This window comes from Tamandua tetradactyla, chromosome 5, assembly GCF_023851605.1.
Source record: "Tamandua tetradactyla isolate mTamTet1 chromosome 5, mTamTet1.pri, whole genome shotgun sequence".
Lineage (NCBI taxonomy): Eukaryota > Metazoa > Chordata > Mammalia > Pilosa > Myrmecophagidae > Tamandua > Tamandua tetradactyla.
Window position 1 is genome coordinate 188,114,519 of NC_135331.1, and position 144,179 is coordinate 188,258,697.

Consider the following 144,179-nt stretch of genomic DNA (forward strand, 5'->3'; position numbering starts at 1 on the left):
TTGAGAATCAGTGGTAAGAGTGAAGACAGGTGAATTTACAAATACAGATGAACAAATGGGTTTAGGTTAGGGCAGAAATACACCCAAACCAAACCACTCATCTCTAAACTCTGCCTGACTGCTTTTCAATTTCCTGCTCTGCAGGTTCACAGCCCAAGTCATTTCTCACTAAGGATTATTAACTTTCCTTATGTGATGGGCTGTCCCTGGAACTGTGACCTAGTTCTACAGAAGGTCACCAGTGAGTCTTAGTGATGGGAGAAGGCCGCCAGCTGGATAACTGCGTGGGCAGGTACAACCTGGTTGATGGCTGGACTCAAGACAGTTTTCTAAGATGGGTGGTCTCCGAACAGTAGTTCAAGGAGTAGAGCAGAAAAACTGAATGTAATTTAATATAGCACAGCTTTGACAAGGACCAGGTCTGATCCTCAGGGATATCGAATTACCTTTCAGTCTACAGAGGCACCCCCCACCCCAGCTTCATTGGCAGTGTCTGTGGGAAAACTTACCAAGCAGCTGTGCTACCTTGTCTAGTCAAAGGAAAGAAAGAGGTCATCAGACTCCAGGGCTGCAAGTTGTTAAGCCTTTATAAGAACTACAAGGGGCGAGGTTGGGGGCAGGGTGGGGGGCACGGACTGTAACAGAAAACTAGAGAGGTTTAAGGAAAAGATGCACCAAAATATTTCTCCTTTCTTCAAGAACATAATCTAGGCTTTATTTTCTGAAATAAAACCTGAAAGGAAAAAATAAACACCCATTAAGCTATAAATCACCAAATATTGCTTAGGGATTTGACTATATTTCTATTCCTGTAATGATGTTATGGTGCCAAAGCCAGAATACTCAAAAAAACTACTTACAAATGAGATTGAGACCAATGCACATTTGATTAACTCCTGTCATATTTATTTAGTGTACTATATCAATTAAATGAACCAATCCAAACCCTCGGCATCACAAAACAATTCACCCAACAAAATCTTCAAAATCTAATTAGCAGCAAACCTGGCCTAGATAGTGATAAATTCCATCTATATAATGTTAACTGAAGCTGAACTCAGTCACAGTTGAACTAGGACCTTGTATTTTCAATTCTCTCTGTGAAACCATGAAACTAAACCTTAGAAACTAAGTCAGGTTCTAGACTATCCTTGGGCCCCAAAGCTACTAGAGTCTTCCAGAAGTCAGTTTACTTTGTTAAGCACTGGAGGTGAATAGTGTCACTCTGCCAGCCAACAACCTCCAGGGTGATTGCATTAAAGCCTTGAGATTGACTCTGTTTTATTGTTATCTTACATTTGTTTACCCCTATCTTAAAGCTTAAGCTCCTTAGGTCAAGGACCCTGTCACTGGTGGTTTATATTTTCTGAAGCAATATACTCTTCTGTGAATAATTGTGCTTGGCCATCACAATGACACTTCAACTGAATTTTCCTATCAAAGAGAAACTTATTTAAAAGGTGCTTGTGGTTAAAGCACAACATAGCACTTACTGAGCCTTTTCCTATGAGGTTCATTGATACATAAATAAGTTGAAAACTTGAGGCTCAGCAAATTGCAGTTACAATCAAGAGAGTCATAATCAGACACTGGATTATGGTCAAAGCATGACTGGCAGAATTCTCCAAAACAGGTGAATGGTGATCACTAGTGATTAATATGTTAATCATGGTAGTATCCAGAGAATTTGAGACCCAATAATCACTTTATTTGTTTCAAAGAATTGACTATTGTTTGGGGTTTTAAAGATACAAGAAGACCTATGTTGGCTAACAGAGGCATTATCATAGTTCATATTTTGTGAGTCTCACAATTTCTTGTTCTCTGGCAAGTATTCTTGTTGTGGTTCCAAATTTAGCAGGGCCTCTGAATCACTGGAAAAGGTTTGAAAACAATTAAAACAGCCACCACCACCATATTTCAGAGCCTTGTCTACTCACTGAGGGTCTGGGTATGTGTCTATGTACAGAATTCCAGAGTTGAGTCTGAATACTGATGTTCAGCTAAGATGGGTACCCTACTTAGGCCCAAAGAGCAAAATGGCTCCCCAAGATGTTGTACCTGGGGTCCTGTGGCATGTAACCCAAAAGGAGGGCCTGGAGCCTTGGTCTCAGAATTCAGGTGCACTATCAATTCATCACCATAAAATGCCCTATATGAGAAGTTTAAAACAGTCCACCAAGACCTGACTGCAAAAACACCTAAAGACGTCTAGTAACTTTGTAAACAAAAAGAAAATTGATTTAAATACATGTAGCATTGGCTCAACCTTGAGTGCTCATTAAAACCACCCAGGAAGCTTTATAAAACCATCAATGCCAGTTCCCCATCCCAAGAGATTCTGATTTAATTGCTCTTGGATGGGGCTCTGGCATGAGGATGGTTTAAAAGTTCCCCAGGAGATTTTAATAATATAGCCAAGTTTGAGAACCCCTGGAAGGGATAAAAAGATAATGAATAGAAAAGAGCATCAATAAACTAGGAACACTGCTTATTTTTTTTTTTTTTGACATTTAAGTTTTACAACATTAGTTTGAGGTAAGTTGCAAAATCCTCATTAGCCAAAAAGTATGATAGAGCCTCATTACTCAGTGTTGTCCACATAGCAGCAGCTTTACCATCACCTGGGAGCTTGTAAGAAATTCAGAATACCGGGTCCAACTCAGATTTTTCTGAATCATAATCTAATATTTTAACCAGATTCCCAATAACTAGTATACATAGTAAAATTTGAAAAGTGCATGCTAAAGAAAGGATTCATCCCCATCAGGCTTCTCCCTGCACACTGCCAGCTTGTACATGGACTGGCTCACTCCAATATGAAGACTTCCTCAAGGGAGCATAACTGAGTGAAGCAGTGCTGCGTTACCTGATCTGGTCACCTGGGCTTTTACAATCAAGTTACTGTATATTTCTTAGTAAATAGGATGTAGTTTAGACAACTTAGAACAAGAAAGGAATAACCTATAAGAGATGAAATTGGGTCAGATGCCCTGAACTAATACTGGTGTATTCCCTACTTTGACCGGGGTTACACATCTGATACCTCAACGGTAAACTTTTTCTCCTCACCGTGACTATGCTTCTTCCTAAATCCCAGCTGAACCAAGGGTAACAGATTCTTAAATCCTACACAGGGATGAAGCACTTGTGTTAGGTAGCATTAATTCACCCATTGTAACACTAACAGCATACTGAGTTTAAAGATGAATAGGTCTACATTCCTGACTGTGATTTATAAATCAGTGTTGACACAGACAATAATAGATCATTATATACCTCAAATGAGCATCCTCTATGATGGAGAGAACATAAGCTCTGTACCTCATACACTGCTTGGTGGAGTACAAATTGCTGCAAACTTCCTGAAAACAATTTGGTAATATACATTAAAAGTCTTAAAATGTTCGTGAGTGTGGATAAATTATGCATGGCACACTGAGGAATCATTATATAAGGTATAGAAGGGAGGACACGATGAGATTTATATTTTGGAAAGTTTACTTTGGCTCAATGTAGAGAATGGATTGGAAGGGTGCAATAATGGAAGCAGGGAGATTAATTAATAGGCTGTTTTAGAAATGTAACAGTTCTCTATCCAAGAAGAGTTGAGAACCTGGAAAGCGGCCATGATTATGTCTGGCTTGTCTAAGCCTAATAAATTTCTAGTCTTAGCTCAGGTGTGCTTCTTCTGAGAAACCATCAGATGAACTATATATAATAGACAAAATTTACAAAGATGTTTACTGTTGCAATGTTTTTAATAGTGGAAAATGAAAAATGGCCTAAATTTCCAACATCCAAGTTATCCTGAAACACATGATAGATTTTCCACTTGATGGTATGTATAGAGTAATTAAAATGACATCTATGGAGCATTTTAGTTAAGCGGGGTTAGACATATGATATAATTTAATATTAGGCAAAACTCTGTACTCGTGATATGGAACAATTAGAATAAGCAAATCAGTGGAGTCAGAAACTAGAACACAAGTTACCAGGGGCTGGAGAGGGCTTGAGGAGAGGGAGTTAAAGCTTAATTGGTACAGAATTTCTAATGGGAAGAATTTCTAATTGAAATTAACTACATTGTGAAAGTAGTTAATGCCACTGAATTATATAGCTGAATGTGGTTATAGGGGCAAATTTTAGGTTTTATCTATGTTACCAAAGTAAAAATAATTAAGAAAATCAGTGGTTACCAGGTGTTCCAAGGGAGGGAGGAACGAATAGGTAGAGTATAGCGAATTTTTAGGGCAGTGAAATTGTTCACTGTAATATTGTTAGGGTGAATATATGACATTATATTTTTCAAAACTCATAGAACTTTACAACATAAAGAGTGAATCCTAGTGTAAACTAATTTATCAATATTGGTTCACCAAAAGTAACAAAAGTGCCATGCTAATGCAAGATGTTAATAATAGAAGAAGCTCTGTGAGGGTAGAGGGGACAAATGGGAATTCTCTCTACTTTCTGAACAATTTTTCTGTAAACCAAGAATTGCCCTAAAAAATAAAGTCTATATTAAAAAAAAATCTGTGTTCAAAATTATCCAAACGTCTTAGTATGTATAATCTACAAGGTGATTCAAGCTCTAATCTCTGCCTGTCTCTCTTGCTTTATACCCATAAATGCTATTTATTTTCTGAACATACCAAGTGCTCTCACAAATTCAAGCGTTTCAATATGCTGTTATTAATTTTTTTACAAGGACACTTTTTGCTTCCTTTATAATATTAGAGACAAATCATAGGGGTACCTGCCCCCCCCCCCCCCATCATATAAGAACAACCCAGGTCCCTGGGGTGAGAGGTTGTATTAACGTTAACTGTCTATTCTGCAGTCTCCCACCTTTCTATGAGCATTAACTCTTCTTACTTTCCATCAGCTCTGTTCTGTGGGGGAATCTGTCATGGAACTTGGAACCATAGTCTCCCCATGTTTTTTCCCATTTTTCAGTCAGAATCTCTTCTTGATTGGGATTAATTGCCTTCCTGTACAAAAAGATTTCTTAAAAGAGCCAGAGCCATTTTCTTCTGAATATTTGAAAGCCATCAGTGTCAAATATGCCGTTAATTTGTTATTCTGGTTTCCTCAATATTGACTAAAAATGCTGTTAAATATGAGGATAAATCAGTATATTGATAAAATGGAAACACAACTTACTATACAAATAGTTTTATGGTAAATAAAGATTCAATTATTAAAGAAAGAATACAGTGAAAAATTTCCTGGGCTTCTTTGTGGTTGGGTCAGAAACTGAAGAAAAGCTAAACAAAACACTGAAATTAAGGATGAAGAGCATAGTAATAATTCACTTTGAAAGGGTGAAAAAATTATTAAAAAGTAGTGATTAAAACAATGCTTATTTATGCTTCAAATTAGTGCCACAGACATTTTGAGTAACATTTTAAAATCTTAAGAACATTAAACTGTGAGCCCTCTGCTCTTTGAGGCCCCTGGTCTGGTTGGAGAGGTAGACACGGGTCTAAGTGACCACAGACGAAGGCTGAACAATAGAATACAGACACCACGTGAAAGAAGAAATTCAAATGGGAAAATTCAGAAAGACTTTTTTGGGGAACAAAGACTGAAAAAGAGCCTTAATGGAGAGATGGGACTTCAAAAGTTGGATATTTGAGTGAAATACCATCTAACTAGAGAAACAGATTGAGCAAATGTCTGGAGGTTGGCAGTAAAATGAGTTCACAGACTGGTGCTGTGACTTCATGGAAATTTGGCAGTGGAAAAATTAGATGGAAAACTCTACAAAGGGTGAAATTTTATTATTAGAATGCTCATAGTTGAACTATTTAAACTTTATTATCCATATCATTGATTATTTGTATGCAAGCAAAGACATGATCATATCTGTGTTTTGGAAAGCTAATTGGAAATACCCAAGAAAGATGCTAGAGAAGGAAACCTGAAGGCTTATAGCTTCTGCACAGACTTTCACATGAACCTTAGACCCATACCTTGGACTGTCTACAGGGAAATCTCACCTGTTTATACCAAATTTAGCACATCTGAAACAGATTTTACCAAGGTTATTTATTTCATGAATTGAATTATGTATTAACAATTAAAAAGCACAAGTAATATAAACAATGTATTAAGGTGAGATAGTGGGAACTAAAATTTTGGAGGCCCAGAATGCTCTACCAGGGCTCTTATGTCCGGGGAGCTCAGAGCAGGATGGGGTGTGTCACGTGTTGGCAGATGCAGGTCTTGAAGTCAAGGAGAAAGACACGGAAAATGGTCTCTTCAGGTGAACCAGGAATTTCATCCAGACAGACTTTTCAACTAAGTGACCCTTCTGAAGGGGCTAGACGGACAGGGCCAATCTGGAAAAGATGGGAAAACCAATGAAGGCAAGAGGTCTGAAACATAAGATTGAAAGAACTTGAGGTAGAGAAAGAGGCTGTATAGGTGACTGCAGCAATTCTCCAAAGAGAATTCATCAATGCATCAGGCAAGGCAAATGAAGGACATGTCCCAAGTTTTGGCCTTGCTTGGTTATATTTTACCCTTCAGTAGAATACCAGCCCTCTGCCACATCTCCCTGTTCTGTTTCACTGCAAACATTTTAGAAATCATATAGTGCCCTATAATATAATTATAACAAAATTATATTATAACAAAACAACCTCCTAGAGCACTCCTGTATCTCTGGTGCTGATTATTTCCAAATGCCTCTTGGTATTTATTTTCCCTCCTCAGTTTCCTTGCACAGTTCTATTTGACTCAGTTTTCTCATCTTAAAAGATTGTCTTAATATTCCATCCCCACTTTTTCTTGCCTCATTCCATCACACTTCATTCTTTGATTCCTTTCCCTGTGTATTAGTAGTGCCACAATGTGTAGCCTTTGAGTCTGAGCTCTTCTTTCCATGACTTTGGTTTATGATTTGTGTCCATGTAACTAAGTGTTTTCTAGACCAAAAAATATTATGGATATGAGGAAATATAATAGCTCATCTTCTGGGATTAAAGTCATGCCATAAAACTTTGTGCCCTGTTGGACAGGACAAGACATCCAATTAAGTTTTCCCAGATTCTTTCCTGAACAGTGCTCCTTCACCATCAGGGGTTGCTTGGGACCCACCACAAGCCATTCATCACTCAAACTTTCAATGGTGACTTTGCAGAAGAGTTCAGCTATGATGCTCCATCCACTCATGTGCCAAGTACCACACCAAACACCAGGGAACCAAGGGAATTAAGAATTCTAAACTCTGCTCCAGAAGTTCATAGAGGAGAGACAAGACTACTATATATATAATTGCAATGTAGTATTATAAATACAATATATAAACCTACTGCATTAATTTCAGAAGGAAGCTGCCTCATGAATTGGCTTGTCAGCATTATAGATAAGCTGTCGTTTCCTCCCAAGGTAGCCACAATAGCCACACTTTGCTATTGTGTGGGCAAAGCAGCACTTCAATGTGTGCATACAAACACACACACACACACACACACACTTACACTCCAATGGGTAACCATAATTCATTTTCCACTTGAGCACAATAAACAAGTGCAGGAGGTATAGACACTGGCCTGTATATTATGCATCAGTTTCCACTTTTTTGTGTTTTATAGATTTTCATCTTTCATTGAGCTTCACACACTCATGAATAATAGAAAGGAAAAAAGTATTTACTATCATAGGAAAGAAAAAAAATACTGAAATCAAGAAAACTTTAGGCAATCTGTATAAAATGACTGGCTATAATGACAATCACTTTGAGATTGTCATGTGTCCATTGACAATAAAAAGATTGTAGGAGATTAGAGCCACGGTGCGTCCTTTGGCATTCGGAAGGGGAGAAAATGATTCCTCTTTCCTTCTTTTGTTATATGAGAATGGTTAAGGCCTCAGTACACCTGGAGAATAACTATGGGTCTTCCAAAGTCAGCTCTTCACATCTAGTTAAAAGTGAAGCATATTTTAATACAATATCATCACCCCTTACTCTTTTTCATATAGTGCAACATAAGTTACCAAGTACTTTTCTAATATCATGTTATTTGATCATCACAATAGGTCTATAAAGTGAGTAGAGCTGATGTTTTCATATCCATTTTCTTTGTGAGAAAGTTTAGCTTGCTCATGGATATCTGACTGGTAAAATCCAGATCCAGGATTTTAGTACAAATATATTAAGATCCATAGTTCAAATTGAAAGATTCTTTTATTGCTCAAGAGCAATCTTTCCATTAAGGTGCATGGGTCTTCTCCAAGCTCTCATGTCTTTTACTTCTTGGGTTTACAAGAAGGACAATAACCTACATGCTGAGGTTTTCTTAGAGAAGAAATATTATCTCAGTGCATTGTTCTAAAGAGCCCTGTTCAGATTCTTAGAGAAATAAAATTTTCCAGTCAATAAAATATTTGCAGTAAAAAAAGGAAAACAGATCAAGCCAAAACATAGCCAAAGTAAAGAAAACTAACATTTTTCTAACATATTATATCTTACCTGTGCAGGTTTGGGGATGGAATCTGGGTTTAAAAGTCATTTTTGCCTGGAGCCTTAAATCCCCTTACCTGGCTCCAAGTTTCCTTTTATCAATAGCACTTAATCATGTTCTTAAATATCACATAATTTACCTTGTAGTCATTTTAGCTTTCTGTTTCACTTTTCTCCAACTGGTATGTAAGTTACACATGGGCAGGAATCTTCTTTCTGTGCTTGAAGTATCCCAGCACTAGCACAGTGCCTGGCTCATGGTAGCCTCTCAGTAAAGTTGGCTGAATGAATGAAGAGGTAGCTGGGTTGAAATTCTCATTTTACCACTGTCTAATTCCCCAGGATGCTGTCAAAGTACCAGAGACTGATGGGCTTAAACAACAGGAATGGTTGTCTCACAGTTCTAGAGGCTGGAAGTCCACAGTTAAGGTTTAGGCAAGGTCTAGGCAAGGCCACGCCGCCTTCGAAGGCTCTCAGGAGGAATGTCTTCCATAACTCTCTCTTGGCTTTTGGTGACAGCTTGCCAGTAATCCCTTGTATTCTCTGCTTCAGACACCACATGGAATTCTCCCCTCATGTCTGACTGTCTCCATCCCAATTCCCTCTTATAAGGACACCAGTCATGTCGGATTAAGGGCCCACCCTCTTCCAGGGTGACCTCACTTTAACTTGGCCCATTCCATCTGTAAGGACTCCATTTACAAATAAGTTCACATTCTTAGGTACTGGGGATTAGAACATCGATATATCATTTAAGAGGATATAATTTAATCCATAACAACAATTACCAACAGCAGAATTTAGGAATGTTATTTAACCATTCTAAATTTTAATAGTGTTATGTATATGAGGATAAAAGATGGAGATTTAGTGATTAGCACAGTCTTAGCACATAATAGGTGTTAATTAAAAGGAGATTTTATTTTGCTTATTATTGTGAGAAACCATTGCCACTGGATTCAGTGGAAAGAGTCTAAATGGTTACAAATTGAGATATAATTTTAATGATGTATGTTTTCTTTTGGTGAGAAAAACTTTTAAGAAAAACTAAAGAAATTAGGATAATCTAATTCATGTATGAGAAGTTTTAACTTTTAACTAAAATGGGTAATTATTTCAGAGGATCAGATTGTCAATTCACACACTTTGAAAAAAAATCACTGAATTGGTTATTTGATTCAAGGGATCTATTATTTGATTGATTTCATAATTCTGTTCTTTGGGAACAGTTAAGACTTTTCTTTTTCCCTCTCTGGAAATTCATGCTTAATTTATTGTCATATAAACAAAATCTTTGGTGCTTAAGAAACTTTAATATTCAGATTTAACTAGTTTCAACTCAGCAAAAGTTTAGCAAACATACATCTTATGCAAAGCATGTAAGGAGTACAAATAAGAATAAGATGCAATCTACACCCTCAAGAGCTGGTGATTCAGATAAGAAGGAATGTGATCATCATTATTTTAACAATTACAAAATACTAGGAAAGAATTGGATCAATATGGCAGAATAAACTTATATATTGTAAGAAAGACAATAACCTACATGCTAAGGTTTTCTTATAGAAGAAATACTATTTCAGTGCATTGCTCCAAAGAGCCCACTTTCCCTTATGCTTAAAAGATCATGAAAAAAAGAAAAATGATACATATTTATCTATATCTATGTGTAACCATGTATCTATCATCTATATGTTTAGCTATCCATCTATCTTCTATGAGCAAGGTAAAAAAAAACAATATAATAATCTTCATTTTAACAATCTCAAAGTACTACAAAGTGTGGATTAAATCAATATGGAAGAAGGAAAACATATGTCCAGCAGCTCCCATGTCTAAAATACCATGAAATAAAAAAAATGCATTTATATTTAAACTATTAAATCTATAGGAGCTTTTGATAACAGGAAAGAGGTCCTAAAGTAGCCTAAATTTTTTGCAATAACGTTACCTTCCACCCTGAACCACTAATACAGTTTATGATAAACATAACTAGAACCTGTACTTAGGTGGGCAGGGATCTGAAAATACAAACTGCTTGGAAGAAAAAAGTATTATCAATGATTTGGGGAAAATCAAAACAAAGCAATCCCAAGCAGAAAGATAATTGTAAATTAACAACAAAAGAAACAGCAGAAAATAAGAAAACAAAGTTTTAAAATTATTCTCAGCTCTTTGAGAATCCTGTATCCACCAAAAAGAAAATGGAGATTGTGGAAATGAAAAATAGGGTAGTTGAAATGGGAAAAAAAATCCTCTATAGATGGACTGGATAGAGAGTGGTAACAGCTGGGCAAGTGAATCCATGAGCTGGAGTTTGGAGCCAAGAAAATCTCCCAGAACACAGCACAAAAGAACAAAGTGACGGGAAGAATGAGAGAAAATTGAAGAGAAAAGGAAAACAAGTTCCAACATGCAATTAATAGGCATTCTAGGAAGAGCAGAGAAAGTGGAGGTGGAGAAATGACAAAGAAATCATATAATTTACAGAAAAAAAAAACGTTGGGGGAATGGCATGGCTGAAGAGCTTATAGAATATCAAGAAAAAGAAATAAAATTCGGCATGTACCTAGGCAACTGTGCTGAACTTCCATAACTCAGAGGATGAAGAGAAAATCCCACCAATTTTAGACTGAAAAGAGGTAGTTTAACTACAGAAAAAATCCCACAAATAAAAAAGAATAAGAATCATCTCCCTGGTAGCATTAGGGACCAGAAGCTGTATCTTCAATGTTATCAATTAAACTGATTTTAAATTTAAAACACTACGCTTAACTGAATTCATATTCAATCTGGAGCACAAAATAGTGACATTTTAGATATTTAATGAGTCAGAAAATTTGTTTTCTGAAACAAATTTCAGAGCTGTTTTTTGAAAGAAGAAAAATGTCTCAAGCATACAATAGGAAAAAGGACTCTCCAGGAAGAGGAAAGAAATAATCTACAGAAAAAAGTAGCAAGAAAAGAACCCAACAAAGCCATAGTTAACTTAAAATATTTATCGAAGCTTGAGATATAGATAAAAAAAAAAGGAATAAAATTCTGGAACTAAAATCACAGATTTTAAGATGGAGGCATCATAGAAGGTCATGGCAAATGGGTTTGGGGAATTTAAGAAAGTTACAATGTCCTAGGATTCTTATCATTTTACAGGGGGCATATAAAGTCAAATCACTGAATATTTATTACTCATTTGTTTATTTATTTAGATAACTATATGATAAATTTATGTTAGCTTAAGCAAAAAGACAAAATAAGTTCAACATTACTTAAAATTTTGTGAGTAATACATACCATATACAAATTAGTTGTATAAGTTGACTGAAACAACAAAGTAAAAAAAAAAGTCCTGTGGCATGAACACTTCTTTTTTTTTTACATGGGCAGGCACTGGGAATCAAACCTGGGTCCTCTGGCATGGCAGGCGAGCATTCTTGCCTGCTGAGCCACTGTGGCCCGCCCATGAACACTTTTTTAATAAAAGGAGAAGAAAAAAGAAATCATGATAATTTGAAAATGTTAAGTCCAAACATATCATCCATCACAAAAAAATGTAAATGGGTTAAAGACATCTATTGAAAGTGATGATTTGGTTCAGCTTTAAAAACTTAAGCTATATGATGTTTGCAATGGGATACGAGAAAGCATATATAGCAGAAAGCACAAATAAAAAATAAAGTGGCAAAATTAATTCCAGACAAAACAGATTTTACATTGAAAAATATTCAAAACATTAGAGGGATACTTCATATTCTTAAAAGCTATAATCTCTTAAAGTATATAATGATAAATTTTTATTCACCTGGCAGTATAGCTTTGAACTATATATTAGAAAGTCCTGGCAGGGTTAGTGTGATGCCCCAATAAATCCTAGAGTGATTTGGGCAGTAAATAAAGATATATTTGCAAAGTTTCTCTGGGGGAATGGGGAGAAAGGAGGAAATATTCAACTTCCCCATTTGGATAATTACTGATATTTTCACAAGCAGTGGAGACAACAAAATCAATAGGCTGAGCCCTCGATCTTGGGGTCTGTTCTTATGAAACTTATTCCTGCAAAGAACAGGCTAATCCTAGTTAAAATTAAGTTTAAGAGTCACCCCCAGAGAACCTCTTTTGTTGCTCAGATGTGACCTCTCTTTATAAGCCAACTCTACACATGAACTCGCTGCCCTCCCCCGCTACGTGGGACATGACTCACAGGGGTGTAAATCTTCCTGACAACATGGGACAGGAGGCCTGGATAAGCTGGGCCCCAGCATCAAGAGATTGAGAAAACCTTCTTGACCAAAAGGGGGAGGAGAGAAATGAGACAAAATAAAGTAACAGTAGCTGAGAGATTTCAAACAGAGATTATCGAGAAGGTTATTCCTATGCATTATATAGATGACTTCTTTTTAGTTTATGGCATATTGGAGTGGCTGGAGGGAAGTATCTCAAACTGTTGAGCTGTGTTCCAGTAGCCTTGATTCTTGGACAATTGTATAATGACATAACGTTTACAATGTGACTGTGTGATTGTGAAAAACTTGCATATCCAGGGTATGAACAGACGAGTGAATATGGGTAAAAAACAAATAAATAAATATTAGGGGGAACAAAGGGTAAAATAAATTGGGTAGATGGAAACACTAGTGTTCAATGAAAGGGAGGGGTGAGGTGTATGGTATGTATGAGTTTTTTTTCTTTCTTCTTTTTATTTCTTTTTCTGGAATGATGCAAATGTTCTAAAAAATGATCATGGTAATGAATACACAACTATATGATGATACTGTGAGCCATCGATTATACACCATATATGGAATGTGTGTGTGTATGAAGATTTTTCAAAAAAACAGTCCTGACAGAAATAACAGAATACATCAATAAATCCTCCATAATAATTTAAGACTATAAACACCCATTAGAAAGCAGCAATAGAACAAAAAAAGAATACAGAGCCTTGAAATATCACAATTCACAACTCTTATTTAATAGGTATATAAAGAAATTTTATACTATAAAGAGAGGATATATATTTTTGAACAAAAAATAAATTCACTAATTAACCATTTATAGGGCTCCACAGATCTAGGAATATACAGAAGAGAGATAATTAATTCTGCCTAAATGGGAAGGAGATGCAAACTATTTCATATACACCAGAGTATTCCAGGCAAAGGAAACAGTATGTGCAAATTTATCCTTTAGTTTCTGCCTGAGCATCTATAGGGGCCATTTTCAGTCTCCAGTCTGACCGCTGAGTGGCCGATGGTGTCACCGAGCAACTCAACAGTATTGGAGTCTGCTATCAGGTTTTACCATGTCACAATTAGTAGTGTTGGCACAGCATAAGGCATCACTTAGAAACTGTTGTCAGATGTCAGTTTTAAAGTTGTTTTGTTGAAAGTGACATATATGCCATATTGGTGTAGATGCCAACCTTGTATATGTGTGTATTTTAGTTCTTATAGCCCGTCCACCCCAGAAATCCTGCATAACAAATGCGCCCTTTCCATATCCTCAGCCACGCATATATCTGTGTACTCAGACTGGGGTCACCAGGGACTTTATGCACCCATGGAAGGATCAGAACAGATACGAGGGGAACAGGAGAAGCTGAGAGTCAGTTTCTTCTCCGGTGACCAGTGGGACAAGGGTTCAGCTCTCCTCTAACTTCCCCTTTTACCTACCTAGGGCTTTAAGGTATGGCTGAAACAAATATTCCTTTTTCTTGTATATTCTAGTCTAGATTTTACAAAATCCTTCAATCCAACAGGAAGAAGCGGCTCAACTCAGAGAATTCTTTGCCCATGTTTTCCTGGGACTCACCCCAGTAACACCCCCTGGAAACTCCGTCTGCCAAGGCCATGTGAGAGCCCTGAATAGCTTAGCAGAGAAAGAAACTGATGTGAAAATTGGGCAGAATTTTGCCAAGAGAGGTCATTCTTGAATGCAAAAAAAAGCACAATTAAATAACTGTTTTCCTAATATATTGGGAAGCAACTCAATCTCTGGCTATCTGTCTATGTTAAACTGGGAGAAAAAAAATCAACGCATTAATGTCTAATGTAGAATGCTTATTAAATCTGCTGAATGGTGATGATCCACAAAATAAAATGTCTAGATGTCACCCGGATTTGCTTTTAAGGTATCAGAAACAAAAACTGAATATATTTTCTGTTGGCATCTTATAAAAACGTTCTTACAGAATCTCAGCCTACTAGTTCAGCACCAGCAGCACCAATCTTGAGTAGTTTCCTGAAAGCTTTCAGCAGTAAATCTCTAAAAACGTCTACTTAAGCAGTAGAGGCCATAAATACTTCAAGAGAGCAATAAAATTGAACAGAATTTTGGAAGTTATAATTTCAGGGGATATAACTGCTCTATAAAAGGAAGGCCTCTGGGACCCAGAATAAATGCAGAACTCTGTCTAAGTGAACCGCCGTGCTAACCCATCTGCAAGTGGTAAATTATCCCCAGTCCCAGGTGTGGTGCACTATCCTAAGGGTGTCTAGTGATTAAAGGTAAGAACGTGGCTAAAATCCAAGGGAACGCTGAACATTAATGACAGCTGGAAATTGTAAACAATGTCTCTGGAAGTTTGATTCGTTCCTATTTGCTCACATTAGCATGGCCCAAAGTTCAGTGGATTGCCTACGAGCAGTCCCGGGCATGCTCAGATATTCCAGTGGCAGAGGCCCAGAGGGTGGAGAGGAGACGTTTGCTCTCGTTTGCCCCAGAAGGAATCTCTACAGGATGAAAGCAGAGCAGTAATCCCTCACCTATAATCCCATCAGGCTACGACAAGAAGTGGGCACTCACTAAAACTGTAATCCTAACGTTCAACTAATGATTGCAAAACCACATAAAAATGTCCATGCGCTCTGCGCCAGCTGCTCTGGTTAGTACACATTTGCATAAATGTTCTTTTACTTTTAAATCTGTCTTAGAAACTCCCAAAGGGTCAAGGACTATGTTTAGTTGATTACCTAAGCTTTCCCCTCCGTACCAACCCCAAACACAAAGAAAGCTGTGCATTGTTGAGTGCAAATGACTATTATTTCATGATTACATCCATAATTTTTTTGTGAACTTGGGGGTAAAAAATGTCTCCATCCTTTATTCTTTTCCACCATACTCTTGACTTATCCCCTCAACTCTTATCTAGAAGTTATCAGTGGAGTTGTCTTGAATAAGAGTGGCAGGGATAAGAAGGTTACATCTGAAGAGCAGATGAAGAAAATTTTCAAGGAGGGCCAAGCTTCCAATTTTTAATCAACATTTGATTGTGGCCTATTAAAATGCCATATCACTTTGCAATACTCCAGCTATGTCTTCACAGCTTAAAATAGCCACTGTGAAATGACCATTCCTACCCGGTTTCCCCATCTGAAAATAATAATTCAGTGTACCTTTTACTCTTGTTTCTAACTTATGGGTTTTTTTATTATTGTGTAACTGAAATGTCAGCCTCCCGCATCTAAGGGTCATCTTCTAGTTCATTTGGAAAACAAAGGAATAAGAGGGTTGTCCCAAGTCAGCTCCTGAGTCATGGACTTGGCAGCTGCTGGTTGTGTCATGTGCTCCTCTCAGCCTCGCCTGCTGCAGGCCTTTTGGCCCTGCTCTGCTCGCTGCTCTTTACCACCTGGGACTTCCTCGGTCTTTGCCCACCACTGTCACTCTGGTTTTGATGTAGTGCCGAATTCCCCAAGGGTCCACTTTCCATCACTATCCTGCCTCTTTGCTCCCATTGGTACCTAACCACAGAGTATATGTGTTTTAAAGATTTTGCTGCAGGTTTGAGTATCTTTCAAAGCAAATTTCTTCAGTTCTCTCTTTCTCTCTCTCAAAAAAGCAACGTGCCTGAAACTCATAGGGGTTGGTCTTACTCCTGGCCTTTTCTCAATCTAGACACTCCTGGGATGTGGTAATCATCCCACGGGGTATTTCCCTGAGACTGAGATAGTGAGACCATGGCAGCAGGGTGTGGGGATTGGATTTGGGAGGAGAAGGACCATGCAGTTGAAAATCTGGCTAGCATCCAGGCCAGTCAGCCAGCGTGAAGGGGAGCTGGCCTGGGCTCCTGGGTGGACATGTGTTGTTTTTTGACCCAGTATCATTCTTCTTGTCATAGTGTCTTAACTTTCCTTGGGATGAGCCCCTCCTACTGCAGTCATTGTGGTTTAGGTGGGGCTGGCCCATGCCCTGGGATAAGAGGTGAGCTCATGACCCAAATCTGGATAGTCAGTATTATGGCCTGGCCTCCACAATTGATTAATCACTCTTTGCTCAAATTAAAATAATCCCCAGAATTTTTCTGGAGCAATTGGAAAAGACTTTAAAAGTCTGTAACTTTGTTATGATACAAGATCTCCTATGGATAACAGTAGGCACAAGCACACACACACACACACACCTCCCACAGCAAGCAATCTCAGATATTGCAGTCTAAATCTATATTAAGAGAGTCAGGCAGTTTTTGTGAATGTAGTATAATCTGCACAGATAGTGGTGTATTATGTAAAAGGTTTCAGTTACCATCTCTTGAATGTAGATAATAATCAAAGGTCTTATTGATGCAAAATAAATGGGCTCCATTAGAGCCCCATGCCAATTAACAAAACCATTTTTTCTTTAGTTACACAAACTATTAGCTGGAATTGAAATGAGTATATCTGAAATTCAAGTCAAATTATTAGGCAGGTATCCCCCTGCCTCTCTTTAGTCTCTATGAATAGGAGACCACAGTGTAAGGATTTCTTTTCCCGTTCAGATCCAGTGATAAAGGGACAGGAGAGAAGGGCAAAAGGCTACATATTCCAGTAACAGTTAGAATTTTAGCAACTTAAACCAAAGCATGTAAAGAATGCAAAATCTATTTACATTTTTTCCAAGTTCACTTGTGACCTTTCTCAATATACATGTATTCTTTCCATTTATCATAACAGAGGGGTTGATATTAGGCACAAAGAGAGTAATGGAGGGAGGAAAAGTTGATGGTGTGTTTTGGGACATCTTTATCGTTGAGCTGAAGACACGACAATTCATTATGCTCTACTCCAAGAGAAAGCAGGCCAATTTTTCTTCCTTTAGATGGAGAATGTTTCTGCAAGGGCTAAACATTTAAATACATCAGACTTTGGATATCCTCACTTCTATTAAGTTGTTGTGCGTGTGTGTGTGTGTGCGTGTGTGTGTGTGTCTGTGTCTGATGGGGATTAACAATGGCAGATGAGAAGAGACGAGAACTCTTTTGCAATCTTTCTTTCCCTCCCTTGAGAGAGATGGGGATGGTGAACAAGAAAAAGAATCCCAGTTGGATTATCAGAAATTATGGCCACGCCAAAAGTCTCTGGTATGTCTTTCACATTTTATGACACTGTCTTAGTTTGCTAGGGTCACTATTAAATAAACCACACAATGGGTTGGCTTAACAACAGAAATTTATGACTTCACATTTTTGGAGTCTAAAGAAAAGACCAAGGTCTGGACAGGCCACGGTTTCTCGTGGAGTCTGAAATCTTCTGGGGCAGGCTTGTGTCAGTCCTTGGGGTGGTCTGGCTTGCATCTCTGCCTCTGCCACATGCCTTCTCTTTCTGGCTTCTGCTCAGTAGTCTGTTTGTGTCGGGATTCCCTGTCCCTATATAAGGACTCCAGTCATGTAAGGATTCGATTTCATCACGCTAATTCAATTCAGTCTCATTTAAACAGGAACTTTGAAGATGCTATTCACATATGAGTGTACCCCTTAACTAATAATTTCTCCACAGTTCCTACTTAAAAATGGAATGCGGAACAAGACCTGAACATGTCCTTTTGGGGGACATGATTCATTTTACTTGAGAACAGCTTAGTTCTCGAATCATGGAAATTTAACGTCTGGCAGGGAGAAGTCATGAAGCAAATATAAACGAGGGAATATTATAAGGACTATAATAGACATTCAGGGGAGTTATCAAAAGAGTAGTCAATTATGGCTGGGGTGAAGAACGGGCAAAAGGCAGAAAATGCTATTTCTTTATGCACTGTTTTTTCACTAAACATCTCAAACTTAACATCTCCAATACAGATTTCTTGACCCCCTATTGATTCTTCTCTCCTGTTCCTTCTCCTATAATCTACTTCTTAGTAAAACGTATTGCATCTTCACAAAATTGCTTTGTCCATAACATTACTATTTTATCACTGATCCCTCCCCCTCATCTCTTACAATCTAATTCTTATCAGCTCCAGATTTAAAAGTATTTTCTAAGCTGAAATTGGATACCATCACACTATTTCCATCATTACTATCCCAGTCCACAACACAATCACCCTCACTTTGGCTATCAGAGCCTCTTAAATGAGTTTTCTGCTCCCACTCCTGGTCTGCTTCCTTCTCTTCTCGCACAACAGTCAGCATCTCTTCCTTACAGGACAAATCATATTAACTATCTTCCTGCTAAATATTGCTTGTGTCTTCCTATTATACTTGGAACAAAATCCAAACTCTTTATGTTGATCCACAAGGCCGATGTACACTGGCCCCTGCCCACCTTCCCTACCCCCTCCAACCACACCCGCTACCATGCTCCACTGGTCCCATGGACAAGGGTTTTCCTGACAGCAGCTCCTGCCCATGTGCCTTCAAGCATTCCAAGTTGGTTCCTACCTTGATCCTCAGGATTTGTTCTTTGTTCTTAGAATTCTTTCCCCCAAGATCTAAAGTGGTTGGTTCCTCCTTTACATTTCGGTCTCTACGCGGATGTGATCTCACAGAGTCTTTCCCTATCTAAAAGAGCCCCTTTCATAATTATTTTCCCCTTATTCTGTTCTTTTGCCTCATAAAACCATGTACTTTGATATGAAAGTACATTATTTGTTTATTATTTATTTGATTAGGTCCTATGTCCCTTAGAGACAAGGAAAGGGACTCCAATTTTTTTTGTTCAACAATGAAGCATCCAGTGCCCATAACTATGCACAGTGGAACTCTCAATCAATATTTAACCAACCAGTTATTTCAAAAATAACTCTCCAATAACTAGGTTTTCCTTTATAGCTACTTAATCTTTCTCTGCTCCAGGGGATGGGATTATACCTCTATTTTCATGGGAAAGCCACTAGTCCTTAGTTTTCTCTTGTCCTAGTTTAACCTCTTCCTAGACAGACTGATCTGGGTTTACTCAATACTTAAAAAATTTGAGTAAAAAGCAAACACAGATGACCAGGCTGTCAATTGCTGACTTGTTGTCATCACCCACTAAAGCAAAATCAGCCTTTAGGGAGAGAATTTATCCAAACAGAGTAGAAGAGAATTAGCAAAAAACAAAGTAAGAATCGTATCTGGAAGCAATGAGGCAGAACGTAGAAACAAAAGCAGAAGTGAGTTCCAGAAAATCTGCTCAGGCACTCAGAGAAGTTCTGGGACTGAGAATTAGTAGAAAACACCAAACCACAGTCTTGTGTGATCACAGTTCAATAGGACCCAGCACAGTGGTTCTTTTGGTAAATTTGTGTTTCTAACAGCAGCAGATGAACGTATAACCCTGAAGTGCCAAGCTGCAAGAGGGAGGGGCCATGTGAACAGTGTCCACCAACTACCCCTTCAAAAAAACATCTTATCTGAAGCCAACCATGAAAACAATCAGAATCCAGCTTACTGTTTGCACCAGGCTGCTTTTCAATCCATAAGGCTGGGTATCCAAAGTCCTTCTCTCCTTTCTCCTTCCTTCCTTTCTTTTCTATTCTCACTCTTCCTTCCAGGCTCCTTGCTTCACCCTGCTACCATCTCTGTGGTCACGACAAGGCTAACTACAAACAAATAAATTTATCTTGCATCCTCATTTCTTTTTAAATGGAGTATCTTCAAGGCCAACTGCTAGCCACCCCACCTCCCAATAAAATCTCCCTTTTTGTTAATACTGGCCCTCTCTCATAGCATAATTCTGATGCATTTACAGTGGGTTTGAATTATCAGGTACCCATAAATTAGAAGCAAAAGCTTCTAACGCTAGTTACTTTTCCTTTATCAATTTAATCTCTTTACAGAGTCCCTATCCCATTAGATGGCATAAATTTCACCTCCCAAAATTCTAGATAAACTCAATAATTTGGGGATCAAGTTCATGATTTTATTATAAAGACTAAATTAGATAATGTGTTTAAAGCCCTTTCTAAAACAAAGGCTACTGGAATTCTCTCTGTGTACAAGAAGTAAGAAATACCAAAGACAAACTACCCACCACTTTTTCTTGACTTATCCAGTGTAAGGATGTGTCTGTGCGTATTGTAAATGAGGAGGATACATGGCTAAGGGAAAGGGAGGGATATTTCTGGTATACTTCTCCATGCCTTATGCATTTACCCTTCACCACAAAACCCGTAGTGTATAGGTGTTGAGAATTGCTTTTGAGGAGTTTTTAGGTATGAGGAGCTTCAAACTCGGGAAAACTGAGGGACTAGTCAAAGGTACAGAACTAACAAATAGCAGCCGGAGGACTCTACTCCTGCACAATTGGTTCCCAGCATAGCACTTGTCAGCTGAGTGTGTGTGCATATGTGCGTGTGTGTGTAGCTTTTTCCAAATCTGGAGGCTAAGTTTTTAGTACAACTTTTAAAATGGGGGAAAGAGTTGTGGTAGAAAATGTAATTAATCATTGAAAATAAATAAAAGCACACTCTCAACCTCAGGTCCATGATTTTCCCTATTAACACTGAGCATTAGGATTGAAACTTTATTTCAATAAACAAAATCATCACAATTTTACGATTAACTATAGTCCATAGTTACCTTAGGGTTGACTTCTTGTGTTGTACAATCCTATGTTGCTGTTTTAAAATTTTTATTTATATTTATTTTACAATCTAAAAAACCCCTTTTAACCACATTCAATTATATAATTTGGTGGTGTTAAATACGTTGTGCCACCATCTATTACCAAAACTTTTTCATCACCCCGAACAGAAACTGTGTATCAATTAAACACTAACTCCCCATTCCCTGCCCCCACTCCTGCCTCTGTAACCTGCATTCTAGTTTCTGACTCCATAAATTTTCTTATTCTATTTCATATCAGTGAACTCACACAATATTCATCCTTTAGTGCTTGGCTTTTTCACTCAACATGATGTCATCAGGGTTCATCCATTGTGTTGCATATATTAGGACTCCATTCTTTTTTAGGGATAGTAATATTCCATTGTACGTACAGACCATATTTTGCTTAGTTTTTCCTCTGTTGATGGGCAGTTGGGATGCTTTTATATTTTGGCAACTGCAAATAATACTGCTATGAACATTAGTGTGTGAATATCTGTTCAAGTCTCTGTTTTCAAATCTTCTGGGTACATACCTAAAAGTAGGTTTGCTCAGTCATATAGTCCTTCTATACTTAACTTTCTGAAGAACCACCAAACTGACTTCCATAGTGGCTGTACAATTTTTCATTTCCACCAACATTGGAATGATTGTTCTTATTTCTCCAAGCTCTTGCCAACACTTGCTATTTTCTGTTTTTTTTTAATAGTAGCCATTCCCCTGGGTGTGAAATGGTATCTTGCTGTGGTTTTGATTTGCATTTCCCTAGTAGCTAATCTTGTTGAACATCTTTTCATGTACTTTTTGGGCATATGTATATCTTCTTTGGAAAAATGTCCATTTAAGATTTTTGCCCAGTTTAATTGTATTTTTGTGGTTGAGTTGCAGGGTTTCTTTATATATTCTGGATAATAAACCTTTATAATATATGTGGATTCCAAATATTGTTTTATGATGATGTCTTTTGACACAGAAAAATCTTTAACTTTGATGAAGTCCAATTTGCCAATTTTTGTTATTTTGATGCATGTGCTTTTTTAAAATATATTATTGCCGAATCTTCACACACATACATTCCACACATGGTGTACAATCAATGGCTCATAATATCGTCACATAGTTGTGTATTCATCACCACAATCATTTTTTTAGAACATCTGCATCACTCCAGGAAAAGAAATAAACAGAAAAAAGAAAAATCTCATACATACCATACCCCATATTCTTCCTTCTCGTATTTCCGTCTACCCAATTTATTTTACCACTTATGCCCCCTATTATTTATTTTTTTATCCATATTTTTTTTACTCATCTGCCCATACCCTGGAGAAAAGGAGCATCAGATACAAGGTTTTCACAATCATGAAGTCACATTGTTGATGTTATATCTTTGCACAATCATCTACAAGAATCAGGGCTACTGGAACACAGGTCAGCAGTTTCAAATACTTCCCTCCAGCCACTCCAATACACCATAAACTAAAAAGAAGATCTCTATATAATGTATAACAATAACCTCCAGAATAACCTCTCGACTCTGTTTTAAATCTCTCAACCAATGAAACTTTATTTTGTCTCATTTCTCTCTTTCCACTTTTGGTCAAGAAAGTGGACTCATCCTGGCTCATCCCGGGGCTTTGTCCCACATTGTCAGAGAGACTTATACCCCTAGAAGTCATGTCCTACATAACAGGGAGGGCAGTGAGTTCACCTGCTAAGTTGGCTTAGAAAGAGAGGCCATATCTGAGCAACAAAAGATGTTCTCTGGGGATGACTCTGAGGCCTAATTTTAAGTGGGTTTAGCCTATCCTTTGCAGGATTTCATAGGGTTAAACAGAAGATTAAGGGCACAGCCTATGGATTTGGTTGCCCCCACTGCTTGCAAGAATATCAGGAATTCTCCAAATGGGAAAGTTAGAATATTTCCTCCTTTCTCCACTTCTTTATTCACTGCCCAAATTACTCTAGGATATATCAGGGCATCACACTAACTTGGACAAACCAACAAAATCTCACACTTTATTCAAGATTCCATGTACTTACGGTGTTCCACTAAACTGACCATACAAGTTAAATTAGGTAATGTACTACCCAAAATATAAATTTTGCACCAAATAAACATCTCTCCCTTTGGTCTCACACAGAAGTTGAAGTTTTAAAATATGGATGATATCATCCTTTACCCAGTCTTCTGATATACTTTAGTCCTATCCAGATCAGCTTCCTTCAAATCTCTACTTGATGTTGGATCACTTTTTCAACTTTTTAAACAGTTCCTGTATGGGGTGGTGCTGACTTTCATAGCTTCAGAGCTCTAACTCTGAGTCCTAGGTGTCATAGAAATACCTGAAGTTTCTGGGAATGACCAGGTTATATACAAACAGCTCAGAATCTCAGAATTTAGAAATAACAGTTACAACTCCTGAATATATGTGACAGCTGTAAGAGCTTACAATCTAGGACCCTTTACAATAGGCTCTAACTTGGTAACCCATGTTCTCGACTTCAGTTCACTGAGCTTTTATATTATAATCAGGCCATACGATTGAGGCATGCTAATATTTGTCTTTTTGTTCCTGACATTTCATTCAACATACAGTCCTTAAGGTTCATTCATCTAGCTGCATGTCTCACAACTGCATACCTTCCGGCAGCAGCTCAGTACTTCATTGTATGTGTACATCATAGTTTGCATTTCCATTCCTCAGTCATTGTACCCTTAGGCCACCTCCTTTCATTGTGAATCCTGAATACTGCCACCAGAAATACCAGTGCAAATGTCCATTCGTGTCCCCACTCTTAGTTCCTTCAGGCATATACTGAGCAACGGGAGTTGCAGGATCACACGGCAACCCCACTCCTAGCCTCCCGTGGAACCATCACCAGCCTCCCATGGAACGACCACAGCCCCTCCAAGGGGCTGCACCTCTCCGTTTCCCTACCAACAGTTAATAGGTACATCTGTTTCTCTGCATTTTCTCTAGCACCTGATTCTCTCTGTTCTTTTTTAAATAGTTTTATTGACACATCATTTAATCCAGCCTAAGTGTATAGACAGGCATTCTCCACCATAACATATATGAAAACATTTCCTTTTCTTCCACAAAGAATCTATACCTCTCCCTCATGCCTCCCTGCCTGTTGACATTTACTTTTGGCATAATGCCTTTGTTACATTCAGGGGAAGCATATTACAATGTTACCGTTGACTATAGATCCTAGCTTGCATTGATTGTATATTTTCCTTGTATACATACCCATTTTCAACACCCTGCAGTATTGACATTCATTTGTTCTCCCTCATGCAAAAAAGTTTTTTTATTTGTACATTTACTCACCACCATTGTCCACTCTAAGCATTCTTAAATTATTCTGTCTCAGTCTTTATCCTCTCTTTCGTTCTAGTTTCACATGTGCCCCCAGCCCTTCTCCCTCTATCATACTCAGAGTATTTATATTATTGTGCTACAATCAAAGAGTATTGTGCTATCCATTTCTGAATTTTTACAACCAGTTCTGTTGCACAATCTGTATTCTTTCAGCACCAATTTCATATTCTCTACCCTTTTCTATCTCCTCATAACTGTGTTCTTAAATTCAATTCTCAAAGTTCACTCATCAATGTTAGTTCATATTAATGAGATTATATAATATTTATCCTTTTGTTTCTAACTAATTTCACTCAGCATAATGTCCTCAAGGTTCATCCATGTTATATACTTCATGATTTTATTTTCTCTTACAACGGTATAATATTCCATCATATGTATATACTACAGCTTGTTTAGCCACTTATCCATTGATGGACATTTGGGCTGTTTCCATCTCTTGGCAATCATAAATAGTGCTGCTGTCAACTTTGGTGTGAAAATGTCCACTTGTTTCCTTGCCCTCAGGTCCTCTGAATATATACCTAGTAATGGGATTGCTGGATCATGTGGCAATTCTATACTTAGCTTCCTGAGGAACTGCCAAACTGCCTTTCAGAGTGGTTGCACCATTTTACATTCCTACCAACAGTGGATGTGTGCCTCTTTCTCAACCTACTCTACAGCATTTGTTGTTTTCAATAACTGCCATTATAGAGAATATGAGGTGATATCTCATTGTGGTTTTGATTTGCATTTCCCTAACAGCCATCTTTTCATGTGCCTTTTAGTCATTCGTATTTCCTCTTCTGAGAAGTATCGGTTCATGTCTTTTGCCCATTTTTTTCATTGGGTTGCTTGTCTTTTTGTTGTTGAGTTGAAGCATCTGTTTGTTTATTTGGATACTAAACCCTTACCTAATATGTGCTTTCCACATATTGTTTCCCATTGAATAAGCTGCCTTTTTACTTTCTTGACAAAGTTCATTGATGCAAAGAAGTGCTTAATTTTAAGGAGTTCCCATTTATCTGTTTCTTTTATTCAATGTTCGTGCTTTGAGTGTAAGTCTAGGAAACTGCCTTCTATTGCAAGATTTATAAGATATTTCCTTGCATTTTCTTCTAAAAGTTTTATAGTCTTAGCTCTATTGTTTAGGTCTTTGATCCATTTTGAGTTAATTTGTGTATAAGGTATGAGATATGGATCCTCTTTCAGTCTTTTGCATATGGATATCCTGTTCTCCAAGTACCATTTATTGAAGAGGATGTTCTGACTCAGGTAGGTTGGCTTGACAGCCTTATCAAAGATCAACTGTCCATAAATGAGAGGGTCTATATCTGAACACTCAATTCAATTGCATTGGTCAGCATATCTATCTTTACGTGAGTACCATGGTGTTTTGACCACTGTAGCTTCATAATATGTTTTATAGTCAGGTAGTGTGAGACCTCTGACTTCCTATTTCTTTCTCAAGATACCTTTAGCTATTCAGATCACCCTGCCCTTACAAATAAATTTATTGGTTTTTCTATTTCTGCAAAATAATTTTGGGACTTTAATTGGAATTGCATTGAATCTATAAATCAATTTGGGTAGAACTGACGTCTTAACTATTTTTACTCTTCCAACCCATGAACACAGTATGTGTTTTTCATTTTATAGGTCTTCCAAGATTTTTTTTTTAGAAATTTCTTTTAGTTTTCCATGTATAGGGCTTTTGCATCCTTAGTTAAATTTATTCCTAAGCATTTGATTCTTTTAGTTGCTATTGTAATTGGGATTTTTTTTTCTTGATATCTTCCTCAGATTGTTCATTACTAATGTATAGAATCACTACTGAATTTTGGATGTTGATCTTGTGCCCTGTAATCTTGCTGTACTAATTTATTAACCCTAGTAGCTTTGTTGTAGATTTTTGGGGATTTTTGACATATAGTATCATATTTTCTGTGTTGCATGTGCTTTTGATATAAAGTCTAAGAAACCATTGTCTAATACATGTTCCTGAAAACGCTTCACAGTATTTTCTCCTAGGAGTCTTATACATCTAGTTGTTATATTTTGGTTGTTGATCCATTTTGAGTTAATTTTTGTATATGGTGCTAGGTAGGGGCCATCCTTCATTTTTGCTTCCAGTTTTATTAGCAACATTTTTTGAAGAGAGTATTGTTTCTTCATCTAAGTGAACTTGGCATACTTGTCAAAGATCAATTATCATATATCTGTGGGTTTATTTTTGAATCTCAATTTGGTTCTATTGATCTATATGTCTCTCTTGTGCCATTATCATACTGTTTTGATTACTGTAATTTTTTAATAAGTTCTAACATCAGGAAGTGTTAGTCCTCTAACTTCTCTTTTTTTCAGGATAGTTTTAGGTATTTAAGGTACCTTACTCTTCCACATAAATTTGATGATTGGCTTTTCCTTTTCTGCAAAGAAGGCTGTTGGAATTTTGATGGGGATTGTGTTTACCCTATAAATTACTTGAGGTAGGATTTACATCTTAACAATATTGAATTTCCCAATCCACGAACACAATTTCCTTCTATTTATTTAAGTCTTCTTTGATTTTTTTATAGTAATGTTGATATTTGATTCTTTTCATTACTATTGTAAATAGAATTGTTTTCTTGATGTCCTCTAGAGATTGTTCATTACTGGCTTTCAAGGATTGAACTGTACACTTCACCTTGACATGTTTTTGGTCTTGGTCAACCTTCTTATGTGTGTGGACCCATAGTAAATAACATCTCTTCAAGATATTATTTCATCTGTGGTGTGACCTAACAGAAACAGGTTGGGCTTTAATCCAGATTATTTGAGTCCTTTATAAACAGAGTGAAAGTCATAAAGAGAGAGAAACTATGGAGTACAACCAGAAGCGAGAAGTGAAGGGAAAAGAAAGAAGAAATTGTCATGTGTATTGCCATGTGACAGAAAATTCAAGAAACCCTAAAGACTTCTGGACGGGTCATCCAGAAGAAGTAGCATGCCTTTTAGCCTTTGAAACCATGAGCCAATAAATTTCTGTTGTTAAGCCAAACCATTGTACAGTAGTTTTTATAGCACCTAGGAAATTGAAACAATTTTTGGTACTGGAGAGTGGGACATTGTCATGACAAATATCTAATATTTGATAATGGCTAGAGCCTGGAAAAATTGTGAGGTGCTTGACTGAAAGAAAAAAGAACAGATAACTTTGACAAGACTTGTCAGAAATATGGACATTTTAAGGTACTTCCCATGAGTTCTTAGAAGGGGGTGATGACTGTTATGGAAATTTGGAAGAAATGAAATCCTTATTATAAAGGGACAGAGAACTTGACAAAATTCTGTTCTGATGACAGGCTTAAAGTGGAGCTTTTAAGTGATGAACTTAGAATTTTGCTAGGGAGATTTCCAAGCCAAGTGTGGAAGATGCAGCATGGTTTGTCCTTGCAGCTTAGAGTAAAATGTGAGTGGAAAAGGATAAAAAGAGTACAGAAATCTTAAGCACAAAGAAAGCAAGAATTAATGATTTGTGAAATTCTCAACCCCAAATAGTGTGCTCTGAGATCAGTGCTCTATCAAGGACCAACCTGAGGTTTTGGGAAGTGAGTCCCCAGAGGACACAGCTCCATGTGAAGGTTTAAGTGAACAACCTTCTGCTAAAGACAGTTTGGGGCAGGCCACGGTGGCTCAGCAGGCAAGAATGCTTGCCTGCCATGCCAGAGGACCTGGGTTCGATTCCCAGTGCCTGCCCATGTAAAAAAATAAAAAATGAAAAAAAATAAAGAGGGTTTGGCAGAACACAGATCCCATCAGCGATTTTAGTAGGTCAGGATTGTAAATACTGTTATCCAGGAAGGACCTGTGGAAAATTCTATTGTTTGATGGTTTGGACCTGCTTGAACTACATGCAAAGCCAACAAAAAATTGACAAAATTTTTATGAGCAGAAAGGGACATAGAAGGGACAAATGAAAGGGTATATAACTTGAAAGGCAGACCATGGAAGCAAATGTCTGGAATGGAAAAGGTCTTCTTGAGACAAGAGAGTAGGACCACCTACATGTTTTCCTTCTAATTTTTCTCTTCTTTATGGGAATATTTGTCCTATGCCTGCTCCTCCATTGTATATTGGAAGAAGATAATTTGCTTTCTTGGTTTCACAGAGGAAATAGGAGTGGAATTTTGCCCTAGGACAGACCACACCCATGAGTGATTTTGATGAGCATCCTTAATGAAATTACCTAAGGTTTTGGGGTGTTGTGATAGAATGCATATATTCTGCATGTGGGAAGAACATATCTTTCTGGGGTCTGAGGGCAAACTGCAGTGGACTGGAGTCTGTACCCCGGTTTTGACATATTCTCGGTCTTGGTCCACGTTCTAGTGGGTGTGAACCCACTGTAAATAAGATCTCCTAAGATATTATGTCAGTGCAGGTGTGGCCCAACTGAATCAGGTTGGCCTTTAATCCAGGTTACTGGAGTCCTTTATAAGCAAAGTGAAAGTCAGATGGAGAGACAAAGCACAGGAAGCAGAAGAGCTGAAGTCAAGGGAAACCAGAGGAGAAAGGAAAAGACGTTGCCAGTAAATTCCTGTTGTTAAGCCAATCCACTTCATGGTATTCATTTTAGCAGCTAGAAACTAAAACTAAAGTACAGTAATACTACTGATTTTTGCATAACCATCTTGCACTCTGCCACTTTGTGTTTATTAGCTCTTGTAGCTTTGTTGTGAATTTTTTAGAACTTTCTATGGATAGGTTCAGGTCATTTGCAAGTAGGAAATGTTTTACTTCTTCCTTTCCAATTCTGATTACTTTTATTTCTTTTTCATGCCTAATTGCTCTGCCTAAAACTTGCAATGTTAAGTAACAATGGTGACAGATGGCCATTCTTGTCTTTTTTGTGCTCTTTGAGGGAAAATTTTTAGTCTTTCACCATTGAGGAAGATGCTAGCTGTGCATTTTCATATATGCTTGTTATCATGATGAGGGAGTTTCTTTCTATTCCTATATTACTAAGTGTTTTCATCAAGAAAATGTGCTAGATTTTGTGAAATGCCTTTTCTACATCAACTGAGATGATAAAGTAATGTTTTCTTTGTTCTAATAACACTGTGTATTATAGTAATTGATTTTCTTATATGGGACCAACTAGCATACCTGGGATAAATCCCATTTGATCATGGTATATAAATCTTTTAATGTGCTATGAAGTCAGTTCTGCAGTAATTTGTTGAGAATTTTGCATCTATATTCATGAGGCATAGTGATCTGTAATTTTCTTTACTCATAGTAAAGACAATTTTTCAATTTCTTGTCTTTGAGTTCACTGTATCTTTCTTCTGACAGCTCCAATCTGCTATTGAAATCCTTTATTTCCTCTAGGAAATTTTTCATTTCAGTTATTACAGTCTCCAACACCAGGATTTTTGTTTGATTCCTTTAAAATGTTCCATCTTTTAATTAGATTCTCATATTGTTCATTGATTATTTACCTGATATCCTTTAGTTCATTCTTTTTTTTCTCTTTATATCCTTGAGCATATTGAAGATCATTTTTTAAGTATTTTCTGAAATATTCAAAGTATGGTTTTCTTTATTGTTGATTTCTTGTTTGTCAGCTTGTTCTTATGGAAGGCACATGATGTCCTGTTTGTCTTGTAATTTTTTGTTGCACATTGAACATTTCAATATTTTAGCATTAACTCTGAGACAGTCCCTGAGCTGTCTGCTTATTAAGTTTATATCCAGCTAGTGCTATGACAGAGATATCACTGAATGCCAGGAGCTAAAAGAACACAACCCAAGGCAAAAAAAAACCTTTAAGTGTCTTTGCAAATTGACTCTGTATTGGCTTGTGTTTTCCCTCAGCGTTCAGCCCTCCTGTCAAGAGGACCACCCTAAAGTGGATGTGAGGTGCGAGGTCCTCTTCATCTTTTCTAATCCCACATCTCATCCCGGGTTTGTCCTTGCTCAGGGTCTTAGGAATTCCCAATTTATAGCAATTCCTATAACCCCTTTACTCCTTATGGAACAGACTTCTCTCCCTTCAGGGCTCTCTGCTGCATGCGTTAAAGCACGTACTCTTTTGCCCAGGCCACTTGGACTTGGTTCTTTCTTACACTGCTTTAGCTGTCTGCAAGCCTCTTCTGCCTGCAGAACAAGTTTTGGTGGGGTGAACCAGAGAGGACATTCCTGGCTCTGTCTTTCATGCGGACATCCAATAGACGGACGCAGCATACAATCACAGGTTGTGCACATAGGGGCTGCTCCGCTCCCTTTGGAAGAATCCCAGGGGGATCCATAAGGAAGCCAGGACCGACCACACACCCTGCTAGGCAGTGTCAGCAGGAGGGCCAGCAAAGGCTCCCTGAGCTGCTTCTGTCGCTTTTGAAGTTGCATTTTCTTGATTTGCCATTGCCCAAATATTGTAATCCTTTAACTATTTTCTGGGTTTCTGAGGAAGATGGCTCTGCTAGTTTTTGAAAGTCATTTAAAGAGTCTGTCCTTGGAGTGTCTTACACTGACACCTTGGTTATCTGGAAGCCCCAATTGATATTTACATAATACTTATTAGTATTAAGTAATATTAGTATCAAGAAACTAACCGAACAAAATCACAGGCTATATGGTATTCCCATAAAATGGATGGGGAAACCTGGGCAGAGGAAAATTAAGTCAAACCTTCCAAGGTCACCTGTGATCAACATATGTAAACAATAAATATTCACTTCTGAAAATCTAAATAATAATATTTTTCTCACCCATAAAAATGGGCTTAGAAATACATTTTTTATTGCGTCCCCACAGAATTGATCTCCTACTGGTAGATGCAGGGATGAATGAGGGAACATGGAGGTAAAGTTTAGCAATCTAATATCTCATGTATGTTTTACATTTTAGATTCTTAAGCACAACCACTGCTGGAAACTCCGAATTCCAGATGTATCAACATATTCATTAAGAGGATGAAAAGAAAGGCATTGAATACATTGATAAGTTCCATAATTAAAGGTAAACTATCTTGATTATTCAATTAAAATACCTGTATTTGTGTCTATATCTATACTGTATATCTATGTCCATATTTTCATGCCTAAGATATGGCATGAAAGTAGTTCCTAACTGACAGCAAAGATCCAAGCCATTTTGAGAAAATTTTGATTCTCCTATTATGTCATGAAAGATAGATAAACCCAATAAGTAATATTTCTCTTCTACACTAAAAACAAAACAAAACAAAAAAAACACTTATATATACAAATGAACCGCCTTTTGTTCGTAAGTGCTGTTTTACTTAACCTACTTCTCCTCTCATGAAAATAGAGTTAGTTCCCAATACAGGGGTTGAAAAGAGCAGATGGGATCAATCCTTTGTCTGTTCCAAAATAATAAAATAGAATGTGGGGCAGGTCGGATTAGAGCAGGTCAGAAATGCTTGTTTTACCAAATACTTGACAATCTCCAGTAATTGACATTACACACATATTTCTGAAATTGATATGATATGAGAGTGTATTAATGGACCTACATGCTACAGCAGAAAGACAAATCTATCACTCCCAATCAATAGGTTAACATAAAAAATCTGACATTTAGAAGGACAGAAACACCTGTAAAATGCACACTGTTTTAAAGCACCCACCTCCCTCTATTGTAATTGCATTTGCTTCGGTCTCCCTCATGGATCTCTTCGTGGCTTGGCTCACAGTTTGTTTATCTTTGACAAATTTGCCACCAAATGTGTACTAAAAGTATGTTAAGTGAGTAAATGAATGCATTTACTGCATTTGTAAGTCTATGGACTATTTTCCTCCTTTCTCTGGTGAATACATGTGGGAATTTCTGAATAGTTCTCTACATTTTATATTCTTTTATCTAATATATAGAAAGGTTTACAACCACTATAGGTGTATGGAAATAGCATAAGTAATTGATGAAATAAAACATAACTGCTTAAAGCATTTTCAATAAATGGGATACAATGGAAAGAATAGAAAACCAAATTCACTGAGAACTGATATTGAAATTGCCATTTTCCCAAGCACAGTTACGTGAATCCATGAATCTACTATTGCAATCTATTGTCAAGGAAACAAATTAGCGAAGGATAATAAACCAACACTCAGCTTCATGTTTGTGGCTTGAATTGTGACATGGAATCAGTATATTTTCTATGGCATAATATTTTTATAGTAAAGCAGCCAAAATACCAAAAATACATAGCACAAGCTGCAGGCGTTCTGCCTTCCAGGCATTTCTGTGGCTTGGCATTGATAAATGCAGGTGAGATATGGGTTGCAGTTGTGATTAAATTACAACAAACATTGCCTTTCCAAAAATAGAAGAGTTACTAGAACAGTTTCCTTACTACCTTGGGACAGGATGCCTGCCCTCAACAAGCTGCGACTTTAGAGCAAGTTGTCACAATTGTATTTTTTGAGTGAGCACAAAACTTGAGCCCAGTCAAAATAAAAATCATCATAAAAACTCCTTCCTCTCATTTTCTCAACAGTTCTATGCAGTGAACACCGAAGCACATTGTGACTTCCTTCTCACTTTCCTTCAATTTTGCTGTTCCTCTTCTAAGTTGTATATGTTTGCCTGCCACGAATTTCAGAATAAGCTGATCCCTTAATTTGAGAAGTAGTCAAAGAGTGATACAACTACTTTGCATATGTAACTTATAGGTTCATTCCCGCTACTGTCTAGGTCCACAAAAACTTGCTTTTATCGCTTGTGTGATTTCCTAATGTAACAGTAATCATGTTTAGGTATACAATTTGTTTGTGGGTCTTTTTTACTTTGTATTTTTTCCCACTAATTCCTTTCCTGTTTGATTACATCAGATAACACAATGTAGGCTGTAAAACACAGTGCATAGTACATATGATATGTGATTATCAATTAGACCATTTAAACATATGATACCCCTTCTTAAGGTTAAAATAGTAGTAACATCCTTGATTTTTTTTTTATAATCATGTGATTTAATTTTTTTTCCCCAGTATTACAACAGTGAAATGCATTCTATAATTCTCCAGTGCTGTTGACAGGATTCACGCTATATTTTCAGCTTTTCTTTGTGATTGACTGTCTAAGATGAAATTTGTATTTTGAAATATTGCAGATTTTCTGGAGCTTATATGTCTTTACACTCACCGTTCCTCATGATTGTCTAAGATGAAATTCATATTTTGAAATACTGCAGATTTTCTGGCGCTTATATGTCTTTACACTCACCATTTCTCATATGGGTCAATTTCTCAGTATTTCGAGAATATATCTTGAGAATAAGTATTTATATGGTCCTCGACATAGTAACTAGTACAGTGTTTCTTTTCAAACAATAAATCAGAGTCATATTGTGGCGTGCAAACATTTTGATACATATAGCATTAAACAGTGACGGACCATAGTTCTCCTTCATAAGGAAAACATTTTGAAATAGCATCATAAAACAATACCAAAAGTTTTAGGTTATGCTCACAGAATGAAGCCTTCACACGCCATCAATCATTTCCCTTTCACTTTGCTGTGATGTCCCTTCACACTACTCTCAGTGAACTCCCTGTGGGTATTTGGACCTTAAGACAACTGCCACCATTCTTACAGCCACACAAAAAGACATTTATTGCAGTCAGATCAATGCAAAACTGATGTGGTTACAACCTTTTTCACCAATTAGTCTCTGATGAATGCTTTCCACTAACTCAAACGTTCCAACCAACTGATGTTTTGTTCTTTTGTTTTTATTTTGACAAGGACAAATTGAATTTTTCATTGCCCAGGATTACATTTGCAACCATCATAAATTATTTCTATTTCATTGGGAAAAACGTCAGTCCTTCAGAACATGTGGTAATAGAGGCCCTCTTGTGTTGGAAACACTAGAGAGATGGTTACCACATCATCTAAATTCAGCCTTTTACAGTCATTATTTCCATTAGCAATGGAGACCATGGTGATAAGTTGGATGGAATCAAGTTGAAAATGTGAATCAAATGGGACAGGGTAGATCCTGGGCCATGAAACAGCTTTCTAATTTCTACACCACTTCTGGCCCTATAACCTCTGATGGAACCCAAATGATTCATTGCACTTGGGTTCTGAAGTTAGGAAAGAGTCTCAGACATAGTTTCGACAATGCCAAAACAAGCTTGGAAAGGGAAACAGTCAGTCTAACCAATGACTTGGCAGCATAAAAACCCAACAAATATGTTAATTGATGTTTGTTTTAATAGTGAGTATAGTCAAATCCTTTTTATGTAAAACCAGCTCGTTAAAGGAGACACCCTCTGAAGGAGAACAATTGGGCAACAGGATCAAAGTGTCAACTGAGCCATTCTTTCAGAAAAGTATCAAAAAGAGGCTGAAACTCTTTGATGAGGTTTCAAAATGAGAGGCAGGAGAGGAGGGTATGAAAACTTTGCACCCCTTTAGGTTGTATATGCCAGCATTAGTTAACATTTGTACAGTAAGAAAAATTTTCTTCACCAAGCCTGGTATTTAAAGGCTGTGAAATATAAGTGTATTAACCAAATGTTTGCAAATGACTTTTGGAATATTAAAATATTAACCTTTTTATTTCAATAATGAGGGTCCCGGTAGTTGTGAAATATTATGCACTGAGATTCTAATCTTTTGGTTTTGGGAATTTGCCTGCATTAAAATACATTTTCATTGTGCCTTCTTTTTCTCTTAAAGCTTTCTTTAGGTTATAATTGCAAATATGTTGCAAGATGTGTAAATTCAGTTGATAAAATTGTGATAGGGATAGGTCAAAATAGGTGGGGTACTTGGGGCTGCTATGTGCCCTAGAGAAGGCCGTGTTCTTTTAGTCCGTTCCTGAGGGTGCAGACCTGTTGTGGGTGGGACCTTCTGGTTAGGTTGTTTCAACTTAGGAGTGACCCACATCACTGAAGGTGGGTATTAATTTTTTAGTGGAGTCCTTTACGAGAGGATAAAAGCAAGAAACATCAAGAGAGAGTTTAGAGAGAAACACCCAGAGAAGCAATAAGGACCCATGGGAGCTGAGAAAAAGAGCCACTGGAACCGGGGGCTGGAAGCAATGAGATCTGGGGGAGAAGGACCAGCAGACACCAGCCATGCTCTTTCCCAAGTGACAGAGGAACCCAGGTGCCAGCTGCCTTCCTTCAGAGAAGGCATCGTCCTCTAGATGCCTTAATTTGGACATTTTCGTGGCCTTAGAACTGTAAATTTGTAAACTAATAACTCCCCATTGTAAAAGCCAGCCCATTTCTGGTATATTGTATTCCTGCAGCTTTAGTAAACCCCCAAAATAGGCTACCTGCTAACTCCACTGTACTGAAAACAAGAGAACTGCATTACACTCAGTACATAACTCGTCATGTATCAATCTACTCTGAGTCCTACTAATCAATGCCTCCTGATGAAACAAATTGAAAGTCACATATCAGAAAACACAAGTACAGTTAATAGCATTTTTACTTAATGAGGAATGAAGTGGAGCATTACAATAATAAAATAACCATATATTGAGAATCCACTGAATACCTGGCTCAGCATGTGGCACTTTAGTGTCTCTTATTTAATCATTAAATAAATCTTAAGTCAGGGTTGTTATTCCCTTCTTACAGATAAGGAAACATATTAAAAAACTCACAATTTAATTGATGTGAAGCTGAAATTTAGAACCAGATATGACTATGCTGAAGTCCTATGAGCTCTGTTCAATGCAGCAAGCCTGCCTAAAAAAAAAAAAAGATAAGAAAAAAATGAAACAAGGCTAAAGAGATTGTGATATTGAGACAGTGCTGATTTCTTGCTTTGAGATTACTGCTCTCCCAACTGAAAACACAGTGGTTATAGAAAACTTTTTGGAAAACAAATGAAGTGATATAACCAAATTAAAGAAACTTAAGACAGAGATTCCTGTGGACCTGCGTGGAATAGAAATAACCATGGAGAAGTCTGTTGCTCACAAATCCACCCCTCCCTTTCTCTAGTCTCTCTTGCAGGTAACCACATTTATCAGGTTTTCTCGGTAGGGGTTTTCTTGGTACTTCATTTGGTGAATGAGAAGTAAAGAGCCAGAAGAAGCAAGAAGCTAGGGTAAGCAGCCCCATCTCTCGGCCCCTGTGGCATCTGGCAATGACTGTGACTCTGCATGTCTCGAGTTCCTCTAGACTTATTCCATCCAAGGCTCCAGGAGGGGCTGCTGGGGGTCCTGTTTCAGTCTGGGGCCCTGGTAGACAGGTTCTGAAACAAGAGGCTTGTCCCCAGAACGCTTCTGTTTTAGGGGTCATCATCTGCTCAGTGCGGATAATCTCTGAGATGCTTCTGTCCCCTGCTTGTCTTCTCAATTCATTGATCATGCCTGCAGCCAACTATCTGGATAAACCTTTCTATGATACAGCTGAAATGGTTCCTGCTTCCTGTAGCTTAAATGCTACACGTTATACAAACAGATATACCTCATGTTCACCGGGGGCTAGAGAGGCGTTTTCTACCAAAAAGTGACTCAGTGACAATATTAGTGAAATCCATAATTAATCACAGCATGGTAGTACAAAGCCAATGATATAAAACATGATGCTGGAGCACAGGTGGAGCCGGGGGCCCAAGGGAGGAGTTGGGGAAAGGTTATCCCTAGATGGAGGAGGAGACAAGAGGAAGAAAGTATAAGACAGTGAGGGATAGGTCCAGAGAAAAAGAGAATAAGAAGTAAACATACGTAGGATGACCATCAAAACTAACATTTCAAACTGTTAGAATTAAATAATCTTAAGAAAGGTTGCTTGCAAATCCAGTATGTTAATTCACTCCAGACAATATGGAAAAATACAGCAATCTCCAAAGGACAATTAATGGTACAGATCATTAAGAAAATAAATTTTTAAAAATCTATTAAAAAGAAAAAATTATGGAAAGAGTACAGAAGTAAAAAGAAAAATCCTAGAATTGATAGATATAGAAAATAATAATCAGGAGAAACAAGAGATATCATAGACCCCACCCTCCAAAAGTGTTTGAGATATCAAAATTGTCAACACATAATATAAAACAAATGTAGTTTTTATGTTTGTTTCTGTTCTATTTGGCTGGATCCAAACTTCAAAGATACTTAACTTACTATGATGTCCTCTCCTTCCAACTACCTGTTAACAGCAGGTCAATACCTGAGAACACTGATAGCAACAGTTCATATTGATGGACTCTCCATTCTACTCATTTCAGAAAATCAAATGATGTGAGTACATTTTTAAGATTTTAAGTGACCATTGACGGTATATCATGGCTCCTACTTTGAAAAGCGTGGAAGTGGAAATCAACTCAGCTATGTTCTGAGTTGTTGACTTTTGAGGATTTATTGTTTATTTATTCATATGCTGTAGGGGATGATGGGCTAACTGCTACTTTTATTTAAATATTTATCCTGGCACTGCCTATGGACACTACTGCGGCCAACCTCTGTGCAGAGAGAATTGGCTATTTATACAAGAGTCCTGGTTAAGAGCCTTGATTTCCACAAGAAATGTACGAACTCCATGATATCCTTCATTTAGTAAATAAGTAGGATTTCAATTCATCAGCCACACAGAATCCCTGGATTTCATGCTTATGACCGAGAATAAATCTTTACCTGTTTGTTGTCCTGTATTTTTCAAAAGCCCAACTGAGAGAAAATATCTTGCTTGAAGGAAAAATATTCTTAGTTCAACCTGCACCATTAGAAAGCCAGGGTACATTCTCATAGCCCCCTTCAGAGCAGTTGTCACTGAATTGTACTGACGGCTGCTATAAAAAAACAAAACAAAGCAAAAAAAAAAAAACTGGTTAGGACAGGCTAAACTGCTTTAACCATACATCTCTAAGTGATTCGAACACTCTGGAAGCTTATTTCTCCCTAACTTGGTGCTCCTGGTAGGCCCGTGATTCTCAAGAACGTCTTGTGTCTCTGCCCACGTCCCTCGTCATCAAGCGCAGCCACTTGGTAAAAGGTGAAGGAGAGTCTGGAGGGACACCCCTTGAAAGCCTTGTCCAGAAAGTAGCGATCAGAGCTTCTGCTCACTTCCCACTGGCAGGAATTAGATGAATGGCTCCATCTCCTTGCAAAGAGTGCCGGGATGTGTGTCCCCAGGTGGGCAGCAGCTCCCCTTGATGAGCAGAGCTTGGGAAAAGGTGCACAGTCTCTGCCACGTACTTACTTGCTTTAATTTTAGGGAGGATGTAGAGAACTCCCGTGATGACTTTGTGAAGATAAACGTGCAAAATTTGTTTCAAACCTAAGTGCCCAAATAGGCTACTTTTCCTTAAGAAAATGGTGTGCCTTTCCTTTTGGACAACGTAAATGATGTACGCTATCATGACTTTGTTGGTCGTTTGTTCAATTATTATTTTTCATAATTAATTCTTCTGACAGATTTTTACTACCGAGAAGCTTCGAGTCAAATTTTTATTGAAATTTAGTAACTGTGCAGGATTCTAAGACTTGGATAAAATAAAAATAAAATTTATTTAGTGAAATAGGTATTATATGATCATGGTAAAAAACTCAAAAGGACAGAATGGTGTTCCCCAGGCACCTAGTTTCTCTTTTCAAAGCCAGCAATTTCTAAAAGGTGATTTAATACCCTTATAGAACTATTCCATAGGTATATAAGCCTACACATTTTTTTCAAGTTTCTGAAGACACGTGGTTGTATACATTATTTTGTACCTTGTTTTTTCCACTTAAAAATGTAATTTAGAATAGTCACTTGATTTGTGACAAAGGGGCCAGAGAAATTCATACGAAAAGGAAAATCTTTTCAACAAATGTCCCCAGAATAATTAGATAACTATATAAAAAGAATAGCCTCATCTCCTATCTCCTACTATACAACAAAATTAGTTTGAAGTGGATCATCAATCTGCATAGGAGGAAACATAGGATATTTTCATGGAGTACACAGTCTTCTTAGGATACAAAAATGCTACCCATAAAAGAATAATTGATAAATTGGATTTATAAAATTAAGCATTTCTGTTCACTGTGCATAAATCTGACAAACTACTTGAATCCAGAATATTTTAAAAATGCCTTCAAATCTGTAATTAAATATAAAAAAACAAATAAAAATGGGAAGTCTTCTCAAAAGAAGGCATAAAAATGGTTATAAATCACATTAAAAACAAACTCATCATTAGTCATCAGAGAAGTCTGAACGAAAACTACAGCGAGTTCACACTTTACACCTGATTCATGTGGGTTTTATTTTGGTGTGAGGTACGATGTATGATTTTTTTTTTCCAGAAGACTCCCACTCTATTAAATAGTCTGTATTTCCCACTAGTGTGAAGTACCCTCTATCATAAACCAAATTCACGCACCTTTAGATTTTCTACTCCAGGACATTGGTCTGTCTGGCTCTTCACGGATCAAGTCTAAATTCTTTTATTTATTGGAGATAAATATCTCTTAATATTTGATAAGGTTACTCCCAGCTTATTCCTATTCTGATCAGAATGTTACTGGGTAATCATCCTTATCAATTCTCCACAGAAATGTAAAAATCAGCTCCTCTAAATCCGCCCCTCCCCCCATCGTGCTAGTGTTTGTATTGGGTTGCACTGATTATTTTAAGGAAAATTAATATCTTATCAACCGGGGTCTTTGTATCTAATGATACACTCGGCCTTTCTGTTTGTTTTGGTTGCTAATATAGCTTTTAGATAAATTTAGAAAACTGATATCTTTATGCTATTGATGATATTTATGATATTGAATCTTTCTACCCAAGAATATATTACTCCTCTCCATTTATATTACATCTTCTTTTGTGGTCTTCAGTGACATTAGATCAGTTAGATTAGTTCTTTTCTTTTCCTCACTGAAATTGTCAGATTCCTTCACATATAACAACACAGTTCTTGTAATGCTGTTTCTGATTATTTTATCTTTCTGTTTTTGTTTTTTTTTTTTGTAAATGGGTAATGGGGACTCTTCTGTTATAACTTCTACTTGTTATTATCAATGCTCATAGTTTTGGAGCTGAATCTCTTAGGTTTTATAGGCATGTTATACTATTATTACTCCTATAATAATGACAACTTACTCTCACCTTTATTTTTTAATACTCATTATTTTATTTAGTTAGCTAGTATTTCTAGAGCTATCTAAAATAATAGCCATGATAGCATATTTGTCTTGTTTTTGCATTATTGGGATTGTTTTCAGGACTTCTCTTTTAACATTTCTTGATTTAAATAGATTTTTTTTTCATATAGTAAGAACACATTCAACTCTGTCTAACTTGTTGAGAATTTTTAAATCAAAAAGGTGTATTGAAACTTAAGAAAGCTTTTGCTAAATATATTTATGAAGATGATTATGGCTTTTAGTTTTTGGTCTTTTAATATGGCACATTTAAAAAGAGTAGGAACCATCATTTTCTTCCAAAATTACATTCCATTTCCCTATATGTTATTCTTAATGTGCTGCAAGAATGTATTTTTTTGTATGCTGTATGGAGGGGTCACATTTCATTCTTTCTTTATGTATCATGTTACTGCAGCATCATTTGTTGAATTTTTTTGTTTGGTTGGTTGGGTTTTTGTTTGTTTGTTTGTTTTTGGGGGGAGGTGCATGGGCCAGGACTTGAACCTGGGTCTTCCGCATGGCAGGTGAGAATTCTACCACTGAACCAACCTCTCACTCCCCTGCAAGAGATATTTTGCTGAGAATTTACCTAAGATTTTTGCTGCATTGTCATAAGTAGAAATGATCTTTTAACTTAATTTTAGTGATATTTGTTGTCAGGTTATAAAAGTTACAAAAGTTGTGCAAGTTGATTAAAACAATTCAGAAATTAGTTTCCTTTTCCTATGCTCTGGGACAGTTTTCTGCTCTGTACACCAAGATAAAATCTTGGCCTAATGTTTTGGCATCAAGGAGGAGGAGGTTAACACAATTGAAATTCCTCCCTTTCTTTTATGTCCATTGAACTTAACAGACCAGTTCTTATTTGATCAGACAACCAAGCACCATTACCTGGCCAAGTCGACACATAAACCTAGCCATCATAGTCCACTGCTTGCCAACTTAGCATCTCTCTTAAAGCATACTTAATCTCTGAATAAAAAAACAATAACAGGCCTACTTTTTGCCTATGCTGTTCTGAAACTGTTATGTACCCCAGAAAAACCATGTTATTTTAATCCAATCTTGTGGGTGCCAACCTATTGTGGGTGGGACATTTTGATTAGGTTGTTTCCATGAAGATGTGGCCCACCCAATTCGAGATGAGTCTTAATCCTGTTACTGCAGTCCTCTATGAAGACAAAAAAAGGCTGAAAACACAGAAAGAGTTCAGAGCCAGCTCAGAGCACAGAAAGATGAAACCAAGTGAAGGATGCAGAGAGAAAGAAAATGGCCCAGGAAAAGCCTGAAGGACCTACAGAAGATGAGAGAGACATTTTGAAACCAACCCAGAAGAGAAGGTCTAATAGACTTTGCCATGTGTCTTCCCACATGTCAGAGAAACCCTGTACAGGATCGGCTTTTCTTGAGTGAAGGTTTCCTCTTGTTGATGGACTGGACATGTTCACAGCCTTAGAACTGTACATTTGTAACCTAATAAATCCCCTTTGTACAAGCCAATACATTTCTGGTACATTGCATTCTGGCAGCATTAGCAAACTGAAACACTGTCTTATAATACTCAACTGTCCCATGTACAACCAGAAACACACTAAATCTCTCCAGAATAGGTACACAAGCACTTTAATATTCATACTTAAACTTGATACCCTATGACTTTAATACTATGGCAAGAATAGTACAATCTATATCATATGATAAGGGGATGAAATAGAGAAGATATTTCTTTATGTACAAATACAGACATACTCATAACAAAACAAGGAAGAAATATTCATAACATCACAGGTCTTATTTCTGCAACTCGTGATGTGGTATTAGTTCATATTTATCTTCCACCACCTATTCCATGTTCCCCGTACCTTCAGCAAGCACCTCAGCTGGCCATGGTTCTTTGCCTGGTGGGGTGACTCAAACCTTCACACTTGAAGTTTCTGGGCCATTGGTAGTCCTGCCTGGATTGGGTTGCTGCAGTTTTTCATTGACTTTAATCACAGAGCATGGTAGTACTCAGAAACACCCTTGAGGATGCCCTGTATTCTAAGAAAACTCTTCTTTAGCGCCATTGTGTAGTTGCAGTCCTTTTTCCCCTTGATAGTCAGGATCAATCAATACAGCCAGTAAAATAATGCCCTTCATGGCCTGCTCATTTAGAGGGAGAAGAAGCCCAAAGTGGCCAGGTGGCAGTCTTACCTTCCAATTCAGTGGAATCATTGTCGTGTCTCCTGGTGGAAGCACTCCTTCTTTTGGAACTGACTTGTTGTGCTGGTTTGAAAGGAAGTATGCCCCCTAAGAAAAGCCATGTTTTAATATAGATCCCATTTCTTAAAGGTAGAATAGTCTCTATTCAATGCTGTGTATTTGGGACTGTGATGGGATCATCTCCCCGGTTGATGTGATTTAATTAAGAACAGTAGTTAAACTGGATTAGGGGATGACATGTCTCCATCCATTTGAGTGGGTCTTGATTAGTTTCTGAAGTCCTATAAAAGAGGAAACATTTTGGAGAATGAGAGATTCAGAGAGAGCAGAGAATGCTGCAGCACCACGAAGCAGAGAGTCCACGAGCCAGTGACCTTTGGAGATGAAGAAGGAAAACGCCTCCCGGGGAGCTTCACGAAATTGGAAGCCAGGAGAGAAAGCTAGCAGATGACGCTGTGTTCACCATGTGCCCTTCCAGCTGAGAGAGAAACCCTGAACTTCATCAGCCTTCTTGAACCAAGGTATCTTTCCCTAGATGCCTTTGATTGGACATTTCTTTAGACTTGTTTTAATTGGACATTTTCTTGGCCTTAGAACTGTAAACTAGCAACTCATTAAATTCCCCTTTTTAAAAGCCATTCCATTTCTGGTATATTGCATTCCAGCAGCTAGCAAACTAGAACACTTGTAGACAAAAGAGTTTAAGGTTGCAGGAACAGGAACCAAAAAATTTTCTAGTGGATTATTAATGGTAATAGTGAGTTTTGCTACCCCATTTCCACCCCTTGATTCCTGGACCATGAATCTTGACTACAGGAGAAACAGCACCATAGAGTAGATGCTGATTCACAGCATACACAGCCTCCTGGATAACACTGCCCCAGTCCTGCAAGCTATTACCACCTTGCTGATGCTGTAATCCCACCGTTCTGTCAATCCAGCTGTCTTAGGATGATGGGGAACATGGTAAAGCCAAAGTAACTCCATGAGCATGTGCACATTTCCACGCTTCATTTGCCATGAAGTGCATTCTTTGATCGGAAGCAATGTTGTATGGAATACCATGATGTTGGAAGCATTATATGCAGGGAAGGCAAATCTGTACCCAGAGTATGTGTCTATTCCAGTTAGAAATAATCACTGTTCCTTCCATTATGGAAGTGGTCCAGTGTAATCAACCTGTCACCAGGTAGCAGGCTGGATCACCTTGAGAAATGGTGCCATATAAGGGACTGAATGTGGTTCTCTGCTCCTGGCAGATTGGGCGCTGTTTTAGTTTGTTAATACTGCCAGAATGTAATATACCAGAAATGGTTTGGCTTTTATAAAGGGAGTTTATTAAGTTTACTACTAGCAGAACAAGTTTACAGTTCTAAGACCATAAAAATGTCTGAAACAAAGGCATCCAGTAAAAATGATACCTTGGCTCAAGAAAGGTCGATGGTGTCCAGAACACCTCTGTCAGTTGGGAGGGCACATGGCAGGCATCTGAGGTCCTTACTCCTAGTTTTGTGCTTTGTGCTTCTGATTCTAGTGTCTTCCTCTTTAAGCATCTGTGGGTCTGAGTTATGGTTCCCTTAGCATGTATGGTAATATCTGCTGGGCTCTGCATCTTCTACATCTCCAAATATCTGCATCTGTATTAGCTCTGAAGCAACTGTGCTTTTTCCAAAATGTCTCTCCTTTTAAAGGACTCCAGTAAACTAATCAAGATCCACCTTGACTGGGTAGAGTCACATTTCCATCTAATGGAAATCAAAAGTCCACACCTGCAATTGAATGGGCCACTCTCCGTTGAAATAATCTAATCAAGAGTCTCACCTAAAATATAGGTCTGGCCCCACCAGATTGGATCAGGGATTGAAAGAAAATTACTTTTCTGGGGTACATAACAGTTTCAAACTAGTGTAGACATTCAGCAGTGGCTGCAGCCAGGTTGGCATTGGTGAGTAGAAGTCCATCTTGCTGAGCCCATGCATAACCTCCATCCCTACCACCATGACCACTTTGTTCATGAGCTCATTGGACAATGGCAGGAGTGGCTGGGGAAAGAGCTGACTGGTATCTGCAAAGAACGGGTCATCTCATGCACTTGATTGTTAAAACCTTTCTCTGCTGAAGTCACCCTCTGGTGAGCATACACAAGGAAAAAATATCTTCATGTTTTTTGCCCACTCAGAAAGGTTTATCCACATACCTATTTCCCAGGCATCTTTGTTGACAATTTTCAATCATGCTCCATCCAAATCTCTAACCATCCAGCCAAACCTTTAGAAACAGCCTATGAGTCAGTACACAAACGCACCTCTGGCCAGTTCTCCTTCTGAGCAAAATGAACAAGCAAGTGCACTGCTTGATGTTCCACCCACTGGGAGGATTCCCCCTCACCAATGTCCTTCGGGGACATCCCAGAAAGGGGTTGTAGTGCTGCAGCTGTCCACTTTAGGTGGTACCTGTGTAGCATGCAGAACCATCTGTAAACCAGGCACAAGTTTTATCTTCCTCAGTCAACTGATTGTAAGGAACTCACCAAGATGTCATGGTTCTGATCTGGAAAAGAGAATGTAATGTGGCAGGATGGGGGCCTTGGGAATTTGGGCTACTTCCTCATGTAACTTACTTGTGCCTTTAGGACTCTGATAGGGTTTGAGCCCTAACTCATATACACTAATTCCCTTTTATGATGAAGTGCTGATGTGCATGCCCAACCTTATGGTTTGACAGGCCAGACAACACCCAGCTAATGACAGGCAACTCAGGTCTCATGATAACTTGGTGGCCCATGGATAAGCCTTCAGATGCTACTAACACCCAGTAGCAGATAAAAAGCTGTTTCTCAAAAGAAGAGTTATCTGCAGAGGATGGCAAGGCTTTACTCCAAAATCCCACGGGCCTGCATTGTAAGTCTCTTACTGGTGCATGCTAAAGGCTTTAGACAGCATCTCTATTTGCTGTTGAAACTTCCAACACCATTGGATTTGCTGGATCATATGGCCCAAATGACAGAGCAGCTTGTACAGAAGCCTGGACCTGTTGCAAAGTCTCCTCTTATTCTGGTCCCCTCTCAAAACTAGTAGCATTTCTAATCACTTGATGAATGGACTGGAGTAGTACACCCAAATGAGGGATAAGTTGTCTCCAAAATCCAAGGAGGCCAACTAGGCCTTGTGCCTCTCTTTTGGGTCATAGGATGGGCCAAATGCAACAGCTGTTGGAGTATAGCATACCTCCTCATGGGTTACACTTTGTACCTCACCTTTTGGGGCCTATTGGGACTTTAGTCTTGTTATATGTCAAAGAAAAGCTACCCTTCACCTCAGAAGAGATATGTTAACATGTCCTACACCACTGGACATTTAGAAATTTCACTTAGGTAGAAGACCCCTGTATTTTTGTTGCATTTATCTCCTATCCTCTGACACACAAATGCCTTACCAATAGGTCTAGGGTAATTGCTACTTCTTCCTGATTAGATCCAGTCAACATGATATCATCAAATTAATGGACCAGTGTGATGTCTTGTGGGAGGGAGAAAGTTCCCTGTGGACAAGATTGTGACATAAGGCTGGAGAATCAATGTACCCCTAAAACAGGGCAGTGAAGGTGTACTGCTGGTGTTGCCAGATGAAAGCAAATTGTTTCTGGTGGTCCTTACTAACAGCTATTGAGAAAACAGCATTTGCCAGATCCATAACTGCACACCAGGTACCAGGGAAGGGGTTGATTCGTTCAAGCAATGATACCACACCTGAAACAGCAGCTGCAATTGGAGTCACTAGCTGATTAAGTTTACAATAATTCACTGCATCCCCCAAGACCCATCTGTTTTCTGCACATACTCAATAGGAGAGTTGAATTGGGATTTGGTGAGAATCACCACCGCTGCATCCCTCAAGTCCTTGATGGTGGCACTAATCTCTGCAATACCTCCAGGAGTTCAGTATTGCTTCTGAATTACTATTTTGCTAAGTAGGGACAGTTTTAATGGCTTCCATTGGCCTTTCCTACCATAATAGCCCTCCTCTACATGTCAGGAAACCAATGTGGGAATTCTGCTAGTTGCTGAGTATGTCTATTCAAATTATGTATTCCAGAACTTGGGAAACAACCACAGAATTGGTCTGGGATCCCACGGTGAGAGAGCTTAAGCTAAAATTGCATCAATCACATGAACTCCATAAGCCCTCACTCTGACTGGTTGACCAGAGTGATATTTTGGGTTTCCTAGAATTAATATCACTTCTGAGCCAGTGTATAATAATCCTCCAATGTCTGAACATTTCCTTTTCCCCAGTGCACAGCTACCCTGATAAAAGCCCATAGGTCTCCTTGGTGAAGCCTGAGAGGGAAATGAACAATTTTTGGCAGTGTAATAGGGTCCTTCCCCGAGGGGACTGACTTTCCCTTCATTCAAGGGGATTTAGGTCTATAAACTGTCTCATCTCTAGATGATTCTTTGCTTTTGTAATTCATGTTAGACTTCTGTTTACATGACCTAGAATTCTTCTGCTTACACAGCTCAAACAAGAATTTAGTAGACTGCCCATCTACTTTACTTCTAGGTACTCCATGAACATATGCCACAGGTCCCTACAAGTCAGATTATTTTGACTGCTGTTTTGAGTCTGTTGTCTCTTATGGTGGCCACACCCACCTTGTCTATGGTGATTAACTGTCTATATGTGGCTTCTGCCAACTCAGGATCTGGTCATCCTCATTGGGTTTAAAGATTCCAGCTCAGTGACAGCAGTTTCCACAGCAATATCTGACCTACAGAGAAGGACAACTACAGAGCTCTTCAGGGACAATGGAGCTAGTCTCACAGATTTATTCCTCACAGTTCTCGTGAAAGGTGCATCCTCTGGACATTCCTGGGGTGTGTGAGCATGTCTTCCATGATAAATTCACTCTAAAATTCCACTCTCTCTAAGCCTCTGGATCCCCTCATCCACATTATACCAGGGCAGTTCTGGCATCTTAACTCTTCAGGTAATGTCTAACTTTAGATCTATGTTTCAGCCAACCATCCAAACAATTAATGCCCTTTCCAACCCATCAAGCTACAATGAATCCAGAATCTCTGCTTAGTGGGCCCATATCAATAAAAATTTTTAAAAAAAACAGTCTAATCAAACTTTAAATTCCTTCCACCATTATCCCACACTTTTAATAACCATTCCCACACATATTCCCCTGATTTCTTTCCACATAAATTGGAACATTCATCCAGTTCTTTTGGAGTATAGAACATCTTCTCATGGGTCACACTCTGTACCTCACCTTTTGGGGCTTGTGGGACTTTAGTCTAGTTATAGGTCTGGAAGAAAAGAGGGGTGGTAGAGGTGGGTCATGAAAAGAAATAGAAGTGTCTTTCAAACCAGTTACCTCAGGGCACTGCATTGCAGTTTCATCTGGTGAAGCAGGGTTAATCTCGTCAGACAGAGGAGTGAAGGCTATTTCCCCGGGGGAGGTGGTTACAGGGTTAACAGGCACTGAAGGGTTAATCTTGTTAGGAGGAGGTTGTATGGTAGACTCCTCAAGATTGACTGGGTGTCAGGAAGCTGTTTCCTCAAGGCAGGCCAGAGGTAGGGAGGCAGTTTCCTCAGGGCAGTCCATTACAGATCTATCTAGCAAAGACTCAGCAGAATCCAGGGTTTCAGTGTCCCCACTGCCATAATTACCAACCCATATTTCCACATCCTAATTTTCAGGACCCCATTCCTTTCCAGTACATACTCTCACTTTAACAGCAGACATTCTGCAAGGTTGAGAATTTAGTTTACACTGTAAATTTGTTATTTGTACCAACTCTGGTTCTGGCTTTTAGAGACCTTAAGTCTGCGACCACAGGAAATAAGGCTTTCTTTCAAGGCATACATGGAAACACTTATATCTTTCATACAGTTACAAATTTGGAGCTGAAGGGCTCATCCCCCCTTTCTTTCATTCCCCTATCTATAATATCTGGGAACAAACAGCCAACATCATTATACCTTTTAACTCCACAAAACTCTGTTAAGGTGTCAAAACACTCTCACCCGGAGCTTTGCCTCATAAGCATACAATCAGCGGAATCCAGTGGTGATATTTGTGTATCTCTATTGCCCAATTACCGCCGTGGACTGTCAGTGTTATTTTGGTTATTGGAAATATAGTTATTAGTGCGTTTGGATATAATTAGAGTAGAAAACCAATTGCAAAAACTCATTTTTAAGATTCTGTTTTCCAAGAACCACTCATGGTACCAAGCTGTATTAGTCAGAGTTCTCTAGGAAAACAGAACCAACAGGAGATATCTGTAAATATGATATTTTATAAAACTGTTTCATGCAATTGTGGGGATGCACAAGTTCAAATTCCATAGGGCAGGCCACAAGCTGGCAACTCCATTGAAGGTCTTCCGTCAATGGATTCCCCAGGAGCAGTTGGCTGGTTGAAGTGAAAAGAGATTCTCTCTTCTGACTTCTCCCTGTAAAGCCTCCAATTGATTGACTGAATATCTCTCATTGCTGTAGATGCTCTCTTTAGTTGATTGTAGATGTAATCAGCCATGGATGCAATCAACTTATTGATGGTACAAATCCATGAAGTGTCCTCACAGTAATGGCTAGGCCAATACTTGCTTGACCAGACAACTGGGCACCACCACCTGGCCAAGTTGGCATAGAAACCATCACACTCCCCATATGCATTTTTCATTCTATTCAATCTATATTTTCCCTAGTTTGGGGATTTTATTTGTACTTGATTTTATGTATTGTTTGTCATAATACATAAATTTTATGTATTCCAGTGTTTGGAAAATCTCATGGAATAAGATGTAGAAAAATATAAAGTTATGTAGAAAATGTGTGCATATAAAATACATACAAACTTATATACGTTTGTAAATTTCTCTGTCAAACAAACAATTTTACATTGCCCATATTATAAATGGCCAGAGAAGCAATTCTATAATGAAAAGAACACTGGAGTAAGGCTCAAAAAACCTGGATTCTTTCTCTAGTTCTAAATTATACTAGCCAGAATACTTTGGGAGACATTAAGATTTTCTCTAATATTAAAATCATATCCCTGCCCACTTTTTCTTCAAGTTAAAGGGAGAAATTAGAGGCATCATCATTGTGAGAGTTCTTTAAAAAGATAAAGTATTTTAAAATGTAAAGTATTTTTAGAAATACAAACTCAATTTATTTTTCTAAAGTGATCACATCACACCACAAAATTAGATGCCAAAACCTTAACCTTATGAGTGAATTGACTTGGAAATTTTCAGGAGCACAAATTCAGGAGGAAAAACAATTGCATAACTCCATTCAATTTTTTTTTTCATGGGTAGTCTCCAGGAAATGAATCCAGGTCTCCGGCATGACAGACAAGAATTCTGTCCCTGAGCCACCATGGCCCACTCAACTGCATTGGATTTTATCAGATCAGTAATCCTTTGCCCCCATCCAGAGGTCACCCTGATTCTGCATATCTTCTGCATAAATTCTTCTGATGGCTCTGAAGTACCGGTGACAGAAGGTACCTGATAGTCTCCACAATGCAAACGCCTCACCACTCCGGTTATGCAATGGCAGCAGGTGGCTTTGGACCTGGAAAGTAACATGGCTGGGAGGTCCTCAGCCATTTAGAATGACTCATGAGGTGGCCTGAGGAGGCTACATAGACCAGAACATGAAAATAAATGGCAAACGTTCTTCACACACAAAAGAAATCAAAAGATGGGCCGGAGAGCGAAATGTAATGTGAGCTCCGCTGGTGTCTGGGCTACTATGTCATCCTGGTGTCCTTTGTTGTGCCTCAAAATAGAGACCAAAGGCCACCGGCACCTTCTGTGCGACAATCTAAATATACATTAATTTACTGTCTCAGTTCTCCTGTCCCTGGGAACCTCATGTGCATAAATCATCGCGCTAATGTTACTGTAAATAACAGCTTACTGGGCTGCTGCTGATACATTAACTTCTCACGGTTTCCAAAAGCACTCCATTTCATACAGAAAAGGGAATCTCTGTGGGCTTAAAGATAAAGGCTGTAAGTAGTGTTATCAGCACAATCATTGTACAATACATGTAAGTTTAGGCTGTTCTTTTCGATAAGAATAATATCATATGGCTTTTAGAGATAAATTAACTTTATATGCAATAAACATCTAAGCAATGAGAATATTCAGGACAGATATTACAAAATTCTTAAAATTAATGATCTTAAAAGTTAGCAGATTAAGTTCATAAATAAATATAAGACAGATGAGGAGAGGTTTAAAATATTAGTAAGGGATTGAAATAAAGAGGTTATCAAATTTAATTTACAAAATCAGAAAAGAGCTCATGGAGAAAGGAGCATTTGAAATAAAGTGGATATCATATTTGATTTACTAAAATATGGGGAGAACTTTTTAAAGAGAAACTGCGTCATTAACTATCCCTTATAAATTATATTATATTAGAGGTGCTGTTATGTTCTCTTTTATAGATACATGGCAAAGTTTTTACATTTTGCTTGGTATATTTTTTTAAGGAAATCAAGTCTGTGGTATATGACACAGTTTTGAAGGTGAGTTTTATTAAATCTACACTAAAATGCCTTACTTCCATGTGGGAGACCCGGGTTCAATTCCAGGACCACACGCCCAAAAGAAACAAAACAAAACAAAACAAATCTACACTAAAAGGTGCCTGGAAGAACTTTGGAGGGCATTTTTCTAATAATCTCCATTATCGTATTTGTTTCTTAGCCAAATTTAAAGTAATGAATCTGTCCTAACTCATAAAAGAGCACACCAAAATCAGTTTCAACACACCAACCAAAAGAAGAATTTAGCATAAAGTAAATCAGAGTCATAAGGTATAGAATTCAATATGTGGATTTTTAACACCTAGATAATTTGTTGTCATGTGTCTTGGGGAAATTGCTCTACCCATTTAAAATTCAACTATTCCGAGGTTCCGGGGTTAAGATTGTGCTCAAAGGACCTCGACAAACTGGGTGAACTTTAGGTCATAGTACAAATTCTTACACACAACTGCTGTTGACATCGGAGAAAGGGATCAGGCTCGGCTGGGAGGGGACAGTGAGTAATCTGCACTTGTTCTCAAATCTACTAATAAATCCATTTCAAGCAAGTTCAGTCCATGTAAGAATGTAAAAATCATGTTTTGGCATCATGAATGGATATTTTCTGTGCCTGTAGGAATCCTCCACAACGACAAATGGAAGTACAGCCAACTGCTTATCACTTCTCCTGGCAGCGGCCACAAAACTTTCCAACCGAGTCCATTATATGGCCGGACACTCCTACTTGTTAGAGAACGATTTCTTCGACTTAAGCTTTTTAATTTTTTTGGCCATAATTTCTCATCTGCTCCAGATTTGGACTAAACTTTGACTTTCCACACAGGTTTATATGTGTTTTTTGTTTTTGTTTTGTCATTTATTCCTTTTGTATTTTTTTTTAACTTTTTTATTGTATAGTACACAATTATACAAAGCAAAGAAGTAAAAAAGCAATAGTTTTCAAAGCACTGTTCAACAAGTAGTTACAGGACAGATCCCAGAGTTTGTCATTGGCTAACATATAAACCGCTTACATTTTTCCTTCTAGCTGCTGCAGAATATAGGAGGCTAGAGGGCTTAAATATTTTTTATCACACAATCGACTTTTTTTCCCTTCTTTTTTTGTGAAAAATTACATATATACAAAAAAGCTATAAATTTCGAAGCACAGCACCACAATTAGTTGTAGAACATATTTCAGAGTTTGACATGGGTTACAATTTCTGTATTTGTTTTTGTATCTTTTTTCATTGCCGTAATGATAGTGTTGTCCCTTTACCAACCTCACGAGAAGCAGTCCGGTTCTTCTATGGGATAGGAAAAAACACTTACTTGGCTGGCTTTCTTTGAACTTCTTTTTTATTTCAATCACTTCCTCCCTTTCGCATATGCTAGAAGCTGAACACAGTGAAAAGTGTTTGGGAGCATATTGGGCAGTTAAAGTGCATATTTATAGGAATCAGAAGACTCCACAAGCAAGGTCAATGACCAGTAGGCGTGTGACGGAAGTTCCTGGTCGAGTTCCCATCTTAAAACATCCTGCTTCCTGCAGGAGAGTTCATGCTTTCTCTGCCACTCTTGGCACTCATGGCAGGCTGAACTGCCTCCACTTCTGGGTCAGCCATACCTACTCTCAACTTTAGCCCTTTATAGGTGCTGGCCTTTTTACTTAGACATCATTTATTTCAAATGTTTGATACTTAACAACAATTCAGACTTCAATCTAACCATCACTTGTCACATCTGCTTTTACTCACCCCCTCCCCTAAATGCACAATGTATGGCTTGGTTAGAAGCCCCTTGTATTGCTGTAGCTTATGTGCTATCCATAGAACACTTAACAGTGCAATTGCCTGTTTACTGAGCTGACGCTCACCTTATTATTAAAGGTATACTGCATTGGTCTTGTTTACAATTATACATCTTATTGTGCCTAATACTTGGTAGGCATGTGTTTCAGTTTGCTAATGCTGGCAAAATTCAATATGCCAGAAATGGATTGACATTTTTTATAAAGGGGATCTGTTAAATTACAAGTTACAATTCTAAAGCATGAAAATGTCCAAATTAAGGCACAACAAGAGGATACCGTCACTCAAGAAAGGTTGATCAAGTCCGGGGTTTCCCTGACACATGGAAAGGCACACAGCTACGTCTGCTGCCTGTCTCTCTGAGCTTCTGATTTCAAAGGGCTCTCTCAGCATCTCTAAGCATCTGTGCCTGAGCTTTCTCCACAATATTCTCCTGTGAAAGGACTCCAATAAGCTAATTAAGACCCACCTTGAATTGGCAGCATCACATCTCCATGGATATAATCTAACCTAAAGGTTCTACCCACATTGGGTGAGTCATATCTCCATGGAGCAAGCTAATCAAAAGATCCTACCCACCATAAATCTGTACCTACTAGATTGTATTAAAAGAGCATTTGTGGGGTACCTAACAGTTTTGAAGCTACACAGCATGCAATTAAGTGAATGAATGAGTGGATAAGTGGGTGAATGAATTCATGCAGTGAATGTATTAGGTATGTCAGAATAATATTTGCTGACTTTTTGATAATGTAATATTAATTACTGATATTATTCTTCAAATCTGTTACTACGGTGAGCAGACAGAAAGGATATATAATGCCATCATGACTTTTAAACAAACTAGATGGTAGATCTAAACAATTTGAGTTTAGGTAGAATTTCCTACAGAGCAAGGATTATTTTCAGAGCAGTTAACAGCAGATTAAGTCCACTGAGCATTCATGCTCACTCCTTACACTAGCCTTCAGAGCTGAGTGGTCAGCTTCAGGACCACACACCTGCAGTGGTATTCTTTTTCAACACCAGCATGCAACTACACCTAGCTGGAATGTGTGTGACTGCTTCCCATTGATAGGGCTATGTTAGGCATCCAGCCATACAGATCCCTTTAAAAGCCCCAGTGCACCCCTGGCCAAATACTGATGGATTGGATGAGACATCCTTAACCTGTACTGTGCTTTTTACTTTTTGACATCTGTGAATGACACATCCACAGATGTGATGCAATTTCAAGTCTAAGATAGATTGGAATGTAGAATATTTTGGAATTGTGGGGCTGGGGAAGGGGAAGAAACAAGATGTTGGAGTTAAAAAACGGAGTGTGATTGGAAAGGGACCAGGACAGCAGGGGAGTAAAGTTGTCATGTATAATGAAGATTTAGTGCATAAGCAATAAATCTAATTCAGCTAGAAGAGCACAATGCCAAAACACTGTGCAAGAAAGAACCCCAAGGTATCCAACGGGGTCTTTTTAAACACTGTTCACTTCACATTGCATATATGAACACAGACAGTTGGAGTTCAGAGAGCACACATCTGGGTCACTGTGCAAATCCCCACTCTCCTTTTAAAAAATAAAATACATGCACTCCACCTACTGCATCTGCCAAAGAAAACTGTTCCATTTTGGAATACAAAAGCCAAAACACAAAGTAGAACCAACCCACAAGGAGTCATGCTCTGCTACTTTATGTATCCAAAGGAAGAAAAATATTCAAAGCACAAATTCTCAGATTACTACTCCAACAGGCAATTGTACCCAAGGTTATCTTTTCCTATCATTGTCTTCTTCAATAAGAAATCTCCAGGAGATCATGAGCTTTAACAAAAGATAGTCACTTTGTTGAATAACCATTTCCCTTCCACGTCTCCTGCAGTTTATTAGAGTTAAGCTCCGTACTCAGAATTTAACATGCTATGCTACTTGTACATTAATTTTAGTTTTATCTTAATAATGTAAAGAGGCTTCACCAACTTTAAAGTGAAATCTATAAAATAAAAAAGCTTTATGATTCAAAGTTGCTTTTCTCAATTTTAATTTTACACCTTGACACTTTCATATAGGAAAAGAAAATATGTGCAATTGTCGCAAATCTTGTAGATAAAAGTTGCTATATGATGGTAGATCTTTCCTGTCTTTGATTAGAAGATAATCTATGTGCTTTTCAAAGGCATTCAGCTAAAGAAAAATGGTATATGCACAAGTGCTTGCTAAAAGGGTCCCACAACAATCACTATAGTAGCGTAAGGAACCAAGTTAGATCAACTCCACTGTTGCTCAGTTATCAAGCACATAACTTGGGTTATCAAGCCATCAGTTTGTCAAAAAGCACATAAACCCAGAATGACCTGCATCCTGTCTCGGATCCCTGTGTTCTCTTACAGGTGATAATGAGCATGTCTGATAATTTGTGAATTCATATCTCTTAGAAACAATATGGAAGCCTGTAGTAGTTAGATTCAGTTGTCAACTTGGCCAGGTGAACATACCTAGTTTTGTTGCTGCGGACATGAGCCAATGGCACGTGAATCTCATCTGTTGCTGATTACATCTGCAGTCGGCTAGGAGGTGTGCCTGCTGCAATGAATAACGTTTGACTTAACTGGCTGGTGCTTAAATGAGAGAGCACAACGTAGCACAGCCTAAGCAGCTCCACATTCCTCATCTCAGCACTCACAGCTCAGCCCAGGCCTTTGGAGATGCAGAAAGAAGTCACCCCAGGCAAAGTTGTTGGAACCCAGGGGCCTGGAGAGAAGACCAGCAGAGACCATCCTGTGCCTTCCCACATAAGAAAGAACCTCAGTGGTAAGTTAGCTGCCTTTCCTCTGAAGAACTAACAAAATAAATCCCCTTTTATTAAAAGCCAATCTGTCTCTGGTGTGTTGCATTCCGGCAGCTAGCAAACTAGAACAAAGCCCTAATTTCAAGTATTTTGTAAACTATCCCCTCCCCTTCAACCTTTATCTCAGACTGCTGATATAAATGAACATCAAACAATAGGCTAAGGAGAGCTTGGCTGCTCTGCGTTCTTTCTTATTTGTCTTTATTTTATTCTAGATCATGCTTTCTTTTGATGAGAGAGGGGAGATAATCAAATATTTTTATTTTAAATACATTGATGCTAACTCCTAATATTTTTTATTTGCCAAGTACTGAGCTGGAAAACTAGTTGGGAGCCACTAAGCATAAATTATTGGTGAGTTAAATAGCAATATATGATATATGTGCCTGCCAACAAAGAAATCAGAAATCACAGGAGTTTTAGACAATAATTGTTGCAAGGGCAGCTCGTTGTAAACCACAGTGAGACGGTTTACAACCTTCACTATGAAATATTGCTGACTGGGCTACTTGTGTGGAACTATTCAAGCTTGTTATTTTGTTATAAGTGCCCTAAATTATTTAATGACTCTGCAACTATCTGTATATAAAATAAGAACTTGAATCAACAGAAATGATGTTGATAAGTAATAATACCTTATCTTTAAATAATGAGAGCATTTATACAATTTTTACCCACTTTATTGCATCTCATCTCTATGAAGCACCAAGCATCTATAGTTTATCCTTATTTTATGGATGAAGGCTAAGGCTGGAAGAAGTTAAGTGACTACCTAGATTTCCATTTCTCCACAGCATTTTGACTCAACCTTTATCTTTTGATTTCTAGTAGAATGTCAATTCCACCATAGAATTATAAAAATTATCTTAAAACAAACACCATTTATCTAAGACTTGGTATTTTAAACTTGATGATGATTAAGAGATGATCATGTAATTTCTTAATTATAATAACTAATAGTTAAACTGAGCAGTAGGTGAGAGATAAAAATATTTACATATATTGCCTCATTAGATCCTTACAGTCAGTCTCTATATTGGGCACTTTGAATATCCCTATTTAACATATGGAGACACTGAGTTACAGCCACAATTTCAGTCCTGTTTTTTTACAGGGCGTAGAGGCTCTCCCTGTCACCATGCTCCTTTGGGGCATGTTAGCTTGTATTAATAGGCAGAGGCTTTTCACAGCAGAAAATTATTCCCTGACAGTTGCAAAATGGGTTTAGTCTGGAGACTATCTCTATCACTGTTAGGTTGTATATTTGATGGCTTACCACATAGAGATTCGAAGTTAACCTGATTATCTGTGTAAAATTTAACCTCAGAATAAAAGAAATCATGTTCAGATAAAGTTTCAGAAATGCTTTAGAAAGTAAGGATTTCAGTCATGCATAGAGTTCACAGGTTTGGTATTTTTGAACCTGTAAGTTCGGTTAAGCAGAGTGAGATCACTCTCTCGTAAGTAAAACAAAACAAGGCTCCAGATTTCATAATTTTATGCCAACTGGAGGAATACTTTCTAATCCTATGAATTATTAATTTCAAAAGTGAATTCAATTTTTTTTAAATGCAGGTATTATATTCAAAATCCTGTTTAGTTCAATTAAACTGAAATTCAGCATAGAAAACATGATTTTACTATACTTCTAACAAATATCGCTATGGTTAATTGACTTTCATATCTGTAGTAAAGAAAATAAGAGAACAATAAACATGGAATTGCTCACACCAAAAAAAGAATTCTAGTTTCAGATTCCACATAAGGTAAACAGAATGTTTCCTGACCTAGAGAGTTTTCAATTATAACTGAGGTAATTTAGTTATAACTGAGGTATATGAGCCAAAGGTCTACAGACAAAACATAGATTTTTTTTAGTTGTACCCCTAGAAATTTTTATTTAGTAGCTTTGGGGGGTGTCACTTTGGTTTCCAAATTTTAAAAAGCTCCCCAGAATTTTTCTTATTAGCAATCCAACATCAATAATGCTACCTGCAGGTGGAAAATTCAGAGGTAAAACATTTTATGAACTGACCATGCTGATACATTAGTTGTTATATTCACAGCGCAAGTAAATCTAGTGTGAAGAGTTTACCGGTAGAGGTTTATGGTAGAACGTGTTATGGAAAGGGTACTCTAAATCAAATCTTATTTAATATGACATAATATTGGGATTATTGCTGTATTTCTCATCTGCCACTCTGTATCTGACAGAAGACCACAACGCCATGTTGAAACAACTACAGAGTAATTCTCTCTATGCCATAAAAAAAAAGTTTTCTGTCTTACTTTTAGATATTTTACTAATATTCAATAAAAGTAAAAGGCATGGGTTAAAACCAACATGAATGGATCAAGGAAATACATAAATTAGAAAACCTGGAAGGCCCAACATAACCAAGCTGAGGAGTTCAGATTTAAAGCAGCTAATAAGCATTCATGGCAATATTTAGAACAGGAAACTGATGTGACTGAATTTGTGTTTTCGAGGGTCACTCAAGAGGCATATGGAGGACGGACTTGAGAGGGAGAAGAGAGTAGCAAAGATCTCAGTTTAGAAGTTATAGGTGATGTGAGTTTAAAGGATGGAGAGGCAGAGAATAGTAATAAGTAAAATTTAAATTATTCCTATTGTGTGCCAGGCAGTATTATAAGCACTTTACATATATGAACTTATTTCATCTTCACTATAACCTTATGAAGTTGACTTTTTAAAAAAATATTTTTATCACAAAAATTCACACACATACCTTCCATACATGGCATACAATCAATGGCACACAATATCATTCCATGGTTACGTATTCATCACCATGATCATTTTTTGTAACATATGCATCACTCCAGAAAATGAAATAAAAAGAAAAAAGAAAAAACTCACACATCCCATACCCTTCACCCCCTCTCTCATTGACCCTTAGTATTTCCAGCTATCCAATTTGTTTTACCCCTTATTCCCTTATTATTTATTTATTTCTAGCCATATTTTTTTTACTCATCTGTCCATACTCTGGATAAAAGGAGCATCAGACACAAGGTTTTCACAATCACATAGCCACATTGTAAAAGTTATATCTTTGTAAAATTGTCTTCAAGAATCAAGGTTACTGGAACGCAACATAACACTTTCAGGTACTTCCCTCTAGCTACTCCAATACACCATAAACTAAAAAAGGATATCTATATAATGCATAAGAATAACCTCCAGGATAACCTCTTGACTCTGTTTGAAATCTCTCAGCTACTGACACTTTATTTTGTCTCATTTCTCTCTTCCTTCTTTTGATCAACAACACTTTCTCAATCCCATGATGCCATGTCCAGGCACAACCCGGTATCTTTGTCCCAATTTGCAGGGAGATTTATACCCCTGGGAGTCATGTCTCATGTGGGGGTGGGGGGTGGGGGGCAGTGAGTTTTCCAGCCAAGTTGTCCTAGAGAGAGAGAAGGCACATCTGAGCAACAAAAGGGGTTCTCTGGGGGTGGCTCTTAGGACTAATTTTAAGTAGGCTTAGCCTAATAAGTTTCATAGGGGCAAACCCAAGATCAAGGCTTGGCCTATTGATTTTGTTGTCCCCACTGCTTGTGAGAATATCAGGAATTCTCCAAATAGTGAAGCTGAAATTTCCTCCTTTCTCCCCATTCCCCAAGGGGAGTTTGCAAATACTTTTTTTATTCTCTGCCCAAATTACTCTGGGATATATCAAGGTATCACTCTAACCTGTACAAAGCAACAAAATCTCATGTCTTTATTCAAGTGTTCAACTAAACTGACCACAGAAGTTCAATTAGGTAGTGCACTACCCAAAATATAAATTTTGCAGCAATTGAACATTCCCTCTTTTGGTCTCACACAGAAGTTGAAGTTTTAAAATATTGATGATATCATCCTTTAGCCTGTATTCTGCTCTACTTTAGTCCTATCCAGATCAGCTTCAGTCATACTTTTACTCAAAGACTTACCACTTTTTCAACTTTTTAAACAGTTCCTAAAAGGGGTAATGCTGATTTTCATAGCTTCAGAGCTCCAACTCTGAATACCCGAAGTTTCTGGGAATGACCAGCTTATATACAAACAATTCAGAATCTCAGAATTTAGAAATAACAGTTACAACTCCTGAATATATGTGACTGCTGAAAGAGCTTACAATCTAGGACCTTTTACAAGAGGCCCCAACCTGGTAATCCATGTTCTAGACTGCAGTTCAACAAGTTTATTATGTCATAGCTAGTCCATATGAGTGAGGCATGATAATATCTGTCTTTTTGTTCGTGAAATTTCATTCAACACACAGTCCTTAAGGTTCGTACACCTAGCTGCAGGTCTCATAAATTCATTCCTTCTTGCAGCCACCCAGTAGTCCATTGTATGTATACACCACAGTTCCCTCTTCCATTCCTCAGTAGTTGTACCCTTAGGCCACCTCCATCCATCCTGGATCAGGAACACTGCTTCCATAAACACCAGTGTGCAAATGTCCATTCATGTCCTCACACTCAGTTTCTCCAGGTATATACTGAGCAATGGGATTTCAGGATCATATGGCAACTCCACTCCTAGTCTCCTGTGGAACTACCACACTGCCCTCCAAGGGGCAGCACCTCTCAGTTTCCCTACCACCATCTCTGTCTCCAAATTTTCTCTAGCACTTTTTCCTCTCTGCTCATTTTTAAAGTTTTATTCACACATAAAACCCAACCCAAGTAAATAGCCATGACTTCACCACCGTGATCTATATGAAGATATTTCCTTTCTTCCACAAGGAATTCATACCCCTCCCCCATGCCCCCACCTGTTGACATTTAATTTTGGTATAATGCCTTTATTACATTCACTGGAAGCATATTACAATGTTACTGTTGACTAAAGACCCTAATTTGCATTGATTGTACTTTTTCCCATATACCAAACCATTTTCAACACCTTGCAACATTGACATTCACTTGTTCTTCCTTATGCAAAAATGTTTTTTATTTTTACATTTAATCACCCACATTGTAAGACTTTGGACAATCCTACATTATACCATCTCAGTCTTTATCCTCTATCTTTCCTTATGGTTTCATACATGAACTGGCTTTTTTTAGGTAACTACTAAAGACTTAGTGGCTTTGAAAGTACCACCATTTGTTTAGCTTATAATTCTATAGGTTGGAAGTTCTGGTCTTGGCTGGGGATGTGTATACACCTTTGGTCAGCTGCCAGTTTGGCTAGGTACTGGCTGGACTCTGATGACCTCAGTTCAGAAATCTCCACCCTAAATGGTTTCTCTTTCCCAAGAAAGTTAATCCAGGTTTGTTCACATAGTATTTGGGAAAGTTTTGAGAGAGCAGAAGTATGTAAAAACCTCTTATGACCTAGGTAAAGAACAAGCACACCATCATATCTTACTCTATATTACCAACTAAAGCATGCCCACCCAGATTCAATGGTGGGGAAATCAACTTCATATCTTGATGACAGGAGTTGAAAAGTCACATTGAAATGGGATGGCAGAAAGAAGAGAAAAGGATTGTGGTGATTTTTGAAGTCTATCATAGGTAGGTATTATTATTATCATGACCAATTGCAGATAAGGAAACAGAAACAGAGTTAAGTAATTTATCTTAGGTCACTGCACTAATAGTTCACCAAATATTCCTGTTTCAGTGTCTATTGTCAAAGGAATTTCCCTATATGTCTCTGAAGTCTTTGAAAAAGGAAAGGTGGGAGGATGGTGAAGAAGTACCAACAAGAATAATACATATGATTTAATGATTGATTAGATTGGGATCAGAGAGTCAGAGGAGGAATGAGAGGACTCCAGTCTAGACAACTAGTTACACAATTAAGAGGTGACAGCATTTATTGATGACACTATCTGCAAATTAAGAAATACAGGGGTGGAGAAGGCAGGGCAAAATAGCAGCATAGGGAGGTGTGGAAATTAATTAATCTCTACAGCAGCTAATAAATAGCAAGGAACTGTCTGGAATAACTGTTTGGGAAATTTGTGGCTGGACACACATCATACACCAGTCCAGAATAGGTGGAAGGATGGAGATCACAGCTCAGAACCGGACAGGATCTGTTGAGAATTAATTTTAGACTAGTGTGAAGCCATGAGCAAACAAATGCCATCTGCTGGGCAGGATAAGAAAAGCACAAAGTCCAGAGGCTTCAAAGAAAAGACTGGCAACTTGCTGGGTCTCACTCTCAGGGAAACTTGATACTGATTACACCTTTTTCCTGAGAACTAGGTCTGTCTGGTCTGGAACATCTGATTGGGGCCAATCATATCTGGGAAGACCCTCCTCAAAAAAAGGTTCCATATAGGCAAGGTAAGAATGAGAAAAACAAGAGCTGAAAAATTCTGTTCAGTTAAACAGAAGCTATGCTAGGGTAGAATAAGTTGAACTGAATGCCAAAAAACAGATAGAGAACAAAACTAACCAACAAGAAAACCCTGGGTAAAAGAGTGAAAATGACCTCCAGAATAAACTAATCTGGATAATCCAGATAAGGAAATCAGATACCTGGATACCAGCAAAAAATTACAAGTCAAACTTGGAAAAACAAAGATATTGCCCAGTCAAAGGAACAAACTGACACTTCAAATGAGATACAGGAGTTGAAATAATTAAAAGATGTCCAAACAAGAGAGTTTGTTAACATGAAATCTGCTCTACCAGAAATGCGAAAGGGAACAGCACAGCCAGACAGGAAAAGCTAGGGGAGAGAAGTTTGGAGAACAGCATAGAAACAAAGACCATCAGTAAAGGTACAAAATAAAGTCATGATACATGCAACAACATGGATGAAACTTGAGGACACTTTGCTGAGTGAAATTAGCAAGAAACAGAAGGATAAATACTGTAAGGTCATACTAATCAATGAGCGAAACCTGAAAGTTAAAATTGAGAACACAGGTTTTCAGGAGCTAGAAAGAGGGTTGAGATTGGCATTTGATGCTGAAGGAGTACAGAATATTCAGCAGGATTGATTATGAAGATCCAGGAATGGATAGCACAATACTATCTGACGGTAGCACAATATTGTAAGTGCATTGAACACTGAGTGAGTATGGTTGAAAGGGGAAAGCTAGGGGGCTGTATGATGTGAGAAGAAAAGATAGAAGACAAAGACTGGAGCTGTATAACTTAGAGAAACCTAGAGTGGACAATAACGGTCATTAAATGTACAAATATAAAACATTTTTACATGAGAGAGAACAAATGAATGTCAACACTGAAAGGTGTTGAAAAATGGGATGATATATGGAAAAATAAAATCAGTGCTTCCATTAAATATAACAAGGACTATATACCAAAGCTAAATGTCAGTAAGAGGAGGACATAAGGCAGGAGTATGGGATTCTTGTTGTTGTTCCTCCTTTTCATTTCATTCTATTTTATTTTTCTTCTTCAGTTTTTCCCTCTTCTTTCTTTGTGGAAGAATGTCTCCATACAGATTGTGGTGGTGAATGCATTGCTATGTGATTATACAGGGAACCATTGATTGTTTACTTAGGATTGTACGCTGTGTGAATAAAACCGTTTAAAAAATAAACAGAAAGATACAAATGGTGGAGAAAGTATAGTGATAAGGATGTACATATTCGCTGTTGGTAGGAAGCAGAGTGGTGCAGCTCCTCTGAAGGACAGTGTGGTGGTTCCACAGGAGGCTAAATATAGGGTTGCCATAGGATCCTGCAACCTTGTTATTAGGGATATACTTGGAAGAACTGAAAGCAGGGACACAAGTGGACATTTGCACCCTGGTGTATTTGGTGGTAGTATATATGATTTGCAATGGATGGAAATGGCCTAAAGGTATATCAACTGATGAAGGAAAGGAAAAACAATGGCCTATACATACAATGGAGTATTGAGTGGCTGCAAGAAGGAAGGAAGTTGTGAGGTATGTAACTAGGTGAATGGACTTTGACAAAAGTATGTGGAGTGAAATAAGCTAGAAACAAAAGGACAAATATTATAATGCCTCACTAATATGAACTAATTATAATGTGAAAACTCTGAAAATTGAATTTGAGAGCATAGGTTATCCAAGGAAGCCTTATTGTAAAGTTCATAGATCTAATTTAACCTGTATGGTCAGTTTATCTGAACCCCGTAATTACATGGAATTTTGAAAAGAGAGTAAGATTCTGTTGGCTTGTACAGGTTAGTGTGACACCCCAATAATTCCCAGAGTAATCTGAGCAGAAAATTTAAAAAACATACATTTGCAAAGTACCCTTGAGGGAATGAGGAAAAATGTGGAAATAGTAAACTTCCCCACCTGGGGAATTTCTTATATTTTTGCAAGCACTGGGGACTCTCCATTTAATAAGCCAAACCTTGATCTTGGCGTTCACCCTTATGAAACTTACTCTTGCAGAGGATAGGCTAAGCCTATTTATAATTATGCCAAGAGTCAACTCCAGAGAACCTCTTTTGTTGCTTAGATATGGCCTCTCTCTCTCTCTCTCTTTCTCTAAACCAATTTGGGAGGTAAACTCACTGCCCTCCCCATTGCATGGGACATGACTCCCAGGGGTGTAGATCTCCCTGGCAAGAAGGGACATGACTCCTGAGGATGCACCTGGCACTGGCATTGTGGGATTGAGAAAGCCTTCTTGCCCAAATTCAGAAGAGAAATGAAATAAAGTTTCGGTGGCTAAGAGATTTCAAATATAGGCGAGAGGTCATTCTGGAAGTTATTCTTATGTGTTATATAGATATCCTGTTTTAGTTTTTAGGGTATTAAAATAACTAGAAGGAAATACCTGAAACTGTTGAACTGTAATACAGTAGCCTTGGTTCTTGAAGATGACTGTGTAACTATAGAGCTTTTAGGAAGTAACTGTATGATTGTGAAAACCTTGTGACTGACATTCCCTTAATCCAGTGTATAGACAGATGAGTAAGAAAATTAAGACAAAAAATAAATAAATATTTGGGTGGACATAAGGGGTATAGGATGTTCTGGATTTCTTTTTTTTTTTTTGACTAATGAAAATGTCAAAAATTGATTGTGGTGATGAATGTACAACTATATGCTGATACTTGGAACCACTGATTGTACACTTTGGATGATTATATGATATGTGAATATATTTCAATAAAATTTCATTTAAGAAAAGAAATATAAAAGCAGGGTTTAGTGCTTGCCAGGAGAGCCTAATAAAATTGTGAATATTAACATTTAAAAATTAGCTTCGCTTATTCTAACAGATTTTTTCATTGGGATGCTAATGGTAGAGTGTTTGACTCATGAAAAAGAGATTTGGTTGGAGATATGGATTTAGATCCACGTAATAATTTTTCTGCTAATTGAAAGCTTGAGACTAGATGAAGAGACCCAGAGAGAATTTGAAGGAGACCCAGGACACAGTCCTGAGAAAAGTAGAGGTAGTGCAGAAGCAAAGGAGCCTTGCAAGGAACTTTCAAATGATGAAAACCAAGAAACAACAAAATCAAAAGAGCCTGTTCCCACTAATGGAAGTCGAGGTATTTTGTCTCCAACTGAAGACAACTAGAAAAGCTACAGTAAATATAAAAAAAAAAAAAAACAGGATATATCCTTCAATGGATCAGAGGACCGATATGATAATACAGAATTATTGCAGCAAGACCTTAGGAAAAAACAGGCACTCAGGAATTTAAGCCCAGCGTTTACGTTTACTCTATCCTGGGCTACTTTGACAATTAGAGAGAGGGCTTCTGAGACCCAGAGCTATGCATTTGTCAGCCTCATGAGTCCAGGGGTTCCTAAAGTCGAGTTCAAGATCTGCATACGAGGTGTCTCTAAGAGAATCCCCTCCACTTTAGGCTTGGAGTTTGAAAAGCTGCACTATAGGGGTAAGAAAAAAGAAAACAAACAAATAAAACCAGAAACAGACATTTACAGAATACTGCAGCTTCTTTTTGAATCACCTGTCTCTTAAATTAGATTAAGGAGATTTATTAAGGGTGCTAGTTTCACCAGGCATCCCACAATGCCCAAGCTCTCGAAAGAAATACGTAAATTTAAAGTGGAATGATAACATCGTTCTAGGCTTCAAATTATTTCTACAAAATATTTCAGAACTTGCACATAATAAAAAATAACTAGGCACACTGGAAGACAAGGCACCATAAGCAAAAATTAAAAGAGCAAAAAAGAAGCATCTGACAATAGAAAAATGTCACAGGGACTCAGACATTGGAGGTCCCAGATATACATTTTTTAAATAACTACAAAAGCTGTACAAGAAGATAAAAGACAAGAGTGAGAAATTTAGCTAAGGACTGTAAAATATTAAAAAACATTCCAATGGAAATTCTAGAACTCAAAAGTGCAAGAAGCAAAATAAGGATCCAGATGGGTAGGTTGTAACAACAAATGAAGACAATTGAAAGAAGGAATTAAAAACCTGAAAGAAAGATCAAGATACTTCAGAAACTTCAGAGTATAAGACATGGAAAATACAATAGAATTTTAAAATGGGAAAAGACAATTGAACAGGTACTTCAAAAAGATGCTATTTTACCAATAGCAGTAAAAAGTGTGAACTCCACTAGTATCAGTGAAATGCAAATTTAAAAAGCATTGAAAAAAAAACACATTGAGTTGCCACTACAGACTTACCAGAATAGCAAAAATTTTAAAAGACTGAAAATACCAACTTTTTTTTGTTAAGGATGTAGAAAGACAGGAACTCACATATACTCGTAGCTATGTAGGAAAAAGAGGAAATAATTGACATGTAAGACCTGAGAATGGGAACAATGCTGTATTCAAGTGACCCATTAGCTTTGGAGGGGTGACACCCACCTCCTTTGAAAGGAAGGAATGATGGATAGAGGTATAGATTGGTTTGGAGCTAGAACTTGGAGGAAGTTGCATCTGTGGAAGTTCAGAGTGGGCTTTGCTCTCTGTCATTAAGAATATGGCCAATGATGAAGAGGAGGAGAACAGAAGTAGGTAGAGAGTTGTAGATGTTGGGGGAAATGTTGAAATAGGTATCAGGAAGAATGGAAATGGGAGTTGACTAGGTACGCATAGGAAGTCTGCTGAGAATATTGAGGACCAGGCTGATAATGAAAGCAATGAATTTCGGGTGACTCCAGTCTCAATCTTTTCACGATGTCTCTGTCTCTGGTCTTGGGGAAGTGATGACCACCTTGGTTTATGAAGTATATCATGCATATGAATCCAGTTGCCTCTGGGGCCAAAGTCCTTCATTTAATGTGAAATGTGTCTACATTGTATTCACTGTAAAAGGGTATCATACATCTGCTGGGAAACAGTGAAACTTGGTTATATAGAAAAGCCTGGAAAGAAAGTAAAGAGAGCATATTACACTGAATCTGGAATAGAATGGTGAGCTTGACCTTGGAAAGCTGCTTAATCCACACACTTGCCTAGAGACAGTTCGGCATTTCAACTATTTTAGGCTCTCTGGCATCCGTATCCCTTAAGCCACCTCGGCACAATGGTGCAGAACCTCAAATGTCACAAAGCTTTTCCAGCGAGAAGGGTCCAGACAATTTTCTTTGTAGACCATCCTAGTTCCTCCCAATCCTCGTGGCCTGGGCAGACTTTCTTATACATTTCATGGTCCATTTCATGTTCCCCAAAGCCTGGGAAGCCTCAGAAAGCCTGTTGACAGCAAGGATTTTTAAAAGTCTTTCCTAAAACAGGCAAAACTAGAGCTCACAGCCTGCATAGAAACCTTGATTTTTACAAGCAGACCAGTGATAAAGGTTTCCCTCCTACACTCAATTACATTCCCTCATTTCACTTTGGCTTTGCATGTGAGTTTTACAAAGCTGCGTTTGACGAGATGAAATGTTGTTAGGAACTAAAAGGCAGGATTAGGGAAACACCTCACCAGAGATATATTTAATTAAAATGACTCAAACAGCAAAAGAATAGGTGATTTTGAAGTTGTGCCCCAAACTTGCTCCCCTTTTTACCACCAAATCTAATAATCGTTGTTAGCAATCACAACAAAATCATTTTGACCCAGAGGGCCTAAACCTGAGAAGAAACCTGTTTGGTTGGTACCTTTTTGCATTTTGTTATCCCTCCAAACACCAGGACCGATAGGATAAAGTTTGCCAGCCCAGGAGAGATGAATGCAACAGCAATCTTATCTTGTTTGAAAATTTGCTCCAAGGTCACATGGAGCGAGCAAGAGACCAGCTGACAGTGTGTCAGAAGACCGCGACCTCGGGAAAGAAAGCCCCATGAGTACAGAAAGGTCGGGCATCTTTGGAAATGGGGAAATTGGAACAATATGATATGCCTTGTCTAAAAACTTTCTAAAATGCAAAAGCAGCCTGTGTCTGGATTTGTAACAGCAAACACAATGAAAATGAAGACAAAAAAGTCCAGAAGTGCTGGACTTTTTTTATTGTTGATGGTGACACGGTGATATTAGAAATAAAAATAACCCAAGCATATACATAAATTTACAGACAGCAGTTCCTTCAAAATCCTGCAAACTTTGGGCAAGCCCAAATAACATGCACCAACTGTCCAGTCGGGGGAAACAGGACAGCATTGGATTTCATAGAGAGCACCACAGACAGCTATTAAGGTGTTATCCAGGGTCACATTTCTGCCCAGTGCTGGCAAACTACCAGCCCAATTTGCTGACTTCACTCACTCTGTGTTTCTTCATTGTTTCAAGCCAGGCAGAGACTTATCTTAATAATGGGTCAATCCTCAACCAAATGTGTTCAATTGAAGGCCACCATGGGAGAATGGCAGGATATTGTCTTTCCAACAGCAAGTGAATTGCAGGCAGCTTAAAGTAGTATCCATTTCACTATAATGCTGGCTTGTGTTACAGCCCTTTTCAAACTTCTAATTGCCCTGTATTGCTGACATTTATAGACATGCCCTATTTTAAATGAAAACACAACACTGAGGTCAGGAGGAGGTTCTGGGACAGCAGAGACCCCAGGTGAAGCCAAAGGGGGAAATTACTTTAAAACTTCTAAATGCCAAGCATGTTTGAGAAAAAGAGAGAAAAAAAATAAAGTCTTGGAGCAGAAAAAACATTAATCACAGCCCAATGGTATAAATTAATAATAGCTATATTTAATTCTCCTATATAAACATTCTATGGTTGGATTATATAATTTTTAAATGAAAGTAAATATTATTCATTTGGCTTGATAAATCTGGTAAGTCTCAGCTTATATGTAGTTACTTTGAATATGCTTTTTTCCTTCTCAATTTCACTTCTTTTTGTTAAAAGTAAATACACCAGTCTAACCACGTTTGTCAGCTGCTTTTGGCAATCACGAAATGTTATGAGTCTTAGATCTTTTTTAAAGTCACAATGAATAAAATAATATTTCACATTTACATAGGGCTTTTCACCTAGTATCCCACAGCATTTTACAAGCAATAAATCATTAATTCCAAAATTGTAAGTAAGAAGCCTGAAGTGTAGTTCTAATAAGTAATTTCTTCCAGAGAGTTTCAGAAAAAGCATGCTGCACAGTCTATAGTCATTTCATTTATTTACTCATGGATGCATTCACTGAGTTATTGTATTGTTGATCCATATCCTCAACAGAAACTAATTGCATGTCCACGTAGGTTTAAAACTGTGTAGATTTTTCAGGCTATACAAAGAAGTATTAAAAAACTTACTCTCTGGTTGGATTCCGGTTGAGAAACTATTGTTAAAATCCTCTTCCGAATCTTTCAGAAAAAAATTCATTTCAACGCTATGTGTTCTTTATCCCCTTATGAATGTCTTATTGAAGAATAAGGAATTATTAAGGAATATTCGACACCAGTGATTATATTTTTATAGAAGTAATTCTAGATATTGTTCATAGTGGCAACTTAGGGAATAAAGAAATATTTAACAAGTAATTTAAAAAATCATCAATATATTTGAAATAATACCATTTTGTTTGAAATTAATTCCATTAATATCAAATTAATTTGAAATGCCCGGAGATAAATATTGTTAATAATTTGATATTTTGATATTTCATATTTTTTAAAATTTTTCTGTACATAAAATATTTTTTACATAAATAGGGTCATTACGCAATACTGATTTATAAGTGACTTTTTCAAAATATACAATATATTTTGAGTGTTTACCCCTGTAAATAAATTTGAGCTTTTAGTGCTATAATGTCATGCATATGACCACATGATTTTTGTTTTTAATTCTTTTCTAAGTTGTGCATGCATTGAATGCCCATCAAGGTGCTTGCCAGGGCTCTGACATAATGCTAGTTAGACCTCAAGATATGTGATTTCTATTTTTATGAAGCTTATATAAAAGCATGTTCTACACAGTTTCCAGGAACTGAAAAGTAGACAAACAAATTGAATAATAAGCATACTATATAAAAATAAATATATTTGTATGATTCTATGAGCAAAAATATATACTATACCTCCTTTGAAATAATACCACACAAATAATGATATTTATATTTTTCAGTTCTCAACAAAAATAGTAAAATTTACAAAAATTCTCCAGTTCTGTTTAGCCATATTCTCAAACACGTCATCATTTTGGCCAAAGGTCAAATTTGATCCTGCATGTCCATGCAGGTTTAAAACTGTGTAGATTTTTTTAGGCTATACAAAGAAGTATTAAAGAACTTAACTCTTTGGTTGGATTCCAGTTGGGAAACCATTGCTAAAATCCTCTTCCGAATCGTTAAAAAAAAAATTCATTTCGACACTATGTTTTCTTTATCTTTCTTTCTTCATCAGCATTTCTAGATGCTGGAGTTGACTTAAGATTTTTGCTCATGGGCATGTGCATGCTTTATTCTGTGATCAGCAATTGTCTATTACAGCAGAAAGAGGGCAAATTTGTTATACCTGGCAGGAAGCTAACTATACAAACTAAATCTGAGAATTGGGTATGCTAGAAAATATCATGGTTGGTTTTTGTTTTAGCAATTCTATAGTACTCTTACTTCCATGGGGAGGGGGGCAGAATTGCTAGATTTTGTGGACTTCTTTCCAAGTGGATTTAATGTTTCTTCTTTTGGGGACCACTCATTATTTTTCTTATTTTATTCTTTGTTAAGGTATTTTTGAATTCAGATTTTTCTAGTTCTTTATTTTCAAAAGGGCATTTTCATCTAGTAGTTCATTTGTTCATAGGGTCTGATTACAAAATACAAAATCATACATATTTAAGGTATGATTGGTACCTTAAGGTATATATAGCAATAAGATGGGTTGTATTTGTTTCAATAATGAGGAAATAATAGGCACACAAGGAAAATAGAAATTTCCTTATGGATGCGATAATTTCTCTTTAGTTTTACTATGTTGTTTTATTAATGTTATTATCATTATTATGCAACTCACCTGTCAATGTAGATCTGGATTAAAAACGTTGCACATACATACATACATACATATGTATAAATATGTGTATATATTCTTAAATAATGTATTTGGTCTTAACTTCTTTTCTGATAAATACTAAAATTTTACCATCTGATAAATATTCCTTGATGTGTTATTTTAGATTTATAAAGCCCAAGATTTTTAAGATTTAAATCCTCAAAGAAATGCATTTAAACTTAAAAGTTTTTAAGTTTATTACTTAAAAGTAATAAATTAACACACATTTGATTTTGAAATATTATATATAGCCTCACATCATTTTTGTAACACCTTTCTTCTTTCTCCCTACAAATTTAAAAGGCAACTACATAACGTAATAATTATGAATTTAAGTTGATGGCACAACAGTGTATAAATATGTAAATTGAGACAATAATAGCCTAAAGAAGGAGGGGAAACAGAGCTGTACAGAGTAGTATACTATTAATATTACATTGTTATTAATCTGTTAGATTTTTACAAATTAAGTTGCTTGTGTAGTCCTTATGGCAACCACTAATGAAATAGTTCAAAAATATTTCTTGAAAGAAATGTCAAGGTAAAAAGTATTTATTTAACACAAAGGAGGCTGTAATGGAGGGGGGAAAAGATATAAAACATAGAAAAACAGGTAAGAAAATAGCTAGTGTAAATTTTACTTTATCAATAATAACATTAAATGTATATTAAATGTAAACACCAGTTAAAAAGTGGAGATTAGAAGAATGGATAAAAATAAACATGAACCAACTCTATGTTCTCTACAAGAGACTTTTTGGACTCAAAAAGACACAAACAGGTTGAAAATAAAAGGATAGAAAATACAGACCATGCAAACAATAACTAAAAGAGAGATAGAGTGGTTATACTAATAGTAGACAAAATAGACTTTAATACAAAACTGTTACCATACACAAAGGACATTTTATAATGATAAAAGGGCCAACCCATCAAAAAGATATAATTTTTTATTATATCTTTAGTGCACCTAACAACTAATCCCCAACATACATGAAACAAAAACTGAAGAGAAAAATAGACAATTCAACAATAATAGAAGAATACTTCAATACTCTATTTTCAATAATAGATAAAGCAACTAGTACACCATCTCAAACTAGCAGAATGCACATTCATTCCAAATACACCTGGAACATTCTCCAGGATAGACCATATGTTAGGCCATCAAACAAGTCGCAATTAATATAAAAGCATTAAAATAACACAAAGTGTGTTCTCTGGTAACAGTGGGGTGAAATTAGAAATTAATAAAAGAAGGAAATCTGGGAAATTTGCAAATATGTGAAAATTAAGCAAGAGACTCCTAAGGAATCAATGAGTCACAGAAGAAATTAGAAGAGAAAAGCAGAAAATTCTTCAAAATGAATGAAAATGAAAATACAAAATATCAAAACTTATGAGATACAGCTAAAGCAGAGCTCAGAAGAAAATTTATAGCTATAAATGCCTATATTAAAAAAGAGAAAGAACTGTCAATAACCTAACCTTCCAGTTAGGTTAACTAAATGCAATGCAAGGAGATGGAAGGAAATAATAAACCAAAGAGCAGAAATAAATGAAATAGAGAAGTAAAAAAAAAAAATAGAGAGACTCCATGAAACCAAAAATGTGGTTCTTTGAAAAAAATCAACACAATTGACATACATTTTTCTAGGCTGATCAATAGTAAAAGAGAAGAGCCAATTTAAAGAAGAAATAGAAATAGAAAATAGACATATCAAGTAGAGATTGAGTTAGTAAACAAAATGTAACTCACAAAATAGGGTGAGGACTAGAGGACTTCAACAATGAATTCTACCAAAACTTTAAAGAAGAATTAACATCAATCTTTCACAAACTCTTCCAAAACATAGAAGGGGAGGGGTTACTGAACAACTTGTTCTTTGAGGCCAATATTACCCTGACACCAAAACCAGTAAAAGATATCATAAGTAAAGAAAATCATGTGCAAATATCCCTAGCAGACTGAATCTAGCAACATATAAAAATGATTATACATCATGACCAATTAGGATTTGTCCAATTAATGCAGAGTTGGTCAAACATATGAAAAAAATCATTGTAATACACCATATTAATAGAATAAAGGAAAAAAACACATTTTTGGTAGATGCAGAATAAACAACTGATGAAATCCAACAACTCTTTTATGATAAAAAATACTCAAAAAGGTATGAATAGAGGGAAGCTAGCACAGCCTGATAAAGGGCATCCATGAAAAATTCACAGCTAAAATCATACTTAATAGTGGCAGACTGAAAACGTTCCCTCTTAAGATCAAGAATAAGTTAATCATGGCCTCCCACTTCTATTCAGTATAGACCAGGAGGTCCTAGCCAGGGCAGTTAGACAAAAACAAAACAAAAAAGCAAAGAATAAAATGCATGTAGATTGGAAAATAAGTAAAACCCTTTATTTACAGATGACTTGATCGTTGCATATAGGCAGAGTCCATGAACAAACTCTTAAACCTAATTTGAACTCAGCAAGACTGAAGAATACAAGATCAACATACAAAAATCAATTATATCACTATTAATATAGCATCAATGAGTACTCTAAAATGAAATTAAGACAACAATTTCATTTATAATATCCTGCCTCTGTCATGTGGCCGCGTGCCTCTACTATCTCCTTGTTCCTCCTCCTATGTCTCAAATCCCCCTGCTTGTAAGGACCCCAGCTATATTGGAAAGAGCCTTCTGCTAATTCAATGGGGCCTCATCTTAATAGGATCTTAGAAGTTCATATTTAAAAATGGGTTCACATCAAAGGCCCAGGGATTAGGAAGATAGCATGTCTTTGTGGGGCACATGATTCAATCCATAGCATCTACCAAACAAAGAATGAATGTCAAAACTACACACATTATTTCAGAGACTAAAACCCATGGGAAAACTATCTCTATCAACCAGGAGAAGCTACTTTCTAATAGGCTGTTGTCAATGCAACCTCAGAAATCTCAACAGAATATATAATATTTTATTATATATCACATATATAATGTTTTAATATATGTGCTATATATACTACAAACAGACAACATGTATATATACTATTTCACTTTAGTATGATAAAATACAAACAGCTTCAGAAATCTCAATTTAATATATACTATAATACTATGACTACTATATATACAAAATCTCATACTGAAGTATAATAAAATTTTCTATACTAAACATTCTTTTAGGCTTCATAGTCTTATATTCATGCAATAAATTTGAGTTGAAAATTACAAGATAATTTAGAAGTACAGGGATATTCATCAATATATTGCATGCAGGAACATATGAAATAATCTAAAATGGTAACAATTGGGTAGGACAAATATTTTATGATATATATGTACATTGAGTTACAGACCATCTCCACATTATTTCAGTATTTTGAAAATTGTAGGACTCGATGGCCCAATATATGCCATATTTGCAAATGTTTTGTATGTGTTTATCAGATCGGGAAGAATGGCCCCACTGGAGCATATGTGGTTGGTGTTCTCAACATCTTCTCAGAGGGGCTAGGAGATACAATTTGGAAATGTAAGGGAGACAATTCTCCATGTGGCAAACTTTAACTAATGAGGGGCAGGAGATGGGTTGGGGGATTGCTGAGCCAAATCACTCTTTCTTTCTCCTTGTGACAAAACATGGGTGCCCACGGAGACTTTGTGGAGATGCCTCACTTACCAAGCAATTAGATAACTCTTTATGTTCATGAAGCATTGGGCAGTTCAGATACATATTACCTTAGATTTACTTCCCATCCTTCCTTATTTCTCTCACTTTTCTGATCAGGGGTCGAATGTTCTAAGAAAATGGTCATTCTTCAGTCAAGCTTCAGGCTTTTATCCTATACAATTTCAGCATAGACAAAAGGACTAAATGAAATTTGAATTTAGACAAGTAAGAGACTATCTGTTTGATAAGATTTGGGAAATATTTGGGATGGAGATAGCATTTGAACTGGACCTGGAAGAGAATGGATATCATTCCTTTTGATTGAAAATGGAGAGTTTGAAAAAAGAAAATAAAAAGAATTGCAGATAGAGGAAAAGGTATGAACAGCAGTATGAGACAGGATATCAAAATTTTGGTAAAGGGTACAGTTCCAGATATTACAGAGATGAAATACAGAATTCATGTTTAAGAAGGCAATTCCAGGTCTTATCGATTGGGTCATTCAAAATATGAAGTTTTGTAGCCAAAAAGGATTCTGATAGGAGAAGATCCAGGTGGAATGGTCATTTTCTGATGGTTCAACTACAGGAGTTTAACCTTGCCACAATCCCTGTTCACCTGTTCTCCTCCTTTCCTGTCCACAGGGACTTGGGCAGTTCGCCTGTCTTCTCCGTGTCTTTTCCCTGCTGTATCAGTCAGGACACACTAAGCAACACTCTGATAGCAAATCATCTCAGAATCTCAGTGGCTTAAAACACCAGAAATTTATTCCTTGATCATGCTACACGAATCTTCCATTGTCATTCCTCTCACTCTAGAATCCAGGCTGAAGAAGTAACTCTAATCTCGTGCATTTCTGTTTACCATGACAGAGGAAAAAGAGAGAAGGAAGTGCAAAAAGGAAAAAGCTCTAAAGGCTTTATCCTGAAAGTAACAGAGAAAATTATCACTGCTTCTTTTTTTAATGACCTAGTCAAATCACTTGATAAAGCCTGACTTCAAGAGTGCAGGGAAATAGAGTTGGTCCTCAATGAGGTGAAGAAAACATTATGAAAATAACACAGTAGGTTCTCAACGAAATGTCTCTTCCTCCTTGACTCCAGACATCCTTTCACCTGAAACTCAGATGAGCATATGACCTGCCTAACCACAGTTCATTTCATGTTGTTTTCAGTATCTGTAGGGAAACATAGAAGAAATAATCAAAATAATACTAAGAGAGTCAAGTTAAGATTTCTTTGGGCCCATTGACTCTCTTAGTATTATTTTAACAAATATTCCTTATACTAGTCACTGACCATTGAAAACTAAACCCTCACTCTTAGTCATTTCTTTCAGTTCTAAGGGACATATTGACTAGTTTGTGGCAAACGCTAATCATCTCCCAGCATTCTTCCTTTCTTTCCTTCATCTGTTTTATAGTAAAATCCTTTCCATATGAGCTGGGAACATTTATGCCCTGCTACAGACTTCTTATCTCCTTTGCAGCTAGATTTGAACCTATAACCAAGTGTGTGCCATAGGTTCTAAGTGGAAATGATGTGTGTAACTTTTGAGTAATTTCCTTAAAGATAAAACTACTTATATTGCACTGGTGTCTCTGGTGGCATTACTCATGATTTGCAATGGATGGAGGTGGTAGGGGTACATCGGCTGATGAACAGAAGGGTGAATTGTGGCGCAGACATGTTATGCAAGACTGAATGGCACAAGAAGGAATGAAGGTATAAGGCATTCAACTATGTGAATGGACCATGAGGACAGTATATTGAGTGAAATAAGCCAGAAGCAAAAAAGACAAATGTAAACCTTCACTAATATGGACAGAGTATAATGTGCAAACTGAGATTTGAATTCGAGAGCATAGGTTACCAGGGAGGGGACAGAATGTGGGCAGAGATTGAGTAATCAATGATTGAGGAGTATGGAATGTTCAATCAGGTTTATTGTAAAAGCTACTAGATTATAGGCTCTTATGGCAGTCAAATCTATTCTTGCGTTTTAACTGTTATTTCTAAATTCTGAACTGAGTTCTTTGTATATAACCGGCCAGTCCCTGGAACTCTGAGCATCCATGTGACACCTGAGTCTCAGTTCTAGAGTTCTGCAGCTCTGAACGTCTGAACCACCCCATAGAGCAACTGTTCAAAAAGTTGAAAAAGAGATCAGACTTCAATGAGAGATATGAATAAAGCTGATCTGGTTAGGACTAAGGGAAATCAGAATACAAGGTAAAAGATGATATTGACTTTATTTTAAAATTTCAACTTCTGTTTGAGAACAAAGGAAGAGAAGTTTATTTGTTACAACATGTGTATTTTTGGTAGCACACTATTTGTATGGTCAGCTTATTGAAACAACATAATTATATGGAACCTTGAATAGAGAATGAGATTTGTTATTTTATACAGGTTAAGATAATACCCTGATACATCCCAGAATAATTTGGGTGGAAAATAAAAAAAAGTACTTGAAAGTCCCTTTGAAAGATTGGGGGGAAAAGTGGAAATATTAAACTTTCCCACCTGGGAAATTTCTGATATTCTGGCAAGCATTAAGACTCGCAATTTAATAAGCCGAGCCCTCGATCTTGGGGTTCACTCTTATGAAACTTATTCCTGCAAAGGAAAAGCTAAGTATACTTACAATTTATGCCTAAGAATCACCATCAGAGAACCTCTTTTTTTTTTTTCTTTTCATGGGCAGGCACCAGGAATCGAACTGGGGTCTCCAGCATGGCAAGTGAGAACTCTGCCTGCTGAGCCACCGTGGCCCACCCCAAGAGAATCTCTTTTGTTGCTCAGAGGTGGCCTCTCTCTCTCTAAGCCACCTTTCCAGATAAACCCTTACACCTATATGGGACATAACTCCCGGGGTGTAAAACTTCCTGGCAATGTGGGACGTGGCTCCCAGTATTGAGCCTGGCTCTGGTATTGTGGGACTGAGAAAGTCTTCTTGACCAAATTGGGAAAAATCAATGAAACAAAATAAAGCTTTAGCGGCCAGGAAATTTCGAATATAGTCAAAAGATCATTCTGGAGGTTATTCTACTTCATTTTATATCCTTTTTTAGTTTCTAGTGTGTTAGAATAACTAGAAGGAAGCACCTGAAACTGTTGAACTGTACTCCAGTAGCCTTGATTCTTGATGATGGTTGTACAGCTATATAGCTTTTATGGTGTCACTGTGTGATTGTGAAAACCTTGTGACTTATACTCCCTTTACCGAGTGTATGGGCAGATGAGTAAGAAAATAAAGACATAATAACAAATAAATAATAAAGGAAGGTAAGGGATATGGGATATTTGGGTGTTCATTTTTATTTTTACTTTTTTTGGAGTAATGAAAATGTTCAAGAATTCATTGTGGTGATGAATACACAACCATCTGATAATACTGTGAGCCACTGGTTGTATATTTGGATGATTATATGGAATGAGAATATATCTCAATAAAATTACATAAAAATCCACTTGTGTTGGATAATGGCAATTTGAGGAGCTGTCAATGGCACATGTTGGAAGCCACAAGTATACAAATTGAAGATAGCCGAGCTGCCCTACTAGCCCAATCACCTGTCTACTTTTGCTATTTAATATGTGAAAGAAATAAACTACTTATTTAAGCCACTGCCATTGGTGTGCCTTTGTTACAGCAGTTTGACCTGTGTCCTAATTAATACTCAGTTGCTGAATTTTGTTCCACACCTAATCAAAGCTCAGCATTTTCATTTACTGCTCTAAAGTCTTGTCTGAACTGAAGGTCACTGGTGGGTCTGTGGTTGTGCTGCTTTGAAAGGATTTATGTCCCCTAAAAAAGCGACATTTTAATCTAAATTCTATTTCATAAAGACAGAATAATCTCTATTCAATACTGTATGTTTGAAACTGTAATCAGATCATCTCCCTGGAGATGTGATTTAATCATGGGTGGTTGTTAAACTGGATTAGGTGATGACATGTCTCCACCCATTTGGGTGGTTCTTGATAAGTTTCTGGAGTCCTATAAAAGAGGAAACATTTTGGAGAAAGAAAGAGAGTCAGAGAAAGGAAAGCAGAACTAACATAGCCACGAGAGGTACAGTCCACAAGCCAGCAACCTTTGGAGATGAAGAAGGAAAATGTCTCTCGGGGAGCCTCATGAAACAGGAAGCCAGGAGAAGAAGCTAGCAGACGATGCTGTGTTCATCATGTGCCCTTCCAGATAAGAGAGAAACTGTGACTGGGTTTGCCATGTGCCTTCTCACTTGAAAGATAAACCCTGAACTTCATTGGCCTTGTTGAACCAAGGTATCTGTACCTGGATGCCTTTGATTAGACATTTCTATAGACTTGTAATTGGAACATTTTCTCAGCCTTAGAACTGTAAACTAGCAAGTTATTAAATTCCCCTTTTTGAAAGCCATTCTGTTTCTGGTCTATTGCATTCTGGCAGCTAGCAAACTAGAACAGTGGTGGTGACCTCGGTGGGAATTTTCATAATTTCATTACCCTTCCAGATCCTTCCAATCGCAAAACAAAACTATCCCCTTCTTGGACTTCTCATTAATTGCCTGTCCCCAGTCTGAAGAGCTGAGGATAGCCTCTAGTTCTGCAATTCATCTGCATAACATAGTAAAACATCAAGCCCAATTAAAGTTCAAAATTTCCCTTTTATCAATCTTCCCACTATCACTCTCTTCACTTAAATGCGACTATTAACCTTCTGCTAAACGAGGGCTCTTCTCCAGGGACGTTAGCTCAGAAAGCAAATCTAATTGCCTCACTTGAGCTCTAGAACTAGGAAAAGGGAAAAGGCTGTACCTTCCTAATGCTGCTCATGTAGCAGTGTAGACAGACCAAAGCTTTCTCCTAATGAAAGGCCCCTCAATGTCTTAAAGGCCATGCTCTTACCAACAACAACAAAAAATGGTAACTCATTGCCCTGGCCATTAGAAAAATAATACTAACATCTCTCAAGGGAATAACTAGGCCAACACAGCAGCCAAAGCCACAGTCCAATCAATCAAGCCCATTCTAAGCCTCATTTCTGCATCCCTTTACTTAGCACATGTGCCCTCTACACCAATTATGTAGGAATGAGCCACCCAGCTAAAATTCACTCTTTGACCTGAAAGATTGTCATTTCCTTCTGTCTTCCCAGTCTCACTTGGCTAATGTGTCTCTTAAGACTGGTCACTTCTATACCCTTCTTACAATTAATCAGTCCTTGCATTTTTAAGCTTCTCACCAAGTTTATTTCTTCCAGACTAGAAGCCTTTACACCAAACCAATGCTGATGTGAGGATTTTTAGCCATTCCAACTGCCCCTCTGGACTCCTCCCCTCTCAACTTCAAAGAGATAGCCCGAAAGTTCTACACCCCATCAGGTGGGGCCTACAACCCTGACAAGCCAGAAGCAGCCACAAAAGACAGACCCTTGTCCTGCAGCATTCTTAAGACTAAGGAGTGAGAACTTTTTGAGGGGGGATTTGATTTTAGCTGGGTGGCTCTGAGAGAAAAAAAAACAGGAAGGTGTCCTTAAGCAAGGATGGTTAATCAAGGTCAGAAGGGCCAAAGTCCTGGACAGACACCTGCCTGGGGGCTGCCCACTTACAGGGACCTCCCAGTGGCACCGACCCATCTGCAACCAAATGACCCCACCTGAGTAAGTCATCTATGGAGAAGGGTGGAGCCAACCAACCCACCCAAATGCACCATCTGCCACCAGTCACCACCCTGGAGAGGAAGGAGGGTGGAAGAAAGAGCTCTGAAAAGGAGGGGTGAGGGGGTGTAAGTAAAGCTGATCTATAAAACAAATGGCCTCATGTTGCCTATTGCCTCTTGCCTCCCTCACCTCTGTCTTTGTGAGAGTGCCCACATGTCCTCTTACATGTGTTCTCAATAAATTTTCTAACCCCTTACTCTTTAAAAAAAAAAAAAAGGAGGGCTCTTCCAGAATTCTATTGGCATAGTTTTATTTTATCAAAATGTCACAAACATATGGGGAAAAAAAAACAGATCTAATTTATTTGAGAAAGAAGAGGGAAGTGGAAGTTTCCACAAGGAGCTTTCACTTTATATTTGTTGCTCTAATGATTCTACCTGATGGTGCATAATGGAATTTGCGACAGGAAAGGAATGTTTCTGCTTATCTACTATTTTGAATCAGAGAATCTTAGTGGATAATAGCCTATTTTAATTGTCTCTGAATCGTCACAATCTCATTGATCCTTATATTTTTCAAAGTGATAATGAAACTCTGCCCTTGGCTGGTGTTACTCTTTTATGAAATGCCTGTTGCACCTATTACACAGAAAAGCTCTTCTAAGTCACCAACAGTTCATTCTGTGCCCTAAACTTGAAGTTTCAAAGTTATAGAAAACATCCTTAGATGCCTCATCCAAACACTTCTTCCTTTGATCCTTTCTGAACGCTGTGTGGACTACTTCATAGGACAAATACTATCTATCTCACTTAAGCCTCCACAATTGGATCATAAACTTCCTGAGGTCAAGGATTCTATCTCTTCTCTATATACTACCAGTGCCTGGAGCTAGGCAGGACTTTAATTCTCAGGTCTGATAGTGGTGCAGGAATGGATGACTGGATATATAGACAGATGGATGGAGAAAAAAAATATTCAAGATCTAAGACAGTCTGAACTCATAATTTTCCCTCTAAATATAGACAAATAAAATTGGAAAGCCAAAGGATAGGTTAAGTCTACTTAAAATTTAGGCCTAAGAGTCACCCCCAAGAGAGCCTCTTTTGTTGCCCAGATGGGGCCTCTCTCTCCAGCCAATATGATGAGCAGTCTCACCACCCTCCCCGTCTCTGCGTGGGACATGACTCCCAGGGGTGTGGACCTTCCTGGCAATGTGGGACAGAGATCCTGGAATGAGGTGAGACTCAGCATCAAGGGCTGAGAATTAACATCAAGGGATTGAGAGAACCTTCTTGACCAAAGGGGGAAGAGTGAAATGAGACTAAGTGTCAATGGCTGAGAGATTCCAAACAGAGTTGAGAGGTTATCCTGGAGGTTATTCTTACGCATTAAGTAGATATCACCTTGTTGTTCAAGATGTAGTGGAGAGGCTGGAGGGAATTGCCTGAAAATGTAGTGCTGTGTTCCAGTAGCCATGTTTCTTGATGATGATTGAACAATGATATAGCTTTCACAATGTGACTCTGTGAATGTGAAAACCTTGTGTCTGATGCTCCTTTTATCTACCATATCAACAGAAGAGTAGAACATATGGAATAAAAATAAATAATAGGGGGAACAAATGTTAAAATAAATTTAGTTTGAAATGCTAGTGATAAATGAAAGCGAGGGGTAAGGGGTGTGGTATGTATAATCGTTTTTTTTCTCTGTTATCATTTTATTTCTTTTTCTGTTGTCTTTTTATTTCTTTTTCTAAATCGATGCAAATGTACTAAGAAATGATGAATATGCAACTATGTGATGATATTAAGAATTACTGATTATATAGGTAGAATGGAATGATATCTTAATGTTTTGTTTGTTTGTTCTTAATTTTTTTAATTAATAAAGAAAAATAAAATAAAATTGGAAAGCAAACTGGAAGTAAAATTTCACTTCTGTCAATAAGTATACATTGCCTAAAATTATTTACCCTACTGCTGATATTAGAAGTTAATTAGGTCTTAATTTGGTAAGAACTAAATTTTGCTGCCAATCTCAAAATGCATGCCAAAACAGCCTTAAATTAAATATAAATGGGAAACAGAGACTGAACCACATTAACCCAACCTCTCACTGGAAGGGAGATCTGGGGTGAGAATAAAGGTTGTTGGATGGAGAAGTCCATGAAAAACATCTGCCAGACGTGTTTCAAAGAATGAAGAGGACACTTGCTGTGTGTGCTATAGCCAAAGCCCCCCAAAACACATCAATAGAGTGCTGTTTCTTCTTTTCTATAGTCAATAGATCAAAAGCCTGAGCAACAGTGCAATCTGCTCTTCGTAAGGAGAAAAAGGTCTATCCACAGTGATCGGGGACACATCTGGAAATATCTGTCTATGAAGCAGCTTGCAAAGACACCATGTTCCAGCTATAGGAGAAACATGTGTGCACAGTGCAGGCAGTAACCAGCCAGGGAAGGGAGCTCCTGGGAAGAGAACCACACAATGGAGACAAAGATTAGGGTGAAAACAGGCACCCCACTGAATAACAAAGCTTCCCGGATCCCATTTTTTAACCACATATAATCAATAAGGACAGCTTTTCCTCCCAAAGCATTTAGATTAGCAGCACCTGCTCCAGGCAGAGCACTATGTGCTGAGCTGATTTCTCAACGAGAACTCCAAATGTTACTAAAAAGCAGAATCTGCATTGTTTATGTGTTCACCTTGAAGTTCTAAATATTAATCATTTTAAAATAAAAGCTTTAGAGAAGTTCATAAACATGGCTTGTAACCCAAAATACCCTAAACACAGGCATTTTCTTGCATAAGTTGCATACATAAGTTTTTAATCGAGTTATTTGAAAAGATTATTTTCATCAAAACTAACTCAAATTCAACTATTTCTTAAAACAAGTTTTGGTTTAGTTATATTTTGTGTGTTATCAAACTAGTTTTTTAAAGAATTGATTCACAATTGATTGTACCATTGTAAACCCTTTATTACATTATTTCCTGAATTCCTAATGTGGTAGCTCTATCATGTTTGTGATAAATTAAGCTACCATTGCTATTCAACTAAAATATAAAGTTAGAGGGACTCTTTGTTTTCACCTACAAGTTTAAAATACAAGCTGCGAAACTGGATTAACAGTTCAGTTCATCTTTGTGTTGTCTATGAAATTTGGCCTGTAAACATAGTGTTCTCAATATCATGTTAATTAACAAGTTATCACTTTATAATAATATTAGGATGGAGTTGTCTAATGCTTTCATTGCATCCTGAGGCTGTTGTCTATACTATAAAGTGCAACACAGAGAAACTCATGTAGATATTTCTGGCCAAAAAGAAAATTGCTGTTGAGGCAAATATCAAGAAATTTTGTTAGAATCAACTGCTTTGCCTTTACTTATTGAATCATTTCACTGGACAATTATTCAGTTCTTTTCATTTTTTCAGTAAGTTCTTGTCAGAATTCAAACAATATATTGTGTTTCATTTTCAAGATACTCTTCAAGTAGGGTATCTTATGTGTAATTTACAAATTACTTTATACTGCAGCTTATTTAATCCTTTCTACACCCCTGTATTATTATTATTATCATTTTTTGCATGGGCAGGAACCATGAATCGAACCCGAGTCTCCAGTATGGCAGATGAGAACTCCGCCTGATGAGCCACTGTGGTCCGCCCCACCTCTGTATTGTGTATATGGGAAAATTAAAGTTCTGAAGAAATATATACTCATAAATAGCAGCACTAATTTTTGAACCCAGGTCTGCCTCCAACTAATCCACTATAGTTTTTTCTAAATGCTTTTTAAGAATCTAAAAGAGTTAACCAAGACTGAATGAGAAGGGGAGCTCACAATTATAGTCTCCATGCGTAAATGCAATGATAAGTGACATATAAATTAATCTCATATTTGCCAAAATATTCAATGTAGGGACTATTTCCTCTGTTTTAAAGGGCGTATTCCAGAGAGGATGAGTTACTTGCCTAAGAGCACACAACTAGCAAGTGACAACCTAACAGAGTATATCCTCGACCCTTGCCCATATGAATTCCATAGATGCATTGGCATCCCCTGGAAATGTGGTAGACATCAAACCTCAGAGCCCATCTAGTGGGCATTTTAACATGATCCCCGGGAGAGTTGCATGCACATAAATCTTTGAAAAGCACTCCTATATGCTGCATTAGCCTGATATAAAAAATTCATCTATTAAAGTGCATAGCAAAATGCAAAGAGCCTATATTGTTCATATGCGGCTATCCCTACTAGACTTAGGATTCTCAATAGTTAAGTTTAAACTGTTCCCATATACGGCACAGGACTTGATGCTTAGCAGCTATTAACACATGTAAACTTCTTTCTTTAATTCCATGTATAAAAGAAGTACTTGACCAATGCCTGTGCATAAATATGTTATTTGTATTTGTTACATATATGAAGGAATGTTGGATGTGAAGTAGGTTATTTTGATACTCTCTGTTTAAATGCAGCATAAAATGATTTAATAAAATGTGATTTTTTCAAAATATGGTTTGGATAGCTTAGGTATTTTTTGACAACATTTGCCTCTTGCGTTTTGGTAATAGAATCTATGGTGGGAATTAAAGCGCTGCTGAAATGTGTGGCTATGACAAAATTTTTAGCCTGCAATCTAACCCAAGTAAACTTGAGGAGAGACGGGAACACATTCAGACAGGCTCAGAACATCTGAGGAAAGATGCAGAGCCAGAGCTGGAGAAAGGAGGTGGGACTGACAAGACAAAGAGTTTGCAATGGTGCAGACCACATTTGTGATGGGGCCTCAGAGGTTTTAGCAGAAAGTCTTAAGAAAGCTTTGGAATGTATCCTCAGTAACAAAGTCACAAGAAAGGGAAAATATCCAGAATATTCATATTCTTGATTGTGTTTCAACATTTCAACCTAAGAAGCATTCATTCAATATTTATTTTTTGAGGGGTTAAAGGATGGAAAAAGAAATGAACATCTATTAAGCACCTACTGTGTGCTGAAAACCACCCAAAACCCTAGACACACAAATTTGCTAAATGTTGCCATGACGAAGAAAGGCTTCTGCTGGGGCAGTCAAGGACACACTCAGCAGCCATTTCCCAGCCCTTGCCTATTCCCCTCCTTTTTCCCTATTGCTTGTTTGTATTCACGTTTTTATTATTATTATTATTATTAAAATGTATTTTTAAACTTTTATACAACCATGGCATACTAAAGCATTCCCTGAACTGTGCCTGTGTTTTTTTTTTTTCAATATGCTGTCTGTGGGCACATTTCATTATTTTTCCATGTGAGTATCCTGTTATTGCAGCACCATTTTTTGAATTTTTTGTTTGTTTTTCTTGTTTTTTTTGGGAAGTGCATGGACCGAGAATAGAACCCAGGTGTCCTGCATGGCAGGTGAGAATTCTACCACTAAACTACCCTTGCACCTACCCTGAACTCTATTTTATACTTGGGTGTACCAGAGATGTTAATAGGAGTAAATAGAGGTATTTCCAGAGATGTTAGTAGCAATACAGTAAAAAGGGTTCCACCATAAAGAGTATATGTGATATCCTGCATATTTTATTCTCTCTTGGAAAGCCACAATTTATATTAGCATATTAAAAGCCTTGCATATTCCTGATGTCAACCTTTGCAAGTCAGATGGAATTGAGATGAATTCCATTTTCCTTTTTTTTTTTTTAATTGTATGGGACTGGCATATTTATGCCATCTTTCTAAACTTCAGGTTTTCTCAGCAATCAAATAGTGACAGCAATACCTTCATTTAAAGCCCTTGAAATAAGAGCACAAACTTAATCATATGGAGCTGGGTTCAGATCTTAGTTCTTGAACTTTCTGTATAATTAACTTTCCACACAAGGTTTTCCTCATGTATATAATAGAGATGATACTATTAAAGTAATTCCTAGAGTGTTGGGAGGATTGAATAAGTTAATTTTGTACAGATCTTAACACAGTGCCTGGAATTCAATAAGTGCATGTGCTGGCTTGAAAATATTATGTACCCTAGAAAAGCCATGTCCTCTTAATTCTTGTTCAATATTATTTAGAGTGGAACACTTTGATTAGATTGTTTCCAGGGAGATATAATCACTTTGAGATATAAAAACTTTGATTAGATTGTTTCCAGGGAGATTATATCTCCCTGTATTCACGTTTTTGCTATGTTTCCTCTCTTGTTCATTTGCATACAGGTGTTTGTTATGTTTCTATTTGTGCTTGTTTGAGTGCAGGTGTCCAGTATGTTTCTACTTTGCAAGAGACTGCAAGCAGTCAGGAAGGTGTTACCTCTTAAGCAGTCCTGCTGCTTGCCAGGGTGCAGAGGTTGCTCACTGAACAGCCCTCTATCCTTGGAGTACATAAAAGCTCAGCACTCAGTCAGTGCAGGTGCGCCTCATCTCCGACAAGGAGGGAGGCATGTGGAGCTGCTATCCACCAACCCTCACCCAAGTAGGTGGCCTCCCTAGGGGACTGAACAAAGCGAAATCTCTCCCCCTACTTTTTTGGATCCATTTTGCTGTGCAAGCAATGAGGTAGTCATTTCCTGGGAGTCTTTGTTGTGCCTGAGTCTGTTTGCAAATTATACAGCAATGCTCTACACAGCTTACATTTTACAGAACAGGCAATGAAGACACAAAGAAGTGGACCAATTAATCTAAACAGAAATGTAAACTCCTGCTGTTTTCACACTCCACTGCTTCTAAATTCTGACCAAGGATCAGAATTATCCACTAGACTTTTAAAATGTAAAACAAGATCTCTTTCTCTGTAAGTTTCATCAGACTCTATAATGTTAAAAATTCCACGTGTTTGTGATACACAATGTAGAGAAACATTACCTTGTATAATTCTTCCTTTGACATACTGGGTGCAAAGCATTGTATCAGGAGAAATGGGAAAGAAACTGATAAATCGAATTCCTGTCCTCAAAGAGGATCCAATCTATTCAGTCAGACAAGCCAGGTACACAAATAGCACATGGGGACACTGCTAGGGAAACTATTAAAAGTCTTACGGGAATTCATAGAAAAGAAAAGAAATTACTTCCAGTCAGGAAAACTAGGGAAAGAAAAACTACTTGAAAGAGATGGCATTCCAAACAGACTTTGATGGATGGGTTGGAATTGGGAAACATGATATGCTTATGCAAGGTAAAGATATTCAGGCATAAGAAAGAGGATAAGTTAAGCAGAGGTAACATTCTCAATATAACAGTTAAACAAATATTCAAGTGAGCTCAATTGTGTTTTAAGTCTGATCCCTCTGTACATAATAGACCAGTTAACATTCTTACTTAACCTATGTGAACCTCAGTTTCCTTATGGTAATGTAGGGCTAATAATCTGTCATGAATTTGTGGTTAGGATTAAATTATATATAGATAAGCCCACAATACATCTTATGGACATCTAATGGATCCCAGAAAAATAGTAGCATTATTTTTCCCTATTATTAGTAGGAATAAGGCTGGCTGCTGGCAATCCTCGGCACCTCTGTCTCATGGCAAGGCATATGGAAGCATCTCCTGGTCTCTCCCTTCTCTTCTGGGTTCCATCATGTCTAACCTCCTGCTCCCAGTTATCTTCTCTTTCTGTATCTGAATTTCATTCCACTTATACATGAGTCCAGTAACAGGATTAAGATCCATCCTTACTGAGGTAGGCCATACGTTATTAACTGAAGTAACCTCATCAAAAAGTCCTACTTACAATGGGTTCACATGCAGAGGAAAAGATTAAGTTTAAGGACATGGTTCTTTCTGGGGTATATACAACTTCGAACGCCACAGATATTAAAGCAAAAGCAAGAACAGATAGAGCATATAGAGTCAAAGCACATAAAGTAGATATACAGTGAAAAAAAAAAGTAAGGACATTTTGAAGAGAAGGAAAAATGTTTTTTTCTCTTATGAGGAAGGGAAAAGGAGAGTGTAATTGAAGGCACAAGGAAAGTTTAAAGCAGGAAAGATAGAACTTAAAGCAATTTATTCATTTAGCAAACATATTTATGCATCTAAGTATCAACCACGTGGCTAGGGAGCAGTAGAGCAAGAACTGAAGTATAAGAGGCATACAATGCTGGGACAGTCCAGTAGATGTGATACAAGTGTGAAGTGCCAGGAGAGGACAGGGAGAATCCATAGATAAGGTGATGGTTCAACTATGTCTTTTTGGTTAATGTGACCAGGTGGAGCAGTCAAGGAAAGACATTTTAGACAGGGGGGACACAAGTGTAAACATTACAATGTTCTGAGGCTCCCCATGACACAGTTCTTTATAGATTCTTTCTTGATGGCTGATTTCTGCTGCAGCTGATTTGTTTTCTACTGAAGCCAATTTGTACAAGCAATGGAGAATATGTCTTGCCGTTGAGCTTTATCTAATTCCAATGTTATTGCTTCAATCTCCCAATGAAGATTTCCATTTTACCCACTTCAGAAATATGTGTCTCTTCACTTGCATCTCTATTCACTGGAAATGCATGCTTTCGATTGCTTCTTCATGAAGTGCTTCCCTTTTTCTTATTTTCTATGCCCACTGCCTTGGCTTTAGTCTAAGTCACAATTAGATCATGCCTAAATTATTGCAACCACCTTCTACACTGTGTCTATAATTCCTTCCCTTCTGAAACCATCTTGTTTCCTACTCCCATCACAAAATTAATCTTACCAAATCCATAATCATCAGGCTAGGCTCAAGCTCAAATTCCTCAGTGACCACCAGAAAATTAGGATAGATCCAATTATAGTAAATTTTATATGTCAACTTGGCTAGGCTATAGCGCCCAGTTGTTTGGTCAAATGCTAGTCTAGATGTTGCTGTAAAAGCAATTTGTAGATGGGATTAACAGCATCACATCAGTAGATACTAAGTAAAGTTGACCACACTTCACAATGTGGGTGCGTCTTTTACAATCAGTTAGGGCTTTAAGAACAATAACTGAGGGTTCCTAGGAAGCAGAAATTCTGCCCCAATATTGCAACTTAGAAATTATACCTGAATTTTCAGACTGCAGACTTCAGCTTGTCCTACACATTTTGTATTTGCCAGCTTCCACAACCATGTGAGCCAATTCCTTAAAATAAATGTCTTTATATCTTTATACCTACATACATACATAAATATATACATGCAAACACACACACATTGTCATTATATTTACATATATAAATATATACACACAAACATACACATATATCCTATTGGTCCTATTCCCCTGGAGAGCCCCAATTCATACAGAGCCTTTAGCCACAAAATCTTGTTCCTTCACAATCTTGTCAGTATTTACCTGTTACCACTTAGCCTCTGACTAACACTAAATGCTGGTAAGAATAAAAAGTAACTGGAGCTCTCTTATATTGTTAATGGAAATTGGGAAAAGCTATGGAACTTTGCTATGAAACTAGACACACACCTATCCTACTATGCAATAATTCTACTACTAGGTATTTCTTTAAAGAAAGGAAAATGTATGAGAAATATTCCCAGCACATTTTAGTCATATAGACCAAAACTCAAAACAGCCCATGTGTTCAGGGTGCATATGTGCTCGCCTTCCATGAGGGAGACCAGGGGTCAATTCCAGGACCATGCACTCAAAAAAAGAAAAAACAGCTCAAGTGTTCATTAACAGATAATGTATAAACAAATTGTAATATATTCATACTATAGAACACTACACAAAAGTAAAAAGGAATGAACTATCAATACAGCAAAATGAATGAATTTCAAAATCAATATGCTAAGTGAAAGAAATTTTCATAAAAGAACCCATATTTTAGGATTCTTTTTATATGAAGTCCTTGAGAAACCAAAATTAAATTGTGTTGGAAAAATAGAACACTATTTCCCTCTAGGATGGTAGTTCCAAGAACCAACAAAGAACACAAGAAAACTTTTTGGAGTGATAACAATTTTCTGTGACTTCATAGGAGCTTGTTTCATACACATATATGTAATTTTCAAAACTCACTGAGTGGTAAGCTTGAGTTTTGTATGCTCATTATGGACACACTTTACTTCCAAAAGAAATAACTGTAAACAAACATTGAACTCAGTTACTGACATACTTGGTGAAGTATTTACGGGATAAGTATACAAGCAGGGGACCTGGCTTACATGACTTCCCCATATACAGCCTCAGCTCTAGCCAGCTTGGTCTACTTCTATTTGAACATCCTCACACTTTCTAAACTCTTTAACCTACTACCCTATCATCTCCTTTCACACTCAAACCTAACTTTATCTGATTTACAAGCTGACCTCCTCCACAAAATTTTGACGTCTAATTCCATCTAAAGAGATATCTCCTTCTTTCAAGGACATTTAATTAATTTGATGTCTTCCATTTGCAGTTAGTGACAGGGTGTGCTGGTTTAAAAGGATTATGTACAATAGAAAAGCCATGTTTTAATCTGGATCCATCTTGTGGAGGCAGCTGTTTCTTTTAATCCCTATTCAGCACTGTAGGCTGGATCTGCTCAGAGATATGACATGCCCAGTTGTGGGTATTAACCTCTGATTAGAGGGAAATGTGACTCCACCCATGCCAGGTGGGTCTTGATTAGTTTACTGGAATCCTTTAAAAGAGGAAACATTTTGTAAAAAGCTTGAGAGCCATGAGAGCCCATGCACCAGAGACCTTTGGTTGATGAAGATAGAAAACGTCCCCAGGGGAACTTCATGAAACAAGAAGCCTGGAGAGAATGTGCCCTCCCAGCTGAGAGATAAACCTTCAACATCATAGCCTTCTTGAATGAAGTTATCTTTCCCTGGATGCCTTAGATTGGACATTTCTATAGACTTGCTTTAATTTGGACATTTTCACAGCCTTAGAACTGTAAACTTGCAGCTCAATAAATTCCCCTTTTAAAAAGCCATTCCATTTCTGCCATATTGCATTCTGGCAGCTTTCAAACCAAAACACAGAGTATAGCCCACACTCTGGAGATGAAGCATGTGGATTTGAATCCCAGCTCCACAACTTACTAGAGCCTAAGGCTTCAGATTTCTTATCTATAAAACTAGAAAATTACTACTACCCTTTGGAGATTATTTGTGAGGAATAGATGACTGAGTTTCATTAATATATAGGAACAGTGCCCAACACAAGATAAGAATCCAACAAATTAGTATTTATGCTAACATCTTACATTGCAACTTAAATCCTATAAATTCCTTAAGAGCAGACACATTATTTAATTCATTGCAATCCTTTACAAAATTTCATACTACCACATATAAAATATCCATTAAGAAAATATTTATTTAATGAATGAATGAGGAAATAAAAAGCCTTAGTGTGTTTTAATAGCATGCTATGCTGTCTCTGTCTGGCATTCTTTTAAAGAAATATAGCTTTAACTAAACAATCTTTTCCAAGCGGCATATAACAAAATTACTTATGAATGGAAGACTATGTTTTTTAATCAAATGCATGCTCTCTCATTGTTATTTAGAAGTACATCTATGTTTTGACTGCTTTTAGCATCAGAAAAAGAAATATTTGAGATATACTGCTATTTTGCCAGGGTTTCCTTGCATATTGGGATCTAATTAGTTATTCATCGCCTAGAGTGGAGAATTCTGAAGTTCTGGGGATGCTGAACTTTGAAGGCCTTTAATACAGAACAGAATCAAACAAATATGAGTTTTATGAGTCTTTATTGTCTCTTTTGAAACATTTTAAAACATTGCTTGGAGCTGTAATTTTAAGAACTTCAAAAGTTAGAGGAAATCCAACATCCTAAGGATCATGGTGATACTAAGCCCTGTTCATCAGCACAGTGGTGATGACAACACAATCATTTTTCTGGTATATAGAAGTATAAAAAGCTTATGATCAACTGAATAAGAAAATTAGTAAATGACACAGCAATTTGGAGGGCCCTCTCCTACCACAAGCTCAGAAGAACCTCAGTAATTATAAACTAGTGTACAGCCATTTGGCAAGTCTATCAGAAAGGGAAGTTTCAGTTTCACAAAGACATACGTGATTTTCAGAATTCTAGAGCCATGGGGTAGTTAGAAACTGTAAGTGTCTATGTGTGAACAATCTCTTTTTTGCATGACAGGATGAGAGCTTAAGGCTTATGCACAGAGGACTTCAAAATGTCAAGATTATTCTGCATTTTCATTCCCCAGAATTCTCAGAGAAGCTTTTGCATCTATAATTTATCCAGAAGGCTTGGCTAGAATACAATTCTACAGGAAGTCGAATATATTTGTTCTGCATTGGAGTCAAGGATGGGTGCTTTGCTCCAGCCCAACCTCTTGAAGAGAAGGTTCCCAGTCATGGAAAGACTCGTGAGAAAGTGGATGGATGCGTGCACACACTCCTGGAACAGCTCAAGAGGGAGGCTACAAATGGCTGTGGGTAAATACAAGGGAACCATTGGTGAGGAAGGATCACCTTCTCCTGCCCACAAACTGGGCCCATTTAGAGGCAAAAGGAATTGCTCATTCACCCGTCAGAGGAGAATGCCTGACTTGAGTCCAGCTGAAGTCTTTGAGAGCTAATGCCTCAAAGTTCCCCAACAAAGACCATGCGACCAGGAGTGTTGACTGCCCTCTGTATATAATACAAAGTGCCTCCAGCACTTCTCACAGGTATGTGCCTGGTCCTTCACCTGTATGTGGGCAACCAGTTTCCTTGATCAGGACCCACTGCACATGAGGATGAGAGACCTTCTATGGCAAGGTAATGCAGACCCTAGCATTAATTTGACAAATGTCACATTTTAACATTTAAACTTCCCAACCTGCTTTTCCTGTCACCCCAGCAACTCCTAATTGCCTAACTCACTGAGAAGTGTGCTTCAAATTTTCCATTATTTATCCCAGTATCTAATAATATTCTTTGCCTCAGAGTGATATCCTTGGATTCCCCATCTTCCAAGGTTTAGAAAACCCTTATGTATTTCAGCCACAAGATGAGAGTACTGATGCTCTACCTGTGTATATTTCTAATGTCACTGAACCCAGGCACAATCATCAATAAGCAGCTTCAGAAACATTTAATGCTAAATCTTAAAAAGCTTCATTTCCCTCTGTATTCGTTTCCTGTGTTACTGAAGATGGTGACTTAAAACAAAGACATTTATTCTCAAACAGTTCTGGAGGCCAGAAATCCAAAATCATTATCAGCAGGCTGAAATCAAGGTGTCCACTAGGCCATGCTCCTTCAGAGGCTCTAGGGAAGAATCTGTTCCTTGTCTCCTCCATCTTCCTCCTGCTGCTGGCATTCCTTGGCTTGTGGCCACATCACTATAATCTCTGCCTTCACTCTCTAATCTCTTTACATTGCTTTGTACTCTGTGTCTGTCTTCTCCTCTTTCTTTAGTATCAAGTCTCCCTCTGCCTCTCTTTTATAAGGACACATGTTAGTACATGTAGGCACCCTGATAATCCAGGATAACCTCCCATCTCAAGATCCTTAACTTTACCACATTTGCAAAGACCTTTTTTCCTTACAAGATAACATTTACAGGCTCCAGGGATTAGGGCCTGATATCTTTAGGGTACCATTATTCAGCCTAATTCACCCTCCTACCACCCTCCCACCATTTTCAATGCTCTCAGTGACTGTCAGGGGCCACACTGCAACTAATTCTTCTCCAGAACCATTTTTGCTATATGAACTGCATTTATATTTGATCATGTATTAAGGACTACAAGAGTAATGCAACTACAGGAGAAATCCACTGTGTATAAGAGAGGCACTAAACTGATGGATGCCATTTCTGGAAATTCTTAGACAAAACAAACAAAGAAAAATACCTAGAATACAAAGGAGAGCCCTTGACAAGCTGAGGGAAAGGATCAAACTTCCTTTGCTTTAATCATGGGTTTGTCAAGCTGCATCATAGGGAGTTCCGGGGGTGGGAGGTGGGGACTAATTTTCAGATGGCGTGAGGTAGGAAAGAGCAAGAGCTAAGTTGTAAGAATGCAGGTAAAACTCTGGGAGTCCCCTGGGGCCGTAGCGCAGCTGATTCAACGTGGAGAATGAGAAGATCAAGCCCACGATTCCAGGGGCAAAACCACTGTCCCAGCTTTTGAAAACAGTACACTATAAAATGAAATACGATTTTATTGCACTTTCAAAATATTTCTTGAACTGTCTGTGCTTTTTCCCCTTGTTTGTTCATTCATCCCCTCATTTACTGTCTACAAACATTTGACTGCCTAGTTTGTGTCTTTCACAAAGGATCCATGAGCCAAGAAGATATAGCACCTATCCTCCAGGAGCTTGCAGTTTGGAGGTATGAGTCCTTGGATTTTACTAGTAGGATTTTACTAGTAGGAAATCACAATCGTATCATCGCTATAATAAAGAACCCAGGCCACTGACTTATTCGGGGCCCACTAGTGATGAGAGGAGTGAGTTTAAAGTGTGCAAGACCTAAGATGAAGGTGAAACTAAAGGAAGTGGAGGCAGAGCAAATTGAGCAGCCAGACATTCTCCTTTCTGGGCAAACTTTGTTGTTCCTGAATTTTGTTTTCATAAAGAAGTTAGATTGCTTCCGAGCCTTGGGAGAAACTAAAATGGCGCTATGAGCCCCTCATTTTTCTGCTTCAAACAGAGCAGTACACATTTTTCAAACAAACGGTTCTGCATCAAGAACAACAAAAATGGGAAACTTCTGCTTCAGAGGAGCACACCCACAATGACCAAGAAACTTCTGGAATGAGGCAAAGAAAGCTGAACAGAGCTTGAACACGTGCACCATGGAGGTTTAAATTTTTCTATGTAATATCTTATCTTTGGAAATTAATATTGTCAGGTTTTTCACTCTTACTCACTCTCACAATTCCCTTTTCACCTTTAATGTCATATGTGGTAGCCATGCCACCATGATCACAAAGTCACTTAGAGGTAACTGGTTAAGGGATTCAGCAACTTAAACAGCCATGTTCAAATCCTGATTCTGCCAGGATAAAGGGGTCCTGCAGACAGAAATGGGAACAGACACAAGAGATATCTGGAAGCACTGAGACCAGGTGGGACAACAGGCTCATGCTTACCTGAACAGGTAACAGTAAGAGCCAGATTGCTGTCTCCTCAGCTCAGAATGCAAAACACCCCTGGTGGCAGGAGACAGGGAGAAATTGTCCTAAAGCATGATGTTTTTGCCTCTAGGGAAATCATGCTTCTGTAGGTAATAGTTTTATTCTCTAATCATCTGAATTAATTGACTGATTACATTTTCCATTTGCACAAAATTATTATTAAAATTAATAGTTATACATAATTCTACATTGAATATAAATATAATTTTGCTATAATACCTATTACTATAAAACATTTTATATTAAAGTGTTGGGACATATAGTTAATTTTTATAAATAGTAGTGATTTATATTCTTAGTATAAAATTAAAGTTTGTGTTTTTCTACACTATTTCATCTTTTTTTGGACAATTCCATCAATCAATTAACATTCCTCAAAGTCATTTCCCAATTTTTTAGCTTTTCATTACTTTGAAAATGGCTCACTAAATCCACTTATGCACTGCAGATGAGAATGTACAGACACTAAGGAAGACAATTATGTGGTTCCTTAGGAAAATAAATATCGAGTTGCCCTATGACCCAACAATACCACTGCTTGGTATATACCCAGGAGAGCTGAAAGCAGTGACATAGACATTTTCACATTGGTGTTTATAAAAGCATTATTCACAACTGCCAAAAGATGGAAAAGATCCAAGTGCTCTCAGCAGATGAGTGGATTAACAAAATGTGGTATATATATTCAATAGAATATTATGCAGCAGTGAGATGAAATGACATCCTGAAACACATGACAAAATGGATAAGACTTGAGGACATAATGTTGAGTGAAATAAGGCAGACACAAAAGGATAGATACCATGTGACTCCACTTGTATGACCATGGTAAAGGTAAAATCAGAGGTTTATAATATAGAATGTAGGGGACCTGGAGATACACAGAAGGTAGAGACGAGTAAATGGTTAGCTAATGAAACTGAACTCAAATGTAAGGGGATAAGGAAGTGAAGGGGATTCACAAGTGGGTCTATAAGTACTATTACCATATTGAAGGTGAACATGATTGAAAGGGGTTGTATAGACCCATGTGCCCCATCAATAAACACTATAAATATAAATAAATTCTTGCATGAATTACTTCAAAGGTATGAATCTTCTACAAAGAGTATTTAAGTTCAGGGTAGAGGGGAAAACTGCTATTGCATGCTATGGGCTATGTTTAACAGGAAAAACTCAACAGTATCATAGCAACACCAGCGGTAAAAAATGGGGAGGAGGGACAAGAGTTAAGGGGAGGTTTAGATTTCCTAGTTGGTGAGAGTGTGTTCATTAGTTGTCTTTCTCTTGGAAACAATGAAATTATCTAAAATTGAGAGTGCTGGTGGACTGTGGACTTGGGACATTATACATGATGCCAGTGAATGGAATTGGATGAGGAAGGCACTGATTGAGAAATAGGTTGGAAAACAATGGCATATACATGTGATCGAATATTGCTCTGCTCCAAGAAGGAATGAAGTTGTGAGGCATGCACCATGGTGAATGAACCTGTGGGACATCTGGTGAGGCAAAATGAGCCAGAAACCAAAGAGCAATTATTCTATGGTCTCCTTTAGAAAATATTTATAAGAAAACAGGGGTCTAGATTGTAAGCTCTTATAGCAGTCACATTTAGTCTGGAGTGGTAATCAGTATTTCTGGATTTTGAGAGCTGTTTTATATGTGTATAACCTGGTATTTAGCACTAAGAATGAAGCTGATCAGGTCAGGATTAAGGCAATTCAGAATACAGGGGTAAGGAAGACATTGTCTGTGTTTTAGAACCTCATCTACTCTTTGAGACCAAAGAAAGAAAGTTTATTTTGTCCAGAACTAAATTTCCTGTAGCACATAATCTAACTCAAAACTGTCTGGATACATCATTTAAACAACCTAAACACAGGGAGCCCAGGATAAGAATGAGGGCCTTTAATGCTGTGTAGCTTAATGCAATGCCTGGATGCATCCCACAGTACATTAAGCAGACAATCAAAAAGTAATGGCACAGTCCCTTAAAGGATGGGAGAAAAAATATGGAACAATTAAACTTGACCATTGGGGAAACCCCTGATACTGTGTCAAACATTAAGGACACTCAAATCAATAGGCCAACCCCTAGATCTTGAGGCTTGCTCTTGTGAAGCATATGTATATAGCAGAGAAACTCAGCCCATCTATTGGTATGCTTAAGAGTTATTTCAGAGGACCTCTGTTGTTGCTCAGATATGGCCTCTCTCTCTGTAAGCCCAACTCTGCAAGTGAAATCATTGCCCTCCCCCACTACATGGACATGACAGCCAGGGGTGAAAATCTCCCTGGCAGTGTGAGAGATGATTCCCAGAAATGAGTCTGGTTCTGGCATTGTTGGATCAACAATGCCATCCTGATGAAAAGGGGAAAAAGAAGTGTAACAATAAGGTATCAGCAGCTGAGAGAGTTCAAATAGAGTCAAGAGGCTTCTCTGGAGGCCACTCTTACACAAGCTTCAGTTAGACATTGCTACTATCATAACTTGCCAAACCCCAACCAAAACCATTTCTGCCAATCCTAAAGAATACCTAGGGCATTATATAAGATTCTGAAAAGGTTCCATGCATTAGGGTAACTTTCCAGAAACCTACAAACACCAGATGGGTCCCTGGACCAGTTAAGTCCTGAAATACAGAGGGGCCAGCCTCTCCAGAACATCAACTAGTTCCATCCCCCTATCCCATACTATTGACAGTCCCTTACAACATAAAAAAGTTAGAATGGGCATAGCCCAAATACCCCTAAAGAGTGGGAGAAAGATCAAAGGTGATGGTGGAGTTATACAGAGAAGGTAGGATTTGACAAATGAGTATGATTGCTGAATCATTATATTGATATTTCTTTTAGTCTCCAGGACTTTAGAGCAGCTGGAAGTAAAAATCTAAAATTGTGGAATTGTAACCCATACTAAACTCTGAAATCTGTTCTACAACTAATTATTACAACATACTTTGAAGTGTATTGCTTTTTTATATATTTGTTATATTCCACAAAAAAAAAAAAGGAGTATAACAGAGAAGGTAAGAGCTAACAAATGAGTATGACTGCTGAATCATTATATTGATATTTCTTTTGGTCTCCAGTGTCTTGGAGCAGTGAGAAGAAAAAATGAAAAGTCATGGAACTGTAACCCATACCGACCTTTAAAATCTGTTCTATAACTATTTGTTAAAATGTACGTGGAAATTTATAGCTTTTTTGTATATATATTTATTTCACAATTTAAAAAACATTAAAAATAAAAATAAAAGCCTGCAGGCCAAATCTTAAAAATATTTATATATTAAAAAATGGGTCAGTAACCCATTTGGGACACTATGTTATTTTATCCTTTCATAGTCATAAAGTCACCTATATTTTATGGGCCCAATTAAAGAATCCTTTAAGGTCTCATTCCTTTCTGTTTACTAAGACCAACAGAGTAGAAAAAAATGGCCCCTAAACTTCATATTTATGGAGAAAAGACACATGCTCCATTCCTATGACTCAAGAATACAGGCTATAAATTAGGCCATGCGTTAAAGGGGCCAAACTTTCCAGTGAAGGACACCATTGAGAAAAGATTTCTGTACATGTAGATAAAAGGTTGTGCTTCCTCAAGTATCCTTTTTCTACATTTAAAGATCGTTCTCTAAAGGTGTCCCTAGCTAATTATTTTATGTACAACTCAGAACTAAATTTGCATCTGCCAAGCATCAATTAGGGAAATTAAAAATATCTTGCCCTTGGAGCTTCCAGGTAGGATGGCATAGTACTGAGCTTCAAGACTCATTTTCTCTTCCAGGGCTGCTAGTAAATAGCCAGGAACTATCTGAAATAACTGTTCAAGGGTTCTGGAGACCAGAAGAACACGGTACAACATCAGGGAAGAGCAGAAGGAAGAGTCTGATAACCTGCAGTGAAGAACTGTGGTAAAACTCTCCATGCTGTGGAGGCTGGAACCCATATCTGATTTTCATGGCAAGGACCCAATCTCTGACTGGAAATAAAAGTCTTCTTCCCCAGAAATGAGGAAGGATGGGGCACAGCCAACAACCAAATGCTGATTTTGATTAGCAAACTCAGAATTCTGGGTCCCAGCTCTGAGGGCAGCTACAGTTTCAATTTACCCTGGAACAAAAGCAGCTAGCAGCTCCTGTGTCAACCAGAAGTAGAGTTGGTTGAGACTTAAAAGGCACAGTATCACCTTAGAACTGCAGGAAATAGCTTGCTAAAGAGTACCATCTGCTGGGCAGGTCAGGAAAGCACAGATACAGGGCACTGTATCCAATTTGGAACTAACCTATGCTGTCTTCATGAGTCTCTGACCCTGTTTTGGTTGGGAATTACTGACTTGGGACTGTCCTCTCCAGAATGACCTTCATCTCAGAATTTGCCCTGTAGGTAACAACAGTTAGAGACAAAAAAAAAAAAAGAAAATTAATGTTGAAGAACAATAGAGGCAAATAAAAACCAAATAGAATGGATCAACATTCCCAGAGAAGGAACATAGGAAAGGAAGTTTTCTCCTGGGGGTGAAATAATTGCCCAAATAGTGCAGTCACAGAAATTGTACTGTATAACCAGGGCAAGAATAAAATGAATAAGAGCTAAAAAAAGATCTGAGCAGTTAAACACAAGCTATCCCAATGGTCTATAATAAGTTGAACCAAGAGTCAAAGAAATAACTTAGCACAAAGCCAAACAATAAAAAAAACCCTAAAAAAAAAAACCCTAGGCAAGAGAGAGAAACTGATATCCAAAATAAATGTATCAAGATAATCAGATACTTAGACAACAACCCAAAATTTCATGCCATACTACCAAACAGGAAGACATGGTCCAGCCAAAGGAGCAAATGAAAACTTCAGAGGAGACACAGAATTTGGAACAACTAATCAAAGATATTCTAATAAATCTTCTAAATCAATTCAAGAGTATGAAGGAAAATATGGCTAAACTGATAAGGGATAATAAGAAGACACTGTTTGTGCACAAAGAGGAATCTGAAAACATAAAAAGATATAACAGAAATGATGGGAATGGAAGACACATTAGAAAGGATTAAAAATAAACTAAAGACATACAACAGCAGATTTGTAAAGGGAGAAGAGAGAACTAGTGAGCTAGAAAACTGGACAATTGAAATCTTACAGACAGAAGAAGAGAAAAAAATGGGAAAAATTAAGCAAGCCTCAGGGATGTTAGTGAAGGCACAAAGTGTGCAAGAATACACACCTTCAGTCTTCCAGAAGAAAAAGAGGAGGGAAAAGGGGCAGAAATATTATTTGAGGAAATAATGGCCAAATATTTCCCAACTCTTCTGAAAGACATAAACATACATGTTCAAGAAGCAAAATATACTCCAAACAGAATAAATCCTAAAAGACCTACTCCAAGTCACATGCTAATCAGAATGTCAGACACCAAACTCGTGAAAGCAGCAAGAGGAAAATGATTTGCCACATAGATGAGAGACACAACATGGCTAAGTGTCAGTTACTCATCATAAATCATGTTGATGAGAGGCATGGTATGACATATTGAAAATATTGAAAGAGAACATCTACCAAGCCAAAATTCTTTATCCAGCAAAACTGTCTTTCAAAAATGAGGATGAGTTTAAAAACATTCACAGATAAACAGAAACTTAGAGAGTTGTTAATAAGAGATCTATGCTATAAGAAATACTAAAGGAAGTTCTGAAGGCTGAAAGGAAAAGATGGGTGAAAGAGAGTTGGAGTAGAGGGTAGAAATAAATATTATCAATAATAATATCTAAAAGGATAAAAAGAGAGACAAAACAGAGATATAACATATAAAATCCAAAGAATAAAATGGTTGAAATAAATACTGCCTATAGAGTAATATCATTGAGTGTAAACGGATAAAACTCCCCAGTCAAAAGACACAGATCTACAGAATGGATAAAAAGTATGTGACATCTATATGCTGGTTACAAGAGGCTTATCTTAAGCCCAAGGAAACAAATAGGTTGAAAGTGAAAGGTTGGAAAAAATATATCCCATGCAATTAGTAAACAAAAAAGAGTGGAAGTAGCTGAACTAACATCTGACAAAATAGTCTTTAAATGCAAAACTGGTTATCAGAAACAAAGGACATGACATATTAACAAAAGGGACAATTCACTGAGAAGGCATAACATCATAAATATTTATGCACCTAACCAGGGTGCCACAAAACACTTGAGGCAATCACTGGTAGAACTGAAGGCGAAATAGACATAGCTATACTAATAGGTGGAGACTTCAATACACCACTGTCTCCAATGAGTAGAACATCAAGATAGAGAATCAATAAGAAAACAGTGAACATGAATAATATGATAAATGAATTAGATATGAGACATATACATCAGGATATACATTCTTCTCAAGTGCACGTGGATCATTCCCCAGGATAGATCCATGGAGGGCCACAAAACAAGTCTCAGTAAATTAAAAATGATGAAATCATACAAGGCACTCTCTCTGGACATTATGGAATAACAGGTGGAGAACCAGAAAATTCACAATGATACAGAGGTTAAACAACTCACTCTTAAACAATCAGTGGGTTAAAGAAGAAATTGAAAGAGAAATCAGTAAATATCTCAAGATGATGAAAACAGGAGCACAGCATATCAAAACTTATGGGATACAACATATAAGGCTGTGCTGAGAGGGAATTTATAGCACTAAATGCTAACATTAAAAAAAAAAGAAAGAGCTACAGTCAGAGACCTAACTGCACAACTGGAGGAACTAGAGAAAGAACAGAAGACTAATCCAAAAGCAAGCAGAAGGAAAGAGATAATGAAGATTAGATCAGAAATAAATGAAAGTGAGAATAAAAAGAGAATTGATAAAACCAAAAATTGATTCTTTGAGAATATCAATAAAATTCACAAACCCTTAGACTGACAAATAAAAAGAGAGAAGGTACAACCAAATGCAATAAGAAATGAGAGATAGAGACTTTACTACAGACCCCACAGAAATAAAAATGATCTTCAGAGATACTGTGCACAACTGTATGCCAACAAATTAGACTACTTAGTTGAAATGCACAAATTTGTAGAAACACATGAACAATGTACACTGGTTCTAGGAGAAAGAGAAGATCTCAACAGACCACTTACAAGTAAGGACTGAATCAGTTATCAAAAACTGCCCAACAAAAACAAAAACAAAAACAGGACCAGAGCCTTCATAGTTGAATTCACCAATCATTCCAAGAAGAATTAATAAAAATACTGCTTCAAAGTCTTCCAAAAAACTGAAGTGGAGAGAACACTACCTAATGCATTCTATGAAGCCAACATCACCCAAATAACAAAGCCAGATCAAGATACTACAAGAACAGAAAATTACAGACCTATTTCTTTCACAAAAGTCCTCACAATATACTTGCGAATCAAACCCAACAGCACATTCAAAGAATAATGCACCATGACCAAGTGGGTTTTATCTCAGGTATACAAGTGTGGTTTGACACAAGAAAATCAATTAATGTGATACACCATATTAACAAATCAAATGGGGAAAGCACATGATCACCTTGAGTGACACAGAAAAGGTATTTGACAAAATCCAGCATCCTTTCCTGATAAAAACACTTTGAAAGACAGGTATAGAAGGAAACTTCCTTAACATAATAAAAGGCATAAATGAAAAACCCACAGCTAACATTTCACTCAATGGAAAACCTGAAAGCTTTTTCCTCTAAGTTCTGGAACAAGTCAAAACTTCCCGTTGTTGTCACTGTTATTCAACTTTGTGCTAGAAGTTCTAGTTAGAGCAGTTAGGCAAGAAAAAGAAAAAGAAATAAAAGTCATCCAAATTGGAAAAGAAGAAATAAAACTTTCAGTTTTTGCAGATGATGTGAATGTACCAAAAAATCCACAACAAAGCTTCTAGTGCTAATAAATAAGTTCAGCAATGTGGCAGGTACAGATCAACATGCAAAAATCAGCAGTGTTGCTTTACACTAGTTTGGTAGTTTGGAGCTGTTATCTACCCCAGAAAAAGCCATGTTCTTTTAATTCATTGTTGTAGTGGCAAACCTGTTGTGGGTGGGAACTTTCAGTTAGGTTATTTTAATTGAGAAGTGACCCACCCCATTTAAGGTGGATCTTAATCCTTCACTGGAGTCCTTTGTGAGAGAAAAAAAGATAGAAAAGTCAGAAGAGGGCAGAGAGAGAGAAACAACCAGGAGATGCTAAGAGAGAACCTAAAGACACTTGGAAAGAAAGCCAACTGGACTCAGAAGCTGGAAGCAATGGAATCCAAGAACGAAGAGCAGATGCTGGCCATGTGCCTTCCATGTGACAGAGGAACCCTGTATGTCTTCAGCCTTTCCTCAAAGAAGCTATTTTCCTCTCAATGCCCTAACTTTGACATTTGCATGACCTTAGTACTGTAAATTTGTAAACTAATAAATCTCCATTGTAAAAGCCAGCCCATTTCTGGTATATTGCATTTCTGCAGCTTTAGCAAACTTGAACAACTCGTAATGAGCAATCAGACAAGGAAATCAAGAAGAAAAATTCAATTTAAAATATCAACTAAAAGGATCAAGTATGTAGGAATAAATTTGACAAGGATATAAAAGACTGGTATCCAAAAAACTACAAAACATTCCTAAAAGAAATTTTTAAAGACCTAAATAAATGGAAGGGCATTCTGTATTCATGGGTTGAAAGACTCAATATTATTAAGATGTCAATTTTACCCAAACTAATTCAATGCAATCCAATCAAAATTCAAACAGCCTATTTGCTAAATGGAAAAGCCAATCATCAAATTTATTTGCTAGGATTAGAGACCCCAAATAGCCAAAAAAAATCTTGAAAAAGAAATTAGAGGACTCATATTCTCTGACTTTAAAGGATATTACAATGCAACAGTGCTCAAAACAGCATGGTACTGGCATAAAGACAGTTATATTTACCAATAGAATAGAATTGGGAGTTCAGAAATAGACCCGAACATTTATGGTGAATTGATTTTCACAAGGCTGCCAGGATCATTCAACTGGGAGAAAGTCTCTTCAGCAAATGGTACTGGGAGAACTGGATATTCACATTCAAAAGAATGAAAGAGGACCCTTATCTCACACCTTATACAAAAATTAACTCAAAATGGATCAAAGACCTAAATATAAGTGCCAGAACTCCTAGAAGAAAATGTAGGGAAACGTCTTTGAGATCTTGTTGGAGGCAATCGTTTCTTAGACTTTATATGCAAAGCATAAGCTATGAATGAAAAAAATAGATAAATGGGACCTCCTCAAAATTAAAAACTTCTGTGCTTCAAAGACTCAGGAAGCTAAATATACAATTACCACTTGACCAGGCAATCCAGCTACTAGGTATATAATCAGAAGAACAGAAAACAGGGACTTGAATACACATTTGCACACCAATGTTCTTAGCAGCATTATTCCAACTGCCATAAGATGGAAGCAACTCAAATATCTATCAACTGATGAATGGAAAAACAAAATGTGGTGTATACATATATTGATGGAATATTATTCAAGTGAAGAAGAAATGAAGCCCTGAAGTATGCGACGACATGGACGAACCTAGAGGACATTGTGTTAAGTGAAATAAGCCAGACCCAAAAGGATAAATATTGAATGATCTCATTAATATGATTTAATCATAATAAGTCAACTCATAGAGTTGAAATCTAGAATATAATTTACCAGGAAATAGAATGATGGTACAGAGTGGGGAACTGTCATTTAATTTGTGCAGAATTTTAATTAGGTTGATTGTAAATGTTTGGAGTTGAATAGAGGTAATGGCAGCATATTATTAGGAGTGCAGTTAGCAGTACTGAACTGTGCATGTGATTGTGGTTGAAAAGGGAAGTTTAGGGTTGTACATGTCACTAGAAGGAAAGCCACAGAATAAATCATAGACGTGTATAACATAGTGAATTTTGTTGTGGATGATGACTGGGGATAATAGTAGAAATATAGGAATGTTCTTTCAGGAACTAGAACAAATGTACATCACTAATACAATGAGTTAACAATAGGGTGGTATATGGGAAAAGGATACCTAATGCAAACTGTGGACTAAAGTTAACAGTAATATTTTAATATTCTTTTGTTGGTTATAAACAAAGGTACCACACCAATGCTAAGTGTCCATAATAATAAAACTCCATAAAGAATATGGAGTTTTTGGGGGTTTTTTTTTTGGAGTAGTTAAAATGTTCTAAAATTGGCTGTGGTGATGATTCTGTGAATATACTGTGAGCCATGGATTGTACACTTTGGATGGATTGTATGGTATATGAATACATATCAATAAAACTGCTTTTAAATATATATATATTACTCTTTAAAGCAGTCTGAGAAAATCCTCCAACAATAACAACTACTGCACCTGAAAATTTCAGCTATGCATGGGGGGATTGGGCAACAGAGTATTGTTTTAAGAGAACAATAGATCTTCTCGTAGATTCACTGGAGACATGAGTAACAAAGCAACTACTGGAAAGTCTGGTAAACCTTTGCATGCATCTGGAATTGATAGGAAGAAATGACACAGAACTATTATTTGTCTTATATGAAATCAAAAAGTCATCTTGTTGAGTGCTTTATTATTTTTTTCCTTAGGGCATTTGTATTTCAACATAGTATAGCTCTTTCTTGTACGCAGATGTACATGATGGATGAATAGAGCTGGGATCCATGGTTTCAATGTTCTCACCCTCCAAAACTGAATTATAGCAAGATGTTGTTAATTACACAATAGTTCTTCTAAATGAAAGCTCACAGTAACAAAACTCCTACTAGGGGGGTTTAATGGGGACTATTTTAATATTGAATAATTAAATCTTTAGCCCTAGAAGAGGTCTTCAGTTTTAAAGTTGATGGCAACCAAACCTGGGAAGGAGACATATAAGTAACTAAGGTAATAAATATTACCAGAAACCAAAATAATTTCCTCTTTACTGCATTGCCTCCTCTGCACAATTTGTATTTTTATTACCAAAGGGTGTTATTTTACTTGCCATCCCATCAAGACTTAAGTATTATGCTATAATAGTTCAACAGATAGGGTCATGGAGGTTTAGGAATAAGTACATTGGCAAGATGATACAGCTAATAGGTGCTGAGCAGGTATTCAAAAAAAAAGACAGGGTTTTATGAGTCTACAATACAAGGGCTTTTTACAATATGGTTCTTTCCTTCGAAATACAATTTTTCCTCCTATTTGAGTGGAATTACAGAAATGCTCAAAGCCATAACAGTCTCTAGTTCTGGATCCCTTGTTAGGATCTCAAATTGTTAGATGAAGTCAATCAACTTTTAGAAGTGCCTGGTGGTTCAAACAAATAACATAGAACTAGCTTTCCTTCTGGATGGAATCTCCTTGAGAAGAGGGTCAAGGTGAGTTTAAATTGCTGCTTGGCTGTTCAGGTCAAAATTGGGATAATTCTACATCTTAAACTGGTTCTCAGCAAAGACATTACTGGGATTTGGAATGAAGCAAATCTTTGAAGTGTTGGACTGTCCCAATCACTGCAGGACATTCTCTGGCCACCACCTACTAAATATCAATGGTAGCAAAAGACTCCCCTATAAATATAGGCCCCTTCCTCAGAGGTGATGGTATTTGGTTAAGAACCACTGAGCTCATTCTTAAAACCCTCTTTTGTCAGCAGGCAGTGGCTATTCAGCTGTAAAAATCAGTAATGGGCTTTCTCTTCAGCATTGCATCATCTGGTCCTAGCCCAAGAATGTCAGGAGTAGCTAGGCAGTTTTGGGTTAAGCCACAGCTATGGGGCAAAAAAAAAAAAAAAAAATTCTATCTTAGGGGAGACTGAGAGTCAGGTTAGAATGCATGGGAATGGAAATGTGGTCAGTCTCCATACCAAGTCTTAATCATCAGTGGGAAGGAAGCAAAGAGAAAGCACATTAGGAGGTGCTTTTCTCCAATTCATTAGAAGAAAAGAGCAGTAGTAGAGCACAATGTGGGCCCCCATCTGACTGCCTGCCAACTTCGGCATGCTATCGGCTCATGATACAGCAGTTCTGTCTAGAACACAATGATCCCTCTGCCTTTACAATCACTAATCAATCACCTGGTCACTGCTCATAGATTCCATGGAATGACAGATGATTATCTACTTTCATGTCTGTTGTAACTTATCCTTAAAATATGTCACTGGAAGACAAAAAAGCTTGATGCCCCATTCAAGCACATTTAGAGTTATATTTTTGAAAGAGCATGTTTGGGCAATGACACAAATTACATCCACAAAGCAAATTAATTATTTGCAGATATGTAGTATAGTTATATGGGTTTATGTTATCCATCTGTGAACCTTAGTCTCCCCCGGTGCATGCATTGCTTACAATAAAACCAGCTTAATAGCTTTAAGAAAAATTTATTATACTTACATTAGCACGAAAATAAATTCTTCATTATTGGATGGCATCCATGGGCTCATGTGGGTGGAGGGGACCTTGAAGGGCCAACTGGCCCATTTCCTGACCTCTAAAAGGAATAACACTTAAACAAATCCTGAAGGAAGGTGTCAAGACAGGGCTATAGCTACCTGAAGAAATATTTCATTATCTGATATCTTTAACCTCAGGAAATTCTTCTATTATTGGACCTACATTCTGCTGGGACAATTAAATTATTCACAATCATTTGGTACTCAATGATGCTGAAAGATTGGTTATCTCCTCTGTGGTAAAATACATTCTTACTGAGAGTTCCTATTCAATATTTTCTACCCCCTCTCTAGGCTGAGTCATACCAGTACATTTAGCTTTTCCTCAAAGGTCTTGTTTCACGCAACTTAATAATTTTCAATAAGTCCCACAAAGATTCCCCATACTCATTTGTAATGATCAAGGCAGTCCCACACTAAGACTCTATCTAGCAAATGCAACATATTACATATGGGGCGATTATCTCTGAGGTACTTTCATGATTTTCTTTGTTATTTGTGTTGACACTATGACAGTTTTAAATGTTATTTGAATTGGCATCATGTGACTGTCTGTGCCCTCCATGTCCGAGAGCCTCATTATAATGACACAGTGAGGTAGGGACTGATTTGGAGAATGTACAAGATATGGAAAGAAGTTAAAAAAAAAAAAAAAACGAGGTAAGGAGGAAGGAGTGGTTAACTTCACCTTGGGGTGATTCACAGAAAAAATGACCCTTCAACTTCATTTTCAAGAAAGAAAAGAGATTTCCAAGGGGAAATGTGGAGTTACTTTTAGAGGGAATATTGTATGGAAAGGCATAGACAGAAGGAGCCTAAAAATAGATTCAAGGTATTTCATACAGTTCAGATGCTGATACATAGTGTAAAGGGGATAAAATTGGGGAAGGTGGAAAGAGATATGTATCGCACATCCTCTGTTGGATGCATCACATACATGGCTTCATTTAATTTTCATGATGGTTACATACACCGACCCACACTTTACCATTTTACTAAGGTAAATGCTTGGTAAAAGGGGTTTATGACCCATCCATGGTCACAAAAATAGAGTAGCAGAGTGTTCTAGTTTGCCACCTGCTGGAATGTGATATACCAGGAATGGAATGGCTTTCAAAAGTGGAATTTATTAAGTTGCAAGTTTACAGTTTTAAGGCTAGGAAAATGTCCAAATTAAAGCAAGTCTAAAGAAATGTCCAATCTAAGGCATCCAGGAAAAGAAACCTTGGTTCAAGAAGTCTGATGAAGTTCAACGTTTCTCTCTCAACTGGAAAAGCACATGGCAAACACAGTGACATCTGCTAGCTTTCTCTCCAGGCTTCTTGTTTCATGCAGCTCCCCGGGGTGCTTATTCCTTCTTCATCTCCAAAGGTCTTTGGCTGTGTAGGCTCTGTGGTTTTCCTGGCTCTGAAGTTTTTTCCAAAATGTTTCCTCTTTTAAAGGAATCCAGTAAACTAACCAAGACCTACCTGGAACGGGTGGAACATAAGCCTTTCAAACCGGCACACAGAACAAGGATGAGGACCCAGGGCTGACGGTGCAGCACATGCTCTATATTTATCATCACATCATTCTCTCATTGCAAAAATGATGCATGGAAAGGTGGTGGTCAAATCATGAAGGCCTTGCTTGCACTGCTAAGGGATTTTTACTTCCTTCTATAGACCAAGGAGCATCAGAAGAAGTTTCAGAATTTTATGTTTTAAAAAAAAGCATTAGAAAAATAGTCTTATGATAGTAGGAGGAAGAAATTTAGGAGAGGAAAAGTGGTTTTAGGAACATGCTATGAAAGTAGTAGCCTAGGTCAGACCCAATGAAGACCTAACCTAAGGCAGTAGTTGTGAGGATGATATGGAACAAATGGATTCATAAGCTCTTTTGAAGGTTTTCTCTCCAGGGCTTGGTAACTGCTTTGATGTGAGAATGAGGGTCCACAAGGAGTCTGGGATCACTCTCAGTTTTCTGACTTTGGCAGAGGTTGGAGTGGTGATGAATAGTGGTAATTCAAGTCAAGATAGTAATTGCCAGGAGAAGGAGCCCATTTGGAGGTAAAAGATAAAATGTTCAGTTTTTGGACATGTTGAATTTGAAATGAAGATATCATAGGTAAGGAATTCTTTGGCATTGGGGTGCAGAACAGGATAACACATACACTAGCACTGAAGAGAAAAATCAACCTTGAGAAACACATGCAGTTAAAAGAATAAGGAGTGAAGAGAAACACCCTGGTGTCATCAGCATCTTAAAGTAGGAAGTAGATATAGAAGAGGAAGGAAATTCAAAGGACTGACCCAAGAGGTGAAAAGTGAGCCAGGAGGATGTGGTATCTGTTTTAGTTTCCTGGCTGCAAAAACAATACTATACACTGGGTTGGCTTAAACAACCAAAATTTATTGGCTCATGGTTTTAAAGCCTAAAGAAGTCCAAAATCAAGGCGTCAATAAAGCAGTGCTTTCTACCTGAAGACTGTAGCATTATGGGTCTTGCTGCTGACAATCCTTGGCCTTTGGATTTTCTGTCGTGTGGCAATGCACATGGCAGCATCTTCTTTCTCTTTCAGGTTCCACTGACTTCGCTCTTGTGGCTGCACCCTGTGGCTTCTTTCTGAGTCCAGTTTCCTCTGCTTGTAAGGACTTCTGCCATGTTGGACTAAGCCCACCCTCATTCAGTTTGGGTACAGCTTAACTAGCAGCATTTTCAAAGGCCCTGTTTACAGATGGATTCACACCACAGGACCAGGGATTGGAACCTGCACGTGGTTTTGTGAGGGACATGATTCAATCTTCAGCAGTATCTTAGAATCTGAGACTAGAGACTTTAAAGAATAATGGCCAGCACACACAAATACTGCAGAGAAGACAAGTGATATTGGGATTAGGAAGAGTCTATCAGCTCGAACAACTGTAACATTAGTGGTAATATTGGCCAGAGTAGCTTAAGTGAAGTGGTTTGGGGTATAGAATTACAGTGGTGAGTTGAGGAATTCATGGAAGGTGAAGAAGAGATACTGGATTAAGGTGTGCAATTTAAGAGGTTGGTGTGCAATAAATTAATTGGATATACAGAAACATGAGCTACATTTATGAAGATCGCTTCACTCTCTCTTTCAACCTCCTCAACGGGCATCGTCCCTCCTTGGCCCTGGAAAAGATCTTGGAAAATTCCATAACTTTCTTTTTAGTGAATAAAAATTCTTTTGGCTATTTTAAGTCACAATTCTAGTCTCATTTCAATAATTAAAATTGCCCAGAACAATTTGCTGAACAAATTTTCAATATTCATTCAGAGATGAAAATTCGATCCTCTTCCCTCACTGAGGGGGAGAATTTCAAGCAGGCATCTTGGTCCAATTTCTTGGTGCCACCTCAGATTCCTCTTGCCCTCCTCCCAGCCTTCCCGACCTCGATCACTTGCTGGTTGTTTGCATTTGCATCAGGCTATCTTTCAATAACAGTGTCACATGAGCATCTGTGCATCTTCCCTGTCTGAGTATCTCATTATTATGACACAATGAATAAAGGGCTGACTTAGCAAGGGCTGACAAGAAACGAAAAAATGTAATAAAAAAAAAGAGGACGAAGTGATGACCTTTGCCTTAGGGTTAGGAGGCAGCTGTACACTGTTGCCTCATCTCCTAGCACTGCCTGCTCTTTCTGCCTCCCCATGCTCACCATGGTGGGCCCACAGAGGCTCTGCACCTAACTCACCCCACCTGGACCTGTGAGAGACTCTAGCTCTCCTGCCACTTCCAAAGGCAAAGGAACCTTTCATTGCAAGGCGCAGGATCTGGCTTTCCTAGAGGCCGCCTGGAGGAGCCTGGGAACACAATCTAGAAGGGTTAAGGCTGAGTAAATCAGTGCCTCATGAATTAAACTTGGACCAAAGAGAATCAACAGATGGAAAAATCCAATAGATGTCTGCCTCTCCATTACTTCCACTGAGGGGATATTCTAATTACATGATGGTTCCACAAAGCCTGTCCAGAAGACATGTCCTGGGAATAAGCAACTGGTTATGTTCCCTTTTGAAGCTGTGGCATGTTCAGTAATATATCACCTGCTAAAAGCTTTTTCTCTCTCTCTCCCTGCTTCACTTCCCTTTTTCCTTCATCTTGCTGTCTTGAGTTTTCACCTCCCAATAATGTATCAGTTTTCAATAGGAAAATTTATAGTAACAAAAGGATATTTGTTGATGGTCTCCAAACGTGAAAAATGGAGCTATTTATAGTACTCACCGAGCAAGTTTGTGAGAATTGAATAAAATAGCAAATGTGAAAGGCTTTAGCTGTGCCTGGTAAGAGAAAGAGCTGAAAGAACGTAGTATTTGAAGGTTAAACTGGACAAGTTAAGGGTTTTAAGAATCATAATGCAGAATTCTTGTATCAAATCAGCTATCAATCTTTTTTCAGTGACTTGGATTAAAGAGAATTTACTCTCCAGAGATTTAAAAGCTCTTTCTTCTCAAGATGTCAGCAAATTGACTTTAGGATTAATCCTTCACTTTCGTTTTCTATAATTTTCAATGTCATTCATATAGCTGTATGAATATATATGACATTTTAGCACATTCTTTTCCTCTTTTCAGGAACATTTCGATTCTTTTGATTTAATGTGGCCTCACAATAACCACTATCCCCAGACTGACCTGGGCCAGTTGTTTTGCTAAATTGCAGGTAAGTCATACAGACCTATAGACTTTACTTTTCTGTTGATGAAACCTTCACCTTTAACAGAATGATTATAAGAATAAAAACATCGAACAGGCCCTGAGTGCTTACTATGTGTTAGGTAGAGTGCTAAAGATGTTATTTGCATTATCATATTTAAAACACATAATGATCTTAGGAGACAAGTATTTTTTACTGTCTGCATTTCATAGATGAGGAAAATGAAGCTTAGATAGGTTAGGTTTTTTCTGAAACCGCATCTATAAGCTGTGCTAGTCCTTGATATAGATGAGATTTTTTTCTTCAAACAGTTTTAGAGAAGTTGTGAAAATAACCATATTTTCTAAGTACCACCTGCATATCAAGTTGTGAAAGCATAAAATACATTTTCTAGTGATTAAATAGATATTGGTGGTAATGATGCTATACTCACCAATTTCTTTTTAATGTCCACACAAACTCTCCTCCCTATTTGAGCATTTATTGAAGGTTGAAGCATGAAATCTTCATTTAAAAATGCTTAGTATTTCTAAGTGTGAAAAAGATATTTGAGCAATGAAAGAAACCAATTGACTTGCAAGTTTGGATTCATGTGGAATAATTAAGGTATTGTAGTTCTCTGTTATGTAGATATAATGACTATGCAATTATAAACAATCCAAAAGATAAAGGAAAAAATCAATCAGTAATGTTCCTAAAATTGAAGCTAAAATGTTGAGTCACTTTTCATTGATATTTCATAGCCGAATGTAAACCAAGCCAAGAATTGAATTTGCTATTATTTGAATTTGAATTTATTATTATTACTATTTCAAGGATATTAAAAATGTTAATTTACCAAATTGACATTTTGTAGTTATTTCTGACTCTCTTTGAAATTCTCTCAGTTATCTTTTTCAGTATCTCTTATAAGACTAATCATTTATATCAATTTTTTAAATGCTCTCTCAATTGCATCAAGAAATTTAAATTTTATTGGAAAATCCATACTCCTACATATCTAAACTACTGCTAATTCATATATCTTTCACTATAAGCAAAAATTATCACAAAAATTCAATATTCTTCAGTAAGTCAATATTCAATAGTGACAATGGGTGCAATAATCAGCGCCTTTCCTTCCTTCCTTCGTCCTAAATCTAGCATCTCCTTCAGATTCTGAATTTGTTTAGGGGTTCTATCTCAAAGAGCCAATACCTGCAATGATTCAGACATTAGAAACTGGGATTCACAGTAATCCATCACTGCATCCCAGCATGGCTCTCCGAAGCCTGTAGCATCCTCTGAACAGATAGCACATGGCCCAGGCAGCCCCAGGTCCAAGCTGGGAAATGGAATTTGCCAAGAGTAAGGCTTTATCTATTTGTTTGACCATACAAAATAACCAAATTAATCAATACAAGGGATTAAAATGCCCTCTTTCCAAATTAGTGTGTATTTTAGATATTTTTAAGAACTGCATTAAGAATTTTCCAATTTACTTTCTTCCTGAAAGGGATTACCATTTACTCAAGGTTCAGATCTTGAACCTCAAAGGACCCCCTATGCCACAGCAGGAGCTGGAAAGAACTGGGAGGTGAAGAGGAAGGATGAAAAGTGGAGTTCACCTGGTCTTCCAACCTTGCTTTATGCCACATCTCCTGGGTTGTAATGATCTCTTCCTTTATTATCCATGCAACCTTTCCTAATGAACTTTCTTCCATGGTGATTAATAGGAAATGCTGGGAAAGGGCTTACATAAGAAGGGATACTCCTGATGTAGACTATTTAAGGCAAAGCTCTGAGCTCAAAGAGTCAAGAGCACGTAGATTTTAAGGTAAGTTTTAACATGCAACAAGATTCCTCCTTGACATTGAGGTCTACTTTAAGATACCTTCATCTATAAAGCATAAATAAGAGAAACCTCCAACATGGGATACTTCCTGGCTGGTTATCTTACAAAATGCAAAACTTCAATAGGTTTCAGTTTACTGAGAACATAACAAGGAGTTTTCACAAACAACTTGCTAACATATTACTCCTAGATTTAAAATAACAATATAAATAAAAAGATAAAACTTTCTTCTGGAGGAAAAGAAATCTTCCATATTTCTCCATAAAGCATGACAATACTAACATTATTAATAGTAAATATTCTTTGGTAAACTGACAAAAAATTGAATTGTCTACAACAAAATCAACAATAATAATATAAATGTGGGATTCAATTAAATTGCAATGTTTCCTATTTTTATCCATACACACGACTAACTGGTGAATCATTGTAGCAGTATGTATATATTGAAATGTAGAAATGTGTGTGTGTGTGTGTGTGTGTGTGTGTGTGTGTGTGTGTGTGAATGAATACCTTTTTCTTTTGTAGTTCATTAAGGGGAAGAACCTATGCTTTATTCCCCATTGTACACACTGCATCTAGCATAGTCACTGGAATGGGATGAGAGCTCATAAACGTGAAATTAATTAGTTAATTAACCTCTGTTGATGCTTACTGTGTGCCCCAAATGACTCTGCACAGAGGGTCAACTAAACTTATGAGACTGTGTTCATTGTCATCAAAGAACTTACAGTTAAATATGGGAGACAAGGCATCCTGCATAAAGCAGTTGGGGACCCATCAGAGAATAAATATCTTGAGATAACAATGCAAGATGATAAATAGGTGGTTAGGTGTGAACAACTGCACTTAATAACAGAAGCAGACAATGGTGTTGCGTTTCACAGCACCGGCACCCGTCTCTTCCTCTTGTATCCAAAACAGAGGTGTCCCCATTACACAGCTATGTGCAGGGTTAGGGCAATTCCAACCTTGAAGTAGAGATAATGAAGCCTCTACTCAGGCCTCAACATGTTTCTGTGCTAATGCTACCCAAAGTCTTGACTGAGACTAACAGGTGTCATAGTACTTATTTAGTTGCTCCCTGCCTCATCTATGAGGCCAAAATGCCTTCTGATATCTTTAATACTGACATAATATCTAATAATATAAGTAAACTGAAAGACTATCTCATTGTCCTTGCATGGTATTGAGTAGAGTGTAATGAGCCATACAGCTGGCCATCAAGGTATCTTCCCAAATAAGGGCAAGACGTGCTAAAAAGCAGATAAAGGAAACACCTCATTTTTCATGACAAGTTTTATAAAGAAAAAAAAAGCACACCTGTATTTGAAATTTAGTGGAACCAAAAGTAATTAAGGCACAAAATAAACATGGACTAGAGCATGGGGAATTTAATTGTAATAGTCTAATGAAATTCTTCATATTCAAAATTGCTTTGCTGAAAGCAAAGTGCCTTGAAGAATTTCCTCTTTGGAGCCTAAATCAGTAGTTTTCCATCTGGGTTCTAGAGAAGCTTGAACAGCTACACAAATGTTTGATAGAAATGCAATTTATAAAAATATTTTGATGATTTTAAAAACTAGTAAAAATGCATGATACAATGTACAGTACATTTGAGCATGCTGGAGAATCTATGATGCCCATCTCAATTCTTAGGTTAATTTGGTTTTATGCAGCTCTTGAAACAAAGCAATTTTTCTGCCCTTCCTATGCATATATTTGAACTTTGTACAAATGTGAAATTCATTGGCAGTTTACAGCTTTACACTCGTCTTTATAATGTTCCCACCAGTACAGTAAATGTACTTCTGTTATACTGAACAAGTGCAGAGCGTACCACAGAGCAGGTATGCTGCTCTCGATTAAGTGGGGGGCAACATGAAGGCCTGCCTGCCAGTCCCTGGCCAGGCCATGAGACAGGATTTTCTCAATATTGTGCAACCCAAACAAATTATTCAAATATATGGGATGCTGAGACTTGATATAAGATAGTAACCATTACCACTGGTTCCTTCACAAACATCTGGGACATATTCCTCCTGCTCATTAAATCTGGCATCCCTCAGACTCCAATCCTTAGCCTTTTTATCCTTTGAATTTTGCCCTCAGGAATCCCATTTGTTTACCTGCCTTGTTAGCCTTTCTTTGGGTCTATATTTCCAGTATTTTAGAGTATTGCATCAATTAGCTTGGATATGTGTCAGGAATCTAACCATTTCATTACAAACCACCCAAAACGGCTTAGTGGCATAAAACTAACAATGTATTTGGCTTATTTTTTGCAGCTAAGGTGCTCAGAAAGGACTCAGCTTGATGGTTAAGGTTTGACCTTCTTGACATCAGTTGGCATGGCTGGAAAAGACACTTTCCAGAAGGCTCCTTTGCTCAGTTTGCACTGAGGAGCTCTTAGTCTGCTCTTTCTCTCTTTTTCCCCCTTCTCTGACATGCTGCCTTGTCCTCTGAGTCCTGCTTCTCATAGCATGGAGATTTCAGGAGAGTTGCACTTCTTACATGGCACTTGGCTTCCTAGAGGCAGAAAGCAGAGACTTCCAGAGTTTTCTAGGGTCTGGTACATCACTTCCTCCACATTCTATTGTGTTATCATTTAGTGGGTGACCATGTGCCCATTTTTCTTCCCTTGACTTCGAATACCTTATTCCTTCCACTCTTCCAATTCACTTCTTTCTCTTACTTTAGAAAGCATTCTTCTGTGACTTATTTTGAGATTAACTTTATATCACCAGCAAATCCTTCTCCCTTTAGACTTAGATACTATCTTCAGATATTACTATGTGCAGTGGACATGCTGTGCTTTTCAGCTATCCATCATTGACTCCCTTCCCTTTCTATTAGTAATCTGAACTTATCTGGACAATCATTATTATATAGAAATCTTTGGCAATATTAACCACCTCTTACAAAAGAAGCCAAACTGACTCTGTTTTCCCTTGCTCAGCCTCTGGACAGACACGTTGTGGACACCTGATATAAGTTCAAAGAATCAGAGATTGGTTGTTAAATCTTAAGCAAATAATGCAATGGCACCAGGAGAACATGAAAATTTATACATGAAAACAGCAGTAATGGCAGTGACATGGCATCTAGATTGTCCCTGTGGCATGACTGCTACTATAGGTTCTGCTGCTCAGTCTTCTAGAGCTTTCTTGGTTTCTTCTAGCTGACAAGTTTGGTCCTCTTGCCACCCCACTGACTCTGGAGACTTCATAACTAATTTGAGTAAATTCACTGATTTCTCTGGAGATAAACAGGGTTGGTTTCTGCTGCTCAGAACCAAGATATGCTTAATAACATGTTATGTTAATTGCGTACATGAATTGTTCTGAGGATGAATGAGTTAATAACGAGAAGCATATTGAACAATTCTTAACACAGGGTACAAAATAAATTTTATTAATATAGTTTTTCATATTTATCTCTCTCTTCTTGTTATTATTCATTTTATTAGAATTATCATCATTAAGTTTTCTACAGATGTATTGAACAGGAAACATGGCTCCTAGCATAATAATCAGGGCAATGCAGTACCAAGCTCAGTTCTGTTGCCAGGTTGGCTAATATGCAATAAGACTCAAGTTTTGAGAAGTTAAGAAACTTAAAAGGTTCATAAAATAAGCTATCCAGTTCAGTGCTGAACTCTCTAAGAACTCTCTAAAGAACATGCCACATTTCACTACATACTTGAAATATTTTCATTATCTACAGAAAAGAATCTTAATAGCATGGAAATTGGAGATGAAAAAACAAAAATATCAAAGTTGATTTTTAAGAACTAAAATGAACCTTTATTCTCATTGGTACTAGAAAGAAGGTACCAGTTCTCTGAAATTTCAATCAATATATTTCACAAAAGTCAGGGTACAGAGTTTCTTTGGTAGGGTGGGAGTGATGAAAATGTTCTGGAATTAGATAGTGGTGGATATTTGCATAACTTCGTGAATATGCTTAGAACCACTTGAATTATACACTTTAAAAGGTGAATTTCCTGGTAAGTGAACTATGTCTCAATCAAAAAAGATGTAAATATAAGCAATAAACCATGCTGTAAATATCTAATTATAGGTTCAGATTATAGGTGTCTTTTTAAGAAATGTAATATATATTGTACAGCCATGAACACTATATTAAGGGTAGAAATTTCTACATCAGAGTTCTTTATTTCTTGGACAGTTTCTCAACCTGTCAGCTTATGTATTCACTTTAAATGAAAACTTCATCATTCATATTTCAGGTGAAATTTACTTGTGGAATTCAGTCATTCCTAATGGACACATATTTTATCATATCTGGAGGTTTATCTGGCAGCTCTTAGTAAAGTAAGGAGATGGATTGATTCCAACAATATTTAAAGTTGCACAGTGGGCCAAAATATCCAAAGCACTTGAATAAATCAATGACACCCATTCATTTGTTCATCATAGCTGAAATACTCAACTCTGCCTAGGAGCAGTCACATCTAAATATGTTTAAGATACAAGATTCATTGTCCTTTTGTTTTACTTCCCAGCACATGACTGGGTACCAAAAAAGTGGTGATGTTGATGGCTACAAATAGTGCATAAAGAATATGCTACCTACGGATTACTTGCCTGTATATCATTACCTCTTTAAAAAACATAGATGGAAATATTTCAGAGTCCCCAGATTCAAACTTAAGAAGAAGAACTCACCTGCTTTCACTCAAGGAGCTTGACGTAGTTCATAAGACAGTTCTTTAGTAAGAATGTTTTGGCGGTGTCACTGAACATAAGGAGAAGGAAGTGGAGGGAAAAAAAGAGGAAGAAGAGAAGGGGAAGGAGAAGGAAGTGAAGGAGAAGACAAAGAAGAGAAAGGAGAAGGAGGAGGAGACAGAGAAGAAGTAAAAAGGGGAGGAGGAGGAATAGCTGTTAACACTGGCAGCATAACAAAATTCATGCTCTATTGCATAAAATGGGAATAGGCTATTTTATCCTGTGAGACTCTCTTTTTCTCTTTCTCTGCCTCTGTCTCTTATTCTCTCTCTCTCTCTCCAAGCAATCTACTTATCATTGTACCCAGGCTTGATTAGATTTATAGTTTGTTTATCTGAGAGCTCAATGCTTTATTGCAACCAGAAGCCAAAATACGTGCACCTCCACAACCCAGCTGAATAAAACAAACTCATTTTGATCTTTGTGTACAAAGCCATCAGCACTGGTTCAAAGTGTAGCGCAGCCAGCTCTGGACGGCAGATGCAGGGTTCGTTCTTCTCCCGGGCCCTTGGTTTCAATTAGGCTGTCTGCCAAGTGGTCCATGTGCCTCTGTGTGCTGAAATGTTTCTTTGAGGCAGCTTTTTTAAATTAGGAAATAAAGACTTCCCATGTGATTTGCTATATATACAATTTATGACAATTGATTTTTATAGTTAAAATACATACATTTTTAACATATTTCTCTTTCTACAAAATAGCAGCTTTCTAACAAGAGAAGAAAATTAGCAAAATGTAAATACTGCATTTCATTTGCCCTCCCCATTCAAAAATTTACTCAAACATAAATTAAAATGATACTTAAGACCACTGTACTTCTAAAATAACTTATTTTTCTTAAGAGAGGAGGGGTGAAGAGAGATGGTAGGAAACAAGCAAGCGTGTTCTAACTTCTAGGAACTCTAAATAGGGAAAAAAAAAATAAATACTAGCTAAAAGAAAAAAAAAGCTGTAATTACTGGAGATCAGCAAGTTCCTCAATGAGAGTGGGTGACACCTTCCGTGCTTTCTCTACCTTTTGGGTCCTTTACTGCCTAACTTTCAAATACCACCTTGTGACCTGACAGTAGATAAAACAAGTTCCAAAAGCCAACTTCAACATCTAACTGATTCCTGGTAGAAGGATGGGCACAGCAAAGTCTGTGCTTCACACCGCCAAATGCACAAATGTGTATGTAAATATAATTCTAACCATGGACAGCCTCACTTGGCAAAAGTCTAGAAACTATTGAAAGCAGTTTTCCAGTTGCCCCAAGCTATTATTAATAGCTCTCCTGTTGCTACTTAGACAAGGAGACAGCCAAGTCCTGTGAGGCCTGGAAGAATAGGATCATCTCGTAGAGAAGATCCAGGCTGGTTAAAAAAAAAAAAAAAAAAGCCAGGAAACCATTACTGTTTTTGGCCTTTTGCAAGCATTCAGGTCAACTTTGAAGAAGTTCCCACACAGGCTTAGAATGTCCCTGAGAGTGAATTCAGGAGCATTTCAATTCTAAAGACCTGGTCCGGCAAATTAAGCCATCACTTAGCAGATGTTAACCACTGCCAGTGCCAATCCAAACTGAAAAGAACTGGGCACCAGAACAAGCAACTGAATGGCAACCAGCTGTTAGGTGGTGGTTCTGGGCAGGCCCACACCACACTACACTGCTCACCCTGCAGGGAAATATAAGCATGGCATAGACCTTTTTTTTTTTTTTTAACAGAGAAGACATTGTAATCAAACAGCCTTCACTTAATACTCAAGACTAGCTTATGGTCTCTTACTCTTACTGTAAGGGAAAGGGTGGATAGGTCTATAGATGAATATATAAAATACCTGCCATAGATGATCATCCATAAATTTGGAACAATGTTGTGAGAATTTTTTTCTTGACATGTTTCTAATGAACTACATATCTTAAGAGTAAGCATCGAGTAAGCATTTTTAGAATCTGCAGTGCTTATGACAGAGCATATGAATTTACTACATGGGGCTCAAGTAAACTGAAAGGTTAATGCAATGGTCAAGTGTATCTTGTGCAACAAAATCATTCACAAATGCACACTAAAATTCATGAAGTTGGATGAACAGGTTTAGACATTTTAAAACCGTGGTGCTCCATTTTCCAAAGGCCCTATAAACAGGGAGGACTCTGTTGCCTGCACACCATGCTCCACAGGCATTAAAACCCAGCTGCTAACAATTTCTGTTTCAAACAAATGCCTCAGTCTTCTGGAATTCAACCTGCTGCTTTTATTTTTACAAAACTTATTTCCTAAATGACTGGCCTCATAAGTATTAGCTCTTTAATTTTGGTGACCCATTCAGAATCATCTCTGTGACAGATTGTATTTTGACCTTTTATTCAGCTCTTGTCTTTGCTCACTTCTATGCTTTCAGCATTTGTCATAGCATTATCTGAGAGTCCTTCCTCAAGCTATGACCAAAATCTAACCTGTGGAACCCTGTGACCTAGATAAGCACCTGTACTATGGAGTGGGATTTGGACACATGTAAACAAACAAACAAAGATAACAAAAAATGTATTTAAATATTGGCCCAGTTGCCATGATCCTATTATTGAACTTTATCCTCATAATCAACACCACTCATCTTTCAAAGAATATGTTCTTAGGGGATAAATGCTTTGGCACTGTACTGGATTGAACCCAGAAAAATATGTTCTTAAATCTAATCTGTTTCTGTGGGTGTGAACCCATTGTAAGCATAATTTTTTAATTTAAGTAATGAGGTTACTTCAGTTAAGGTGTGTATGGTTCACCTCAATCAGGATGGGTCTTAATTATATTATTGGAGTCTTTTATGAGTGGGATGATTTTAGACATGAGAAAGAGAAAGCTACAGGAGGCAAGAGCTAAACCCAAAAGAAAATGGAAAGACCAGGAGACGCTACCATGTGCCTTGCCTTGTGACAAGATAAAAACCCCAGATCATCAGCACTCAGCCCCAGAACACCACTATCTTTGGGGAGAAAACAATGCCTTGATGACGTCATAATTTAGACCTTCTTTGAACCTCAAAACTATAAGCGAACAAATATCATTGTTAATGTCGACTCATATCATGGTATTTGCTTGAGCAGCCTAGGAAACTAAAGCAGGTACTGTCATCTCAGTCACAACCACAGAAGTCAAGTTTTGGCCACTTATCTCTAGCTGGATAATTAATAGACATACTCTATCACCCAAAGTTAAATGCTGCTAGGAATTAGTTTTTCTGCTACATCAGTGGAAAAAAAATAACATTAGGTGCTATAAACCTGTAAAGCACTTCCCTTCAGCAGAGAGGTTTTAAGATTGAGACATGGACAAAGAAGTTCTCTAATAGTTTCCTGAAGCAGCCAAGTCCAAGCAAGATACAAACATAAGAACAATACCAGTTAATGGAATGACTCATTATCACCTGTTGTCTCTTTGCTCCAAATATCAACATGGAGCCCTGACTTACTGGTGAATTGGGATGAACTACATGTAGATACCTGTCAAGACATTGGTCTAAAACTTGTGGCTCAGCATTTCATGTGCCTTTCTGCCACTGTCCTATCATAAGAAATATAATGCAAGGAAAACTAAGCAAAAACATTTCTATTCTATCCATTTCAATCTTGCCCAATGTAGAGAAGTTTCCTAGCAGCTATAGTCATGAACCTGTTTTTCCACACCCCCTGAAAGACAAAGGAAGTGTCATAATAGGGAAGAACCAAAATATAGATGACTTCCTTCACCCCATGAAATTAAGTGTCCATATTCTGGACTCATCCATCCTGTGGTTCACTTCGTTTGACTGAAGTCAATTGAAAGCATTTTAAGCACCTGGAAGAGGACAACATTGTGTTGTTCCTGGTGTTGATGATGCTGGCAGTAACAGAAGTTAGTTATGGGGACTTGCATAGGTATAAAATAGAGACTATCATTAATCTGAGATCTCTGACAATGAAAGCTGAGGACCCTCCTGTCTCCACAGATTGCATTAGCCACAAAGGAATCCTGCACCAGACTGCCCAAAAAAACTTCTGTAAGAACTTCTGAATGCCCAAAAAATCTCCTCTGGGGTAGAGCTCTAAAAGAAGAGTGGAACTTTAGGAAATTACATAATAATGAATTGTAAAATGAGTCATCAAAAGAGCACATGGGGGCGGGCCGCGGTGGCTCAGCGGGCAAAGTGCTTGCCTGCTATGCCGGAGGACCTCGGTTCGATTCCCGGCCCCAGTCCATGTAACAAAAACGGAGAAACAGAATACAATAAAACAAGAAAATGTTTAAAGATGTTTCCCTTTCTTCCTTCCTTCCTTCCTTCTATCCTTCCTTCCTTCTCTGTGTCTTTCCTTTAAAAAAAAAAAAAAAAAAAAAAAGAGCACATGGGCACAGAAAAGTATAGGCAAGTTTTAAAAACGCAGAGTCCAATGAGACTTGGTCAGTTATGCATGATTCTTTGTGTAGAGGACACTATAATAAATAATACAGGTCAATAAAAAATAAATGTATAATTTTGTGGTGAAGGCAAAACACATATGACATAAATAATAAATTTAGAGAACAACATGATGGTACTTTGTAAATAGAAGCAAAATAACTAATGTTAGTCTTGATATCTGGATGTTTTAGAAAATTATCTATTACTTGAAATTTCCTTGTAGCTTAATCATAGTCCTTTCAGAGTCCAAAAGTATTTCATTTTTTTTTTAATTTTTTTATTAATCAAAAAAAAGAAAAGAAATTAACACAACATTTAGAAATCATTCCATTCTACACATGCACTCAGTAATTCTTAGTATCATCACATAGATGTATGATCATCATTTCTTAGTACATTTGCATCGATTTAGGAAAAGAACTAGCAAAACAGCAGAAAAAGATATAGAATGTTAATATAGAGAAGAGAATTAAAATAATAATACTAATAATATATATATATATAAAAAGGAAAGAGAAAAAAACAAAAACAAAAGATACAAACACACAAACAAACAAACAAAAAACCATATTTCAGGTGCAGCTTCATTCAGTGTTCCAACCTAGTTACATTACACTTAGGTATTATTGTGCTGTCCATTTTTGAGTTTTTGTATCTAGTCCTGTTGCACAGTCTGTATCCCTTCAGCTCCAATTACCCATTATTTTACCCTGTTTCTAACTCCTGCTGGTCTCTGTTACCAATGATATATTCCAAGCTGATTCTCGAATGTCGGTTCACATCAGTGGGACCATACAGTATTTGTCCTTTAGTTTTTGGCTAGGCTCACTCAGCATAATGTTCTCTAGGTCCATCTATGTTATTACATGCTTCATAAGTTTAGTCTGTCTTAAAGCTGCATAATATTCCATCGTAGGTATATGCCACAGTTTGTTTAGCCACTCGTCTGTTGATGGGCATTTTGGCTGTTTCCATCTCTTTGCAATTGTAGATAATGCTGCTATAAACACTGGTGTGCAAATGTCCGTCTGTGTCTTTGCCCTTAAGTCCTTTGAGTAGATACCTAGCAGTGGTATTGCTGGGTCGTAATCCATTCTGCCATTCTATGTCTTTTGATTGGGAAATTCAGTCCATTAAGTTTTAGTGTTATTACTGTTTGGATAATATTTTCCTCTACCATTTTGGCTTTTGTATTATATATATCATATCTGATTTTCCTTCTTTCTACACTTTACTCCATACCTCTCTCTTCTGTCTTTTCGTATCTGACTCTAGTGCTCCCTTTAGTATTTCTTGCAGAGCTGGTCTCTTGGTCACAAAGTCTCTCAGTGACTTTTTGTCTATAAATGTTTTAATTTCTCCTTCATTTTTGAAGGACAATTTTACTGGATATAGGAGTCTTGGTTGGCAGTTTTTCTCTTTTAGTGATTTAAATATATCATCCCACTGTCTTCTAGCTTCCATGGTTTCTGCTGAGAAATCTACACATAGTCTTATTGGGTTTCCCTTGTATGTGACAGATTGTTTTTCTCTTGCTGCTTTCAAGATCCTCTCTTTCTCTTTGACCTCTGACATTCTAACTAGTAAATGTCTTGGAGAACGCCTATTTGGGTCTATTCTCTTTGGGGTGCGCTGCACTTCTTGGATCTGTATATTTAGGTCTTTCATAAGAGTTGGGAAATTTTCAGTGATAATTTCTTCCATTAGTTTTTCTCCTCCTTTTCCCTTCTCTTCTCCTTCTGGGACACCCACAACACGTATATTTGTGCGCTTCATATTGTCATTCAGTTCCCTGATTCCCTGCTCGAGTTTTTCCATTCTTTTCCCTATAGTTTCTGTTTCTTTTTGGAATTCAGTTGTTCCATCCTCCAGTTCACTAATTGTAGCTTCTGTCTCTTTAGATCTACCATTGTAGGTATCCATTGTTTTTTCCATTTTTTCTTCTTTGTCCTTCACTCCCACAAGTTCTGTGATTTGTTTTTTCAGATTTTCTATTTCTTCTTTTTGTTCAGCCCATATCTTCTTCACGTCCTCCCTCAATTTATTGATTTGGTTTTTGAAGAGTTCTTCCATTTCTGTTCGTATATTCAGCATTAGTTGTCTCAGCTCCTGTATCTCATTTGAACTATTGGTTTGTTCCTTTGTTGGGCCATATCTTCAATTTTCCGAGCGTCATCCATTATTTTCTGCTGGTGTCTGGGCATTTGATCAGATCTCCCTGGGTGTGGGACCCAGCTGGTTGAAAGGTTTTTCTGTGGAATCTCTGGGCTCTGTTTTTCTTTTCCTGCCCAGTAGGTGGCGCTCGTGGCGGTCGTTTGTCTGCGGGGCAGTCGGCCCGGGAAACCGCGCATGGAGGCGGGGGTCGCTGGCCGTGGCTTGGGGGAGTGCCGGTCCAAATTGCCCAGCTGGCCCGAGACGCCAAGCGTGACGGGAGGGCCCCGCTATCCAATGTTCCCAGTCAGACCGGGGAGCCACATGCGTGGAGGGGACCCCAGACGCCAGCCACCCCAGCCGGGAAAACGTGCACCCCTCGGGTATCTCACCGCAGTGGATTCTCCCTACCCGTTCAGCCGTTCCAGAATGGGGTATGCTGTCTTTTTTGGTCTCTGTCGTGACTCCGGGAGCTGTTTCGTATTGTTTCTGTTTCTTTAGTTGCTGTTCTGGAGGAGGAACTAAGACCCGCGCGTCTTACTAAGCCGCCATCTTCTCCGGAAGTCTTACTGATTTTTGACAAGGATGTCAAGTATATTAATTAAGGAATGAATTGTCTCTTCAACAAAGCTTGTTGGGAAAACTGCCATACTGGAGACCTGGGTTCGATTCCTAGTACCTTTTCCTGCGTGTGCTTTACCAACTTCACTGGGGCCATTGCAGCTGTTCCCGGATTTGTGCCACGTTATCCTTCTGTTTGGAGACCCAACCAAAGAAACCTTCTGGAGATTCCAGGAGAGAATCTGTTCCTTGCCTCTTCCAGCTCCTGGTGGCTGCTGGTATTCCAAGTATTTCATTTTTAACCATTATTTTTGAAATCTTTCCAAATTATTTTATGCAATTCTTTGACTTTTAAAATTAGTTATTCATATAATGAAAACTATTATTTGAATTTACTTTATCATACAACAATGCAAAATTCTCCTGTCATCTTACCAACGTAACATGCATTTTTTTTTTTTGCAGGCACAGGCACCTAGAATCAAAACCAGGTCTCTGTATATCTACTTTTAAAAGTTAAAAACACATATATTAATAATAAGTGCTGGATGCAATTTAGTACATTCTCATTTCCTGAGAAATGAACTAGATTGTCTGGGTCAACTGTTTGGAGGACTCCTGTGACCAGATACACATTGTACAACAGTCCAGAACAGATGGAAGGAAGGGCCAACATCACAGTGCAGAATTGGCAAGAACCAGAAAAATAAGAGCTGAAAAATTCTGATCAGTTGAACAGAAGCTATGCTAGAGGTCTAGAATAAGTTGAACTGAATGTCAAAGAACAGACAGCAAACAAAGCCAACCAACAAGAAAACCCTAGGTAAAAGAGAGAAAGTGACCTCCAGAATAAACTAATCAAGAAAATCATGTCTTGACATCAGCAAAAATTCATGAGTCATATTAGGAAGCATGACAAAATCGCCCAAAGTAAAAAACTAACACTTGAAATGAGAGACAGGAATTGAAACAACTAGTTAAAGATGTTCAAACAAATCTGAATCAAATAAAAAATCAAATCAATGAGGTAAAGGAAAATGGGGCAAAAGGGATGAAGGATATAAAGAAGACACTGTATGAACATACAGAAGAACTCAAATGCTTGAAAAAACAAATGGCAGAGCTTATGGGAATGAAAGGCACAATAGAAAAAATGGAAAACACAATGGAGACATACAACAGCAGATTTGAGGATGCAGAAGAAAAGATTAGTGAACTAGAGGATAGAACACCTGAAATCCTACACACGATAGAACAGATATGGAAAAGAATGAAAAATATGAGCAAGGTCTCAGGGAATTCAATGACAAGGTGAAACACATGAATATATGTATTATTAGTGTTCCAGAAGGAGAAGAAAAGGAGCAGAAAGAAAATAGAGGAAATAATCAGTGGAAATTTCCCAACTCTTATGAAAAAAATAAAATTACAGATCCAAGAAGCACAGGATACTCTAAACAGAATAGATTCAAACAGAACTATGCCAAGGCATTTGCTACAGATTGTCAAAGACAAAGATAGAATTCTGAAAGCAGAAAGAGAAAAGCAACCCATTACATAAAATTGAAGCTTGAAGACTATGTGTGGATTTCTCAGCAGAAACCATGAAGGCTAGAAGAAAGTGGTATGATAAATTTAAGATATCGAAAGAGAAAAACTGTCAACCAAGACTTTTATATCCAGCAAAACTGTCCTTCAAAATGAGTAAGAGTTTAAGATATGCTCAGGCAAATAGACACTGAGAGATTTTTGAATAGGAGACCTGCTTTACAGGAAATACTAAAGGAAGCACTTCAGGCAGATAGGAAAAGATATAAGAGAGAAGTTTGAAGAAGAGAGTAGAAATGAAGATTAGCAGTAAGGGTAAAGAAGAGAGAAAAATAAGGTATGACAGGTAAAACCCAAAAGACAAAATTATAGAAGAAAGTACTGTCTTTACAGTAATAACATTAAATGTTAAGCGATTAAACTCCCCAATTGAAAGACACGGACTGGCAGAATGGATAAAAAAACAGGACTCATCTCTATGGAATCTACATAGACTCACCTTAGACCCAAGAACAAAGATGGATCGAAAGTGAAAGAGGGAGGCTAGGGGTGGTTATGACATCAGAAAGATAGAGGATAAAAACAGGGACTGTACAACATACAGAAACTTAGAGTGGACAATGTTTAGTGATTAAATGTACAAATACAAGTAAGTTTTCACATGAAGGAGACCAAATGAATGTCAACATTGCAAGATGTTGAAAATGGGATGGTATGTGTAAAAAATGCAATCAATGCAAACTAGGGTTTATAATTAACAGTAACATTGTAATATGCTTCCCATAAATGCAACAAAGCCAATATACCAAAGTTGAATGTCAACAAGAGGGGGCTATGAGAGAGGGGTATGGGGTTCATATTGTTCTTGTTGTTGTCTCTTCTTTTTATTTTTTTATTCTTCATTTTTTCCCTTTCTTTGTAAAATCCATGGAAATGTTCTCATCTAGATTAATGTGAATGCATAACTATGTGATTATACTGGGAGCCATTGATTGTTTACTTATGATGGATTGCATGGTTTTTGAATTAAAATGTTTAAAATATAAACAGAAAGAAAATAGGCTTGGGCAATAGCTCTTGGGCAACTGAGATTAAGGAGTACAGATATTCAATAACGCTTATTATAAAAGTTCCTAGGTTATGAGATCTTACAGTAGTCACATCTATTCCTCAGTAGTAACTGTTATTCCTAAATTCTGAGATGCTGAATTCTTTTTACATAACCTGGTAATTCCCTGGAAATTTGGGTATTTGAGTGACACCAGAAACTCAGAATTAGAATTCTACAGCTTGAAAGTCAGCATTACTCCATACAGCAACTGTTAAAGAAACTGAAAAAGAGATAAGAATTCAATGAGACATATGAATGAAATTGATCTGGTTCAGACAAAGGTAAATCAGAATACAAGCTAAAGGATGATATGGTCTACATATTTTTTATTATTTTTTTTCTGTGAAAAATAATATATATACAAAACAGCAATACATTTCAAAGCACACCACAACAATTAGTCATAGAACAGATTTCAGATTTTGGTATGGTTACAATTACACAATTTTGGATTTTTACTTCTAGTTGCTCCAAGACACTGGAGACTAAAAGAAATATCAATATAATGATTCAGCAATCATACCCATTTGTTAAACTGTATCTTTTCTTTATAACTCCACCATCTCCTTTGATCTTTCTCCCAATTTTTAGGGTTACTTGGACTATGTCCATTCTAACTTTTTTAGGTTGGAAGGGGCTGTCAATGATGTGGGATAGGGGAATGGAATTAGTTGATATTCTGGAGAGGCTGGCCCCTCTGGGTTTCAGGATTTATCTGGCCTAGGAACTCATTTGGAGGTTGTAGGTTTCTGGAAAGTAATCATAGTGCATGGAGACTTTGTAGAATCTCAGATAAAGCCAAAGGTGTTCTTTAGGGTTGGCAGGGATGGTTTTGGTTGGGGTTTAGAAAACCATAATAAGTAGCAATGTCTAGGAGAAGTTCGCATAAGAGTTGCCTCCAGAGTAACCTCTCAACACTATTTGAACTCTCTTAGCCACTGATATCTTATTTGACACGTCTTCCCCATTTTGGTCAGGAATATGATGCTGATCCCACAGTGCCAGGGCCAGGGTCATCCATGGGAGTCATATTCTATGTTTCCAGAGAGATTTTCACCCCGGATGCCATGTCCCATGTAGGGGGGAGGGATTTGCAGAGTTAGGCTTAGAAAGAGAGAGGTCCCATCTGAGCAATAATAGAGGTCTTCTGGAAGTAACTCTTAAGGCATAACCTTAGGTAGGCTAAGTGTCTTCACAACATGTATAAGCTTTAAACAGCAAGCTTCAAAAACAAGGGCTTGGCCTACTAACTTGGGAGTCTCTAATGCTTGAGGCACTAGCAAGGGCTTCCCTGGTGGTAAAGTTTGATAGTTCCATATTTTTGTTTCTCAACTCTCAAGAGACTTTGCCAATACTTTTTTATTATCTGCATTACATACTCTGGGATGAGTCCAGGCATTACACAAAGCAATACAGAATTACAAGCCCTCATTCCCATCCTGGGCTCCCTGTGCTTGGGCTGTTTGGTCTCATAGGGTAGGTGAAGTTCTAAAATACAGACAATGTCTTCTTTACTCCTTAATCTGAATTAGCTTAATCCCAACCTGACCAGTTTCGTTCTTATTGCTAATTGAAGCCTGATCTCTTTTTCAATTTTCTTTTACAGTTGTTGTATCTGGCAACACAGATCTTGAGAACTGCAGAACCACTACTCTGAGTCTTAGGTGTCACATAAGTACCTAAAGTTAGGGAAATATCAAGTTATACCAAGTATGTATCACAGCCTCTCAAAATCTAGAAATGACAATTACACCTCTGAACAAAACATGACTGCTGAGCTTACAATTTAGGCCCCAATTTCTTTATAAGCATTTTCTAAATGAGACCATACAAGATTTCTCTCTCCTTTCTGGCTTATTTTGTATCATATAATGTCCCATCAGTTAATTCACAACATTGCATGCCTCACAACCTTGTTCCTTTCTGTAGCAGCACAATTTGTGAACATATGTCTACACCACCATTCACCATTCTACTTCTCAGTCAATGTATTCTTCAGCCACCTCCATCCGTTGGGCATCATGTATAATGTTCAAAATCAGCAATCCATCAACACTCTCAATTTCCCACAAATTTCATTGCTCCCAAGAGAAAAATGGTTTATAACACACCCTCACCAAGTAGAAAATCCAAACCTCCCCTTAACTCTTGTACTAACCTCCCCCCACCCCCCATTATTCATCCCTGGTATTGATGTGGTACTGTTAATGTCATCCTGTTAAACATAGCCCAATAGCAGGCAATAGCAGTTTCCCCCCATACCCTGATATTAAACACACTTTGTACAAGATTCATACCTTTGAAGTACTTCATGCAGGAACCTATTTGTGGTGTTAACTGGTGGGATACATGGGTCTATACAACCCCTTTCAATCATGTTCATCTTCACTACGGCAATATTACTTATAGATCCACTAATGAACTGCCTTCACTTCTATCCATTCCCTTACATTTGAGTTCAATCTCATTAACTAACCATTCACCCATCTCTAGCATCTTTGTTATCTCTAGGTTCTCTGTATTCTACATTATAAGTCTCTGAGTTTACTTTTACCATGGTCATAAAAGTGAAATCATACAGCATCTATCCTTTTCTTTCTGGCTTATTCCACTCAGCATTATGTCCTCAAGGTGCATCTATCTTTCATGTGCTTCAGGATGTCACTTCATCTTACTGCTGCATAAAATTCCATTGTATGTATACACCACATTTTGTTAATTAACTCGTCAGTTCATGGGTATTTGGATTGTCTCCATCTTTTGGCGATTGTGAATAATGCTGCTACAAACATCAGTGTGCATATATCTGTTCATGTCACTGCGTTAAGCTCTTCTGGGTATATACCAAGTACTAGTATTGCCAGATCATGGGGCAACACAATATTTGGTTCTCTGAGGAACCACCAGACTGTCTTCTATAGTGGCTGCACCATTATACATTCCCACCAGCCATGCATAAGTGTCCCAATTTCTCCACATCCTTTCCAACATTTGTAGTTTCCTGTTTATTTAATAGCAGCCATTCTTATAGTGTGAGGTGCCATCTCCGTGTAATCTTAATCTGTATTTCCCTTATAGCTAATGAAAATGAGCATCTATTCATTGCTTTTTAGGCATCTGTACTGGCTTTTTGAAAAATACCTATTCATATCTTTAACACATTTTATACTTGGGTTCTTTGTTCTTTTGTTGTCTGGTTGTCTGATTTCTTTACATATACATAATATCAAACCTTTATTTTATACATGATTTCCAAATATTTTCTTCCATTGAGTTGGCTTCACCATTTGGAAAGAGTTTCTTGAGGCATAAAACATTTTATTTTGAGGAGTTCCCATTTATCTATTTTTTCTTTCATTGCTTGTGCTTTGAGTCTAAAGTTTAGGAAGCTGCTTCTATTACTTGGTCTTGAAGATTTTTCTCTATAATTTCTCTTAGGAGTTTTATGATACTGATTCTAATATTTAGGTCTTAGATCCACTTTGAGTTAATTTTTGTATAGGATTTAAGGTATGAGTCCTCTTTCATTCTTTTGGCTATTGATATCCAGTTCTCTCATGTCCATTTATTGAAAAGACTGTTTTGTCCAGTTCAGTGGATTTGGGATCCTTGTTGAATAGCAGTTGACCATAGGTTTATGGTCTATTTCTGCACTTTTGATTCGATTCCATTGGCAATATTTCTAGCTTTGCACCAATATCATGCTCTTTTGACCACTGTGGCTTTATAATAATCTTTAAAATCAGGAATTGTTCATCTTCCCACTTCATTATTCTCTTAAGAATAGTTTTAGCTACTTAAGATCTTATGCACTTCCAAATGAATTTGGTAAATAACTATTCCAAGTCTTCAGAGTAAATTGGAATTTTTATTGGTACTGCATTGAAGCTATAGATCAATTTGGGTAGAATTGACATCTTAACTATATTTAACCTTCCTATCCATAAGCAGGGAATGTCTTTCCACCTATTTAGATCTTCTTTGATTTCTTTTATCAGTGTTATGTAGTTTTCTGTGTACAGGACTTTTACATCCTTAGTGAAGTTTATTCCTAGATAATTCATTTAGTTGTTATTTCAAATGGAATTTTTTCCTTAATTGTTTCCTCAGTTAGGTCATTGCTTGTGTATAGAAACATTACTGATTTTTGTACATTAATCTTATATCCTGCCATCTTGCCGAATTTTTGTTTATTAGTTCAAATAAATTTGTCACAGATTTCTTAGGATTGTCCAAGTTTAGTATCATGTCAGCTGCAAATAACGAAAGTTTTCTTCTTCCTTTCCAATTTGGATGCCTTTTATTTCTTTTTCCTGCCTGATTGCTCTAGCTAGAACTTCTAGTACAATGTTGAATAATGACGGTGACAGAGGGCATCCTTGTCTCCTTCTGATCTTAGAGGGAAGACTTTCAGTCTCTCACCATTGAGTAAAATGCTGGCTATCGGTTTTCCATATATGCCCTTTATCATATTGAGGAAGTTACCTTTGATTCCTACCTTTTGAAGTGCTTTTATCAGAAAAGGATGTTGAATTTTGTTGAATGCTTTTTCAGCATCAATTGAGATGATCATGTGATTTTTCTTTTTTGACTTATTAATGTGTTGTATTACATTAATTGATTTCCTTGTTTTGAACCTCCCTTGCATTCCTAATATAAACCCCACTTGGTTGTCATGTATAATTTGTTTAATGTGTCCTTGAATTCGATATCCTAGTATTTTGTTGAGAATTTTTACATCTGTATTCATTAGGGAGATTGGCCTATAGTTTTCCTTGGTATTAGAGTGATGTTAGCTCCATAAAATGAATTAGATAGTCTTCCTTTTTCCTCAGATTTTTGGAAGAGTTTGAGCAGAATTGATGTTGTTAGTTCTTTTTGGAATGTTTGATAAAATTCCCCCTGTGAAGCCATCTGGCCCTGGGTTTTTCTTTGTAGGAAGATTTTTTGATGACCGAATGGATCTCTTTACTTGTAATTGGTTTGTTGAAATCTTCTATTTCTTCTTGAGTCAGTGTAGCTCGTTTGTGTATTTGTAGGAATTTGTCCGTTTTATTTAAGTTGTCTAGTTTGTTGGTGTATAGTTGTTCATAGAATACTCTTACGTTTTTTTTTTTTTATTTCTTCAGGGTATGTGGTAATGACCCCTGTCTCATTTCTGATTTTGTTTATTTGCATCCTTTCTCTTTTTTCCTTTGTCGGCCTTGTGAGGGATCCATTGATTTTTATTGATTTTTTCAAAAGACCAACTTATGGTTTTATTGATTCTTTCTATTGTCTTTTGTTCTCCAATTCACTTAATTTTGCTTTAATCTTCGTTATTTCTCCTCTTCTATTTGCTTTGAGGTTAGTTTGCTCTTCTTTCTCTAGTTCCTCCAGGTGAGCAGTTAAGTCCTCAATTTTTCTCTTTCTTTGTTTTTAATATAGGCATTTAGGGCAATAAATTTCCCTTTCAGCACTGCCTTTGCCACATCACATAAGTTCTGATACATTGTTATGCTCATTTTCATTCATCTCCAGATATTTACCTATTTCTGTACAATTTCTTCTCTGACCCACTTGTTGTTTAAGAGTGTGTTATTTGATCTCCATATATTTGTGGTAGTTATGGTTCTTTGGTAGTTTTTTATTTCCAGCATCATTCCATTGTGATCAGAGAAAGAGCTTTGAATAATTTCAATATTTTTAAATTCATGAGGACCTTTTTTGTGCCCCAGCATATAATCTATCCTGGAGAATGTTCCATGAGCAGTAGAGAAGAACATATAATCTAGTGTTTTGGTGTGTAATGACTATATATGTCTGGTAGGTCTAATTGATTTATCAAGTTGAGTTCTCTATTTCCTTGCTGATCATCTGTCTGATTGTTCTATCTATATAGGAGAATGGTATATTGAAGTGTCCCATTATTATTGTTGAAACATCTATCGCTCCCTTCAGTTTTGCCAATGTTTGCCTCATATAATTTGGAGCTCCTTGATTGGGAGCATAAACATTTATGATTGTTATTTTTTCTTGGTTAATTGTCCCTTTTCTTAATATGTAGTGTCCTTCTTTGTCTCTTATGGTGTCTTTTCACTTAAAGTCTATTTTTTTTTACATTAGTGTAGCTCCTTTTCCTTTTATTTGGTTACAGATTTTTCCATTCTTTCACTTTCAATTTCTTTGTATCCTTGGGTCTAAGATGAGTCTCTTGTAAGCAGCATATATCTGGATCAGATTTCTTAATCCATTCTGCCAATCTGTATCTTCTAATTGGTGAGTTTAGTCCATTAATATTCAGAGTTATTACTGTAAAGGCATTTCTTGAATCTACCATCTTATCTCTTGGATTTTATTTGTCAGAGCTATATATTCTTTTCCCTTTTTCTTTTTTTATCTTTAAAGTTACGCTTACTGGTACTGTTCAATTCTATGCCCTCCTCCAAACTTCTCTCTCCTGTCTTTTTTTTTTTTTCAGCCAACAGAACTCCCTCTAGTATTTCTTGTAGGGCTGGTCTCTTGCTGACAAATTCTCTCAGAATTTGTTAGTTTGTGAAAATTTTATTCTCTCCCTCACTTTTGAAGGACAGTTTGGTTGGATACAGAATTCTTGGCTGGAAGTCTTTCTCTTCAGGATCTTTAATACATCACACCACTGCCTTCTTACCTCCATGGTGCCTATTGTGAACTCAGTCTTATGTGGTTTCCTTGTATGAAGCAGATCACTTTTCTTTAGCTGCTTGCAGTGTTTTCTAATTCTGTTCAACATCTGAGAGACTGATTAGTATATGTATGGAGCAGACTTATTTGGATTTATTCCATTTGGGGTTTGTTGGGCTTCTTTGATTTGTATATTTACATCTCTTATAAAGATTGGTAAGTTTTCCCCAATTATATCCTCAGCTTATCTTTCTAGCCCTTTGCCCTTCTCTTCCCATTCTGGGACACCAATGATTCTCACATTTCTGCACTTTGTTTTGTCCATCACTTCCCTGAGATTGAATTCAAATTTTTCCATCTTTTTTGCCATTTGCTCTTTTGTGTGTTCAAAACAATTTTCCTGTTTTCTAATTTTCTTATTCTTTCTTCAAATCTGCTGTTGTGTTTCTCTAGCATATTTTTTATTTGTTTTTCAACATCTTTCATTTCAGAGATATCTGCTATTTTTCTATCTATCCTCTCAAATTCTCCTTTATTCTCTTCTTGTCTTCTTAATCTCATTTATATCATTAGCCAACCCACTGATTTTATTTCATAGAGTTATATGAATATCCTTGATTAGTTCTTCCAAAGTCTGTGTCTCCTCTGGTGTTGTAATTTGGTCATTAGGTTGTGCTATATCTGTCTGCATCTTTATATGTTTTGTGGTTTTCTATTGCCTTTGAGGCATGTAATTATCTTGACAGTGTTACTCTGGAAGTTGATTTCCTTAAGTAGTCTAAAATTTTGTATTTGTGGGATGGATATGGAGCAGAATGCAAGGAATGGAACAGAGCACAGTAGTGCAGTAAAGAGTAGCAGTGCAGAGATAAGTGTAGGTTGGAGGTACTATGCTATGGAAGCATAGGGTGTGGGGCATGGTGTTGTCAGAGGTGGCAGTGGGCCCTGGAGGTGGGCTGCAGCTCAGGGAGGCCTTGGAGCACAGGGCCAGGGTAAAACATAGGAACACAGAGGCAAGGCACAGCAGGAGGCAAAGCAAGAGCCTGTGCAGGTGTGCAAACGGGTTGTGGGTGGGTGGGTGGAGTGCAAGGTCATGGGTATCAGGGACACAGAAGTCAAGGTGCATGCGTGGTGGAATGTGCATGTGCTGGGTGTTGGGGATGGGGGTGCTGGGGTGGAGGAGGTGGGGCACGGGTGTGTAGGGGTGGCATGTAGATACATGCTCGCATGGGAGGAGGTGGGGGGATGAGCCTGGGCCTGACGTCAAGGCATTGAGAAATCCTTCTTGACCAAAAAGGGGAAAGGAATGGAACCAAATAAAGGTTCAGTGCTTGAGAGATTCCAAATCAAGTCAAGGGGTCATTCTGGAGGTTATTCTTATACATTATATAGTTACAACTTTTTAGTTTTTAGTGTATTATTATAGCCAGAAGGACATACCTGAAACTGTTGAACTATAATCCAATAGCCTTAATTCTTGATGATTGTATAACTATGTAACTTTTATCATGTGACAATGTGATTATGAAAACCTTATGATAAACGTTCTCTTTATCCAGTGTAAGGGCAGATGAGTAATAAAATAAAGACAAAATAAATAAATAATAGGGGAATTAAGGAACATCAGATCTTTGGGTGTTCTTTTTTTTTATTTTCTGGAGTAATGAAAATTTTCTAAAATTGATTGTGGTGATAGATGTACAACTATATGATGATACAGTGAACCACTGAGTGTATTTTTCTGATGATTATATGGTATGTGAATATATCTCAATAAAGTTGCATTTAAAATTTAAAAAAGAAACAGATTTTTTAAAAAATAAGAATAATAAGTGCCAGGCACTATTCTTATTATTTAACATGATCAGTATCTCAGTTTAATTCTTAACAGAGCCATATGGCCAAAAGGGTGAAGAGGGCAGTGTACCCCCTGATCTTCAGATAACTAAAGTGACACACCTAGGTTTAACAATTTGCTCAAAGTAACATATCTACAAAGAGCAAATCCAAAAATCAAACTCAAGGGTGGGCCACGGTGGCTCAGCAGGCAAGAATGCTTGCCTGCCATGCCAGAGGACCCAGGTTCGTTCCCTGGTGCCTGCCCATGTAAAAAAAAAAAAAAAAAAAATCAAACTCCAGATTGGGTTTGTGGCTACTTTGATCTGCCACTGATGCTCTGCATCTACTGTATCACCCCAATCTTTGTTGACAAATAAGCTACTTTCACAGAGCACTAACCAATCATACGTTTATATGATTCTGTGATCAGCTTTTCGTTTAATACTGTTAACATTATTCTATGTTTTATATGGTGTCATAATTATAATTTAAATGAACAAATGATATTTTGTGGAATTGATGGACCGTGTTTTAGTAAACCTTTCCCTATCATGTAACACCTTGGTTTCTTCAGTTATTTTGCTATCACTTATCTGTTTTAAATGTATTTGCATGAACTCATTGGACTATAAGGGTCATTTCTGTTTGAAAAAGTACTCTGTACCCTGAAAAATAAGTGAAAAAATGTCTTAGTTTCCCAGTTGTTGAAACAAACACCATGCAATAGTTTTCCTTGAAAAAAGAGAAAATTATTAGCGCACTTTTGGTGCTAGAATCCAAAATCAAGGTGATGCTTACTCCCAAAGAATATGGCATCCTGGGGCTGGCTGCCAGCGGTCGTTGCTCCTTGATGTTTCTGTCACATGTCAATCCACATGGTGATGTTCTCTCCTTTCTCCCCCAGTTTCCATTGAATTCCAGCTTCTTCCTATAGTTTTTTCTCTCTCAATGTCTGAATTTCATCCTGCTTATATAGGAGTCCAATAATCTGGATTAAAGCCCAACCTGATTCACGTGGGCCACACCCTAATTGAAGTAACATCGTCAACAGATCCTATTTGAAATGGGCCCACATCTATAAAGAGTATGGGCCAAGATCAGAAACATGTCCAAACTGGGTCACACAATTCAGTCTGCGGCAGCAAATATAAATTAAAATCATTTCACTTTATCGTAACCATTCAAAACCGTTATTACAAACTTAAATTCTTTTACCATGATGTACCACAGTGTTACATTGGGAACTGTTGACAGTCGCAGTGTTTATAGTCACACAAAAATGAGAAACGATCACACTGCTTTTCAAGTTATGTCTTGTATTTGCGTGCCTCATTCCGCTAAGATCCATTCAATTTTTTCCATCTTTCTTGCCATTTGATCTTTGATGTGCTCTAGCTCAACCGTTGACTTACAGCTCACTTATTCTTCCACCTGCTTCTGTGAAGCTGCTCTTGTGTGTCTCCAGTATATTTTTAATTTGGTCTACTGTCTCTTTCATCTCTATGAGACCTGCCATTTTTTCTATTTAATCTTTCAAATATTTCTTTAATTTTCTTCTACTGTCTCCTTGATATTCTTTATTTCTTTATATATATCCTTGAGTAGTTGTTCCATATTCTGTGTCACCTCTGGGGTTTTGATTTGGTCATTAGACTGGGCCATTTCTGCCTGGATTGTCACATGCTTTGTGATTTTCTATTGTGTTTGGGACATTCGATTATCTTAATAAGGTTATTTTTCAAGCTGGGTACCTTCACTCTCTAAAGTTTTATATTTACTCTGTTTTGCATTGAAGGTTCCATTTTGCACCTGCTTTCTATACACAAGTAGCGACCTATCTGAGGAGACAATTTAGGAAAAAATTCCATTCAACATAGTGACCAAAAGAATCAGGTGTCTAAGAATAAACCTAACTAGTGATGTCAAGGACTGTACACAGAAAAATACAAAACATTGCTAAAAAAATTTTAAATTGCTTAAATGAATGAAAAGACATTCTATGCTCACAGATAGGAAGGTCAAATGTCATTAAGATGTCAATTCTACCTAAATTGAACCACAGATTCAATGCAATATGAATCAAAATCACAACAACCTAATTGAAGACTTGGAAAAGCTAGTTATCAAATTTATTTGGAAGGGAACAAGAATCCAAAAGGCTAAAGTTATCCTAGGAAAGAAGGGCGAGGTGGGAGGACTATCACTTCCTGACTTTAAGGCTTATTATAAAGCCCAAGTGGTCAAAATAGCATTGCAATGGCATAAAGACAGACGTGTCAACCAATGAAATTGAATCGAGGGTGCGGAGATAGACCATCAAATCTATGGGCAATTGCTCTTTGATAAGGCCTCCAATTCCACTGGAATGGGAAAGAATAGTCTAATCAATAAATGGTCATGGGGGAATTGGATAGCTATAGCAAAGAATGAAAGAGGACTTCTACCTTACATCCTATACAAAAGTTAATTCAAAATGGATTTAAGATGTAGTTATAAGAGCCAATACCATAAAACTTCTAGAAGAAAATATAGAGAAACATCTTCAAGATATTTCTGGCTTACACCTAAGGCAGAAGCAACGAAATAAGAAAATAGATAAATGGAACTCCTTAAGATCAAGAGCTTCTGTGCCACAAAGGACTTTGTCAAAAAGGTGAAGAGGCAGCCAATTCAAGGGGAGAAAATATTTGGAAACCACGTATTGGTAAAGGTTTGATATCCTGTAAACATAAAGAATTTATACAGTTCAACAACAAAAGAACAAACAACCCAATTATAAAATGGGCAGAGGATAGTGTGGTAGTTAGATTCAGTTGTCAGCTTGGCCAGGTGAAGGCACCTAGTTTTGTTGCTGCGCACATGAGCCAATGGTATGTGAACCTCATCCATTGCTAATTACATCTGCAGTTGGCTAGGAGGCATGCCTGCTGCAATGAATGAAGTTTGACTTAATTGGCTGGTGCTTAAATGAGAGAGCACAACGTAGCACAGCCCAAGCAGCTCGGCATTCCTCATCTCAGCACTCGCAGCTCAGCCCAGGCCTTTGGAGATGCAGAAAGAAGTCACCCCAGGGAAAGTTGTTGGAACCCAGGGGCCCAGAGAGAAGGCCAGCAGAGACCATCCTGTGCCTTCCCACATAAGAAAGAACCTCAGTGGAAAGTTAGCTGCCTTTCCTCTGAAGAACTTACAAAATAAATTCCCTTTTATTAAAAGCCAATCCGTCTCTGGTGTGTTGCATTCTGGCAGCTAGCAAAGTAGAACAGATAGAATATACATTTTTCTGAGAAGTAGATACAAATGGCTAAAAAGCACATGAAGAGATGCTCATTGTCATTAGTTATAGGGAAAATGCAAATCAAGATGGCAATGAGAGTTCACCTCACAGCTTTAAGAATGCTGCTATTAAACAAACAAGGAACTACAAATGTTGGAGAGAATGGGGAAAAATTGGAACACTTATGCATTGCCAGTGGGAATGTATAATGTTGCGGCCACTGTGGAAAACAGTTTGAAAATTATTGTTTTTTCTATCTTTCTTTGTATATATGTTATAATTCATGGTAAAAAATAACATTCCCAGGACCTCTTTTAGCACAAATGGGACTTAAGGTTCATCAAAAGGAGTTGGCTCAGTTGGCATATGCCCTGTCACCTTTCTTTTTTTTTCTGCCTGGAATATAGCTTGATGACTGTCGTCACAGCAACAACGCTGTGAACATGAGGATGGAAGCTCCACCCTGGGAAGAGAGACATGGCAAGCTAGGAGAAGCCTGGGTCCTTGATGTCTCTGTGAAGCTGCTTTTCCAGCACTGAAGTGCCTATATCTTGATGGCTCATAATGTGAGAGAAAAAATAAACCCCTGTTTAAAAACAAACAAACAATGAACCAGCTACCACTTGAGGGGTTTTCACTGTAGAATTTGTCATGTAACTTCTGTTTGGGATATGGCATTAACTCCACAGGCTAATTTATAAGGATATCATAGCAATTAATAACAATAATAGCTACATTTTAGACTTACTTTTGTATCTTTTATTGGCATCTATTTTATGCCAGAAATGTAAAATTGGTGATGTGAATATATAAAAGATGCATATAACATGACATCTGTTTTTGAAAATGCAAATCGTTTTGTAGATAGCCTTTAGAAATAATTAGAGGGCTATCTAGGAAAGTCTTCACATGCCATTAGCATGGTTTTCTAATGAGCACTCTTGGTTTTGTCAAACACACTTGCTACTAGTTATATAGTTATATTGAAATGGGTCTCTCTGTAAGTTGTTTTCTCAATTCATAGAGCACACAGAAAAATGAAATGACTGGAGTTTCTTGAATGTGCACAAAAGAGTAAAATATCAAAAAAAATTTAAAATGCCTATAGTTCTCTGGAAACACAGCATATTGGTAAAGGCTTGGCTATGATGGATTACTTTAGAATGTAAGGAGAGAAATACCATGCATTGTTCTGTAGCATTTTTCTTTTAACTGCCTCTTTCTCATTTCTTTAATGTTTGTCTTATATTAATAGTGACTGATAGGGAATAATCAAAAGACTTGTGCTGTGACTCCAAAGAGAAAGTTGCAAAGAACTCAAAGATTTGGCATCATATATAATTCTGCCAGAGAAATGGAAAACAGCCAGATAAATGGGATAAAATTAAAGGAATATTATAGTTAAATTCTGTAAACTATGTCCTTATGCTGTATTTTTGCTGAAAGAAATATGAAACATACGCAAAAAAACATACAACGCTTTCCTGTCAGCAAGAGTGAATTACTAGTAAATGCCACAAAGAAGTGAAAGAGAAACAACACAAATTATAATAACCACTGTCATCATCAAGATTCATGTGTTAAGTGCACGTATTTTCATTGCATTTGGGTTGAATGTGTTAAAAGCAAATTAAATAGGCATGCTCTCTGTCTTTCTATCTTATGATTTAAGACAGCCTACACTGACCAAGACAAATGTAAGAGAAGTATAGGCAAGTATATGCACCTCAAACAAAGACATAAACTGAGTGAACAAAAGAACAAATAAACTAAATCCTTTCTATTGTTTATAAATTGTGAGCTGAGAAGAAGGGGATGGAATATCTCTGGAATTCTGAGTTTGGCGTTTAACCACCAGCTGGCTGGTCTCACAGGAATGATTTTGGGGAGATACTGTTGCAAAAAATGATCTGAGCACATTAAAATTTCCCAAAGATAGAGCATCTCAGATTCTGAATAAAGAATTTGGAAACACTGATTTGCCCACAGATTCTTGAATAAGGATTTCATATATCTCAGTCCCTTATTTTACTGTGATGAAACATCTCTGAACTATTTCAAAAAGAGAAGTAACATGATGAAAATAAAATATGACTTCATTTACATATGAACTTTGAAATGCCACCTATTTTTCCATTAAGAAACTATGGCAGTAATTTTTTTATCCATACATTATTTGAGATCACATTGTAATTATGCTTCTATTAAGTCTTGTAATGATTTTTGTCCAATAGCCGTGCTATTCTGATTGGACCAAAACAATACTTCAAAAAGATAATTTTTAACAGTTAAATTAAAATGTCATTGCCCCCAAATAAATTCTGTGTATGTTTAAAATGTCGTCACTGAAAAAGAGAGGATTAAAATGGTAAGGTACTAGTCTTCATGATTTAATACCCTTTATTCAATTATAAGAAAATAGAAATAAATAGGACAATCAATATGGTTCTCTAATATTTTAGCAATGTAGTTTAGCAAAGTAGTTGCACAATTTTATAATTTTTGAAAACATCCCTGTTGCTAGTCAATGTTTTTCAGTGAAACCCATTTCTGGGTTGTTGTTTATTTTTTAATTTGTTCTTCATTGCCTACTTTGCAGTAGAACATGTGTTTGCAATTGGATTTAACAAAATTCATGGACTTAACATTGCACACCAAAGTCAGTGTGCCTTACTGGCACAAAACAGCCAGAATTCAAACACTGTTCTAATGTTTGGGGTTTCTGTCTCAATTGACAAAATTGAAAAATATGTATTAGCCAAGCAAAACCACTATCTTAAAGCCATGTTGAAAATTACTCCAACCTGTCAAAGCCAATTGAAATTCCCTTCCCAGCCCAATTCCCAATTTCATTTTGTATGTGAAATAAGAAAAGTTGGATTTGATTATAACCACATGCAGAAAGAATCAAGAAATTGCATATTTCTTAGATATCTAATACTACATATGATTTTTTCCAA

General features: G+C 37.4%; 1 long non-coding RNA gene across 1 annotated transcript; it reads left to right on the forward strand.

The window, feature by feature from the left end:
• The first annotated feature begins 111,951 nt into the window (after nt 1-111,951).
• Nucleotides 111,952-115,112, forward strand: LOC143682937 (uncharacterized). The gene is made up of 3 exons (XR_013175376.1): nt 111,952-112,475; nt 113,016-113,103; nt 114,593-115,112. It is a non-coding gene; the product is annotated as an uncharacterized LOC143682937 (long non-coding RNA).
• Nucleotides 115,113-144,179: the final 29,067 nt, after the last annotated feature.